Genomic DNA, 121,896 nt, shown 5'->3' with positions numbered 1-121,896 from the left:
AAGGGACCTCTTAGGTCATCTAGTCTAGCTATCCCCAACCTGTGGGCCAGACCACATGTGGTCCGCCGACTAAGTGGAGGTGGTCCCCGAAGGATGCCTTCTCTCCCCCCCCCCGGCCCTTTACTTCATCCCCCCCCCCCCGGCCCTTTACAGCACACTTTGGGTGTCATTGTCTCCCATCACTCCCAGATGGGACTATCTCGTTGCAGAGAAACAAGCACAGGGTTCCCATTGATTTGTCATTGTCATGAGTGAAAATTTCCATGAAAATAAAATGTTCCTTATGTTCATTGTTGTGGTGTGTCTGTATCTTATTTCGAAGGGATGTTTAAACATTACCATAGCGATCAGAGAGCGTTAGGGCAGTGGCTGAGAGTAGAGGAGTAAACTACCCCCCCCCACTGGGCCTTAGTAAAAGGTGTTGAGTGGTCCCTGGCGTTGAGTGGTCCCCGGTGATAAAAAGGTTGGGGACCACTGATCTAGTCCACCTCCATGCACTTTGCAATGGGGAAACAGCACCCTTGGTGGCTTTCTCAAAAACATCTGGCTGGCCACTGCATAAAGCAGACTGTCGAACTAGGTGGGTGCTAAGGCCACTGACTGCCTAGGGCAGAGGTCCCCCAATGTATAGAGGCTACAGGCCCATTGGGAGTTCTGGCCTTGGCATCAATGGCTCCTGTGGAGGGCAGAGCCAGGGTGGCCAAACGGAGGCTCTCCAGATGGCCATGGACTACAATTACCATGAGCGCGCGATATTTATAGCCCATTGGCCAGCTGGAGAGCCACCCTTTGGTCACCCTCTGGCGTCAAAGCAACATTGATTAAAACCAGCCGACGTCATGTGGACCAGTCCACCAAAAGCCCTCTCTGTTCCCACCCACTTTCCTCCCAAACAGTTGGTAGGCGCCAGGAAGGCTATCCCGGGGCACTCGGGTGCCCGCGGGCGCCACGTTGGGGGCCCCTGGCCTAGTGCCCCTCCCCCAAGGACCCCCCACCCTCGGGGCCAGGCTTGGAGGGCTCGCGGCCACCTAGTCCCTTTCGGCTGGTGGGTGCCCCACCCTTGGGGGCTGCTGGTGGAGGGACGGAGCCCCGCATCCGCGCTCGGCCAGCCCCGCCAGCGGGAGCTCCTTCCCCCCGCCCAGTCCGCCAGGGCGCGCCGGCTGCTCCCTGAGCCGAGCAGGCGGGGCCACTTCGCGCCGGAGTAGATTTCCTGTCCGGGGACGCGGCGACTCTCGGCGCGGATCGGGGCGGCCCAGGCGCAGGCGAGCCCATGGCAGAGCCCCGCCGCTGACCAGGGCAGCCCGCAGAGACGCCCCCAGCCCCTCCCCGGCCGGCAGACTTCCCCAGAGAGGCGGTGAGTGCCTGGGCGGGGCGCCCGCTCGTCCCCCCCTCCCCGTGGCCAGTCCAGACCCCCCCACTCAGGGGGCCGAGATTTGGGGGGGGGCTCCAGCGGCTGCCTCCCCTCCTCCCCGGCAGGACGACCCCTCCTCGCCCCGCGCTTTGTTGTGCCTCTCGCGGCGGCTCCATTGTGTGGCTTCGGCGCTGGGGATTTGCCTTTGCAGCGCGCGGGGGAAGCGGCGTGACTCCGGTTTTAAAACAACGACGAAACGGGGCTGGTTGGTGGGCCGGGACCGGAGTCGGAGGGGCGCTGGGAGTTGCACGCTGGAAGGAATTAAACGCCGCCCTCCCTCCTGCTAGAGTGGAGAAGTGGACCCGGGGGGGGGGGGCGGTTGCAAGGAGTTTGCCCTGCTGTGCTCCACTACTGGGCCTTTGACGGGGACAGCTTCTCTGGGAAGCTCCAGGTGGGTCGCCCAGTTGGGCCAAAGCAGTGGGGCAGGGGCAGCCTTGTGGGTCTGAAAGGTGCCATGGGGCTCCGCTTTGCTTCTGTTTCCTTGGGAAGTTTGTGCTCAATTCTGTGCTCAATCCTGCTGATGGCTGAACTTCCCATCCGAGCTCATGTTAACTTTCTCCCTCTGCCCCTGGAAAGTTTGTTTGGCCCCTTCTGTTTCCCAGAAGCGCTGGTTTGGAAACGCTGTGCCGCCGCCACTCTTCTGCTGTTGCAAACATATATGGGGGAAGGGGTGGCGGACATCTGTTGGGTTCCTTCTGGGTCGCCGACCTTCAGGAAGCGGCTGGAGATCTCGTGGACTGACGACTGGTCTTCGGACTACGTGGTGCTTGTTTGTGAATCTGAACCGTTTGCTCCGCTGCGCTGCTTTGGAAGGTGGGCATCCTCTCCTGTAGAGCAGGGCTGGCCAACCTGCCAGCTCTCGGGATGTCCAGGGAGATGTGTGTGTGCTGTCAGGGGCTCTTGGGAATTGTAGTCCATGGACATCTGGAGAACTACAGTTTGGCCACCCCTGCTGTAGAAGTCCATCCCTGCCTTAAACCCCACTGTCCCAGGCTCTGCCACAGGGGCCTAGTGATCCCCTAGGAATTACAACCCGCCTCCAGACGACAGAGAAATTAGCTGCTTTGGAGGGTGGGGTCTAGGGCCTTCTACTCCAGTCTCCACCCCGCCCCCCCAATCTTGAGGCAACTCTGCTCTGCTTTCAAATCACCAGCTATTTTGAGCCAGGAGTTGGTAACCTTACCTCTCCTGGAGTACATCAACTGGCCAAACCAAATTGTGACCGCTATCCAAAGTTCCTTGAATTCTCTACTGTCCCCCATCAAGATGAAAACTATTCCCTTTGAGGCCTTTCCCACCTGCCCATAAAGAGGGATTTAATTTCTAATCAGATTGCCCCAACCCCGGCCTCTTCTGCTCAGTTGCTTAGTCACCCGGTTGGTTTCAGGTGAAAGTTTTGGAGCAAAGGCGTTTTCCTTCCTGATAGGTTCGCAGGAGCGGGCAGGTGAGCGTGGCCCCATCTGGCAGACCCAGCGTTCATGAATAAAGAACTCTTTCAGGCGAAGGGTTCTCTGATGCCAACACACTCTGCATCTGACTCGGCAACGGTGCTGCACTTCCTGAAAAGGACGGCCGGGGCTCAACTTTGAATCCTGCACTGCTTTCTGGTTACACAACATGCAGACGGTCACATTGGACTGGCGGGAGCCCTGTCAGCTGTGTGTCGCCTTTCAACATCCTCTCCGAGGGCTTGCTTCCTGTCAGATGGAGACCTCCGGGTGGGGGGGGGGGGCAGTGAGAGTGTTGAACTGTCCTCTGGCAGTCCTAGGTTCAGATCCCTGCCCTCAGGCTGGCTGGGTGCCCACGGGCCATTGGTGTGCTCTCAGCTTGACCAACCTCGCAGTGGTGTCGTGAAGACAAAATGGAGAAGGGGATCTGCTTTGAGGAAGGGCATGATAAATATGGCAGGGGTTCCCAGCCTTGAAGACTTTGAGGGCCCCTTTTAAATTCTGAGAGAGGATGCCTATTTATTTATTGGATTTAGATAATGGCCATCCCGACAAACTGGCTCAGGATGGCTCACAGCCGAGTAAAACAACTGACATTCGATTATTAAAAGCAGTTAAAGCGATTTTTAAAAGTGCATTTTTGGTTCCAATATACACCGGTACCTGAGCTTGAATTGCAGGTCCTGTTCCTATTCTGGGGAGGGCTTTTGTGGGCTCTTGGTCGCCGCCCCAAAATGGCTGCCTTGGGAGGTGGAGCCAAATGCCTGCTCACATCTCCTGGGATGAAGAAAACCCTGAAGCAGGGAAGAGTCCCACATGCTGGCTAAGGAAAGTCCTGATGCTTCAGTCTGTACTGGGAAGCCTTTCCATCAGAAAGTGGGCAGCCAGTAACAAGCCCTGCCTTTCAGGGACCCTGCTCATTTTCTGGAAATCTTTGCGGGTGTGAAGGGAGGTGCTAGCAGGGGCCGTGGTTGGGGAACCCTGTACTAGGTCAATGTGTGGTGGACTGTGTGCTGAAATGGTCCCACTCTGGCCCAGTTTCTTCATTTCGTTTTTCTTTGTAAGTTGCACAGGACTCCAGGTGGATGGACCAGAGTGAGTCGATGCAATCGACCGAATGAACCATGCCGTAGACCAGGGGTAGTCAAACTGCGGCCCTCCAGATGTCCATGGACTACAATTCCCATGAGCCCCTGCCAGCAAACGCTGGCAGGGGCTCATGAGAATTGTAGTCCATGGACATCTGGAGGGCCGCAGTTTGACTATCCCTGCAGTAGATACTGTGATAGTGTTCACACGACACATTTGATGGGGCAAAATTCCATGGTAGGACCTGACTTACAGGAAGCTGAAACCAGGTCTTTAGAAAGTTGCATTGTGAATCACTGAGTACCGTGCGTTGTTACCTGCAACAACAACAACAAAAAAATTGGCTTGAATCATTCAGTTTTGCATAGTTTGTGGAAAGCCTGGACAGCGGGCGTGTTCCTCATCTCCCTGGTCCAGCAGAGTAAAAATAAAATAAAAGCTGTGGCACGTTGCTTCCTGGATCGTACTGCTTTAGCCTGTTAAGGAAATGCGCGCTTTGACATTCTGCGGCATTAAAAACCTCTCCATGCTGCTCGCCTGCGTTCTAGGGGAATGCAGCCTCTTGCCTGCAGGTACCTGCCACCACTCTCGGCTCCAGGATTTGTCAGCTCCTTGGACGTGGCGCCCCGAATAACCGGCAAGACTTAGGGGGCGCAACATGAGACCTCTGGCTTTCTTGAGCATGTGGTACGAAGCAAGGAGAGCTACCCGGTCGCTGGCGAATGGACCATCTTGCTGGTCTCTCAAGTGGATGTGTCTTGGATTTAATAAACTCAGTTGATGTGGGGGGGAAACCAACACTGTGGGCCTTTGACGCAAAGATACGAGTGCTTGAAATGTAATTCCTCCCTTGGCAGATCGCAGCTGAGTACAGAACTCTGTCTGAAATGGCATAGCTCCTATTGACAGGTAGCCTGGAGGCAGAGCATAGTAATACCTCAGGCAGGGGCAACGGACAATTAGGTACTGTGGTGGCAAATTAGTGGGACATCTCCTGGCATTGAAGACTAGCCAATGTGGTGTCGTGGTTAGAGCATTGGGCAAGGAACCGGGAGACCCGAGTTTGAATCCATGCCCATGGATGCTTTCTGGGTAACTTGAGAGAGAGTGCCTGTCCTACCCTGACTCCTAACAGGGTTCAAAGTTTGCATCCAGTGGCACCCTGAAGGCCAATAAAGTTTAGTTTAGGGTTGTGTGCAGCGGCATCCGAATTGGCCGTTCCAGGCCGATTCGGCCGCCACCGCACACAACCCTAGTTTAGTTCTGGGGGTAGCCTTTCACATGCATGCTCGCTTCTTCCAAAGCATTGAAATGGAATTTCCTCAACCATTACATATGGGGGTGGGGTGGGGTGGGGTCTGTTAGGCGCCAGGAAAGGCTAGTTAGAGTCAAGGCATAAGTAAATGGGCGATTGCGAATGGCGATAAATCAGCGTGCAAACACAAAAATTAACAAACAGATGTGAGCCATATTGGGAGGCTGGTAGAGAAATATAATAAATAATAATACTTAATTGGAAGTTTTGAGTCCAGGGGCACCTTTAAGACCAACGCAGTTTGATTCTGGGGGCCATTTCGCACGGGGATCTTTGTTGCAAATTGTTTGCGGAATGAAAAATCGCCATTTAAAATAGTGGAATTCGTCGTTTTGCACACCTGGCTTTGTAGTGGAATCAGTTGCGTTTTTTAGCGTTTCCCACAGGCTTCCGGTCTCGGCAGAAATCGCTAGAAAGGAAGCGCTATTGCCAAGCTCGTCCCGCCCCTGGCCGTCAAGCAGCCAATGGGCAGCCGTTAGCATGCTCCCAAACAGCCGCTTTCCCTTTAAGGAAGGTTTTTAAAAAAAAAAAACAGACCCATAGCAACGAATCTGTGTAGATTCGTTGCTACGGAGAGACCCATCCAGCTGCCTATTGTGAGCTATCGTTTGATTGTATGATCGTTTGCACGCTGCCCCGAGTGATAAAAAAAAATTCCCCCCCCCCTTCTCACGGGCTCGATTTTCGGCTGAATTTATGTGTAAAAAATAAAGGGACTTTATTTCAGCAAACGGGCTTTTAAGTGGTTTGTGCTTAGTGACTAAAGGTGAAGGACTGAAGCCAGGGAAGCCTCTAAACAGAAAGAGGCTCGCCGGTGCGTTTATCCCCGCTCGCTCCGAGAAAAAAAAATGGCGATCGCTTCGCCGGAAGTTTGGAGGAGAGATCCAGGGGGAGGGACTTTGAAGAACCAGCTACAATGGTAACGCACAGGTCTTTAGCGCTAGTGTTGCAGATTGGTTGCAGGAGTGTATCGCTATCCGGAGGGTGAATCCAGTTTTCTGGATTCCCCTGAAAGCGCCACAACGAAGCGCTTATTGCTGATCGGTTTCAGGATTGTTGCAGATTGTTGACGACGTCGTGCGTTATGGCAAATTAGTAGCGTTTTCAATCGGCAACCATTGTGCTATTTTTAAGCCGTGGGAAATGCCCCTGGGTATGGCATTTCCCGTGCATGCGACCTTGATGGACCGCACAAGGACTGCTTGCTGTCGAATCTCAGTTTTGGGGCTGCATTTGGCTACCCACTTGAATCTTTCATTCTGACTGTTATTTTTGCTCTCCAGTCACAGCTGACTGATGGCAGCTCGGGGCCCATAGATTAAACTATGTCGGTCTTAAAGGGGCCTATGCCCTAATGTTTCGTACCAACCTGGCTATTCACCTGTGACCTGTGAAAGAGAGAGCTTTTATTTTTTGCACCCTGCTTTTTACCACTCAAAGGAATCTCAAAGTGGCTTACAATCGCCTGCCCTTCCTCTCCCCACAACAGACACCCTGTGAGGTGGGTGGGCCTGAGAGAGCTTTGAAAGAACTGTGACTGGCCCAAGGTCACCTAGCTGGCTGTAGGAAGATTGGGGTATGAAACCCGGTTCTCCAGATTAGAGGCAGCTTCTTTTAACCATGATGTGAAGTGTCTCTCCTGAATTGCTTTTCAGGACCTGTTTGCAAAGTAACTCCTGGTAATCCATCTGACATAAAATGCAAGAAATTCATATCGACAAATGCTGAACCATTTTTACACTTTCTGTTTTGGGTCTTCAGGAAATGTGGGGTGTCATTATGCAACAGCCTGCATCCTGCAGAGCCAGTTGACACATTTTTTTAGTGTCTCAGGTCAAATTGATTTCATTTCCTGTCTCTTCCGCGATCTGCTCCCATGTGGCAGAGTGACCCGCCCACTCTTGGGCAAATGTAAGGGCTGTTTTGCCCCTCTACAAATGGTGCATCTTGTCTTAGCCTCTTTGCCAGAGCGAGGGCAGAGAAAATTCTTATTCACAAAGCCAGCTCCTGAGCTCAAATTAAGAGATGTCAAAGCCTTTTGTGATGGGGCCCTGCATGCTTTGGGGTGCCTTGTAGATTTTAAGATCAACCCCGGTGGTCTTTGTTGAGGACCCCCAGGAAGCATGTTTGGCGACTGCCCCAGATTCTGATTTCTCAGTCATGGCACCAAAATTGTGGAACTCTTTCACTCTGGATTCTTGGCAGCCTGTTTTGCAGGTGGCTTCTTCAGATGTGTTTATTTCCTCCATCCCGCTGTGGCAATAGCTTTGCAGGTGGGCGTTCCTTTGATCTCTGGGCTTGCTGAGCAGTTTTGGGATGCCTAATCAAGTTGCCTTCTAATCTGTTTGTGCAGTGCGGAAAAGTGATTTTGGTGTGTGTATGTGTTGGTTACAGCCGTATCAGGGGTGTCTTGCCACAGAGAGGTCATTTGGCATGGTGTCTGTATAACAATCATAATTTGTGGCCTGCTGTATCTCTCAGTAGAAGGCTACATGGGAAGCTGCTGTGTGCTGCAGCCATAGAGCTGGAAGGGGGCCTGCAGGCCATCTAGTCTCACCCCCTGCTCAATGCAGGATCAGCCTAAAACATCCAGGATAATTACCTGTCCAGCCACTGCTTAAAGCCCACCAGTGAGGAGGTGGCCCGTTCCACTTTCCAAGCCTTGTGTGTGTGCTGTCAAGTGACTTATGGTGGCCCTACAAATGAATGACCTCCTAGTATTAATGGCCTTCCTCAGGCTTTGCAAATGGAGGTATTTAGTTAGTCCATCTCATGTTTTCCTGCTGCTACCAACTTTCCTGAGCTTTATTGTCTTTTCCAATGAGTCTTGTCTTCTTATCTGACCAAAGTACAGAGAGCCTCCGTTTAGTCATTTGAACTGCTAAGGAGAGTTCAGGGTAGATTTTATCGAGAACCCTCTTATTTGTCTTTTTGGTGGTCCGCGGTGTCCATAAAACTCCGCCAGCTCCACAGTTCAAACAAATCAATTTTCTTCCAGTCCATTTTCTTAATTGTCCAATGTTCACACCTATAGATAATAATGTGGAAGGCCATAGTATGGATTATCTTGCTCACTCATCCTTACGTTCCATGATCTTTATAAGTTCCTTCTTGGTAGAAGTGAACTAGGCATGTCATCAAAAATTATGTGAAACCTGGAGATCTTCAGAAAGCAAAAATGACCATCTATAAAGGGCCTCGCTTCTTGGGGAACCACAGGTCAAGATGTGTGGGCCGTCCAAACGTGTAACAAACTACCCGTTTCCTCCAGTTTTCCTTGGAGTGTGGAGGAGCTTTCTGCCCACAGACTTTTCTGCTCTGTTCCTCTTATGGCACAATTTGGATATTATGACACAGTTTACGAATTTGCCACAATTTACTTTTCCCTTATGTCTGTACGCTTATGTTCCATTTAGTCTGAGGAAGAGTGCATGCACTCGAATAAATCTTTGAATAAACAGATGTGAGCCATATTCATGCCTTGAATAAATCTTTGTTGGTCTTAAAGGTGGTACTGGACTCAATTTTTGTTGTGCCTCTGCCTTACTGTAAGTTTCTCAGGGCAAATGCTCAGGATCTTGAGAAGCGGAACATCCTTCTGCAGCACTGAAGGATGCTTTCCTTAAAAGCTTGGTGGACCTTTGCAGCGGAGTGGTCAGAGTTTCAGCGTCTCCATGCTGGTGAGAAATTTGCCGTGTGTCCTTGGGCGAATTCTCCCATTCTCATCCTGTTCTTGCAGGGCTGTTGTGCGAACAAATGGGAGAAGGGAGATTTGCAAATGCAGTTGTCTCCTGGCTTGGGGAGGAGCTAGGGTTGCCAAATCTCCCTGGACTTTGGTGGGGGAGGGGGGTTACACTTGTCAGATCCAGTTTGGGAATCTCCTGGAGAAGTGGCGATGGAGCCACCACAGATGTGTTGCCTTGTTACCCAAAGAAGCAGTCTCCTAATTAGTGGAAGGGGGGAATTAGTTTGAAGGACACAAAGCGAGAGGAGTTACCTGGGATTTTCCACCAGTGTTTACAGGGATTTTTTCCCTTAAGAGAACTCTCAATATAAACCAGGTTAGGGTCACCAGAAAGGGTTTTATTATTATTATTACTATTAATTAAAAATAGGAATAAAAGAGCAAAACACACATACAAGCATGCTGAAAACACATGCAAGGGTATTGAAGAGGAAATCAGGGAGGAAGGGGAGAGAGAGAACAATTTCAGAGGCAGCAGCACAATGACCAGTGTGTCATGGGAAGAAGAGGAGGTCCGCACTCAAGTTGGAGTGTGGAAGATCCAAGAGAATGCACACACTGCTACAGAGCAGGATGCCGCATTTTATAGGGCCAAATGCTCCCTGGGGCAGGCTGATGTACTAGCCCCTAAAACAATTTCCTGATGTCTTCTCTGTTAGTGGACAATGATCTTGATGGGTCTCCCTGAAGTGAACTATGGTGTAAATGGTGCTTGATGGCCCTGTGATTACCAGATTTTTGGGTTTGCCTAATTAGGGTGAATAGGTGAAGGGATGCTGGGTGTTTGGTGAGATGAATCCCTGGTAAGGCAATCATTTCTTGCCTTTCTTCAATGTCCTAAATTATGAATCCCTCCCTGGGGTGGGGAGGAGGTTATTAGTGGGTCAGCCACTCTTTTCCACGCTAATGAATTGCATGTCCAGACTTATCTCTTGCTGTCATCCATTTTAGTGTCGTTTTAGGCCCGGCTCTGTGTTGCTGGGGATATTTAGCATGATGTTAGAGAAGGGTGTTTTCTTTCTGTTTTCTTTCTGTGAAGTGCCCCTCTGCCAGAGGAGCGGTCTGGCTGCTAACAGTGGGAAAGGACCTACTGGGGCATTGCCACAGGGATGTCTCTGCCACTGAAGCTAAAGTTGTACTGAGTTTTGCCCTGCATGATGTTGGTGTCATGCTTAGTAGCGGAAATTGCTGAAATATCTAACTAGAATAAAAGAAAAAAAGGAAGGGGGAGGAGGGTGTGTACTTGTGTCAGTCTGGGAAGCCACGACCTTTAGACTGCTCTGTGGCAACACAAGCAGCGGGTTTGCCCTAATCTCTCTGCGGCTCGTCTCATTCTGTGCCCTTCCAGGCAGCACAATGTGAGGAGCTTAGACAGGGCAGGGTTGAGTCATAAGGAAAGAAAGGAAACACCGGAGTGTGAATGATGGGAAAGAGGTTTCCCCGCTAGCCTGTTTGAAGCCACTGCTGGTGGTCACGTGGGAGCATCACATGAAGCTGCCTTCTGCTGAGTCAAGCCATCAGTCTATCATAGTTGGTGTTGTTGGGGCTGGCTGGCAGCAGCTCTCCAGGATCCTGGGTGGGGATCTTTTCTCGTTGGCTACGGCCTGCTCCCCCTTAAGCTATGGGTGGCCAAGGTCAGGGTAGAGAGGCTGAGGGCATTCCCCAGTGTGGCCTCCACTATTATTCTGAGGATTTCTGCCTCTGAATGGGGAGGTTCCCTTTAGTCACCATGGCTCGAAATAGCCATTGATGGACACAAACTTAAAATGTGGAATTCACTGTCAGAAGATGCAGCGATGTTCCACCGCTGAACCTCATTCTGTTGAATGGCTGGAATCTTAGAACGCTTTCAAACTGCCCTTGTGTTCTGTTTTAGTAACTGGTTGCTAGCAGATTTTGTTCCCGACTTTTCGACTGACTTGCTTTAGTAACCGGCCACTAGTGGAATTTATTTACCTGCTCATACAGACCCACTTGTGACAGGATAGCAAAGCATTGTTTAGGTGCTTTTGAAGCCTGCAAGATGAAACTCTTCCACCAGGCCCCTATGGTTGAGGCTGGCTGGGTAACAAATAACATGATATTAACATCTTGGGCCTGCTCTCCCATCCCCCCTCAATTCCTCCAGTTTTAACATCTAATGGGCTACCAGTCATTATTGCTTTCGCTGAGGCGAAAATGTTAATTGTGGTTTTTAAACTGTTTTTAAAATACTTTTAATTTTTAATTTTGGTTTTATAGAATTTTATATTATGTAAACAGCCCCGAGACAGTACCAGTGAGAGGGCGATATATAAATCCCCCAAGAACTCAATAAACAGCTTTCTTCTGGTTTTCACCTCTGTGTTGCGCTTCTGAATCTCTGTGGTGCTCTGTTAAAAAGAGTGCTGGCACTCAAAAGCTCACGCCTTGAATAAATCTTTGTTGGTCTTAAAGGTGCTACTGGACTCTGATTTTATTGTGTTAAAAATGTTGTTAGTGCTTCCTGCAATGCTGCCGCCCCGCACCATTTTTTACCATTCAATCTTCCTTAAAAATATAATCTAAACTGGTGCTGTTGTTCTGCTAAACTGATATAGCACTTCAGTGCCATAGTGGCGTCTTTGAGATGCTTTGACTACGTTGAGTCAGTGCAGTCAAGGCTTCTTAATGGGGCCACTGTGGCATTGAAGTGCTATATCAGTTTAGCAGTACAGCAGCAGCAGTTTAAGTGTTTTTTTAAAAAACCTTTGAAGGAAGATCATGTGGTGAAAAAGGGTGTATTAGTGGGGAACTTGCTCTGTTTGAAATTACCTTAGTATTACAGAGACATAAAAATTACTGAAGGAAATGCACTGCATGAATCGCTTTACTCGAAATCCGGCGATCAACTAATAATATCTGGTTTAAAACGGTAATGTGGAAATCCCCGTGGTCTTGGATTAACAAGACCGGGCTTCAGATTCTTCCTCAGGGCCTAAATGAATTCCGTGTCGGGGGCATTGCTATCCATACATATAGGCTTACTCCGTGGGGCAAATAGAAGCTTCCCAGGGCCATTTTGGGTCAGGAAATCAATGTGGGGTGACAAGAAACTTCCTTGTATCACAGTCCAAATTGGGCCCCTGCTGTGTCTTGTAACTAACTTCTAAAAATTTTGGGAGCTCCTGACACTTAGAGATCTTGGTTGATTTGGTATTGGTCATCCAGCCAGCCTCACAGGGTTATTGGGGGGATATAAAGGGATAATCCTGGTTGTTTTACAGGATAAAAAAACAGGTTGTTTTTTTTCCAGAGTAATATATTTTTTAAAAACCCTGTAAAGTGTAAAAAATAACAACTCATGGGCTGTTCCAGGGAAGCCACCCAGGCAGGCAAAGAAATGGCAGTCAGGGTAAGCTTTCGTTTCCATCCTCTTCAGGGAATGGAGATCAATGCCAACATATATAATGATATCTTTCCTGCCTGCTCTGCGGAGTGGCTATCATTGAAGCTTTTAAAACTTGGCTGCAAGCACATGTGTCCTCCACCCTTGTTGTTTTCACAGGCCAGGTTTCTCTTCCTGCGTTAGCCGCTGTAGCATCGGAAGGCTGAGGCGGAGGCATCCCACACAAACTGTGAGGGCTGCAGCTTTGTGAGCCCCAAGCTGGAGCATTTTCTTGGAGCGTTAACTTTAGGGAGTTACTTTTTCGAGTTTGAAGGTCTCCCAGCAAAAAGAGAAGCGTGTGTGCTCCTCCAGGCCAGAATGGGAGTAGAGAGAGCTTGCCTGGGGTCCCCTTTGAAGTGTGCAAAAACCCTCCTGTGTTTCAGTGGACAAAAAGCGTTCATGACCCCCATTCCAGTGAAGTGGCCCATTGTAAAGAGGGTGGTGGGGGAGGGCAAGCCTTCCCCTAAGTAATGCAGCCAGGAACAGTAATTCTTAGTCAATGCCCAGTGGAATTCCACATTCATGACAAAGGAGTTCATATCTGTGAGGCTGTATGCATTTCCCACATAGGAGTCCTTTTGTGTGAGCACAGCGCATGCTTTCTGCACACTTCCGTGTGTGCGCTCCCCATTGTTTTTATGTTGCGCGTTCCTGTTTGAAGTTTCTCTCAGGCTGGTTCACTTGGGGGGTGAAAAATGGCCATCTAGCCATGGTTAAGGTGTCTCAATAGCCACAAAGGACCACTTTCTTTCCTCCGTCTTGTTATGCAACCTGTGTTTCCAGCTCCCACAGTCATATGCAAAACAAGATTTGTTCACAAACACTGCGGGCAGAAATGTCCCAGATTGGTTGCTGTGTGTGTGTTTGGGATTTCTTTCTCCCCTTTCATGAGGTAGTATCCTTCAATTTACCAAAGGTGCATTTTTTCCTCTGATCTTGGCCATTTAAGAGTCCTTTTTGTTTGGTTTGATGTCAGAGAGATGTTCGATCAATTACATTTTTTAAAATAGCCATTTTAAACTGCCGTTGTATTCCATTTTAGTAATTGGTTGTTAATGGTTTTTTCCCCTGTCATTTCAGTCAAGACCTGTTTTAGTAACTGGCTGCTGGCAGACCTGTTCATACAAACCCACTTGTGTCTAGTTAGTCAAGTGTGGCAGAGATGCTTTTGAGAGTCACTGCTTTTTTCTGGTTTTCACTTGTTTGTTGCGCATCTGAATCGCTATGGTGTGCTGTTTAACATGTACCTGAGGGACCGCTTGGCTGACTATGCCCCCAAAGGACCCTAAGCCAGGACCAAAGGACCCTAAGCAAGAATAAATTGGTAATCCCTGTCCCAAAAGTGTTATGTCTGTCGTCAACCAGGGCCAGGGCCTTTTCAGTCCTCGCCCCGACCTGGTGGAATGAGCTCCCGGAAGAGCTGAGGGCCCTGAAGCTACTAATCCAGTTCCTCAGGGCCTGTAAAACGGAGCTCTCCCCTCAGTCATTTGATTGGGGCCAGTGACCATCTAGATGAGATAACTAAACACCATCTGGGTCCCCATATAGATACCTCCCCTCCGGAAAAGCCAAAAAATGTATATTTGATTGTTTTTAAATGTTTTTAAAGGATTTTAACAGTTTTTCAATAATTTATTTGTTGTACTGTTTTATGTCAGAAGCCGCCCTGAGGCAGCAATCCCGTGTGATCTTCTTCTGAGGGTTTTGGGGTTAAAAATTTTTTTTGAATGTTCTAAATCAGTGGTCCCCAACCTTTTTATCACCGGGGACCGGGCAACGCTTGACAATTTTACTGAGGCCCGGTGGGGGGGGGGGTAGTCTACTCTCCTCTCGACCACTGCCCTAACGCTCTCTGACTCTGGTCACTATGGTAACGTTTAAACATCCCTTCAAAATAAGATACAGATACGGGGGGTTGGGGACTGCTGACCTACAACAACAAAACCAGTCTGTCAGGCAAGGAAGAGAAGACTGAGGATCACCTGAGAGCCCAAAAACACCACTGGAAAAGAACAAGAGCCCACCATCACCCTGAAAGACTGGCCAGATTTGTGGCAACGGAGGAGCTTTCATGAGTCACTCCTCACTTCTTCAGGGGACTTCCCAAAAGCTCCTCCCCGGTCACAAATTGGGTTGCTAGGCGGGGGAGAAATGTTGCGAGACAGGAAAAGTCACCTGGCCCCTCCCTGCGAGGTGGGCAGCTTTTAAAAGGGCAGCCCCCGAGGCAGCAGCCGGGGAGGAGAACGAGGAGGAGCTGCGGCCCGGTACCGATTGATCCATGGACCAGTACCGGTCACCGGACCGGGGGTTGGTGACTGCTGTTCTAAGCAATATAGCATTTTATCAACATAGCAGCACAATTTAACAGGGGGCAATACCCTCAAGGAAGATTGTGCAAGGAAAAGGGTAGGGGGATAAGCAGCACTGTTTGAGCTCCAGAGTGTGTTAACAAAAAGAAATTTGCTATATGAACTGTCCCTGCATTGATTTACTCCAAGTCGGGCCAACAATAAATAGCATCCAGTTTAGAACGGAACGGTAATGTGAAAGTCGCCTATGTTTTTGAATGCATATTGCACCCCCCCCCCCTTCCTGGACTTGTTTTAGGAAGCTGTAAGGTACCACGTGCTACAAGTTCTGCTCAGCGCCGCTGAAGCTAACCAAGTTTGCAACACATCCTGTGGGTGATGCGGCTAAGAGTGGGGACGGTGGGGACTGAAGCATCCCAACATGCAATCATTTTCTTTTAACATTCGTCCCGAGGACTAGTTCTGGAGAAAATTTGCAGAACTGTTTCGTCATATGTTTTAGGTGATCTGATGTGAAAACTGTGACGTGGCTTTTATTTTGAAAACATGGTGTGATTCACCCACATGCGGCGGGAAAACAGTCCTTACGAAGAGGAAGTCTGGGGCTGGTCACCCCAAAGAAAGAAAGAACGAACAAAATCCAAATAGACAACTTGCCTTTTGTGGTGTCTGCTTTTGATGGTAAGAATGGAGGTGGGAGGAAGGAATAGGCTACACAAAAAGTTGCTTAGGAAACCCTTTCAAGTAAGTGCCTTTTATACAGGCAGGGCATACGTATTGGGCTGGATCCTGTGGATCTATTTTGCTAGTTGAAGGCTGTTCCTTGGGGGCAGGGATAGTCAAACTGCAGCCCTCCAGATTTCCATGGCAGGGGCTCATGGAAATTGTAGTCCATAGACATCTGGAGGGCCACAGTTTGACTGCCCCTGCTCTGGAAGAAGGAGCTTTCTTCTTTTTTAAAAATCTTACAAGTGTTCCTCCCTCCCCTTTGTATTCTGTATTAGGGAACCCCAACACTGTGCCCGCTTACTACTTTTTGGGTGTCCACAGGTGATTTTAGAAAGTGGGTGGGGCCAGGTTTGGCTCTTACTCAGCAGGGCTTCTGATTGGCTACACAGATTGAAATAACATTCTTTTTTCAGTGGCCACCGCTGCCAGAGTGCTTGTTTTAATTCTCTCTCACCCCTCTTTCCCGGCGTATCTTGAAATTACCCCTCCTTTCGCTTGCAATTGGGCTTCCTCTGGGCATGCAGCTCCCCCTCTTCCCTGTTGTGGAACTCCAAGGGTGTCCACAGTCAGGTTTCAATCCAGTTGCTCAAGAGGTTTGGGGACCCCTGTTCTAAGCTTATGCTGACTCTTGACTGTGAGTCTAGTTCGGGGAGTTTAACTTGGGTGGGAGGAGATGAAACAGAGGAACATCTAATGGGAAAAGGTAAAAATACCTCCTTGCCCTACCAGTTTGCTGGCGAGTTCAGGATTTGGAAAAACCAGGGGGAAATAAGGATATGTGGAATACATTGATTTCCCCCCCCCCTCCTCTTTTTTATCTTCACCTCTTGAATGGGCATGGGAGGGGAGAAACAAGCCCTGCAGCCTCTTAGGAGCCAGCATGTTCTAGTGGTTAAGAGTGGCAGCCTCTACTGTGGAGAACCGGGTTTGATTCCCCCACTCCTTCCCAATGCAGGCAGCTGGGGGACCTTGGGCCAGTCCCGGTTCTCTTAGAGCTGTTCTTGTAGAGCAGTTCTCTTAGAGCTCTCTCAACCTCACCTGTCTCACAGGGTGTGGGGAGAGGAAGGGGAAGGTCCCAAGCCATTTTGGGACTCCTTTGGGCGGTGAAAAGCGGGGAATAGACAACCAACTCTTGTGCTCCTTAGCATTTTTCAGTGTTGTCCTTGTGGTGCCATGAAGACGTGTCTAGTCGGACCCTACTGTGTCCCTGTGCTGAGGGTCAGGATATTTATATAATGATAGGTGTACTTAGATTTTCTGATAACTTGCTTAGTAGCCCCCTGAACTTGGTAGTCCTCTCCCCGCTGGCATCTGAGTTCTCGTTGGTGTCTGAGGCATGGTCAAATAAATGACTTCCCAGAGCCGTTGGCTGGTGGGGAGCACGGAAGTGAGGCAACTGCCGAAGCTTGGCTGCATCAGGAAACACCCTGCTGCCTTGTGGTTCAAAAAAAGGGTGTATAGTTTTTTTAGGAGGCAGTGCCAGGGACCGCCCTTATTGATGTGGCTATGGCCAGTGAGAGACAGCTGTGCGGCTTTGACTGGGAACTTCATGCTGAGTGTGGTAATGAACACCGACATAACAGACTTAATATGTGGCCCTCAGTTTCCAGTTGGGGGAAATCCATTGTTCTTTTGCTGCCGGGTGGGGACAGTTTTGCTCTCGGCAGCCAAATCTTATTTATTTAGGGATTTATAACTTGCTTTTCTCCCAGCCATATCTCCTTTAAACCCAACCCTAACGCCAAAGGACACTGCGGAGGTGGAAAGAGCATAGGGGAAAGCCACCGAGGAGGTTGGAGAGGCTGAAGAGTCTGGGAGTTTTCGGTTGAGAAAAGATGATTAAGGAGGGAGGCATGATAGAAGTTTATAAAATGATGCATGGAGTGGAGAGAGAGTTGGCAAGGAGAATTTATTCTCTGCTCCTCCATGTTGTTGTTGTTGTTAGGTGCGAAGTCGTGTCCGACCCATCTCGACCCCATAGACAATGATCCTCCAGGCCTTCCTGTCCTCTACCATTCCCCGGAGTCCATTTAAGTTTTCACCTACTGCTTCAGTGGCTCCATCCAGCCACCTCATTCTCTGTCGTCCCCTTCTTCTTTTGCTCTCAATCTCTCCCAGTATTAGGCTCTTCTCCAGGGAGTCCTTCCTTCTCATGAGGTGGCCAAAGTATTTGAGTTTCATCTTGCCGAACTCCTTTCTCAATTTATCCACCGCTTAACTGTGAAATAAATGCCATGAACTATCATGGTGGGATGGGGATCCAAGCTTCAGTCTCTCGGATCCTAACCATACATTGTATGGTAGGTGGGGTCAGCTGTGTTTGGTGGTGCAGCACTGATAACATGATAGCCTTTCCATGCACTCTGTTGATGCTACACCTACAAATCTAGGCTGATGCTGCACTTACTTTGTTTTTTCCATTGTGGATCCTGCTGAATTCAGACCAATTTGAACTCAACCCCCCCCCCAAAAAAAAATTGAAACAGAAAGTGTTCTGCAGGTGATTGGGGAAGCTCAGAATACGGAGGGGAGCCAAGAGCAGCAGGAGTCTCTTTCTTTTCTTGAACGGGGTGGTGGTGGAGGATTGAAGACAGCAGAGGAGAGGGAAATAACAAGAGGCAAACCTCTGCTGAGAGAAGTTAGGGCTTTTGGAGCACAGTCACTTTAAGGGAAGCCTTGCAACCGGGAACCAGGAAGTCATTGAACTGATGCCCTGGCCAATCAGGGAAGACTGCTTTGCTATGAGGCACGGAGAAGGAAGTTAATTTGCACAAAACAAAAATCTGCACATTTACTGATGCCGGTTTTTCAAATATCGAGGCTTATATCCACTTCTGGAAATCACGGGGGGGGGGGGGGAAGTAGGGTCACTCCGGATCAATCATACTTGTTGCAGAGGGAAAATTTAAAGCGCCCCAAATCAAAATGGAAATCAAATTCAGTGCAGACGGGAGGGATTCATTCCACCTGGGAGTGGGTAAAAAGCCCCGTGCAGACTACACCCTGCAGGAAAAGAATCTAGTTGGAGAAAAGGAAAGCGGCACCCCATAATGTGCACAAACTTAACATGGCAGAGTTTGGGTATTTAACTGAAACAAGTTCACACTTGCTATTTTTCTGCCTGAAGGCTTGGCAGCCTTGTTGGGAAACTTTCTGCCCTTGTGGGTTTGGCTTCTCTGTGTGGTGAGCAGGAGGGTGTTCTGGAGCCCGACTTAGTCTCTCTTCGATCATGGGGGTTTGGCAATAAGCACAGTACAGTGACAAAAGAGAATTGCGTGTTTTATGCTGCCACCAGCTGCTGCCTGGTCTTTATTTATTATTGATTTTGGAAGCTAAATGTTCATTTTTTAAATCTTTGAAACATCTTTGCTGTACATTTGAGGGAAAGGCTAAAAGGAGTTGGGATCTTGTCTAGCTTCTCTCAGTTTAATTTCCCAAAGTAATGCCCTTCCCATGTTAGTGCATCTTATGGGCGGAAAGCAAGAAAAAAGCTTTCTGCAAACTATTGAGCACCAGAACAGTTGATATCTTTAGCCTCTCCTTTTCTCAGTAGTCTTTCCCCCCCCCCACACACACACACAAACGGTGGTGTGTGTGTCTCCCCCTGTAGCCTTGTACTAGATTGTGAAATAAAGCTTTCTGGAATGTTCTACAGTTTCCAGCAGGTCCTTTGATGTCCTCTTTTCCCATTGAAACTATATTTATCCATCCATTGTTCCTTTGGCTTTTTCTTTTTCTTTTTTTTTGAAACTCCCATTTTTACTGTCTCACAATGAAGGTCTTACTGGTTTTCTATACCGTTTCCTGTTACAATAGTATTGTTTTAATTACTTTGGAAGGACACTTTTCTCTTGGGCTGGCCTGCCGTAGAGCAGGGGTAGTCAACCTGTGGTCCTCCAGATGTCCATGGACTACAATTCCCATGAGCCCCTGCCAGGGTTTGGGAATTGTAGGCCATGGACATCTGAAGGGTCACAGGTTGACTACCCCTGCCGTAGAGGCTCGTAACTGGAACGCGGCCTTAAAGATGGCTCCCTATGTCTGTTCTTGTTTTGGAGGACCAGCGTGGAGGCTCAGTAGGCACTCGAAAAATACCTCCTGCAGACGCTCAGTTTAAAGGTGAGACACACGCTGTTGTGTGCCAGGCACCCTTGAGCCCTTATATCCTGAGATTTGGTTAATGATGCTTAAGAAAGTCATGAAACAATCTTTGTTGTACCAGAATTCTGTTCAACATGTATTATAGAGAATTTCTCCTTTTGCTTCCAGCTGCTGCTGCTGTTTTGGAGAAACAGGGACGGAAACTCCGGTTCCAAATTTTTGCCTGCCTTCCCTTATCTATTAAAAAGCTGTGTTCTGAGTCACACTTTGGGTGTGTTCCTGGGCCTTGCCAGAGGAAAACTGATAACGCGTTTCATCTGGCTCTTGTTTTTGCGTATGAGGCCAATTCTTGCACCAGCAAGGCTTCTTTCGACTTGGAGATAGATTGATGAGCCAAAAGCCAGTGGAATGCTGTTGCAACCTTGCCAGGTTTTCACCTCCTTTGTGGCGATCCAACCTTGTAAGACAGACTGAGAAGAATGATGCGGGCAGGGAAGGGCTCCAGCTCAAAAGCCCGCAGCCCGTGGCTACATGCAGCAAACAGAAATTTCAGTTGGGGGAAGAGAAAGATGCGTCCACTGGCAATACCACCTCTGGTCTCATGTTACAGTTAATGTGCGTACATCCTGTAAACATCCGTTTATAAGAGCCAGTGTGTGCTCACTTTACAAATGCTCACGTAAAGGAAAAACAAGTGTTCACTATGCATGAGTGATATATTTGTGTGTCCCTTTAACTCATGAACATAGTTATAAATGATCAAAGATCTATGCCAGTGTGTGTTTCTGTAATGCGAAGAAGGTTATTGTACTGGAAGGTTCACCTGGGCTGCCCATGAAGACTGTTCAGAAACTTCACCCAGTTCTGCATACAGCAGCAAACTTGTTAATATAAACAGGAAGTCTTCTATTTTGTCTGTCTGTCCGTCCATCTGTCTGTCCTCCCTCCCCTGAGGCTCAGGGCGGTTTACATGGAACTTAGTTTCTTCATAACATATACATAACTATAACAGCAATAATAATAATTAATTTTAATAACTATAACAGAGATAACGGACTGTAATAGTGCAAACAGGTCCAGGGGCAGAACACATGAGTGGATGTCTGGGAGGGAGGGAGCAGGGCCCCTATAGATGTTGCTGGTATTGCTCAGTCTCAACCAAATGCCTGGTGGAAGAACTCCCTTTTGCAGGCCCTGTGGAACTGTTTTAGCTCAATCCGGGCCCTGATCTCCTCTGAGAGCTCATTCCACTAGCTGGGGGCCAGGACAGAGAAGGCTCTGGCCCTGGTCAAGGCCAGGCGGGCTTCTTTAGGGCCAGGGATCATTAGCCAGTTGGTGGTGGTGGAGTGTAAAGCTCTTTGAGCGGCATAGGCAGGGAGGTGGTCCCTAAGGTACACTGGGCCCTGACCGCGTATTGCCTTAAAGGTAAGTACCAGAACCTTTAGCCTGAAGGAATTCAACTGGCAGCCATTGTAGTTGATGGAGGATGGGCCGAATGTGGGACCTCCATGGTGTTGCTGTGAGGACCCTGGCCGCTGTGTTTTGGACCAGCTGTAGTTTCCGGATCAAGGCTAAGAGCAGGCCTGCGTAGAGCAAGTTACAGAAGTCTGGAGGTGACAGTCACGTGAATCACTGTGGCTAGGTTCCGGGGCCAGGTAGGGCGCTAGTAGCTTGTCTTGGTGAAGGTGGTAGAATGCCAGCTGCAGTACCTTTGTGACCTGGGCTTCCATTGTGAGGGAAGCATCCAGAATCACGACCAGGTTCCTGGCGGAGTGAGCTGTTGAGAGGGTGGGCAGATGTGCTTCCTCACTTGGACCCTTCGTACCCAGCCACAGGACCTCCATCTTTTACCAGAGCATCATTGGCTGCCAGTTGGTTTCTGGGTACAATTGAAAATTAAACAACAATTCTTGCCAATGTAGTCTAAGGTATGTTGTTATTCAAAGGATTCTTTATATCTATATATCTGTTTTTATTTTCCATTCCCCAAAGGAGCTCAGAGAACTATGTATGGTTCTCCTGTCCTCCATTTTACCCTCACACCAATCCTGTAAGGTAGGTCAGTCTCAGATCTGTTTCATCATGGGAGATGGAGATTTGAACCTGGGTCTCCGAGGTCCTCTCTAACACCAACCTTAATATCATTTTGGGGAGATTGGACTAAGCCAGTTTCATAGAATAATAGAGTTGGAAGGGACCTCATGGGTCATCTAGTTCAACCCCATGCACTATGCTGTATTATAGCGGGTGATGCAGAGAACGTTGTGTTAGGATTTAAAGAAAATAAACAGCCTGTTAAATCCTGCTGTCCAAAGACTTTTGAGAGTAATACTGTTGTGCTGGTCTATGACCGTAATAAAACTAACTGAACTGAATAGGTCAAACTGCATATAGCATATTTATTTAGGAGATTTCTTTCCCAAGTTATCAGATTCTCGCTCATGTTTTTTTTTTATATTCAGGTAACGAGATAAGGCAGAGGGTTTCTAATTGTTGTGTCTGTTTAACAAAGATCTAAAGTTTAAACATTCCTTACATACTTGGATTGTTGAGGCTGGTTTCCACCATTCAGCAAGGCGACTTCAGTGTTGACTCTGTCTTCTCACCTGTTGTGATCAACAACTCTTTCAGTCCTGTGTAAATGCTTCTGCAGGCCTTTTGCCTTTTTGGGTCCTCAGGCTCTTATTCAGGCGTTCTCAAACCATGTGTCGCCTGGGGATAGCTTGAACTGGTTTGGTCTAGATCTGTGCTAGCGCCTTTTTCTGTAGTGTGAAGGAGGTTGTCACATAGGACGGTTGTTGGCTTCACGTTTGTTCACTGTGTACATTCTGGAAAGCAGAACCCCTGGTGCAGACTGGGGTAGCGTTAGAGCAAGGTGGTGATGGTCCCCAATCCTATTGTGTCTGAGGGCACTTCTGGAATTTTGAACACGGGGAGTTGTTGGAAACACCATAAAGTACTAGGGGCATTCTATCACCAATGGTGGAACTGTCAGAAGGAAAAACTATTTTTAAAAGATATATGTTGAACAAAGGTTCAAAATAAAAATATGATTATGAATATGTGATAAGATTGGCTCGATGGCCTCTAGAATAAGGTATTATTCAGTACTAATTTGATGCAAAAGATAAAGGTTAAGAACTACTTCTCTGTAAGGAAAGCTGAAAGACACTTGTAAATTGTTACCCACTTTTTTAAAATTCTTTTTTCATATTTGTACTTCTCATTAATCTGTAATTCTAATCTAACTCTGTTATGTATAAATAAATAAATAATAAAATGGCTGCCATGTGGGGCCAATCACAGAATGTCTCTCATGAGAACTGGGGCCAAGCCAGTAATGATTTCTTCCTGGGTTCTTCTTGAAAATTACTCCCTCCCCTTCTGCTAGGCTGGACTTAACTGGTCACTTCCAATATTATTTCATAACTAGTAAAAAAGCCCATTGTATCCAGAAGACAATGGGCGCTAGCAGGCAGGGACCAGAGCGAGGGGCAGGCGAGGGACAGAGCAAGGGACAGGCTACCTGAAAGAGGAGGCAGGTGGTGGCTCCTCGGCGTCTCGTGGTTTTTGGTGGGGAGTCCCAGGCGTGGTGCGCTGGGCTGCGGCGGCTCCTCTGCGTTTTTTTGATCTTCTGCGGCTGGGGGGGGTGGGTTCTTTCTGCTGCTTCTCGGAGGCCACGCCCGCGGATCGGGCCGCGCCCACGGATCGGGCCGCGCGGGCGCGGCCTGGCCCTGATTCCCTCTCGGCGGCTGGAGTCTTGCCTCGGCTGGAGTCTTGCTGGAGTCTCGGCGGCTGGAGGTTCTCGGCGGCTGGAGTCTTGCCGGGGGCTCCCTCAGGGGCCGGCCTGACGCGTCAGGCCGGGAGCAACTGTGAGCCGCGCTGTGCGCGGCTCGCAGTTACTGGGGCTGGGAATCAGAGGGACCAATCGGCAGGCGCTTCGCGCCTGCCGATTGGTCCCTCTGATTGTCTGTCATGAGGAAGGGTCCAATCCGGACCCTTCCTCATCCCGGACACATCCTGCCCCAGAACCCCTTACTATTTTATTTAGTCCGTGGCGCCCGCGGCGCCACGGGCGGTGTACAGATAACACAGAACTAATTCAAGGCTCTACGTGCCCTAGGTCTTTCCTATCCGCAGGTCCACTTGTCTGTTTATGCCCCCCACAGAGCACTTCGCTTTGCGGTTATGAATAGGTTGGTGGTCCCGGGCTCCTGGGATATTCACCTAGCCTGGGCCAGGGCATTTTTGGCCCTGGCCCCAACCTGGTGGGATGAGCTCCCGGGAGAGCTGCGGACCCTAACGGAGCTATCAGTGATCTGCAGGCCCTGTAAGATGGAGCTCTTCCGCCAGGCTTTTGGTTGAGGCTGGGGAGGAAGAGCTGTCCTGGGTTCTACAAATTGGAGGTCCCGCCTAGTTGAAAGCCTGTGTGAGATCACCTGGTTGGACCAGAATTTGGTTGCAGTCAGGATTGGTGATTTACTGACCGTGATAGGGCAGGGATGTTGGTTCCTCTATCTGTTGGGTTTTAGATTGTGTTTTTATTTATTGGGGATTAATTAAGGGGTTTTTATGGGGATTCTTGTATTTTACCTTTTATCTTTTGTAATCCACCTTGGGCTGACATTGTCGGGATTGGCAGGATATAAATTAAATAATATTTTTTTAATTGTGTTTCAAACCTGATGATAGGGAGGATGGGTGTGTATATGGCTTTATGTTTGATCTATACATTAATGTCACTATTAAGGTAACGCAGGATCCAGCTGCTTTCTTGGTTGAACAATGTGCTGCAGATATGAGCTTGGATGCTGGCCTTTGGTATCCTCATCACTTGGAGGTATCAATACCAGCTGCCTGGGAAAATTTCTACAATTTGAATCTACTTTATATCTTTGAGCCACTGATGTTCTTGGTGCTCAGTCAGCCGTGAGCTTTCTGGAGTGGAAGGGACCTTAAAAGAGAGTGAAAATCCCCAGAATGTTACACCCTTTCCCAGAAACCAGAAGGTGAATGCTATGTGCTAACTCAGCACCGTATGGTATGCAGGTTGCAGTGTCCTGCCAGCATGGAGTCGTATCTAGATTGCTGGACTGAGATATGGGTGTCTTCAGTTCAAATCCCCACTCATTTGTGAAGCCCCGCCTGCTTCGAGGAACTTCTGTTGAGGGCAAAATTGGGGATGTACCATATATTTGTAGGAAGGGTGGGATACAAACATATGGCACGGTGGTGGAGGCAAATTAGTTCCCTTCTTTATTCCTTTCTGAGTGTGTTGGAAGACTCTCTTGACCGTCTGACAGGATAACAAGGGCAGCCATCTTACCATGCGCTTAACTAGCCAGTTATCACTTGTCAAATGATTATCTGCTTTTGTTCATGGTTTTCAGCAGGGTGACCCTATGCCATATCTCGTCAGCTCAGTCATTTCTTAAAAAAATAAGCATTCTTATCATGGTCTGATTTGTGCATTCTTCAGCAGCGGGAGCTCGAGGGCAGCAAACGATTTTTTCAGTGTCGACTGAAATGCATAAAGAACACACGATGGTGTTTTGTTTTTTTTACGGATAGTGATAGAATCTCAGGGGGTGGAAGCACTGCCTCTTGGCTGGACATTTGTTTGCAGCCTTCAGCTTCTTGCTTTAAGTATCTGAGATCCTTCAAGCTGACCCTGGTCTCCCTACAAAGAAAAAAGAAAGGAAAATACTTGCTCTGTTGGATCTGAAGAACAGATTCTCATAGGAATGAGTGAATATAGCCCATGTTACCCTGATGTTGTTAGATCTTGGAACTAAGCTGGGTTTGTCCTGGTTAGTCCTTGGATGGGAGACTATCATGGAATATCAGGCCCGCTGCACAGAGGCAGGCAAGGGCAAACCACCTCTGAACGCCTCTTGCCTTGGAAGCCCTGTTGTGTTGCCCTAAGTCAGGGGTAGTCAAACTGCGGCCCTCTAGATGTCCATGGACTACAATTCCCAGAAGCCCCTGCCAGCAAATGCTGGCAGGGGCTTCTGGGAATTGTAGTCCATGGACATCTGGAGGGCCACAGTTTGACTACCCCTGCCCTAAGTCAACTGTGGGTGTCAAAAAAAAGAAAAGGTAACAGTAAACCAGTGATCTAGCTAGCAGTAAGATGCTTAGAAAGGCACAAAGAATTAGTAAAAGGTTGGACAAGGATGTGGAAAACTCAGGCGCAAGTCCCCACTCTGCCACAAGGGCTTACTGGGTGATTTTGGGCCAGCCATGCACACCAGTCAAACCCTACCTCACAGGGTGGTTGTAAGATTAAAATGGTGGATAGGAGAGCGATGTAAACTGCCTTTTGGGGAGAAAGCTGGGGTATTAATGGAGATTCTACCAAGCTGATGAAATAACTTTTTTATATCACAATTGTCACCCAGGGGTGGAGGGCAAGAACCCTGAGCAGTGGTGGAACAGTTACTATTGCCCATTCTTACTCCAACAAATAAATCTATGGATTTATGGCAGTAACTGTATCCATATCCGCAAGTTACATTTAATTTTTTAAAAAATACGCACATTGATTAATTCTCATCTTATGCTCAGTATGCATCTGGAGCTTATGTGATTCAGACCACACATTCATGCAAGCTCTCGTCCCTGATTTCAGTAGCAGAGTGAATGAACATTGGCATTCCTTGCTAACAGATGTACGCACATGGGTGTAGGATGTTTTCTTTCTTCCTTCAGTGTTTACAAATCTTGAGCTGGAGAAAATTGTGTATTCCTTTTTTGGATGCAAGGGATAAAAGGACTGAAACAAATTTTGCCACCCCCAAAGTAATCATAGGATGATTCTCTCTAAGCAAATAAAACAGAGATTCTGAAGGCTAGGAGGACATTCCCTTTAGAGTGCAACCAGGGCTGATACCAATAGGCACAGCAGAGCCTTGGAACCCAGGAGCTCCACAGGAATGCCTCTAAGGTTAGGATGGCCAAACTGTGGCTCTCCAGATATCCATGGACTACAGTTTCCATGTGCTGGCAAGGACCCATGGGAACTGTAGTCCATGGATATCTGGAGAGCTGCAGTTTGGCCGCCCCTGCTTCTAGGCAATTAGTGGGCTGATCTATGAACCCTGAAGAGAGATGATAGGACCATTTATGGTCATGTCAACCTCCCTCCCACAAATAGCCAATGATGGGCCTGACAAGGTGGGAAAGGGAGGGGACCCAAATGGGTGTGTCCAAAGCTCTGTTTCCCAAGCATATTCTGCACGATTCTGGGGTTTCTTGAAGCCTGAAAATTGTTTCAGGAAGTTCCCAATGGTTAAAAAAGTTGAGAAAGGCTGCCTTATGTGGTGTGGGCCCTGTGTGCTGACAGGACCACCTCTCCCAGTATGTCCCCCAAACCACCTCTCCCAGCATGCATTTTAGGCTGAGGAAGAGTGGTTTTTTAATCAAAAGCTCACGCCTTGAATAAATCTTTGTTGGTCTTAAAAATGCTATTGGACTGATTTAGAAGTCCTTAGTACATTTAATCAGGGGGCCCTGTGTGTCATAACGCTTGACATCTGAGATCAGATAAACCAACTTGACTTTGGTTGGGAAATACGGATAGGAGGATTGAGAGAGGAAAGATCGACGGGAATTGCTTGCAATGAAATGGAAGAGGTCTGACCGGTGGCATTTCCACGGAAAGCTCCAGCGTGGAACTAGATATGTGTAGAAGTATCTCCAAGCTCACGGGTCTTTCCTGATTTGGGTCCCTTACTCCAGAGCCAGCTTGGTGTTGTGGCTAAGAGTGGCAGCCTCTAATCTGGCGAGCCGGGTTTGATTCCCCACTCCTCTGCGTGCAGCCAGTTGGGTGACCTTGGGCAACTGTAAGCCCCTTTGAGACTCACTCAGGTAGTGAAAAGTGGGTATAAAACCCCAACTCTTTTAGCCTCTGAGCCAGCCTTTTTCAAACTTTTGACTATGGAAGAGTCTCTGAAATAATTTTTCAGGTTTTGAGGAGCCCCGGAAGTGTTCTTAAACTGTACTGGCCTGCAACCAGGTGTGTGCGCCCCATGCAGGCAGAGGTTTTGCAAATCTGGGCAATTGCGAATGGTAGTAAAGTCACTGGGTCGTGTGTGTGGGAGGGTGACCATGTGAACTGCCCACTTTCCAGTCCTTAGATCAGCGAAGGCCAAAGTGGCACCCCGTATTGTATTCTCTGCCCCTGCTTGTTCCCAGGTCCTAGGAATATGCAGAGGACCCTTCACTTTGCCTGTTCTTCTGATAGAAACTTTGGAGCGCTGCTTAATTCAGGGATTCTATGAGAGCTCCCCAGGGCCTCTCCGACCTTTCCCCATATCTTACCTCCATGGACTCTGCCACAAGCTATTCCCGGTATTGCCATAAAAGCAGGGTACTGACTTCTTCCATTGACATTGTTGTGTGGTTACTGCCCCTGGGGAAGGGAGCAGAGCCTGGATGCTTAATCCTGCCTCAAACTGCCTCCTTTGTCTCCCCCTCCAGTCCTTCTCAAGGATGACAGGGAGGCGTGGCCAGCTGAGGTCACCTGCCCCGGTTCTGGGACTCCTCGAAGCCTGAAAAATATTTCAGGGGCTCCTCCATGATCAAAAGATTGAAAAAGCCTGACTCAGTAGGCATGTGGTACCTTTTGCATATTAAGGATTCGTGGATTATGCTATTTTCTGCAGCAATAATGAGCTCCCAGCATCAAATAAATTTAAGAAACTCTCGGCAGGTGGGGAGTTAGGAGCTACACTGTGTGTGTTTTAAGTGCTGACAGTTTACTTTCAATTTACAGCAAGCCCTATGAATGAATGAACGAACATGCACCCACGTGTCCTCTTGTTAACAGCTTTGCTCGGGTCTTGCATACGGAGGGTGGTGGCTTCCTTGGTGGAGTCAACCCGTCTCATGCCGAGTCTTCCTCTTTATTTGCTGCCTTCATCTTTTCCAGTGATTCTTATCTGTAGCCAATGGATGGCTAATTAAAGTACTTTTTAAAAATTGTACCTAGGTTTGTTGTTTTCTTGGACCAAATCAGCCTTAGGGAGCTGTTGTCCCATGGGGAAAATTGCAAGTCAGTTTTGCCCAGTAGACAAATAGTTGTTCACCAGGGCTGTTTCAGGCTCAGAAAACAGCATGGGGCTGGTTTAAACCCTTTCTCCTGATCTTGATCCCAATTGGGCCTTGGTGTGCCTAGGAATTAAGTCCCAAGCCGGGAATTCTCAGAACTTGTCCATTGAAAGTCCTGATGAAAGGGACCTTGAGCCAGCTTCAAAATACTCTGAAGCATTTACTCGGGAGTCACTCTTGTGGAATCTGGTGGGGCTTTCTTCTGCAGGATTTGGCAGCTGAAACTGACTTCTAACCTTGGCCTGCCGAATATAGAGCGTGGGAGTGGCTTGGCGAAGCTGAGCACTATCGTGCTTCTCTTGGTCGCTGATGTTTTTTTTGTTTTTCTTCTAGTTCTGCACGTCGAGCGCTCCATAAAAGATGCACTATTACCGGTATTCTTCTGCTGAAGTCAGCTGTTGGTACAAATACCTGCTCTTCAGTTACAATATAATCTTTTGGGTAAGTCTGGATTGGCAGTGTTGCCAGTGTCTATGCAGTGGTAATTGAAATGGCTGTTTGTGAGGGAGGCATCCAAACACAGGAACATCTCAACTGAAGAAATATCGCATGGACCGCTTCCTCTCCTCTTCCCTCCCTGCAGTTCAGGTCTTGAAGCTGAAAATCCAAGAGGCTCCCGATAGCTAGCATGGTGCTTCTGGGTACTGCCCCTTTAATAGCAGCCTGGTGCATAAGAATATAGCTGAGGAAATGCGCCCCACTTTTCCAGGCTTGGGGAGTTTTCGCTTGCCAGGCCGTGATTTTGAAGCACAAAGATAGGACAAGAAGGAAAGAAGCAGCGAGTGGGTAGATGAATGAATTGACCCTCAGTGGCACCATGGTAGAGCATCTGCTTCGCTTGGAGAGGGTCTCATGTTAAATCTCGTGCATCGCCAGTCCGCAGGAACAACCCGGAGACGATGTGAAAGATCTCTGCCTGACAGCCGCTGCCAGTCAGAGTAGACAATCCACAGCAGGGGTAGTCAAACTGCGGCCCTCCAGATGTCCATGGACTACAATTCCCAGAAGCCCCTGCCAGCGAATGCATTCGCTGGCAGGGGCTTCTGGGAATTGTAGTCCATGGACATCTGGAGGGCCGCAGTTTGACTACCCCTGATCCACAGTGTACTTTCTTGGGACAAGACAGGCAATGTCATGTGTTCACCCCTCAGCCATTCAGGGGTGGGTTATGACGGCCCAATAAGGTAGGCGGTTTGCCATTCCTTCTCTCTCCCTCTCTCTGCATGGGCTTCCATGGTGGTCTCCCATCCAAAGACCAAGCAGGGTTGACCCTGCTTAACTTTTGACGGTTGACGAGATTGGGCTATCCCAAGATTGGGCTAAGTCAGGGCATAATAAAGCACAATAAAATGGGCAAGGTACCACTCAGCAGTCCTGTGGTCTCATATTGATCAAATGTACAGTAAAGAGCATGGTTGCCGTTGTGCCCTTTTTGGTTTGTGTTTGTGTGGGGGAGTGTTCCAATTGTGTAAGAAAAAATGACTAACAAGTAGTCTGAAAACAGAGATGCTGAGGGGCAGCAGGGAGTATTTGTGTGAACAGGCTCCAACCTCCAATCGGAAACTCATTTCCCATTTGGAATAGCATCTAGATGTCTCTCTTTTATCATGGTGTCATCCGTATTGCCAGGTGACTGTGTGATATGGTCCTTAGTTAGTTTGGAGGCCTGGTTGGTCTGCAGTAGAACAGCTAGATTCAAGCCCTGAAGCACCTTAGAAATCAACAAGATTTTGGGGGCAGAGGTGCAGAAGGAAGCTTTGACTCTCAAAAGAAGAGCTGGTTGCTTTGTGCCCTGCTTTTTTACTGTCCAGAAGAGTCTCAAAGCAGTTCACAATCGCCTACTTGTCCTCTCTGCACAACAGACAGGTAGGTGAGGTAGAAAGAGCTCTGAGAGAACTGCTCTGTGAGAACAGCTCTGAGAGAACTGAGTGGTCCAAGGTCACCCAGCTGCATGTGGAGGTGGAGTGGGGAACCAGACCTTGTTCTCCAGATTAGAGGCCGTTGTGCTCAACCATAACACCAAGCTGCCGCTGCACCAAATTAGGTCTCTGAGGTGCTCCTGGGCTCAAACCTAGATAGTCCCTGTTGTGTATCCAGATCTCCAGGTTTCCATTTTTTTTTTGTGGGATAGAGATATTAACTTGGTGCTTCACAAGCATTCCATGAAATGTGAATTTAAGCAGATTTAGAGGAAGTGACCGGTGTGGTGTGGTGATGAAAACTGATGGACTAGCATCTGGATGCAAATCCCCACTCGTGCCATGAAAGCTTGCTGAGTGACCTTGGGCCAGTCCCACTCTTTCAAACTAACCTACCTCTCAGGGTTCCTGTGAGAACAAACTAGAAGAAAGGAGAACGTTGTAGGCCACTTCATGTGAAAAGGGGGATAGAAGTGAGGCAAGTATCACTCACTGGAAAGCTGCTCGTGCTTCATCTAAAACCTTGGGCTCACTAGCTGCATGTGGCAACCTTCCAGAGGCTTCCTAACCCTGCAGGACCCAGACTAGTGGCTAAACGGAGGAGGCTTACCAGGCAATCCACTACAGATCTGGACCGAGAGCATTAATTTCAGTGGAATTAAACAGGAATAACTCTGCATTAAGATTGCACAGCTGTGGCCTGGATAGCCCAGACTATCCTGAACTTCTCAGATCTTAGAAGCTAACCAGGGTCAGCCCTGGTTGATATTTGGATGAGAGACCATCGAGTTAGTCCTTGGTTGGCTGAAAATGAAAACTTACTGGTATCCTTACCACTTTAGGGCTCTAATATTTGGGTAGAGCCCTCCTGGGCGGAGCATGTCCGGCCTGTGTCCAGCTTCTGTTTCCTGTGTCCGGCCTCTGTTTCTGGCTGGACACACTTTGTGGACCAATCAGGCCAAGAGTGCCCACCTCCACAAGCTGTCCGCGTGGCGCAGCGGAACACTTGCCGCCAGACGCAGCCTCACCGCCAACTGAGATGGACCTGCAGTGCCCTGGCTAAACTGCTGCTTGTCGCCTCCATGGCTGCAGGACAGGATGGCTGGTCTCGGGGGGCCCGCCATCCTGCTCTACAGACCCAGCCACCGCCTGCGTGTGGACACGGCATGGTGGCTCCGATGGCAGGGTTGGGGCCAGTTTAGCACCCGTTGCCCTCTCCTAGGCAACGGGCTTTCTTGATAGTGCTTTCATATCTTCCAAACCGAACAGAGATTCCTTGATCTGACTCAACTACTGGCATAGTTGCCCCGAATAAATGCCGAATTTTCCTGGTTTTTATTCTGGTACATTCAGCAATATTGATGAGCTGTTAATCTTGTTTTTCCTCCCCCCTGCCATACACACACCTCCAAGCAAGGGGAAGTGAAACAGATAGTCATTTGAAACCAAGCTGCTTGACAGGTCCGCCCATCGGCAACCATTTAACCCCCTCATTTAACCCCCCCCTCAGTTGGCGGGGAGAGCTAAATGGATTGCTGAAATGGCTGCTGATCTTGTGCCAGTGTATCAATATTTATGTTCAAATACGAAGTGTTGATTGTGAAACAGATGCCACTGTTTTGAAATACGTGTTTATACAAAAATAAATGAAGCAAATATAGTTTGTAACGGTGCATTCGGTAGCGAATGCCCAGTAACTGCATTTTGCTTACAATTCACTGTGACTATTGAAACCCAGCAGCTTGATGGGTCCGCCCTAGGATTCGCTTCCCTCCCCCCGAACGGGTAGACAGCAGGGCGGACACTGTACAAGCAGCACAACTTCTTGGCTTTGAAAGAACTTTGACTCTGTGGTCTTTAAAGGGATCTTGGATCCTTTAAAAGCCTCGGACTCACGGAGCCCAAAAGGATCTGGCTTTCCCGATTATATCAGAGTACCAGCACCAGTATGGCATTAGGATTTGGGAATACTGGGAAAAACCAATCTTTTTGAGATTCAGTATGCCTGAAAAATACCGGTGAGGGTGTTCTTGTTTTTTGCACACCCCTACTCGAGGACCATCACACAGAGGCAGGCAGTGACAAGATGCCTCTGAACCCTGCCTTGCAAAACCCTCTAGGGTCGTTGTAAATGGGCTACCACTTGACAGTTCCTTCCACGACTGTTGCCAGGATTGCGCTGTGAGTGAGTTTCTGGTGATGCGCAAACATGGCTTAAGGAATCCACATCACTGGAGCTGTTCTATCCTCTGGAAAGGCTTCTAATTTAACAAATGCCGTCTGCTTCTGTCTCCTTTGCTCAGAGAACCGCAGATCTTTGTCCAATGAGGCTCACTCGCCTCAAGTCAGCACTCCAGAACTTTTTGTGACCTTAGAACCGGTTATTTGGTCTGCGTCCAGATCTCGTTTCTTATGCCCTCCGCCTTTATTATAAGGGACCTGGATGTGCCCTTCCCAGCCGCTGCCTTTTGTGTGCAGCAGAAGCAAATTTTGGCTTCAGCCCAATAATGTTCAGAGAAAACCTTTGAACAAATGGCGCCTGGATTGGGTGTGGTCGCGCGTGCTTGTGAAACTTCTGTTTGTTTGCTTCCGTGATGCATTTGCACCCTCCCTCTCCATCACAATTTCCAAATGCAGTTTATGCTTTAAAATTGGGTAAAATAATAAACAGTCGAAACAGTCTGGGGCCTTTGACAGGTCCTTCAGGAATTTCTCTTCTTTTTAATCTACAGAATTTGTACTCTGTCTTTCTGACTTCCTCGAGGCCCCCAAGGCAGCCCACAGACTTATTAAAACAGACTTAATAAGAGCCTTGAAAAACAGCCCCAAACAAAGCCACATTAAAATGCATACAATAAAAATACACCTATGTTAAAAGAAAGACAGATCCGCTCCCTAGGGTGGTGCACCTGACCCCCTTTCTTTGGATTTTTAGGAGGCATTTGACGTTTTATTTAAGACTGTATTTGATTAGTTTTTTTACCAGTCCTGAATTGTAGCTTTACATTTTGTGTTTAAGGTAGTTTATGTGTTTTTTCTGTGTTGTAGGCTATCTTGATCTCCCTAAAGAAGAAACACGGCTCATAAATGTTTCAAGTAATCAAACAAATATGTATGCCATTCCCCCTGCTCGGTTGGCCGGGAGGGGCGGGGGAAAGTGCCAGAGGGGAACACTGGTAGAGTCCTGAAACACTGTCATTCCCTGTGCACTTGGAAACTATGCACCAGGGGTACCAGGGCATTTGGGCAAAGTATGTAGTTAAATGGTAGAATTTGGCTCAAATGCCAGAGTGTCCCTAGGACAGGGGTGGGCGAACTGTGGCCCTCCAGATGTCCATGGACTACAATTCCCAGGAGCCCCTGCCAACGTTTGCTGGCAGGGGCTCATGGGAATTGTAGTCCATGGACATCTGGAGGGCCACAGTTTGCCCATCCCTGCCCTAGTGTCTCATCCATGTTGTGCTGGTGTCACTTCCAGGCACATAGAGTGTGATGTCAGCTCATCACTAGTAATGAAGGTACATCGCCAGTAACGGGGTACCCTTGGAGGGTGCTGAGTAGAGAGTTGGATCTGCTTCCTGCCTCTGGTGACTTTAGAACTAGGGATGTTTGTGGTCTGTTTTGGTTCGTGGCCAAACCCCCTGGTTGCCCTCCGTGTATCTGGGATGAAACCGGGTTAAACTTTTAACCGAGAAGTAATGAAATATAAAAAGATTGTGCTGCCTTATTAATGTTGGATGAGGTTTCAGTGAAACGTGCATTCATCGAACGTCCCTGGATTATCAACAGCAGCCCATGGTTAATACTTTTTGTAAAGGAAAGTGACGGGATTTTTAAAAATATGTATATATATATATATAATGACTGCAGTTATAGGGCGCTGCTAATTGGAGGTAGTTTTCTGGGCTGTAAGGTTTGCCCATAGCTGTTGGAGCCTTTGCTTTGATTCTAGCTGCTCTAATGGACGCCTTAATAAAATTAGAAAGATTAGATCAGCAGCATTCTGAGCTTTGTGGAATTATTTGATCGTGGTCCAAGGAGGGTGAGCAGTTTGCCAGTTGATGGAAACGTTACGATTCAATAATAATTTTTCCAGTGGCGATTTGTTTCATCTGTGCGCGTATGTGTGAGGGAGCATGTAGAAATAACCAACACAGACCCTTGAGAGCTTCTCACAGATGTGAAGGGCAAGGCAGGAAAAGATCCCCTCCCTTGCTCTTACCCCTACCCCCCTTCCTAGCTCCGATTCTAAAGAATAGCTTCGCCACGTGAAATGGAAAATGATTGCTCAATCCAGTTACACATTTTGTGTCCACACATTGACTTCTATCCAGCTTCACTCCCTCACAGGAACTGAAAGGGGCTGTGTTCTTCCAACATCAGTCCTGTGGGATCTCTCTGGTTGAGAAGATGTGACTGACCCCATAAAGACTCGCTCAGCCGGGTGGGGATTTGAACCTGGGCTTTCCAAGATCTCAGCCCGTTACTCTGTCCACCCTGCCCCTGTGGCTCTCAGGAGCTTTGACAGATTTTGCCACCCCTCTCGATGGCCATTTCTGGGGTGGGGCTGGGGGGGAGGCGGGCCAACCCGACCATATATGGTCATATCACACAATTTTTAAACATATAAGAAAAAACTCCCACCCATTTGGGAAACCCTTCCAGGGCCATCAAGAAACCTCAGGGTTTTGTGAACCTGGTTATTTTCCCCTCCCCCGGTAGCTCATCTGGGCATATGATCAAAAGGTGAAAAATCTAGCAAAGGAAATGAGGGGGGAGATCAGCCATGGGTAGAGGAGAGTATGCAAACAAGATGGTGGCTCAGACGGAGAAAGTAGGTGGCCATGAGGGGAGGAGGAGGGGCTTATGCTTTCTCACAGATCTCCTCCCCCCAAAAAATTAGCTGTTCTCATATCAGAGTCTCTCCTGGCTTTTCCCATTTTCCTCCCTTCTTACCCAGCATGTGTTGCCGAGAGTGAGCAAGCACACCCATACTCTTTGGGTCAGTGACCCAACCTCTATGATGAGGCCCATCTCTCTATTTTTTCCAGTGCCTTGTGGTTTATGCCACGGCACAATACCCCTGAGCATGGCTATGTTGCTAAATCATGCAAAGTCATCATGATGGCAGTGGTTTCCAGTCGCTTCCTGAACATTTCTCTGCAAGGAATTTGCCCTTCTCCCTGCCGCTCTTGGCCTAGGTGCTGCCCTCCCCAAGATCTCACTTCCTGAGCAGCGCCAGTCGCTTCCCACCCCACTGGTGCGTGTCTGGAGCTAGATCAAGATGGCCAGCCATATTAATCTGTGGCAGTAGAAAAGAGTGGCACCCTGCAGACTAACCAAATTTGTTAGTCTTCAGGAGCTTTCCTTAGTGAGAGCATCAGAAGAAGTGAGCAGTGACTCAGGAAAGCTCCTCCTCTGCCCCCAATTTGGTTAGTCTTAAAGGTGCTCCTGGACTTTAAGGGTTTTTTAAGGGTTTGTTACGATTGGGACTTTTTGCTTGAACCTGGCTGTAGCCTTTCAAACCTGAGCAAAGCAACAGCTCTGGGCAGTGCCTTCTGGGAGGCAGCTTCTTGCATGGGCATCTGCATGCCATTCTTCCCTGTGACTTGAGTCCATCCCTTTGTGATCTTGTGTTTCACCACAGCAACCGTTTCTAGGTAGGGAGCGATGACTCAATAATGCTTTTCCAGTGGCAAATGAGTTTGATATATCTGGGTTTTTCTTTTCTTTCCCTAGTTAGCTGGAGTTGCCTTTCTTGGAGCAGGACTCTGGGCTTGGAGCGAAAAGGTAAGGAAAGCGTGACTCTCAAATAGAACCTGATTTATAAAAATTATATGTGGGACCCTCATTTAAACTTTACTTTTTGCAGATTGTCTTGCGGCTTGAGTCTATACCACTTATTTATTTAACAAAACTTATGCTCCTGCCCTCATAAGAACCACAATTTCACTAACAAATAAAGCAGAGGGAAATAAAGCCATGTTTTAAAAATCTACAAAACCCCTTAAAGCAGTTGAATGGCTCAGTGTCACCCTACAGGCTCCAGGTTAGAGTCCTCCGCTCTTAACCACTGGCTTGTAAGAGGTGAGCAGAGGTGACCTGCCATTGCCAGCCTCTGCTTAGCAACCCTGGACTTTCCTTGCTGGTCTTCTCTCCAAATACTAACTGGGGCTGGCCCAGCTTAGCTTCCAAGATCAGGTGTGATCGGGCTAGCCTGGGCTATCCAGGTCCAGGCAAATACCCACTGTTTTTTGCCATCAGGGCACAGCTGAGGGCCAGCGGGTTTGATTTCCCACTCCTGCTCCATGTGCAGCCAGCAGGAAGACCTTGGGCCAGTTGCGGTCTTGTTAGAACTGTACCTCAGTTCTGTCAGAGCTCTCTTGGCCCCACCTCCTTCACAGGGTGTGGGGAGCAGAAGGGAAAGGTGTCTGTAAGCTGCTTTGAAACTCCTTTGGGTAAGGAAAAGCAAGGTATGAAAGACAACCCTTCCTCTTCTGACGATGCTTTGGGGTTTTCAGGGCACCAGATGAGCAGATGTGGTTTGAAATTCCCTTTCCTCTGCATGGAACCCCCAGTCCTCTTTGGGGTTCTCCTATCCATATACTAACATAGCCAGCCTTGCTTAGCTTCTGAGATCTGACAAGATCTGGCCAGCCTGGGTCATCTCCAGAAACATTAAAAAACCCCAGCTTACCTCTGTCTCAGCTTAAAATGCAGGACTCTCACAACAGTTAATACCGCACAAGCTCTATGCATGACATTACTGAGAAGCCTGCCATTTCATGCCCTCGTGCAGAGGTAACCTCATAGCTGAGCCACTAGCCCTCCCCACGCTGCCTCTTTGCTTCTGGTGTCTCAGCCTGCTTTCGAGAGGGTTGGGTTGCCAGCCTGTGGGTGGGGCCTGGATGTCTTCCCGAACTACAGCAGATCCCCAGACTACAGTGATCCGTTCTTCTGGAGATAATGGCCACTTTCAGAGTTGGGGGGTGGATGTCACTATACTCTCGAGGAGATCCATCCCCTCCACACATTCAAGCCTTTCCAGGCTTCACCCCCGAATCTCCAGGACTTTCCCAACCAACCTGGAACTGGGAACTCTGCTTGCAGCCCATTTGGGGGTTTTCAGCCCATGCTCCCAAAATGTTTGTGTTAAAACATATTCTCTCCTTTAATACCTCTTGTATGGTTCTATGGCTTTGAGGCAGACACCACCCTGTACTTAACCAAAGGGGTGGTGGTGGTGGTAGGAGGTACTCTACAAGTTAGTTCAGGAAAAGAGAAGGACGGGTTTTTATATTTAACTAAAATTAGAGAGTAGATCTGAAGCTTGGCGGATTATGAGTAAAGTCTCAATTGTGGGATTCCCTTTCTCTCCCCCCTTTTAAAAAAGGGATGATTATTCGCAAGTTTCATCGGCCACAAAAACATTCTTATTTCACCAGCCTTCGAGGCTTGGTATGTTGGGAGCTGATATTTTGCTTTGAAATGTGAATGGCTGAAGCGCTTTCTCATGTGAATGTTGTTTGGAGTTTCAGGGTTTTCTATTGTGTTAAATCACTTTGGAGATTTCACTGGGAGTTGGGAGGTGTGTCAGGGTTAGAATTTGGAAACAACTTTGGTTCCACTGTCTTCCCTACAGTCCTTCCTGGCAGTTTGCTAGTACAAGATCCCATCCAGAAAAAAGACTTCCACGTTAAGCTGTGATTTTATTGAGGTTTTGTTCACTGTATCCAGCTTAGTGTAGTGGTTAATGTGTCGGTTAATGTGTTGGACTGGGATCTGGAAACCCAGGGTTCAGACCCTCGCTTCTACCATGGAACCTTCGGCTAGAAGAAGAAACAGGAGAAGCGTTTGTTCTTCTATGCTGCTTTCCTCTGTCCGAAGGAGTCTCAAAGTGAGTTACATTCGCCTTCCCTTTCCTCTCCTCACAACAGACACCCTGTGAGGTATGTGGGGCTGAGAGAGCCCTGATATTACTGAATCATAGAATCATAGAATAATAGAGTTGGAAGGTACCTCATGGGTCATCTAGTCCAACCCCCTGCACTATGCAGGACACTTATATCCTAATTGCTCATCCACTATGACCTGCCACCCCCTTAAGCCTTCACAGAGTCAGCCTCTCCATCAGATGGCTATCCAGCCTGTGTTTAAAAATTTCCGAAGATAGAGAACCCACCACCTCCCGAGGAAGCCTGTTTCACTGAGGAACCGCTCTGTCAATAACTTCTTCCTGATGTTTAGTCAAATTTCTTTTGAATTAATTTCATCCCATTGGTTCTGGTCCATCCCTCCGGGGCAAGAGAAAACAACTCTGCTCCAGCCTCTATATGGCAGCCTCTTAAATATTTGAAGATGGTAGTCAAAACCCCTCTCAGTCATTTCCTCTCCAGGCTAAACAGACCAAGCTCCCCCAACCTTTCTTCATATGTCGGTCTCCAAACCCCACACCATCTTTGTTGCTCTCCTCTGGACATGCTCCAGTTTGTCTACATCCCTCTTCAAGTGGGGTGCCCAAAACTAAACACAGTACTCCAGTGAGGTCGAACCAGAGCAGAGTAAAGCGGTACCATCACCTCCCGTGATCTGGACATGATACTCCGTTTGATACAGCCCAAAATCCCATTTGTCTTTTTAGCCACCGAGTCACACTGCTGATTCATATTCAATGTATGGTCTACTAAGACTCCTAGATCCTTTTTGCACATGCTACTGTCAAGACAAGTCTCCCCCCCCCCCCCCATCCTATATTGGTGTGTTTGGTTTTTCCTATCTAAATGTAGAACTTCACACTTGTCCCTATTGAACTTCATTTTATTCAGTTTAGCCCACTTCTTGAGCCTATCAAGATCATCCTGTATTCTGATTCTGTCTTCAGTTGTGTTTGCTACCCCTCCCAGTTTAGTATCAACTGCAAATTTAATAACTATCCCCTCTAAACCCTCATGCAAATCATTTATACATATGTTGAACAAAACAGGCCCCAGGACAGATCCTTGGGGAACTCCACTTGTCACTGTTCTCCAAGAGGATGCTGAACCATTAACAAGTACCCTTTGGGTATGATCTATCAACCAGTTATCGATGAGGCTGAGAGACCCCTGAGATTATTGAAGAATCCATGGACATCTGGAGAGCCACAGTTTGGCCACCACTGGTCTAGAGAAAACTGCCATAGCCTGGCAGATTTTGGAAGCTAAGCAAGGGTTTCCCTGTTAGGACTTGGAGGGGGGGGGGGGAGGGACATCCGGAGAAGTCCAGGGTTACTATGCAGAGGCAGGCAATGGCATCTCACCTCTGTTCTGCTCTTGCCTTGGAAAACTCCATGGAGTCATCATATGGTGGCTGTGACTTGGCAGCACTTTTCCCCACCAAATCTTCTCTACAGCTGCTAAAACAGCAGCCCCGCTCCCTTGAATCTGCTTATCTTGGAGCAGAAGAGAATGGACAGGTACAATGAAAAAGAATATAGCCCCGGTCCCATGTTTGTCAAAACAGTATGCTTTTGCCATGTATTGACTGTACTGCCTGACCTGCCTTGCCATGGGCTGCTTTGATGTCGTAACCATATTTTATATTTTCACCTTGTATTGCTTGGATCGCTTGCCTTGCCTTGCCGCGGGTGGTTTTCTGGCCTGTCTGCCTATCACTGTCGTTTTTGATCCTGTTATGATCCTTTGATCCATTGTTGATTGAGCAACATAGGTGTGGATGTAGCTAGCTAGCTCAGGATGTAGCTAGCCAGCTCAGAGCTAGCCAACTCAGCACATGGAGGGTCCCCTGTTTGAAGTGTGGGAATGACTATTTGTGAGGATCTGTAGTTATTCAGAAAAGAAATCTCTTGATGGATAGTCAAAGATTTCTTTATGAAGTATGAAGATTTCTTTATGAAGATTTCTTTATGAATGCCTCATCAAGGCATTGCATAAACTGGGACGGAGGATAAAGGTCTCCACATATATCCCAAACCCTGTTGCCCCCTCCCATGGAAATCCAGCAAAAATGAGGGAATATCAAACAGTCTTAACACTCAGATAAGAAATTCAGCTTCAAGGGAGCAGGGGAAAGGAACAGAGCAAATGGGTTGCTTAGAGGAGAGGAAGAGGGGAGGTTGGAATGGAAATGCTGGAAGGACATCAGGGTCATAAAACAAAGCAAAGGAGACAAGCTGCCCCCATCTCCTACACAGGGGTGAATACTCTTATGTTATTTAGTTACAGAAACATCCTAAATAATGGCAGAAGCCACATGATTCTGACACTATCTTTCCCACTGAATTTGGGACTTTGTGGGTAGTTCATCTGTCCTGGCCATTTGGTCAGGCAAATGCCTTTGTGCCAAAACCATTGAGTGGAGTGTAGATAAGGGGTAGGAACTTTAGTCTTAGCAAGAGCCCTGTGATTATTAGTTCACTATTCTTTCAATAAAGAGATTTTTCTTCAGTGAAGCCTGCTTATTGGGAGTAATCGACAGAACCCACAATGTTGTAGTTTGGAATTAAAAGTCTGGTAAGGTACTGGTCGCCACACAAGGAGTATGTAGCAGGAGGCAGTTGCTACATTAGCCCTGAAATTATTTATTTAGCTATGTATGTCCTGCTTAAGCCACTTACAAACTCCTTCCATCTCCCCTACACCATTTAATCACAATAACCCTGTGCAATAGATTGAAGATGACTGGCCCAGGGTCACCCAGAGTGGGGATCTAACCTTGGGTCTCTCAGGTCAATGGTGTGGTTTCTTAGATGGCTGTTGAATATTTTGACTGTAGATTCTGCAATTTGATAGGCTATGGGTGGTCAAACTGTGGCTGTCTAGATGTCTATGGACTACAAGTACCATGAGCCCCTGCAGGCTGCTGGTATTTGTAGTCCCTGGACATCTGGAGAACCACTGTTTGGGTACTTCTGTGCTAGGAAAATTGCCTGGCTGCAATAACGGAAGTATTCTGTTTCCGAAACCCTCTTCTCAGCCTCTAGTGCCATCTTGTGGACAATTGTCTTGGGCTGCCAGACCCTCTGGCAGAATGAGTTATTTGGAGCAGTGGTCCCCAACCTTTCTGAGGCTGGGGACCGGTAGGGCATCGGGCCTAGCCCACGCGGGCCGCGCCCGCGCATCAGGCCGCACCTGCAAGCCACGCCCGCACAGGACGCTCATGCGCGATGCGCGGCCCGGCCCTAATTCCCTCTCCCCGCCCTCCTGCAGTAAGAAGCTTCCCGGGCCGCAAGCTTGCGGCCTGGGAAGTTTTTTACTGCGGGGGGGGGGGCAGGTTGGGGACCACTGATTTGGAGGGCTGTTGTGCTCACTAAGTAGCAGCATATTCCGGTTTGTCACTCACTGTGCAGTTGACAGAAAGCTGTGTCCTCTGCACAGTTTAACAAGTTCATCCATTCATCTGCAACCTTTTAAGTTAAGTCAGGTCATCCTGCATCCTACATAACTGCATCCTACAGAGTTCACCTCCAGTTGGACAGTGTTTAGACTGCTTTTCCTGCCAGTTTCCTACAGGTCATTAAAGCCATTCTGCAGAGATAAGTTTCTTCCATGTGCTTCCCAGAGATACCATTTTCCAGGCCCTGTGTACACCAAGCCTTACTACCTTGTTTCCTTTCCCTCATAGTGTCCAGAAACAAAGTAGAGTTCTAGCTAACTGGTAAATAGACAAGATTTGTGGATGTCTAGATGGGTGTGTTCCTGGCCCTTCCCTAACAAAAATGCTGGTGCCAGTAGAAGCCTTGTGTTTCTGTGTGACTTTTGAGCAGGTTTATATATACCCAGTACATAAAACAAACAAACAAACAAAAAACCAAACTTCAATAAGAGAAACTGAACTGTCGAACTCTTAATAAGCAGACTCGCTGTTAGAGAAAATCTCTTCATTGAAGAAAGTAGCAAACAGAGAACATGGTGCTTCCTTGCTAAAACTGAAGGGCAAGCTTACAAGCATAACTCTTATATTTTCCCTGTGAGCCCCCTCCCCCATTTGAAAATAGGAGTGCTTAAGAACAAATACCAGACATGAAAGCTTCCCATGCAAAGTTTCCTAAGCAAAGCCCATGCTGCAACCTGGATGCAAAACAAAGCATTCCTAACCTATGCATATACACAGTCAGAGCAATTAAAAACCCTCTGGGAATAAAAGAGGCCTTCCCCCACCCTCTCACCCCTGGCCTCTGGTCTGTGGAAAAACACTGGGCAATGAAAGCATACTAGCTTGTCAAGGTAGGCAAGGAACCCTGGGAACAGGTAACATGCGAACATGGCACGACTCATGGCAAGACCATGGGAGCAGATAAATGGGTCTTATGTGAATGGTGTATTAACAGTGGTTTCAATTCAGCAGACTTTCATAATTCTGGTTCTTCTAATCAGAGGGACAGAATGGATGCTGGAGGTACTTAGACTAACTGTGCAGTCCCTGATTTCACTATCTCTCTGTCTCCTTCTTGCTTTCTAAATACCTTTGCTGGCAAAAGGGCTCCAAACCTCTCATCTTTGTAACAAAAAGGAGCAGTTCTTATTCCACCCTTGCTCCTGCAACTCGTGCTTTGTTTCTATAGCCTCTGTGCAAATCCTGAAATATGTCCAGTCAACCCGAATTTATTTAGAATATACTAGAACCATAGAGCTGGAAGGGGCCAGACAGGCCATCTAGTCGAACCCCCAGCTCAAGATCAGCCTAAAGCATCCAGGATAAATCTCTGTCCAGCCTCTGCTTGAAGGATGTCAATGAGGGGGAGCTCACCACTGGCTTAGGCAGTCCATTCCATTGCTGAATCTGACTATCTACTTATCTTTACTATTATTTATTTACCATCACATTTCTAGTCTGCCCTTTCTGGAAGGCTAGGGCTGGATCACAACATTTGAGCATACAGTATAAATGTGCAGAATTTGAAATGTTAGAGTAGTTTAAAATTTAAAATTGCTTAAATTTTTTAAAAATACTAAAAACTATGCAGCCCCCCCCCACTTTTCCCAGCACCCCAATCCTTATCAAGAGAAGAGAGGAGTGGGACAATGTATCAGAATATCATCCCTTAGCAGGGGATGAAGTAGGTAGATTTGGGCAGGGAGGACAGTGAAACAGGTGTTACTTCAGGGCCTCAACCATAGGCCTGGCGGAACGGAATGGTGGAACTGTTTAAAGCCCCACAGGGCCCTGATCTCATTGGGCAGAGTATTCCGCCAGGGCCCAAAAGTTTGAGAGTGAGTGTTTGAGATACAAATCGAATAGCAGCAGGCAAACCAAAAAGTCATGAAGCTTCAATGTAAAGATACAGCTAACTAGCACAACGACAACAGTCCTCATATTCTTTCTTTCTTGTTCCTTTTTATTAGGGTATATTATCCGATATATCCAAAATGACCCGCCTCAACGGCTTTGACCCAGTTATCCTCGTCTTGCTGGTCGGAGGGGTGATGTTCATCCTAGGATTTGCTGGCTGCATCGGAGCCTTGCGAGAGAATATCTGCCTGCTGCAATTTGTAAGTTGCCAGACAGGACTGTGATAAGCATCGGGCTGCTTTTCCGCTGCTGCAGATGAGGCCGTGCTGCAACAGAAGAAATGCAAAACAAAAAGTTTTCAGCATTTCAACATGGGGTCCCTAAGAGTGACAGATGTGATTTGAGAACATACTGCCCTGAAAACAGATCCCTTGGAGTGCAGGAAATTTGAATTGAAATGATGTCCACCACATTTAAGGCATAAAAGAGTCTTCATGGTGGTTAAGATCATGTTTCCAGGGCAGTTCTCCATCCACCAAGGAATGGTGACTATACAGATCTTGGTGATAGCAGAAACGGAGAAGTTAAGAACAGTGATTTCATCTGAGGAAAGGAGGGGGGTGCAGTTATTGCATTCCAATATTTGATACTGAAATAAATATTTTCATGGTGCTGAAGAACATTTGCTTTAACTCTGCTTAAGATTATTATTGATTCCCTATTTAAAATACTTTTTTAGCTGTTGTGCATGTCTGTATATAATATTTCTTGGACTGTCCACTGGATGTGGCGAATAGATCTTTTGAAACTGAAAACAAAATGGATCATGCCAATAGTACAGTAAAATAATGTCCACAGTCAGTTAGTCAGCATTTCCAAGAGTTTCCAAGAAATTTGGTTCTATCCCTGAAGATAGTTGCAGGTGGCAGTTGTGTTGGTCTGCACTCAGAGAGCAAAATTCAGATCTAGTGCTGCCTTAAAAACGAACATGACTTCCGCAGTATAAGCTTTTGAGAGTGAAAGTTGCCTTTGTCAGGTGAGGTATTTGACAAAGGGAACTTTGGTTCTCAACTTTTATACCATTGAGAAACCCCTGGAACATTCTTCAGACTACAAATAATCTCAGAAGTGGCACAATCATGCAGAATATGGTTGGGAAGCAGAGCTGTGGATATGCCCACCCAGGGCCCCTCCCCTTCGTGCCCCCTCCAGGCCCATCATTGGCCATTTTGGGAGGAGTGGGTGGGTCAACATGACCATTGATGGTCATAATACCCAATAAATGTTTAACAAATTTAAAGAATATAGTTTTACATTAATTAACTCCCAACCATTCAGGAAACCCCAGGGTTTCATGAAACCCTTTTTGAGAAAGCTTGTAATCCTTTTGGTGTTTAAGGTGCTTGTAAGGATACAGAGGCAATTCTACTGTTTTATTTTATGGTGTTTTTTCCTGCCCTGAGACAGCTGGGCCAAGAGGGGTGGTCATACAAGTCGATTAAAAAAAATTATAAAAATAAATCTCTTTTCTCCCTGAATCAAACAAAAGAATGACCAGAAACCTTCTCCCCCTCCCCAAAGCTTTGTTTTTCAGTCTCATTCTGGATGAGCCAGTGCTCTTTGTCTAGCTTTCATTTTTCCAAGCACTGTGTCAACATCTTTCATAGTTTGCAAACAAGCCAGGCAGAATCTCAGGTCTGTGGGGTTTCTTCATACCTCTATTCTCCCTTTTGTTGTCTGGCCTGGACAACAGCGAAGGCCCTGAGGGCAAAGTCCGTTTTGACTGCCCTGGTTTCCACCCAAGACTTTCGCCCTGAAAAGCCTTGCAGGGGAAGCTCAGCACAGTGCATGAGACTCCTTGCACTTCAGTGTTGTCTTGTGAGAATTTGTCACCTGCCCCAAAATTGCCTTCAGCTTGCTACCTTTGCTCCTTAGGTGTTATGACCAGCCATGGTGTGTAGTTCATCTCGGACAGAAACTTTGAGCAGGTAGCCATGTGAGTTTGCAGTACAAGAGCTAAATCGGAAGCTCCTGGCTCCTGGGAGACTGACCAGATTTCGGGGGTCGAAGCTTTTGAGAGTCAAAAGAGCTTTGAGACTGGAACGCTTAGGCCTCCCAAATCTTGTTGGTCTCCAAGGTGATCTGGTTGGTCTCTAAAGTCAAAGAACTTGGACTCTCGAAAGCCTATACCCCCAGAGTCAGGATGCCCTCCAAATCTGGTTGGCTGCTCCAGCACTACTCGGCCCGCATCTAGCTGCTTATTGTGATTTCAGATCTTCTCATTCGTGAATATCCGATAACCTCCTGAGGCTTCCTTGGAATTTCAGTTGGAAAACTACTTCTGTCGAACCAGCCTGTGTTTCAAAGCTGAGTTCCTTCCTTGTAGGAGATCATTGTTGCTTTTCCCGTTCTTTTTGTCTCGCAGTTCTGTGGCATCATCACACTGATATTTATCCTGGAGTTAGCAGTGGCCGTGCTGGCCTTCCTGTTCCAGGATTGGGTGAGGGACCAGGTGGAGACCTTCTTCAAGAACAATATTAAGTCGTACCGAGATGACATCGACTTGCAGAACCTCATAGATTCTTTGCAGAAAATGGTATGCCTTTTTAAAAAATCCATCTTGTTCCATAGTCTAATCTTTTTAGCTATGAAGCCGACAGGCAAAACGCCAAACTGTTTTGTTAACTAAGTGGTCTCTCAAGTTGGGAGCTTGAGAAGGAATAATATAATATTAGCAGGGCAAATGTAAGTCACAAGGAAAGGAGAAACATCCAAGAGAGGGCACAGAAGTTTCTCTTATCTACAGCTCAGTAAAGAGAACTCCTGCGCTCTAGAAAGCTGCTGCTTCTTCTGGACTGCTCAACACATTCTGGGATTGCGCAGAATGAGTCTGGGTCTTCACAGCAGCTGTGTCGCTCAAAATGGGCTGTGGTGCAGGTTCAAATCCTACTGCAATCTATTTCCAGGACAATGTGGACTTAGTACCTTGTTAACGGCTCAGTTTTGTGGGCCCAGTGTGCTGTAGGGCAGTAGTCCCCAAACCCTGGTCTGGGGACTGGTATCGGTCCGTGGATCAGTTGGTACCAGGCCGTGGCTCCTCTTCATCCTCCTCCCCGGCTGCTGCCTCGGGGACTGCCCTGCCATTATGCCTCCTGCTCACCTTTGGTGCTGTCCAGTGGCCGCCATGGCTGGGGCTCCCCCTCGGTGTGGCACTGCGTAGCTGCTGGAAGTCAGGGGCGCCAGTGGGAAAGCAAGTGGAGCAGAGGCTCAGGTGGCAGCAGCAAGGGACGTAAAAATTGTCAAGCGTTGACTGGTCCCTGGTGATAAAAAGTTTGGGGACCACTGCTGTAGGGGTTAGATGAGACCAGTTCAGAACAACTGCTGAGTGATCCTTGCAAGGACCTCACCCCCTCCTCCAGCTGAGTCCCCCCCCATAATAGGGCCCTCCTTTTATTTTGGACTTTGTTGTTTTAATACGTACCCCCTTTTCGAACTTATGCTAGGGGATTTGAAACCGGGAAGTCTCATAAAGACATCTGGTTCAGTTATGCCATTGGAAAGTCCCAGGGATGAAGAGGAAGGGTGTGCTGGAATTAAAACACGATTAAGTCCAATCCCTCCCCCAATCTCTGTGGCATATCCTGGTTAAGAATAATAAATCTTTCAGTGGAAAGGACATCTTCCAATATTTTGAACCCTGCCGGAAGCGTCTGCTCAGCTTCAAGGCAGGCATTATGCCATCATATCCTGAGGACCCTCAGAACAACACGAACCATTTTCCTGCTAGAGCCAATTGGGCAACCCTGGAGTATCATTAATCCAATCCCGCTGTTGATAAAGGGAAGTTAACATCTGATCCACCCAGGATGATCCATCGAAAGGACATTCCAACCCACCATCCATAGTCAGTCTTCTTTCAAGATGCTCAAATTGTTAATAATGGCCCCACCTTGAAATGTCAGGTGTATCTCTAGGTGTATCTCTGCAAGGCGAACAAACCGGTCAGTCCTAGAGGAGATCAGGCCGGACTGCTCCTTAGAAAGCCCGATCCTGAAGATGAAACTCAAATACTTTGGCCACCTCATGAGAAGGAAGGACTCCCTGGAGAAGAGCCTAATGCTGGGAGCGATTGAGGGCAAAAGAAGAAGGGGACGACAGAGAATGAGGTGGCTGGATGGAGTCACTGAAGCAGTCAGTGCAAACTGAAACTCCCTGGAATGGTAGAGGACAGGAAGGCCTGGAGGATCATTGTCCATGGGGTCGCGATGGGTCGGACATGACTTCGCACCTAACAACAACAACAAATCTCTAGTAATACTCTTGCCAGATTGTGACATTAGTTAACTACCAACTGCCTGATCAAATTCAAGCTTCATCTCTCGGGCCAGTTGTGTTTCTGGAAACATGAGTTTCCCTGCTTAGCTTCAGGACTCTGCCCCATAAACAGACCATCCCAAGTCTGTGGAAAGTGTGCCAAGTTCTGCCCACCCCCTAGATACCTCTGCAACTACTCTGCAGGCGCTCCCTTTTCTCCTCACTCTACTCCTTAGATCTCCGCTGAATCTGCCTCGGACCTCTTCTGGCCTACGGGGGCATGCCCCCTCCCTGAAACTTCCCCATTTCCTCTCTTCTCACTTTTGCAAGTGCTCCCTCTTATGGGAGTGTGCATGTGCACACTCGTATGGGATCAATGCTCAGGTGTTTAGTGTAGGCCTTCACATTGGAGAAAGATAATTATCTCTGTGTCTGTTAAGCCATTGGTCCTCAGCCCCCAGTCCGGAGACCGGGACCGGTCCGTGGATCAGTCGGTACCGGGCCACGGCTCCTCCTCGTCCTCCTCCCCGGCTGCTGCTCCCTATTCTGAGAGACTCAGTGGCTCTTCCCCACACATTCTTCTGCCCGCAACATTAAAGTCTAAAGCTAGGGAGTCGCACACGGCCCTTCCCAATGGCCAATGGGTTTTTCCCCTCTTGCAGAACCAGTGCTGCGGGGCCCAGGATCCCAGCGACTGGGACTTGAACATCTACTTCAACTGCAGCAGCACCAGCAAAAGCCGGGAACAGTGCGGGGTCCCTTTTTCCTGCTGCACCCCTGACCCTGCGGTGAGCGATTTCCTGCCAACTTGGTGGTTGTGGTAGAGGGGCGGTCGTGGGAGGAAGTGCTTTCGGAGCAGATTTTTAAAAAACAACAACTTTTACATGCATTCACGTGGGTAGCTGTGTTGGTCTGAAGCAACAGAATCAAATTTGAGTCCAGGGGCACCTGGAAGACCAACCCGGTTGAATTCTCGGTATAAGCTGTTGTGTGTAGTGCCTACACACAACAGCTTATACCCCGAATTCAACCGGGTTGGTCTTCCAGGTGCCCCTGGACTCAAACTTGGTTCGTTTCAATGCATGGAATTCATCAGACGGCTTTTAATACTGGATATCTGGCGGCTTACATTTGGAGAGGCGTGCCAATCTTGCTTTGGTATTAACTCTTGTCACTGTGATTTTTCTGTTTCAGCAAAAAGTTGTGAACACGCAGTGTGGCTATGATGTGAGGACGCTGGTGAGTAGCGCTGGGCATAATTTATAAAATAACTTGTGCCCCAGCCTCTGTGTCTCGTGCAAAAAAAGGCAGCATCTCAGAATGCACCATTAAGTCACTACTGACTTCCGGCAGCCAAGGTGGCTTCCTCCACAGAGCAATCCCCGGACTGCCTTAATGGCCAGCCCTTTTTTAGCAGCCTGGCTTTAACAAGCTCAGGCTAGCCAGAGCTATTCAGGTCAAAAAAGTGACCAAGTGCTGTGTCCAAATTTTTTATGGCTGACATTTTTGTCCCAAGGAACAGGGTGAACTTTGGGCTCTCTTAATTCAAGTTTGCCTATAGGACTGCCAATCTGTTGATTTCTCTCCCCCCCCCCCCCAAAAAAAAAAAGACATTTTAAAATTAATTTCATTGAGAATGGGCATCTCAATATCTGAACTAGCTGATCAAAAAGCATTCTGGGTGCGAAATTGAGTGATTATCGGTGGCTGATTTACACATGCAGCTGGATTTCGTGGTACTTTGTATGAAAGTGCTGGTGCATGCTAGCCCATAGCTCAGGTTATGTGCACTCCACAGGTTTAAGAGAGTTGCTGAAGAACAGCTGAGGGCAGAGTACAGATCCTGTTTTGTTTTTAAAGGAAGTTTCCAGCTCTTATGGCTGTGAAGCAGTGCTCAGAAATGTAGGCTCAAACCTCAGAAGTCACAAGCTCTCTGTGATCAGATATTGGCCAAAACTAAACTATATCCCAACAGGTCTAGCTCCCTTAACCTTGGCTGGTCACCATCAATCAAGATGGGGAAAGTCCCTGAACTGAAAGCTGCAGAAAACGAGACTGCCGCCAAATAACCTGCTCAGTGTAGGATATACAAGAGTGATAACACAAAATCAGCCAAAGAGCTCGAGGCAGCGAGCTCCAACAACAGATCGATTCTGCTAGGAAATGCTAGGAGAGCCAGTTTGGTGTAGTGGTTAAGAGTGCGGACTTCTAATCTGGCATGCCAGGTTCAATTCTGCGCTCCCCCACATGCAGCCAGCTGGGTGACCTTGGGCTCGCCACAGCACTGATAAAACTGTTCTGACCGAGCAGTGATATCAGGGCTCTCTCAGCCTCACCCACCCCACAGGGTGCCTGTTGTGGGGAGAGGAATGGGAAGGCGACTGTAAGCCGCTTTGAGCCTCCTTCGGGTAGGGAAAAGTGGCATATAAGAACCAACTCTTCTTCTCTTCTTCTTCTTCTGCTATATAGACTACAGCCTGTTCAAACTAGCAAATCATTAGCAAAAATCTCACCCCTTGGAAACTGGTGCATTTTAACGTCCTCCCTTCAGTGTTTTGAAAAGGAAGCTACCCAAAAAATCCTGTAGCCTGAATGAACTCCTAGAGGTTGGATTTCTAGAGATTGAATTGGTTGGGCATGGTTTTTTATGCTGTCCTTTTTTACAAAGACACGCAAGATTAACTTTTCTCTCCATTATGATGAAAATTCCCAGGAAGAGACGAAAAATTGTGTCTTGCTGTTCTCCATGTAGCTAAATCTTGGCAGAGATGGAGAAGGTTACAAAGTATTGTACTGAAGCAGGCACTTTTCCCAATCTCATTGGAGATGCGGAATGCCCATTGTACTTTTAAAAATTAACGCTGTAACGAGATTTCGTATATAGATTTCTAGTATTGCACTTTTGAGCTAAAATGTTCATGTTCATTTTCGCTGGTCATTTACTATAATCAGTCCATCAGCCGAGTGGCTGAATTAAGTTTCCAGGGTCAGGGGAGAAGATTTCAAATATTTTCAGGGTAGGGGTTCACTTTGCAAGCTGATTAGGGAGTCGAATTGGAAATGGAAATCTATAAGAAATCTATGCAGAGGAATTGTCAAAGGCTTTCACAGCCAGAATCCACTGGCTGTTGTGGGTTTTCCAGGTTGGGAAAGCTCTCCATGCCAAAGTGTTCCCAACTTGCCATGCCCTGCCTCTGAAGATGCTAGCCCCAGTTCCCGGCAGAACATAAGGGACTAAAATTGCTGGACCACAGCCACACCGTCTGGAAAACCCAACCAGTCTACGCAGATCTTTTAAATGATGTGGAAAAGAAGTTGCAGAATTCACTTGGCACAGAATGGGACTTGCCTGGATATATATTTTAAGTTTGAGATTATTTTTTTAGGCAAGAATAATGCTATACAGCATGCACATAAGCACTACTGATTTCCAGTCTTGTGTTCCTTTTTTAAAATAGTAAAAATCATACCACAACACCCCCCATACCGTTTTCTTCTCTTCTCATGTCTCCCCCCCCCCCTTCTCTTCTAGCCTAGGGCAGGCTGGGATGAGCGAATCTTCACCAGGGGCTGCATCCCTGCTCTGGAAGCCTGGCTGCCCCGGAACATCTACATTGTGGCAGGGGTCTTTGTTGCCATTTCATTGTTGCAGGTGAGTGGTGGTCCATATTGTGACTGGTGGGCGTTGAGGCCTTGCATTTACTGTCTTTCTCCCACCCTCCCTTTGCAGAGCAGAGAATGGCCACGCTCTTACCTGTCCAGCACCCCTTTGAGTTGAAAGAGAGTCATGGGCACAAAGCCTCCGAGTGAGCTCCGTAGCTAGTGAAGTGTGGAAGATTACAAACAGTGTAGTGCCTTCTTCTAAAACCATTGAAGTCCGACAAATGCACCAAGTTAACCAGACTCTCAGTCAGTCTTGTTTGCTCAGACTGGTGGCAGCTCTCCAGGGTCTCAGGCTGAGGTCATTCACATCCCCTCCTGTCTGGTCCTTTTAACTAAAGATGCCTGGGATTGAATCTGGGACCTTCTACATGCCAAGCAGATGCTCTACCCTTGTGCCATGGCTGCTTCCCAATGGGCTTGGAAGTATTAGAATGATTTAATTCTGTTTGGGATTACACTGTAAATTCAAATTAACTCTGCATTCTGAAGCAGTGCTTTGTTGTTGTTATGTGCGAAGTCGTGTCCGACCCATCGCGACCCCATGGACAATGATCCTCCAGGCCTTCCTGTCCTCTACCATTCCCCGGAGTCCATTTAAGTTTGCACCTACTGCTTCAGTGACTCCATCCAGCCACCTCATTCTCTGTCGTCCCCTTCTTCTTTTGCCCTCAAGCGCTCCCAGCATTAGGCTCTTCTCCAGGGAGTCCTTCCTTCTCATGAGGTGGCCAAAGTATTTGAGTTTCATCTTCAGGATCTGGCCTTCTAAAGAGCAGTCAGGGTTAATCTCCTCTAGGACTGACCGGTTTGTTCGCCTTGCAGTCCAAGGGACTCGCAAGAGTCTTCTCCAGCACCAGAGTTCAAAAGCCTCAATTCTTTGACGCTCGGCCTTCCTTATGGTCCAACTTTCGCAGCCATACATTGCAACTGGGAAGACCATAGCCTTGACTAAACGCACTTTTGTTGGCAGGGTGATGTCTCTGCTTTTTAGGATGCTGTCTAGATTTGCCATTGCTTTCCTCCCCAGGAGCAAGCGTCTTTTAATTTCTTTGCTGCAGTCCCCATCTGCAGTGATCTTGGAGCCCAGGAAAATAAAATCTGTCACTATCTCCATTTCTTCCCCATCTATTTGCCAGGAATTGAGAGGGCCAGATGCCATGATCTTTGTTTTCTTGATGTTGAGTTTCAAGCCAACCTTTGCACTCTCCTCCTTCACCCGCATCAACAGGCTCTTTAATTCCTCTTCACTTTCTGCCATTAGAGTGGTATCATCTGCATATCTGAGGTTGTTGATATTTCTCCCTGCAATCTTGATCCCAATTTGTGACTCCTCTAATCCCGCATTTCTCATGATGTGCTCTGCATACAAGTTAAATAGGCAAGGCGACAGTATACAGCCTTGCCGAACTCCTTTCTCAATTTTGAACCAGTCATTGATTCCATGTTCAGTTCTCACTGTTGCTTCTTGACCTGCATATAAATTTCTCAAGAGACAAATAAGATGCTCTGGTATTCCCATCTCTTTAAGAACTTGCCACAATTTGTTGTGCTCCACACAATCAAAGGCTTTAGCATAGTCAATGAAGCAGAAGTAGACGTTCTTCTGGTACTCCCTAGCTTTCTCCATGATCCAGCGTATGTTGGCAATTTGATCTCTAGTTCCTCTGCCTCTTCGAAATCCTGCCTGTACTTCTGGAAGTTCTTGGTCCACATATTGCTGGAACCTAGCTTGTAGGATTTTGAGCATAACTTTGCTAGCATGAGAAATTAGTGCAATGGTGCGGTAGTTTGAACATTCTTTGGCATTGCCCTTCTTTGGGATTGGAATGTAAACTGACCTTTTCCAATCCTGTGGCCATTGTTGAGTTTTCCAAATTTGCTGGCATATTGAGTGTAGCACTTTTACTGCATCGTCCTCTAAGATTTTGAATAGTTCAACTGGAATGCTGTCACCACCACTAGCTTTATTGTTGCTCAGACTTCCTAAGGCCCATTTGACTTCATATTCCAGGATGTCTGGCTCCAGGTCAGTAACTACCCCACTGTGGTCATCAGGGATGTTAAGCTCGCTCTTGTATAGTTGTTCTGTATAATTTTGCCACCTTTGTTTAATCTCTTCTGCTTCTGTGAGGTCCCTACCATTTTGGTCCCTTATCATACCCAACTTTGCATGAAACGTTCTCTTCATATCTCCAATTTTCTTGAAAAGATCTCTGGTCCTCCCCATTCTATTGTTTTCTTCTATTTGTTTGCACTGTTCATTTAAGAAGACATTCTTATCTCTTCTAGCTTTTCTCTGGAATTCTGCATTCAGTTGGGTGTATCTTTCTCTTTCTCCCTTGCCTTTCACTTCCCTTCTCTCCTTAGCTATTTGTAAAGCTTCCTCAGACAGCCATTTTGATTTCTTGCATTTCTTTTTCTTTGGGATGGTTTTAGTTGCTACCTCTTGTACAATGTTGCGAACCTCCGTCCATAGTTCTTCAGGCACTCTGTCTATCAGATCTAATTCCTTAAATCTATTTGTCACCTCTACTGTGTATTCGTCGGGGATATGATTTAGTTCATACCTGAGTGGCCTAGTGCTTTTCCCTACTTTCTTCAATTTAAGCCTAAATTTTGCAACAAGAAGCTCATGATCTGAACCACAATCAGCTCCTGGTCTTGTTTTTATTGACTGGATAGAACTTTTCCATCTTTGGCTGCAGAGCACATAGTCAATCTGCACATAGTCAATCTGAAGCAGTGCTACCTCCCTTTAATTGCTTCAGTGGGATGAGAGAGGCTGTAACTCTGTCCAGGATTGCACAGCAAGTGGGGAAACAATTCCTAGAATCATATTGTCGCAGATGATGTGTTTTCAGTCTATATGTAGAGATGAAATTATGCTCTCTTGCTTTGCCTGTCTTTTTTAATCATTTCCAAGAACAGCTGCCAGCTAGAAAAGCATTTCAAGGGTGCTTTCTCTTTGTTTTTGTTAGATCTTTGGGATCTTCCTGGCCAGGACGCTGATTTCAGACATTGAAGTTGTCAAGGCCGGCTACCATTTCTGAAGACGCCATCAGGGATCCTCTGCAAAGACCAATCCGTGTTTGCTTGCCTCACAACGACAGCAGAGAGGGACAAAACCGGAGAGCCTAGAAAAGGCTGGCCCAGAGCTTCGAAGCCATAGTATTTCATTTTAAGACACGTAGCCGGAGGCCATCTGGCTTAGCTGAAACCCAGAGAGGGGAAAGAACCTCTTCCTGTTCTCAGCCACCCCCTGGAATATTTTTGTTTTGTTTTTACGACTCTGATCTCCTGAAGGAAGAAGACTTAGCTTGCCTTCAAACCTTCGTTCTGGGATTTGAAGTGTTAGAACTGATAGAAATGGGAACTGCTGCCGATTCCTCCCTCGTAGCTGTTACTGCCATAAGGATGCCTGTCTGGGTTAAGAGCATTTGCAGGATTGTTTACATTCCAAATGCCGATTAATGCAAAAGAAGTCCCATGATGCCAAATGACCTTTTCCTAAGGAGGGTGGGGTAGGGGGGTAGGGTTGGCGGGCGGGGGGGGGGGTACTTACATGGATGCCTTTAAGAACTATTGAAAACTTTTTGTTCAGGGATTTATTGTGCCTGTGGATGAAGTGTACAGCGCAGGCCTTGTTCTTAAGAGAAAATTTTGAAGCCGTATGTGTGTACAGATTTCGGAAAGTTGGGTGGCGGCCTTAAGCCTCCGCAGTGCAGAACGAAGGGATTTTCTCTTGTTTGAGCCATCTGTAAAAAAGTTTCCGTTTTCAGGCACTAAATTTCGGAAAGGAGAACACTGGAGAATTTTGTTTCGCAGGATTCGTACCGTATTGAAAATCTTTTTCCTTTACAAAATTGTACAGAATCAAGTGCGTTTTGTTCAGTAGCATCAGACCGGAGTCCTTTTTGTGAAGGTCAGGACTGGATTCTCGTGTCATGTTTTTCTTCTTTTTTTAAAAAGATTTTTTTTGTGTGTAAAATGTCACTATTTATAGTCAGCTGAGTAAGGAAAAAGTGTTGACTTTACCGTTTTGCTAACATTGTTTTACGTAGCATTAGTTTCTTAGAGGCCTGGAAGCCCCAGCTTCTGTGCTTGGCCCTTGCTGCTTGCTCCTAAACATGATTGTTTTTTGTTTTAAACGGCATCTTAGTCTAATCAGCCAAAACTGATCTTGGGGTGGGGGGATGAGTCCAGAGTTTCCTAGATATACGCAAGCTATTCGATGTATTTCAGAGTTTGGTGTGATTCTAGGATGTGTTCCCTCTTTTCTGGGACTCTTAAAAAATATACACACACTTAATAGTATGGCTAATCTTTTTTTTTTCTGCTCAATGTCTTTCCGAAAATCACTCTCCTTATCCTGGTCTGTATCAGAACAGAGTTTGCAGCTTCTTTCAGTGGTAGATGCCGGGGTGGGGGTGGGGTGGGCTCATTGTGTTTCACTTTGAGCAGAACATGACCGTGTGGATCAAGGGAATTGGCCCATTCCTGCCGTTTAATTGAGACATGTGCACGGGGAAAAAATCCAATCCGTTTCAGATTTGGCCGGAATCACTTCAGGCTGAATCCAAATCACCCGAACCGACCTTCACTGGTTCGGATTCAGCTGAATCAACTAAGCCATATCAGAAACATTCTGAATCGGCGTTGACTTGAATACTTTTTAGCTTATCCCAACCGAATCACCCGGAGCCTTGTGATGGGTTGCCACAGGCTCCCCCTTCAGGCGCTCCAGTGAACTGCCACGGTAGAGCATAATTTCAGACAACAGGGAGCGTTGACTTAGGGTTGTGAACTTTGGCGTGGTTTGGCCTCCTTGGCGATCGCTGAAGCCCAAAGTAGTGCAAAGGAGGCCAGCGCCACGGCATGGAGAGGAGGACTGCTGGCTGGTGCACTGCCTCCGCCCCTGCCCCCCCTCTGTGCCACGGCACTGGCTATGTCAGGCCACGGTGATTGCCGAGGCAGGTGAACTGAGCCGAAGCGCACACCCCTAGTATTTCAGGGATCTCTAGGACTCGCGTATGCAACTGCCATCCCTCTTTTTAAAAATACAGAAGGCAGGATACAGCTCCTGCTGAGTGCTCCCTCTTCCAGTCAGGATGGGAGAGTGGGAAGGACTGGGTTGACTTTCTCCTGCAACTCCACAGGCCTTAAGAAGGCTGAACTTTAGCTTCATCGCACCCAAATGTCTTACTACTAATCACCATTTTTCCCCCTCAGGAATGGCAGGCAGCTCTCTCTCCGTTGTCTAATACACATCGTAAGCTCTATATTTTTGTAAACCTGAATTTGTTTGTTTGTGTGTTTTTTTTACTGCATGGAAAATAATCAGCAGCGAAACCTCTTCTCTCTCTCTCTCCACTCTCTTCTTTTGTTGTTGTTGTTGTTGCAATGTTAGTGTGATTTCTCTCCATTCTAAAATAGGATGTCTCTGGCACCCAACTAGGAAAAATGCTGCCTTTAGCTAGATATTTAAGCCTTTGAGGAAACACAAAGCTTAAAGAAACCCCCAGAGTCCTGTAGTCCAACCTCTTGGACAATGCAAGAAATTCATAGCTCCCTCCCCCCCCCCCCCCCCCGACCCACATTCCTCCGTTAAACCCCTGCTCTGTGCTCACAGGAAGACCAAAAACATCGAGGATCCCTGGGCCAATCTGGCCAGGTAGAAAATTTCTTCCTGACCACAAACTGGCGATTGGCATTAGTCGCATGTAGGAAAGGAAATTCCTGAGCATGTAGGAAAGGGCCACAAGAGCCAAGCAGTGGTTTATCTCTTCCCACTATCTGCCTGAATTCATAGAATCAGCATGGCTGTCAGATAGATGGCCACTGAGCTTTACTTAAACCTCCAAAGAACCCGCTGCCTCCTGAGTTCCCTCCTGTTCCAATGAGGGAATGGCTCTAACTGTCACAAAAGTCTTCCTGATGTTCAGGCAAAAATTCTTTTCATTTAACTTCAGCCCATTGGATCTGGTCTGACCTGGGGCAACGGAAAGCAAGTTCCTTCCATCCGCTGTATGACAGCCTGTCAAATACATGAAGATGGCTAATAGCAGGCCTTTGGGGAGTTAACTAAATGAGATATGCTGACATCGAGTCCTTGGAGATTCAATGACTCAGAGGAAAGCTGTGCTGTAGGGTGCAAGATACTTTCTGCAGGAAGGAAGAGGACAATCCACTTTAGCCTGTTGAACCTGCATGGCAGTCCAGTGGGCCATCTTGGAGACAGTGGGAAAGAAAACCTCAGAATGCAGGGATGGGTCTCTGCCGTGTGCTTCTCTGTAGTCTCTGTTAAAGCAGCCGTTGGGGGGGGGCAGGGGGGACAGAGCTCCACTAACAAATTATTGTCCTTTGCCTTCCTAATGTTTTAATTTCTATGTCTGAATCTTCAGATTCCCGCAAGGAATGATCTCACATCAACAAAAACTCAGCGTTCCTTATCATGACATGTGGTTTGGAAGCAGGGAGTATGTGGGGAGGATGCAGGAGTCTTAAAAATGCTAACCTGCATATCCCAGTCTTGAAAAGCAGCAGTGGTGGGCTGGAACAGTGAGCCAGCCAGCAAACTTATTGCCTGATGAATATCAAGTAGTCCTGTGGATTTAGCAGTGGAGCCAGGGCTACTGTTCTATTAGCGCAGGCCATCAGCCACAAGGTAAAGCTAGATCACTGCCCAGGGCAGTGATGCGCTGTATTTTTGGTGCATGGTAGGCAACAGTGGGAGGGATTCTGGAGTTTTGGCTCAGCTGGTGGACCTCCTGATTGCCCCTGGTTTTGGCCACTGTGTGACTGGATGGGCCACTGGCTTGACCCAAAGTGGCTTCTCTTGTGGTCTTATGAACTGTTCATATAGAAGCTTGCTTTCAGCTTATTGTCAAGTCCTACTAGGGGATGATCACCGGATAGTTTCTCTTGAACATCTTATTGTGATGAATGGGAAATACGCAGGGAGTAGCTCTTAAGGAATTATGTGGATAAGTCTCTCAACTTCCTGCCTCATGTGTCTCCTCCCAGACAACAACTTTGGTTGCAAAAATAATGGTTCCTTGGCATGCGTGCCTGGCCTTCAAAGAGCCTATCCAGGATGTTCCATCGTGAGTCCCTGTTCTGTTCTGCCTGGGAAAGAGTCATCTGTTTTCCTTCCAGGTGTGCAGTACTGCTTGCCGCCCATTTGCCCTCATGACAGGTCCCTGAGGTGGTTAAGCTTGAGGGAACGTGGCTGGCTCAGAGTTTTATATTCCATCTCCAGGGTGGCCCTGGAAGGTTGGCTTAGGGCTTAATTGGGTCAGCCCAACCCCCTGCTTCAACTCCGCACTCTTGGTTCCCTTTCATCTGCAATTTACAACAAGTTAACATATATGCCGATTCCCCCCCACTAGGAACTCGGTCTTATCTATCAGTGTCCTTGGTTCACAGAGTAGTGACAAAGCAGCCAACTGAGAACCATCTCCATTCGGGGAAGGAGACTGGATGTCTCAAGAGTTTGCACCTAAAAGATCAAAGGCCTCCCCTATGAGAACCACTGTTCCCGCCTGAACCGCCAGACCCTATATAATACTATATAATAGTTCCTGTTCCTATCTCTGCATGTTCTGCTCTGCTTTGTGGATACTCTCAATAAAGACTGCTTTTTCCTTGACACTCCATGGAGTCGTGTTGGGATTTCATCTGAGAGAGGGTCTCTTCCCCGCATCAGAATCCTCAAGCTGTTACAGTTTGACAGAAACCGGAAACTCCATGCTTGCCCTCTGAAAATTGTACACCTCCCAAGCATGGCAGCGGTGACAGGAGTGGACATAGGGCCTACCATCCCACCCAAGGGAGGCAACGAAGGAGAATCTGCAGATCTGAAGTTGCTCTTTGAGATGGGAGGTGGCAGCGGGGGCATGACAGCGCCCAAAGACGGAGGAACCAAGCGATGCCACCTGGTAGAAAGAACTGCTGGGAATATGCTCAGAGCAGATGGCCCAAGCGGAGGGGGCACGGTGATGGCCCCAAGTGGGCATCTCGATTGAGTGACCAGGGATGGAACTCCCACACTTCCTCGCTACAATAGAAGGTGAGGAGTGGGGATCTGATGGGGAGTTGTCAGAAATCCCAGCATTCAGCGGAGTGGTGGCCAGGACTGCAGACCTGGGGCAGGAGAGTTGGCTCTGGACCACCCAGTCAGAGTGGACAAACGGATCCTGATGGACTTCGATACTCAGTGGAATGACCCCACAGGACGGAGCACCTGGACCTAACCTGGGGGGGGGGCCCTACCTGGAGCTCTGGTTGGGAGCCATGGAAGACCTTGAACCATCCTACCCACCATTGAGGGCTGGCCAGGAGTTGGAGATCCATGTGTACGCTGAGGACCTGAGGTGCCTAATTTATAACCAAGAATTTCAAATGGCCAAAATTCAATGCTAGAACTCTTTGGTCTGTACATCTCCCAGCAGTCCATCCTCGCCTCTGGGATGGCAGTGGAGGTGCCTGCTCAGGAGGAAAGCTTCTCCTACTCCCTCCCAGTATATGCGGGGATAGCAGCAGGCACAGGAGACATCCCATGTGTAGAGGTGGGCATCTAAGCACCAACCCCAGGATCGACACCACCGTTCCGACCTGGGCAGAGTTTGAATGGTGAGGGCACACTCAGTCCTACAGCTTGAGATGAGGCTGTGGTGCAGAAGAGGCCCGCCTCACTGGTAGCGTCACCTCCAGGCCCGAGTCAGGGAACCACCCAATAGCTTCCTGTTTCAGCCACAATAAATTTGTTTGCCACCGCCGCCCTGACTGCTGCTCCAGCCTCAACTGCTGCTGCAACATGACCCGCGCTACCCTTGGGCACGATGCAGTTGGGGGCTGACGCTCAGGATTTGGGGCTGTCCACTGCCAGGGTTAAGACCCAGCCAAATTCACAGCGCAGACCTCACTCTCAGGCTTCATGGTGAAGTTTTAATAGTCTTTATTGTGTGGTTAGAACTCAAAGTCCATAACGTGCATAAGCACGCAGACAGGGAACAAGTGGGGAGCAAGGAAGCAACCAGATTATAAAATGCAAAGGTCAGGGCAGGGACCAGAGGTCCATGACACTCTGTCCCTTTCAGTGCCTCCTTTTACCCCCCTCCCAGGTTGAGAGTAGGCTTGTGCGATTCGGCCGCTTTGGCGGCCGTTCCCTCCGGGTGCAGCCAGGGCCCGCCATGGGGGGGGGAGGGCGGTGCTGCCACCGGCGCAATGGTGGGCGCAACCACGCAGGCGCGGAGTTCAGCGCCTGCGTTGCAACCGCTGTCGACGCTGCCACCGGCACCGCCCTCCCCCCCTCGTGGTGCGGTGCTGGCTGCGCCCGGAGGGAACGGCCGTCGAAGCAGCCAAATCGCACAAACCTAGTTGAGAGACTTGGGGCAGGGTTTGGAGGAAAGGCACACTGAAAACACTTTATGAGGACAGGGACGTGGACATCCCTCCGCACCTACCCATTCATTATCAGTCTGGGAAGCCCTTCCATGCCACCAAGTACTCCAACCGTTTCCTTTGGACTCGGGAATCCAGCACTTCCTGTAGTTCATAGTGTGTTTCATCCCCCACAATCACCGGGGCAGGAGTAGGGATCACTTGTCAGGCGGGGGGAGCCGGGTATAGGAGGCTGACATGAAAAACTGGTTATTGGTGCAGGTATTAATCCAGGCATGGGAGGCGCACTTCCTGATCCGGCCCTATTCTACCCAGCCACAGAACCTCCATCTTGGAGGGGTTGAGTTTCAGGTGACTCTGCCTGAGCCATCAGCCACTGCTTCCAAACAGCTGGCAAATGTAATTAGGGGGGTGTCCAGCCGGCTGGCCATTAGGAAGTAGAGCTGGGTGTCATCCACATATTGGTAACATCCCAGCCCATAGCCCCAGACCAGCTGGGCAAGAGGGCACATATAGATATTGAAAAGTGGGGGGAGAGTATCGCCCCTGCGGAACCCCATATGGGAGCTCGCAGGGTTCCGATAACTCATCCCCCACTGCAACCCTCTGTGTCTGGTTCCGGAGAAAGGAGACCAGCCATTGTAGCACAGTCCCCCTTATTCCGGTTCTGGCGAGGCAGTGTGCAATATCTCATTGTCAACCACATCAAATGTGGCTGACAGATCTAAGAGCATGAGTATGGCAGAACCACCTTGGTCCAGCTGGCGCTGGATATCATCCATCAGGGCGACTAGCGGGGTCTGCACCCGTGGCCAGGTCGGAAGCCAGATTGGTATGTGTCAAGGGCCGAAGTTTCCTCCAAAAATGCTAGAAGCTGGTCTGCCGCAACCCGCTCTATCACCTTTCCCAGAAACACAAGATGCGAGATTGGGCAGTAACTGGCGGGCGGTAACTAGCCGTACATTACCTCAAAGGGAAACAACCTGGTGCTGCCATGGGGGCATTATTATGAGCATACTCAGCCAGGGGGGAGCAATGACACCCAGTCATCCTGGCGGTAATTTAGGAAACAACACACGTACTGCTCTAAAACCTGTGTCACCTGTTCAGTTGGGCCATTTGTAGGCAGGTGGTAAGCCATACTCAGGGCCCGGAAGACCCCTGCCAGTTCCATCAGTGCCCCCCAGAACTTGACAATGAACTGGCTTCCGTGATCGCTATCACCTTGTTTGGGAAGGAGTGCAATCTAACCACATGTTGCATGAACATTTCCACCAATTTCTGCGCAGTGCAGAGCAGTGCAGGGGATGTAGTGAGCCTGCTTGGAGAACAGGTCTACTACCACCCAGATTACTGTTTTACCCAAACTAGGAGGAATATCGATAATGAAATCCATAGAAATGGCTTCCCAGGGTCAGGATGGAACCTCCAAAGGTTTCAGGAGTCGGTAGGTTTCCCTACTCCCTGCTTGGAAGTAACAGATGGGGCACCCTTTTACATAATCTTCTACATCCTGCCTCACCCTGAGCCACCAAAATTGTCTCCAGAGCAGCCCCCACGTTTTTAGAAACACAAAATGCCCCACCGTTTTACTGTCATGGCAAATCTCAAGGACCTTTCCCCTAAGAGTGGAGGGAACAAAAATAAATTATCCTTGTACCATAACCCCCCCACCCTCTATGTTCAGACAAAGAACGTTTTATCGAGTCCTGTTCTTGGTTTGAAGCAAGGCTTGGTGGAACTCATCAGGATTTTCCCCTGACATTCCGGGGATTGGGGGGCTTCCCCCGAGTCTTCTAGTTAGAATCATAGAATCATAGAATCATGGAAGGGTCTATACAGACCATCTAGTCCAACCCCCTGCTCAACCAGGATAAGCCCAAAGCATCCTAAAGCATCCAAGAAAAGTGTGTATCCAACCTTTGCTTGAAGACTGCCAGTGAGGGGAAGTTCACCACCTCCTTAGGCAGCCTATTCCACTGCTGAACTACTCTTTCTTGATATCTAGTTTATATCGTTGTACTTGTAGTTTAAACCCATTACTGCGTGTCCTCTCCTCTGCAGCCAACAGAAACAGCATCCTGCCCTCCTCCAAGTGACAACTTTTCAAATACTTAAAGAGGGCTATCATGTCCCCTCTCAACCTCCTTTTCTCCAGGCTGAACATTCCCAAGTCACTCAACCTATCTTCATAGGGCTTGGTCCCTAGGCCCCAGATCATCTTCGTCGCTCTCCTCTGTACCCTTTCAATTTTATCGACGTCCTTCTTGAAGTGAAGCCTCCAGAACTGCACAGAGTACTCCAGGTGTGGTCTGACCAGTACCGTATACAATGGGACTATGACATCTTGTGATTTTGATGTGATGCCCCTGTTGATACAGCCCAAAATGGCTTTCGCCTTTTTTATCGCTGCATCACACTGCCTGCTCATGTTTAGTTTACAATCCACAAGTACCCCAAGGTCTCGTTCACACACAGTGCTACCTAGAAGCGTATCCCCCATCCAGTAGGCATGTTTTTCATTTTTCTGACCCAGACGCAGAGCTTTACACTTATCTTTATTCAATTGTATCTTGTTCTCATTTTCCCATTTTCCCATTGTGTTCAGATCTCGTTGAACTCTGTCTCTATCTTCCGGAGTATTTGCCAGTCCTCCCAATTTGGTGTCATCTGCAAACTTGATGAGTAGTCCCTCCACCCCCTCATCTAGATCATTAATAAATATGTTAAAAAGTACCGGGCCGAGCACCGAGCCCTGAGGTACCCCGCTACTCACCTCTCTCCAGTCTGATGAAACACCATTTGAAACAGATGTTTGGAATTGAAGATGGTGTCTACACCGACCTTCTTTTTTTCCGTTCTTCTGATGCATTTGGGAGAGGGCAGCAGCCCAGGATGTGAGTCAGTTTGAAGTTGAACTAGGTGAAGAACTCGGCCCATCTGATCTGCTTGGCATTCAACTGGCAAGGTTTATGACGGACCTCCAGGATCTTATGATCAGTCCAAACCTGGAACTGTTCTATGGTTCCCTCCAACAGATGCCACCAAGTAATAAGAGGTGTCTTAACTGCTGCAGCCTCCTCCCAAATGGCCCAATTCTTCTCTTCAGGGGAGAACTTTCACAATAGGAACATGGCTGGAGCTGGCCATCCCTCCCCCTTCTGTAACAAAACTCTGCCCATTGCTGAGTCAGAAGCATCGACTTGGACCACAAAAAGTTTGTTTGGGTCATGGTATGCCAGTACCGAATCTTTGGCAAACAATCCTCCTCAAAAGATTTTGTGCAGGCATCATTCCAATCCAACAGCACGTCATGGCCTCTTCTCTTGGTCCCCTTTACCTTTGGTTTTTAACAAATCAGTGAGTGGGAGGGCTACTTGTGAGTAGAGGGGTAAAAATTGCTATAGAAATTGGAGAATCCTAAGAATGACTTAGGATTTGCGGGTGGCGGGTAGATCTCTCACTTTGGTGGTTTCCATTTGTATTCCCCTTGTTGAGACTCGGTAGCCAAGGTATTCAATTTGGTTTTTATGAAACTCGCATTCAGACATTTTCGCAAACACTTTGTTATCCCGGAAGCACTTTAGGACCTCGCGGATCAATGCTGCGTGTTCCTTCTCGTCCTTGCTGTATATCAAAATGTCATTAAGAACCCCCCTCGATACAACAGATTATGTAACACTTCATTTAACACATGAATATGCTGGGCGAAACGCTCAAGCCGAACGACATGATGAGATGTTAAAATTGGCCCAGGGGGGTGTTAAACACAGTCTTCCACTCATCTCCCTCTGTGATCCGTACTCTTTGGTATGCCTCCCTTAAATCTAATTTTGTTAAAATCTTCCCTTCCTGCAGGTGGCCCAACAGGTCCTTCATCCGAGGGAGGGGATACACATTTACTCTGGAGAAAGCATTTATGGGTCTGTAATCAGTACAAAGCCTGAGTGTCCTGTCCTTTTTGGTGAAGAGCTCCAGAGCCACCATCAGGGAAGCAGCTGGGCGAATAAATCCCACCTAAATTTTTATTGAAGAATTGGTGGAGTTCCTCTAATTTTGTGGGACTCGTGTTGTAGTTTGGCCTTGGGGAGAGTTGCCCCTGGCACCAGTTCTATGCTGCAGTTCATGGGGCGGTGAGGGGAAGTTGATTGCACTGCTCCTCTGTTACCCAAATTGCTGGGGAATCATGAATATAGCAAGAGGCTGGGTAACACAGGATCTTTTACTACCAATTTTTACGGGGTCCTTTCCCTGGAAGAAACCCTTCTTAAATGAAGAAGACAAAAGCTTACACTCAGGGGATTTATTTGGGGAAAATATCAGGGTTACATTCAAAACATACACAGAAGCAAAAACCATACATACACTAAGTTCTACAGGGGGTCAAGTTCAAGATACTGCACCTTTCTTGGATCCAAACAGCCCAGACACAGGGTTGACGACATCAGGGGTGGACAGGATGCCGGGTGTGGATAACACAACACACACACACACAGGGTGTGCGCAAGGCTTGATATAGTGTTTGGATTGGCCTCTGATATTATGCGTACCTGATAGCTGAGTTCTCATCAAGTAAAACAATACCTTGGCTAGGTGTAATGTGTCGCTAATGGCCCTGTCTTTGTTTTATCAGGAAGGACTGGGGGGAAGAAATTTGGGGATAAGAGATGCTGCTAGACAGAAATTACACTGGACAAGAGAGACAAAAGAAGTTGCAGTTAGTACCTTGAAGGGATATTCCTTTCCTGTAGATAGTCTAATGTTCTTTGGCTGGGGGGGGGGTGATTTAGATAATGTGCACATTTAGCTCAGTCAGTTGGGCAAGGAGGAAATTAAGAAATCTAGTGAAGCCCAAACAAGATGGAGCCTGGCTTCCCAGGTTTCTTAAGGGGCCCTACTGACTCCATAGTCAGTCTCTGCCAGGCTGGTTTCTGTGTGTGCCAACCTGCTCAGAGTCCAGTCATGGGCTTCTGTGCATGAAGGTAGCTCTGTGTGAGACACCTTTCCATTATGGGCTACCTCTAGGGTAACATTTCCCCCCCTTGAAGGCATGTGTCAGCTGACACATGGCTTCACCCATTAACCAAATAGAAATCAAGGATTGGTTATCCATTCTGTGTCAGAAATGTTAGTAAAGAGATGGGAAGAGGGTTCAGGTACAATGGATCAAGGGACTATGGGCCATTCTATAAAACACAATTTAGTGTAGGTGATGTAGGTGTCATGTTATATGAAATGTTATCTGGAGAGTCTTTGGCTTCTTGGATCCACCTTACTAAAGAGAGGAGATTTCTGTTATCTAAAGCTAATACAAACTAAGCATGGGAGAAAATGGGAAGGGTATATAAACATGGGGAGAAACATGGGGAAAGATAAATAAATACAATGAAATTAACTGCAATGAAAGGAACTGAAGAACATGGAGGACTGCTACAAGCACAATGCAATAGACAATATTGGAAATATGTGGCACAATGCAATTTGAAATACAGACAATTAATTGAAATAAGTGACTGGCATGGCATAGTACACCTGAGAAACAATAGCTTGAAAAACATCCTCCCCTCCTTGTTCCATTGGTGAAGGTGGGAGACTAGTCCAGTAGTTGAAGGTTGATGAAGATGAGTTACTAGTTCAGTGTTGCTATATATATGCATATATATACTTGGTTGCTCTTATAGGACAAAATGACAAAGAGAATTTTATGGGAAAAAAGTGTTTGGAAAAAGACTGGTATGGAAAAAAACAGGCCAAGTTTTAAAAAAAAGTCTGAAGGAAAAAGACAGGTCAAATATATGGAGAAAAGAATGTATAGGAAAAAGCCTGGTAAGGAAAAAGACAGGACAAGTGTCAAGGAAAAAGAGAAAAGGAAAAATACAACGAAAATGTAATGGGAAAAAACTGTTTGGAAAAAGACTGGTAAGGAAAAAGACAAGCCAATTTTAAAAGAAAAAGTCTGAAGAAAAAAAAGACAGGTCAAATACATGGGGAAAAGAATGTATTGGGAAAAGACTGGAAAGAAAAAGACAGGCCAATTGTCAAGAAAAAGAGAAAAGGAAAAATACAAGGAAAATTTCATGGGAAAAAACTGTTTGGAAAAAGACTGGTAAGGGAAAAGTCAGGCCAAGTTTCAAGGGAAAAACAGTTTGGAAAATGTCTGGTACAGAAAAAGACTGGCCAAGTGTCAAGACAAAAGAGAAAAGGAAAAAGACAAAGACAATTACATGGAAAAAAACTGTTTGGAAAAAGACTGGTAAGGAAAAACACAGGCCAAATTTCATAGGAAAGAAATGTTTGGAAAAATATTGGTAAGGAAAAAGACAGGCCAATTGTCAAGAAAAAAGACTAAAGGAAAAAGACTGGCCAAATGTCAAGACAAAAGGAAAATGACAAGGAAAATTTCATGGGAAAAAATGGTTTGGAAAAAGATAGATAAAGAACAAAAAAGTCCAATTAAAAAAAAAAGACTGAAGGGAAAAGACAGGTCAAATATATGGGGAAAAGAATGTATTGGAAAAAGACTGGTAAGGAAAAAGAAAGGCCAATTGTCAAGAAAAAAAAATACAAGGAAAATTTCATGGGAAAAAAAGTTTGAAAGAAGACTGGTAAGGGAAAAGTCAGACCAAGTTTCATGGGAAAAAAACTGTTTGGAAAAATACTGGTAAGGAAAAAGCGAAGCCAATTGTCAAGAAAAAAGTCTGAAGGAAAAAGACTGGCCAAGTGTAAAGAAAAAAGAGAAAAGGAAAAAGACAAGGAAAATTGCATCAGAAAAAACTGTTTGGAAAAAGACCTGCAAGGAAAAAGACAGGCCAAATTTAATGGGAAAAAACTGTTTGGCAGCCATTTTGTAGATGACTTAAAACAGCCATTTTGTAGGTGACTCCTCCCCTTCTCTTGGCAGCTATTTTGTAGCTGACTACTCCCTTCCTATGGCAGCCATTTTGTAGTTGACGCCTCCCTTTCCTTTGTCAGCCATTTTGTAACTGACTCCTCCCTTTCTCATGGCAGCCATTTTGTACCTGACTCCTCCCCTTCCATAGGCAGCCATTTTGTAGCTGACTCCTCCCTTTCTCATGGCAGCCATTTTGTAGCTGACTTCTCCTTTTCATATGGCAGCCAATTTGTAGCTGACTCCTCCCCTTCCCTAGGCAGTCATTTTATAGCTGAATCCTTCTATTCCTATGGCAGCCATTTTGTATGAGACTCCACCCCTTCCCTAGGCAGCAATTTGTGGCTGACTCCTCCTTTTCTCATGGCAGCCATTTTGTAGCTGACTCCTACTCTTCTTTAGGTAGGCATCATGGAGCTGACTCTTCCCCTTCTTATGGCAGCCATTTTGTAGCTGACTCCTACCCTTCCTATGGCAGACATTTTGTAGTTGACTCCTCCCCTTCCCTTGGCAGCCAATTTGTATCTGATTCCTCCCCTACCCGAGGCAGCCATTTTGTAGCTGACTCCTCCCCTTCCTACGGCAGCCAATTTGTAGCTGACTCCTCCCCTTCCCTAGGCAGTCATTTTATAGCTGATTACTCCCCTTCCTATGGCAGCCATGTTGTATGAGACTCCACCCCTTCCCTAGGCAGCCATTTGTGGCTGACTCCTCCTTTTCTCATGGCAGCCATTTTATAGCGGACTCCTCCCCTTCTTTAGGTAGGCATCATGGAGCCGACTCTTATCCTTCCTATGGCAGCCATTTTGTAGCTGACTCCTCACTTTCCAATGGCAGCCATTTTGTAGCTGACTCCTCCACCTCCTATGGTAGCCATTTTATAGCTGTCTCCATTTCTAATGGCAGCCATTTTGTAAGTGACTCCTCCCCTTCTCTTGGCAGCCATTTTGTAGTTGACTACTCCCTTCTTATGGCAGCCATCTTGTAGATGACACCTCCCCATCCCTAGGCAGGCATTTTGTATTTGACTCCTCCCCTTCCCTAGACAGACATTTTGTAGCTAACTCCTCCCCTTTGTATGGCAGACATATTCTAGCTGACTCCTCCCGTTCCCTAGGAAGCCATTTTGTAGCTGACTCCTCCCGTTCCCTAGGCAGCCATTTTGTAGCTGACTCCTCCCATTCCCTAGGCAGCCATTTTGTAGCTGACTCCTCCCTTTCTCATGGCAGCCATTTTGTAGCTGGCTCCTCCCCTTACTATGGCAGCCATTTTGTAGCTGAGTCCTCCCCTTCCCTAGCCATTTTATAGCTGACTCCTTCCCTTTCTATGGCAGCCATTTTGTATGAGACTCCACCCCTTCCCTAGGCAGCCATTTTGTGGCTGACTCCTCCCCTTTTTATGGCAGCCGTTTTGTAGCAGACTCCTCCCCTCTCTATGGCAGACATTTTGTAGCTGACATATGGCAACCATTTTGTAGCTGACTCCTCCCCTACAATTGGCAGACATTTTGTACGTGACTCTTCCCCTTCCTATGGCCGACATTTTGTAGATGACTCCACCCCTTCAAAGGGAAGCCATTTTGTAGCTGACTCCTCTCCTTTGTATGGCAGTCATGTTGTAGCTGACTCCTCCCCTTCCCTAGGCAGCCATTTTGTAGCTGACTCCTCCCCTTCTTTAGGCAGCCATTTTGTAGCTGATTCCTCCCTTTCTCATGCCAGCCATTTTGTATGAGACCAATCTCCTTCTCATGCTAGCCATTTTGTAGATGATTCCACCCCTTCTCCTGGCAGCCATTTTGTAGCTGACTCCTCCTCTTCTTATAGCAGCCATTTTGTAGCTGACCTCTCCCCTTCCTATGGCAGACATTTTGTAGTTGACTCCTCTGCTTCCCTTGGCAGCCATTTTGTATGAGACTCATCCCCTTCTCATGGCAGCCATTTTGTAGATGACTCCACACCACATGGCAGACTTATTGTAGCTGATTCCTCCCCTTCCTATGGCAGACATTTTGTAGTTAAATCATGGCAGCCATTTTGTAGATGACTTATATCAGCCATTTTGTAGGTGACAACTCCCTTTCTCATGGCAACCATTTTGTAGCTGACTTCTCCCCTTCCCTAGGCAACCATTTTGTAGCTGACTCCTCCCCTTCCCTAGGCAGCCATTTTGTAGCTGACTCCTCCCCTTTCTATGACAGCCATTTTATATTAGACTCCTCCACTTCCCTAAGCAGCCATTTTGTAGCTTACTCCTCCCCTTCTCATGGCAGCCATTTTGTAGGAGACTCCACCCCTTTGTATAGCAGCCATATTGTAGATGATTCCTCCATTTCTCTAGGCAGCCATTTTGTAGCTGACTCCTCCCCTTCCCTAGGCAGCCATTTTGAAGCTGACTCCTCCCCTCCCATAGGCAGCCATTTTGTAGCTGACTCCTCCCCTTTCTATGGCAGCCATTTCATAGCTGACTCCTCCCCTTTCTATGGCAGACATTTTGTAGCTGACTCCTCCCCTTCTCATGGCAGCCATTTTGTAGCAGACCCCACACCTTTGTATGACAGCCATTTTGTAGATGACTCCTCCCCTTCTCTAGGCAGCCATTTTGTAGCTGATTCCTGTCCTTCCCTAGCCATTTTATAGCTGACTCCTCGCCTTTCTATGGCAGCCATTTTGTATGAGTCTCCACCCCTTCCCTAGGCAGCCATTAGAATCATAGAATCATAGAATCATAGAGTTGGAAGGGGCCATACATGCAATATCTTCCAACACCCTGCTCAACGCAGGATTAGCCCTAAGCATCCTAAAGCATCCAAGAAAAGTGTGTATCCAACCTTTGTTTGAAGACTTCCAGTGAGGGGGAGCTCACCACCTCCTTAGGCAGCCTATTCCACTGCTGAACTACTCTGACTGTGAAAAACTTTTTCCTGATATCTAGCCTATATCGTTGTACTTGAGGTTTAAACCCATTACTGCGTGTCCTCTCCTCTGCAGCCAGCATAAACAGCATCCTGCCCTCCTCCAAGTGACAACCTTTCAAATACTTATAGAGGGCTATCATGTCCCCTCTCAACCTCCTTTTCTCCAGGCTGAACATTCCTAAGGCCCTCAACCTATGTTCATAGGGCTTGGTCCCTTGGCCCCAGATCATCTTCATCGCTCTCCTCTGTACCCTTTCAATTTTATCGACGTCCTTCTTGAAGTGAGGCCTCCAGAACTGCACACAGTACTCCAGGTGTGGTCTGACCAGTGCCGTATGCAATGGGACTATGACATCTTGTGGTTTTGATGTGATGCCCCTGTTGATACAGCCCAAAATGGCATTTGCCTTTTTTACCGCTGCATCACACTGCCTGCTCATGTTTTTTACAATCCACAAGTACCCCAAGGTCTCGTTCACACACAGTGCTACCTAGAAGCGTATCCCCCATCCAGTAGGCATGCTTTTCATTTTTCTGACCCAGATGCAGAACTTTACACTTATCTTTATTAAATTGCATCTTGTTCTCATTTGCCCATTTTTCCATTGTGTTCAGATCTCATTGAACTCTGTCTCTATCTTCCGGAGTATTTGCCAGTCCTCCCAATTTGGTGTCATCTGCAAACTTGATGAGTAGTCCCTCCACCCCCTCATCTAGATGATTAATAAATATGTTAAAAAGTACCGGGCCGAGCACCGAGCCCTGAGGTACCCTGCTACTCACCTCTCTCCAGTCTGATGAAACACCATTGACAACAACTCTTTGAGTGCGGTTCTCTAACCAATTCCCTATCCACCTAACTATCTGAAAATCCAGATTGCAGTCCTTCAACTTATCCATCAGAACATCATGGGGAACCTTGTCAAAAGCTTTACTAAAATCCAAGTAAATGACATCAACCAAATTTCCCCGATCCAGCAAACCTGTTACTTGGTCAGAAAAAGAAACGAGGTTGGTCTGGCAGGACCTGTTGGAGACAAATCCATGCTGACTTCCTTGGATCACCAAATTGTCCTCCAGATGTTTGCAGATCGCTCCCTTTAATATCTGCTCCATTATCTTCCCCACAATAGAGGTCAGACTCACTGGTCTGTAGTTTCCTGGGTCATCCTTCCTCCCTTTTTTGAAGATCGGAATAACGTTTGCTCTTTTCCAGTCCTCCGGGACATCTCCAGTCCTTAAAGAGGTTCCGAAGATGATGGACAAGGGCTGTGCAAGTTCTCTGGAAAGTTCTTTGAGTACTCTTGGGTGCATTTCATCCGGACCAGGGGATTTGAACTCATCCAGTGCAACTAAATGCCTCTCGACAACCTCTCTATCCATGTTAACCTGCCACCTAGACACTATCCTTTGGCTACGGCCATCTTTAGATGTGCCTAAACACTTTGATCTGTGGGAAAAAACAGATGTAAAATAGGCACTAAGCCTTTCTGCTTTCTCTGCATCTTTCGTTAGAGTTTGTCCATCCGCACCCAACAGTGGGCCTATTGCCTCCTTTACTTCAGGTTTGCTCCTCACATAACTGAAAAATCTTTTCTTGTTACAATGGGCTTCCCTGTCCAATCTTAGCTCACTCTCAGCTTTGGCCTTTCTGATGATTGATCTACAGTGCCTAGTAACTTGTAGGTACTCTTCTTTAGAGCTCTGTCCTTCCCTCCATTTCCTGAACATTTTCCTTTTCTTTCTTAGTTCCTCTTGAAGTTCTCTGTTCATCCAAATAGGCTTCTTAGAGCTCCTGCAGTGTTTTCGTCTTTCTGGGATAGTCATTGATTGAGCATGCAAGAGCTCTTGTTTAAGTAGCGCCCACCCTTCACATGCTCCCTTCCCTTCCAGCATTCTCGTCCATGGTATGACACTCATAATGTCTCTGAGTTTATTGAAGTTTGCCCTACGAAAATCCAACATCCGCGTCTGGCTACAAGCTTCCTTGGCTCCCCATCTCAAAAGGAATTCTATGAGGACATGGTCCCTTCCCCCTAGAGTCCCCACCTCCTTCACCTCATCCACCAACTCTTGCCTGTTGGTCAGTAATAAGTCCAGTATGGCTGAACCTCTTGTGGGTTCATCTACCATTTGATAAGTGAAATTGTCAGCCAGGCAGGTCAGAAAGTTGCATGACTGAGGACGCTTCGCAGAATTTGTTTCCCAGCACACATCTGGGAAATTGAAGTCACCCATGATGACAAGGTCCTGCCGCTTGAATATTTTCTCAAGCTGCTCACAAAGTGCAGCATCCATATCCACTCGTTGGTCAGGCGGTCGGTAGCAGACACCAACCACCACACTGTTTGTTTTCCCCTCACTTATTTTCACCCAGATGCTTTCCACTGTAGATATGCTCTCTTTCACTAGAATTTCCTGACAGGTAAGCCCTTTCCTCACATACAGTGCCACTCCTCCACCTCTTCGATCTATTCTGTTTTTTCTGAACAGTTCATATCCATCCACCATTACATTCCAGTCATGGGAATCATTCCACCAAGTTTCTGTGATGCCTACTAGATCATACCTTTCCATCCGCATGAGAAGTTCCAGCTCTTCCTTTTTATTGCCCATGCTTTGGGCGTTAGCATAAAGACATCTGAATCCATTTACTTTTGGTTCCCTATGAGCTGGCCTTGCCGGTTGGGCTGCCTCCGATCGTTTTCCTTCAATACACTCCCTATGTTGATCGTCTCCTTCCCCTAGTGGCTTTAGTTTAAAGCTCTCCTGATGAATCTCCCCAGGTTCCTGCCAAACACATTCTTCCCCAGTTTCGATAAGTGCAGTCCATCAGGTGCTAGTAGGCCTTCCTCAAGAAAGCCTATCCCATGGTCCCAGAAACCAAATCTCTCCTGCCGGCACCAACTACGCAGCCAGTGATTCACCTCCATTATCTTCCTCTCCCGACGCATTCCTCTTCCCTTGACAGGCAAGATTGAAGAGAATACCACTTGTGCCCCCATTTGCTTGAGCTTCCTCCTCAGATCTTGATAGTCTTTTTTAATAGGAGCGATGGTATTCAGGGACATGTCATTCGTTCCCACATGGACCGTCACAAATGGGTAGCGATCCGTAGATTTGAGGAGTTTGGGCAGCCTTTCTGAAACATCTTTTATTTGCGCCCCTGGCAAGAAACACACCTCTCGGGTTAGGGGGTCGGGCCCAGCCACATGGCGATCCATTCCTCTTAGCAGGGAGTCTCCCATTACCAGTACTCTCCTTTTTTTTCTTCTCAACTCCATTTCCTTCTGTCCCCGTGCCCTCTTCCCTTTGTCTTAGAGTTTGTTTTGGGACCTCTTCCCTTGTTGACCCTTGCACCTCCTCTGCAAGGGCCTGAAATCTATTCTGGAGCTCCAAAGGCCCCGAGAACTGTCTCGCCCTTCGCCGTTCAGTCTTTTTCCGAACTGCCTGCAGAGGCTCCCTATTGTGGTCAATCTCCTTATCCTCTTCAGGACTGGTTTTATTCTCTTTATTCCAAGTTGCAGAGCTCTGGACTATGAACTCCTCCCCTTTCTTACTTTGGTTCAGAGTAATAATTCTGTTTTCTAATCCCCTAATCTTTTCCTCCAAAAGTCTTACCAGCTTACACTTGGGGCAGCTTTAGTCCATCCTGTCTTCTGGGAGGAAGGCAATTATGTCACACTCACTGCAGATGATGGGATGAGTGTCCTGGAGGTCCATTGTAATGTCTAGTCAGTGGAAGTACTAGGGAAATATAATCTACTGATTCTAATTGCTCGGCCAAGAACCCCAGGCCAAGAGCCCTTTGTCTCTCGCCCTTCGGCTCGCACCAAAGGCTCGCGCCTCTGGTGTGAGGAGCAGCACTATTTAATCCTCCCAACAATTACCCAGCAATCACCTCACCCTGGCAGAACAATAGCCTCACCTGGTCAGTAGCAACTCTCCCCAGTAGCTCTCTCCACGTGCTCTCAGTTGTCTGAGCTCTGCCTCTGGTGAGGAGCAGCCCTTTTTAATCCTCCCAACAATTACCCAGCAATCACCTCACCCAGGCAGAACAATAGCCTCACCTGGTCAGCAGCAACTCTCCCCAGTAGCTCTCTCCACGTGCTCTCAGTTGTCCACGTGCTCTCATTCTGTAGCTGATTCCTCCCCTTCCCTAGGCAGCCATTTTGTAGCTGACTCCTCCACTTCCTATGACAGCCATTGTATATGAGACTCCTCCCCTTCCCTAGGCAGCCATTTTGTAGCTGACTCCTCCCCTTCCCTAGGCAGCCATTTTGTAGCTGACTCCTCCCCTCCCCTAGGCAGCCATTTTGTAGCTTACTCCTCCCCTTTCTATGGCAGCCATTTCGTAGCTGACTCCTCCCCTTCTCATGGCAGCCATTTTGTAGAAGACCCTTCCCCTTTGTATGACAGCCATTTTGTAGATGACTCCACCCCGTCCCTAGGCAGCCATTTTGTGGCTGACTCCTCCCCTTTTTATGGCAGCCATTTTGTAGCAGACCCCTCCCCTCTCTATGGCAGACATTTTGTAGCTGACACATGGCAACAATTTTGTACCTGACTCCTCCCCTTCCTATGGCAGACATTTTGTAGATGACTCCACCCCTTCAAATGGAAACCATTTTGTATCTAACTCCTCCCCTTCTGATAGCAACCATTTTGTCACTGACTCCTCCCCTTTGTATGGCAGCCATCTTGTAGATGACTCCTCCCCTTCCCTAGGCAGCCATTTTGTAGCTGACTCCTCCCCTTCCCTAGGCAGCCATTTTGTAGCTGATTCCTCCCCCCTTCCCTAGGCAGCCATTTTTTAGGTGACTCTTCCCCTTCCCTAGGCAGCCATTTTGGAGCTGACTCCTCCCTTTCCTATGGCAGCCATTTTGAAGCTAACTTTGTTGATTCTTCCCCTTCCCTAGGTAGCGAATTTGGAGCTGACTCCTCCCATTCTCTTGGCAGCCATTTTGTAGCCGATTACTCACTTCCTATGGCAGCCATTTTGTAGTTGACTCCTCCCTTTCCTTTGTCAGCCATTTTGTAACTGACTCCTCCCTTTCTCATGGCAGCCATTTTGTAGCTGACTCCTCCACTTCCATAGGCAGCCATTTTGTAGCTGACTTCTCCCCTTCCTATGGCAGCCAATTTGTAGCTGACTCCTCCCCTTCCCTAGGCAGTCATTTTATAGGTGAATCCTTCTATTCCTATGGCAGCCATTTTGTATGAGACTCCACCCCTTCCCTGAGCAGCCATTTTTGGCTGACTCCTCCTTTTCTCATGGTAGCCATTTTGTAGCTGACTCCTCCTCTTCTATAGGTAGGCATCATGGAGCTGACTCTTCCCCTTCCTATGGCAGCCATTTTGTAGCTGACTCCTCCCCTTCCTATGGCACACATTTTGTAGTTGACTCCTCCCCTTCCCTTGGCAGCCATTTTGTAGATGACTCCACACCTCATGGCAGACATGTTGTACCTGACTCCTCCCCTTCCTATGGCAGACATTTTGTAGATGATTCCTCCCCTTCCTATGGCAGCCAATATGTAGCTGACTCCTCCCTTTCCCTAGTTAGCCATTTTGTAGCTGACCCCTCCCCTTCCTATGGCAGCCAATTTGTAGCTGACTCCTCCCCTTCCCTAGACAGACATTTTGTAGCTGACTCCTCCCCTGCCCTAGGCAGCCATTTTGTAGCTGACTCCTCCCTTTCTCATGGCAGCCATTTTGTAGCTGGCTCCTCCCATTCCTATGGCAGCCATTTTGTAGCTGACCCCTCCCCTTCCCTAGCCATTTTATAGCTGACTCCTCCCCTCAATTGGCAGACATTTTGTATGATATTCCACCCCTTCCCTAGGCAGCCGTTTTGTGGCTGAATCCTCCCCTTTTTATGGCAGCCATTTTGTAGCAGACACCTCCCCTTTCTATGGCAGCCATTTTGTAGCTGACACATGGCAACCACTTTGTAGCTGACTCCTCCCCTACAATTGGCAGACATTTTGTACCGGACTGTTCCTTTTCCTACGGCAGACATTTTGTAGATGACTCCACCCCTTCAAAGGGAAGCCATTTTGTAGCTGACTCCTCTCCTTTGTATGGCAACCATCTTGTAGATGACACCTCCCCTTCCCTAGGCAGCCATTTTGTAGTTGACTCCTCCCCTTCCTTAGACCGACATTTTGTAGCTGACTCCTCCCCTTCCCCAGGCAGCCATTTTGTAGCTGACTCCTCCCTTTCTCATGGCAGCCATTTTGTAGCTGGCTCCTCCCCTTCCTATGGCAGCTGTTTTGTAGCTGACTCCTCCCCTTCCCTAGCCATTTTATAGCTGACTCCTACCCTTTCTATGACAGCCATTTTGTATGAGACTCCACCCCTTCCCTAGGCAGCCATTTTGTGGCAGACTCCTCCCCTTTTTATGGCAGCCATTTTGTAGCTGATTCCTCTTCTTTGTATGGCAGCCTTATTGTAGATGACTCCTCCCCTTCCCTAGGCAGCCATTTTGTAGCTGACTCCTCCCCTTCCTATGGCATCTACAAGATGGCTGCCATAAGAAGGGGAGGAGTCATCTGCAATATGGCTGCCATACAAAGGGGAGGAGTCAGCTACAAAATGGCTGCTATCAGAAGGGGAGGAGTTAGCTACAAAATGGCTTCCATTCGAAGGGCTGGAGTCATCTACAAAATGTCTGCCATAGGAAGGGGAGGAGTCAGGTACAAAATGGTTGTTATGTTTCAGCCACAAAATGTCTGCCATTGAAAGGGGAGGGGTCATCTACATAATGGCTATCAAACAAAGGGGAGGGGTCTGCTACAAAATGGCTGCCTTTTCTCATGGCAGCCATTTTGTAGATGACTCCTCCCCTTCTTATGGCAGCCATCTTGTAGATGACACCTCCCCTTCCCTAGGCAGCCATTTGGTAGTTGACTCCTCCCCTTCCCTAGCCAGTTACTTTATAGTTGAATCCTTCTATTCCTATGGCAGCCATTTTGTATGAGACTCCACCCCTTCCCTAGGCAGCCATTTGTGGCTGACTCCTCCTTTTCTCATGGCAGCCATTTCGTAGCTGACTCCTCCCCTTCCCAAGGCAGCCATTTTGTAGCTGACCCCTTCCCTAGGCAGTCATTTTATAGCTGACTCCTCCCCTTCCTATGGCAGCTATTTTGTTTGAGATTCCACCCCTTCCCTAGGCAGCCATTTGCGGCTGACTCCTCCCCTTTTTATTGCAGCCATTTTGTAGCAGACACCTCCCCTTTCTATGGCAGCCATTTTGTAGCTGACACATGGCAACCCCTTTGTAGCTGACTCCTCCCCTACAATTGGCAGACATTTTGTACCTGACTGTTCCTTTTCCTACGGCAGACATTTTGTAGATGACTCCACCCCTTCAAAGGGAAGCCATTTTGTAGCTGACTCCTCTCCTTTGTATGGCAACCATCTTGTAGATGACACCTCCCCTTCCCTAGGCAGCCATTTTGTAGTTGACTCCTCCCCTTCCCCAGGCAGTCATTTTATAGCTGTCTCCTTTTCTAATGGCTGTCATTTTGTAACTGACTCCTCCCCTTCCTATGGCAGCCATTTTGTATGTGACTCATCCCCTTCTCATGGCAGCCATTTTGTAGCAGACTCCTCCCCTACAATTGGCAGACATTTTGTACCTGACTCCTCCTTTTCCTATGATAGACATTTTGTAGATGACTCCACGCATTCAAAGGGAAGCCATTTTGTAGCTGATTTCTCTCCTTTGTATGGCAGCCATATTGTAGATGACAATTTGTATGGCAGTAGTTGACTCCACACCTCATGGCAGACTTTTTGTACCTGACACCTCCCCTTCCTATGACAGATATTTTGGAGCTGACTCCTCCCCTTCCCTCGGCAGCCATTTTGGAGCTGACTCCTCCCCTTCTCTTGGCATCCATTTTGTAGCTGACCACTCCCTTCCTATGGAAGCCATTTTGTAGTTGACTGCTCCCTTTCCTTTGTCAGCCATTTTGGAACTGACTCCTCGCTTTCTCATGACAGCCATTTTGTACCTGACTCCCCCCCCTCCATAGGCAGCCATTTTGTACCTGACTCCTCCCCTTCCATAGGCAACCATCTTGTAGCGGACTCCTCCCCTTCCTATGGCAGCCATTTTGTATGAAACTCCACCCCTTACTATGGTAGCCATTTTATAGCTGTCTCCTTTTCTAAAAGCAGCCATTTTGTAACTGACTCCTCCCGTTCTCTTGGCAGCCATTTTGTAGCTGACTGCTCCCTTACTATGGCAGCCATCTTGTAGATGACACCTCCCCTTCCCTAGGCAGCCATTTTGTAGTTGACTCCTCCCCTTCCCTAGGCAGCCATTTTGTAGCTGACCCCTTCCCTAGGAAGCCATTTTGTAGCTGACTCCTCCCCTGCCCTAGGCAGCCATTTTGTAGCTGACTCCTCCCTTTCTCATGGTAGCCATTTTGTAGCTGGCTCCTCCCATTCCTATGGCAGCCATTTTGTAGCTGACCCCTCCCCTTCCCTAGCCATTTTATAGCTGACTCCTCCCCTCAATTGGCAGACATTTTGTATGATATTCCACCCCTTCCCTAGGCAGCCATTTTGTGGCTGACTCCTCCACTTTTTATGGCAGCCATTTTGTAGCAGACACCTCCCCTCTCTATGGCAGCCATTTTGTAGCTGACACATGGCAACCACTTTGTATCTGACTCCTCCCCTACAATTGGCAGACATTTTGTACCTGACTGTTCCTTTTCCTACGGGAGACATTTTGTAGATGACTCCACCCCTTCAAAGGGAAGCCATTTTGTAGCTGACTCCTCTCCTTTGTATGGCAACCATCTTGTAGATGACACCTCCCCTTCCCTAGGCAGCCATTTTGTAGTTGACTCCTCCCCTTCCCCAGGCAGTCATTTTATAGCTGATTCCTCCCCTTCCTATGGCAGCTATTTTGTATGAGATTCCACCCCTTCCCTAGGCAGCCATTTGTGGCTGACTCCTCCTTTTCTCATGGCAGCCATTATATAGCTGTCTCCTTTTCTAATGGCTGTCATTTTGTAACTGACTCCTCCCCTTCCTATGGCAGCCATTTTGTATGAGACTCATCCCCTTCTCATGGCAGCCATTTTGTAGCAGACTCCTCCCCTAGAATTGGCAGACATTTTGTTCCTGACTCCTCCTTTTCCTATGATAGACATTTTGTAGATGACTCCACGCATTCAAAGGGAAGCCATTTTGTAGCTGATTTCTCTCCTTTGTATGGCAGCCATATTGTAGATGACAATTTGTATGGCAGTAGTTGACTCCACACCTCATGGCAGACTTTTTGTACCTGACACCTCCCCTTCCTATGACAGATATTTTGGAGCTGACTCCTCCCCTTCCCTCGGCAGCCATTTTGGAGCTGACTCCTCCCCTTCTCTTGGCATCCATTTTGTAGCTGACCACTCCCTTCCTATGGAAGCCATTTTGTAGTTGACTGCTCCCTTTCCTTTGTCAGCCATTTTGGAACTGACTCCTCGCTTTCTCATGACAGCCATTTTGTACCTGACTCCCCCCCCTCCATAGGCAACCATTTTGTAGCTGACTCCTCCACTTCCATAGGCAGTCCATTTGTAGCTGACTCCTCCCCTTCCCTAGGCAGTAATTTTATAGCTGAATCCTCCCCTTCCTATGGCAGCCATTTTGTATGAGACTCCACCCCTTACTATGTTAGCCATTTTATAGCTGTATCCTTTTCTAATGCCAGCCATTTTGAAACTGACTCCTCCCCTTCTCTTGGCAGACATTTTGTAGCTGACTACTCCCTTCCTATGGCAGCCATCTTGTAGATGACACCTCCCCTTCCATAGGAAGCCATTTTGTAGCTGACTCCTCCCTTTCTCATGGCAGCCATTTTGTTGCTGGCTCCTCCCCTTAGTATGGCAGCCATTTTGTAGCTGACTCCTCCCCTTCCCTAGCCATTTTGTAGCTGACTCCTTCCCTTTCCTAGACAGACATTTTGTAGCTGAATCCTCCCCTTTGTATGGCAGACATATTGTAGCTGACTCCTCCCATTCCCTAGGCAGCCTTTTTGTAGCTGACTCCTCCCCTTCCCTAGGAAGCCATTTTGTAGCTGACTCCTCCCTCTCTCATGGCAGCCATTTTGTAGCTGGCTCCTCCCCTTCCCTAGGCAGTCATTTTATAGGTGAATCCTTCAATTAATATGGCAGCCATTTTGTTTGAGACTCCACCCCTTCCCTGAGCAGCCATTTGTGGCTGACTCCTCCTTTTCTCATGGCAGCCATTTTGTAGCTGACTCCTCCTCTTCTTTAGGTAGGCATCATGGAGCTGACTCTTCCCCTTCCTATGGCAGCCATTTTGTAGCTGACTCCTCCCCTTCCTATGGCACACATTTTGTAGTTGACTCCTCCCCTTCCCTTGGCAACCATTTTGTAGATGACTCCTCCTCTTCTTTAGGTAGGCATCATGGAGCTGACTCTTCCCCTTCCTATGGCAGCCATTTTGTAGCTGACTCCTCCCCTTCCTATGGCACACATTTTGTAGCTGACTCCTCCCCTTCCTATGGCACACATTTTGTAGTTGACTCCTCCCCTTCCCTTGGCAACCATTTTGTAGATGACTCCTCCTCTTCTTTAGGTAGGCATCATGGAGCTGACTCTTCCCCTTCCTATGGCAGCCATTTTGTAGATGACTCCACACCTCATGGCAGACATGTTGTACCTGACTCCTCCCCTTCCTATGGCAGACATTTTGAAGATGATTCCTCCCCTTCCTATGTCAGCCAATTTGTAGCTGACTCCTCCCTTTCCCTAGTTAGCCATTTTGTAGCTGACCCCTCCCCTTCCTATGGCAGCCAATTTGTAGCTGACACATGGCAACCATTTTGTAGCTGACTCCTCCCTCTCTCATGGTAGCCATTTTGTAGCTGGCTCCTCCATTTCTATGACAGCCATTTTTTATGAGACTCCACCCCTTCCCTACGCAGCCATTTTGTGGCAGAGTCCTCCCCTTTTTATGGCAGCCATTTTGTAGCTGATTCCTCTTCTTTGTATGGCAGCCATATTGTAGATGACTCCTCCCCTTCCCTAGGCAGCCATTTTGTAGCTGACTCCTCCCCTGCCCTAGGCAGCCATTTTGTAGCTGACTCCTCCCTTTCTCATGGTAGCCATTTTGTAGCTGGCTCCTCCCATTCCTATGGCAGCCATTTTGTAGCTGACCCCTCCCCTTCCCTAGCCATTTTATAGCTGACTCCTCCCCTCAATTGGCAGACATTTTGTATGATATTCCACCCCTTCCCTAGGCAGCCATTTTGTGGCTGACTCCTCCACTTTTTATGGCAGCCATTTTGTAGCAGACACCTCCCCTCTCTATGGCAGCCATTTTGTAGCTGACACATGGCAACCACTTTGTATCTGACTCCTCCCCTACAATTGGCAGACATTTTGTACCTGACTGTTCCTTTTCCTACGAGAGACATTTTGTAGATGACTCCACCCCTTCAAAGGGAAGCCATTTTGTAGCTGACTCCTCTCCTTTGTATGGCAACCATCTTGTAGATGACACCTCCCCTTCCCTAGGCAGCCATTTTGTAGTTGACTCCTCCCCTTCCCCAGGCAGTCATTTTATAGCTGACTCCTCCCCTTCCTATGGCAGCTATTTTGTATGAGATTCCACCCCTTCCCTAGGCAGCCATTTGTGGCTGACTCCTCCTTTTCTCATGGCAGCCATTTTATAGCTGTCTCCATTTCTAATGGCTGTCATTTTGTAACTGACTCCTCCCCTTCCTATGGCAGCCATTTTGTATGAGAGTCATCCCCTTCTCATGGCAGCCATTTTGTAGCAGACTCCTCCCCTACAATTGGCAGACATTTTGTACCTGACTCCTCCTTTTCCTATGATAGACATTTTGTAGATGACTCCACGCATTCAAAGGGAAGCCATTTTGTAGCTGATTTCTCTCCTTTGTATGGCAGCCATATTGTAGATGACAATTTGTATGGCAGTAGTTGACTCCACACCTCATGGCAGACTTTTTGTACCTGACACCTCCCAATCCTATGACAGATATTTTGGAGCTGACTCCTCCCCTTCCCTCGGCAGCCATTTTGGAGCTGACTCCTCCCCTTCTCTTGGCATCCATTTTGTAGCTGACCACTCCCTACCTATGGAAGCCATTTTGTAGTTGACTGCTCCCTTTCCTTTGTCAGCCATTTTGGAACTGACTCCTCGCTTTCTCATGACAGCCATTTTGTACCTGACTCCCCCCCTTCCATAGGCAACCATTTTGTAGCTGACTCCTCCACTTCCATAGGCAGTCCATTTGTAGCTGACTCCTCCCCTTCCCTAGGCAGTAATTTTATAGCTGAATCCTCCCCTTCCTATGGCAGCCATTTTGTATGAGACTCCACCCCTTACTATGTTAGCCATTTTATAGCTGTATCCTTTTCTAATGCCAGCCATTTTGAAACTGACTCCTCCCCTTCTCTTGGCAGACATTTTGTAGCTGACTACTCCCTTCCTATGGCAGCCATCTTGTAGATGACACCTCCCCTTCCATAGGAAGCCATTTTGTAGCTGACTCCTCCCTTTCTCATGGCAGCCATTTTGTTGCTGGCTCCTCCCCTTAGTATGGCAGCCATTTTGTAGCTGACTCCTCCCCTTCCCTAGCCATTTTGTAGCTGACTCCTTCCCTTCCCTAGACAGACATTTTGTAGCTGAATCCTCCCCTTTGTATGGCAGACATATTGTAGCTGACTCCTCCCATTCCCTAGGCAGCCTTTTTGTAGCTGACTCCTCCCCTTCCCTAGGAAGCCATTTTGTAGCTGACTCCTCCCTCTCTCATGGCAGCCATTTTGTAGCTGGCTCCTCCCCTTCCCTAGGCAGTCATTTTATAGGTGAATCCTTCAATTAATATGGCAGCCATTTTGTTTGAGACTCCACCCCTTCCCTGAGCAGCCATTTGTGGCTGACTCCTCCTTTTCTCATGGCAGCCATTTTGTAGCTGACTCCTCCTCTTCTTTAGGTAGGCATCATGGAGCTGACTCTTCCCCTTCCTATGGCAGCCATTTTGTAGCTGACTCCTCCCCTTCCTATGGCACACATTTTGTAGTTGACTCCTCCCCTTCCCTTGGCAGCCATTTTGTAGATGACTCCTCCTCTTCTTTAGGTAGGCATCATGGAGCTGACTCTTCCCCTTCCTATGGCAGCCATTTTGTAGCTGACGCCTCCCCTTCCTATGGCACACATTTTGTAGTTGACTCCTCCCCTTTCCTTGGCAGCCATTTTGTAGATGACTCCACACCTCATGGCAGACATGTTGTACCTGACTCCTCCCCTTCCTATGGCAGACATTTTGAAGATGATTCCTCCCCTTCCTATGTCAGCCAATTTGTAGCTGACTCCTCCCTTTCCCTAGTTAGCCATTTTGTAGCTGACCCCTCCCCTCTCTATGGCAGTCATTTTGTAGCTGACTCCTCCCCTACAACTGGCAGACATTTTGTACCTGACTCCTCCTTTTCCTATGGCAGACATTTTGTAGATGACTCCACCACTTCAAAGGGAAGCCATTTTTTAGCTGATTCCTCTCCTTTGTATGGCAGCCATATTGTAGATGAGTCCTCCCCTTCCCTAGGCAGCCATTTTGTACCTGACTCCTCCCCTTTCTCATGGCAGCCATTTTGTAGCTAGGCTGCCATGAGAAGGGGAGGAGTCAGCTACAAAATTTCTGCCAATTTTAGGGGAGGAGACAGCTACTAAATGGCTGCCATACGAAGGGGAAGAGTCAGCTCCATGATGCCTACCTAAAGAAGGGGAGGAGTCATCTACAAAATGGCTGCCATGAGAAAAGTAGGAGTCAGCCACAAATGGTTGCCTAGGGAAGGGGTGGAGTCTCATACAAAATGGCTGCCATAGGAAGGGGAGGAGTCAGCTATAAAATGACTGCCTAGGGAAGGGGAAGAGTCAGCTACAAATTGGCTGCCATAGGAAGGGGAGGAGTCAGCTACAAAATGGCTGCCTAGCGAAGGGGAGGAGTCAGCTACAATATGTCTGCCATGTAAAGGGGAGGAGTCAGCTACAAATTGTCTGTCTAGGGAAGGGGAGGAGTCAACTACAAAATGGCTGCCTAGGGAAGGGGAGGTGTCATCTACAAGATGGCTGCCATAAGAAGGGGAGGAATCATCTGAAATATGGCTGCCATACAAAGGGGAGGAGTCAGCTACAAAATGGCTGCTATCAGAAGTGGAGGAGTTAGCTACAAAATGGCTTCCATTCGAAGGGCTGGAGTCATCTACAAAATGTCTGCCATAGGAAGGGGAGGAGTCAGGTACAAAATGGTTGCTATGTTTCAGCCACAAAATGTCTGCCATTGAAAGGGAAGGGGTCTGCTACAAAATGGCTGCCTTTTCTCATGGCAGCCATTTTGTAGATGACTCCTCCCCTTCTTATGGCGGCCATCTTGTAGATGACACCTCCCCTTCCCTAGGCAGCCATTTTGTAGTTGACTCCTCCCCTTCCCTAAGCAGTTACTTTATAGTTGAATCCTTCTATTCCTATGGCAGCCATCTTGTATGAGACTCCCCCCCTTCCCTAGGCAGCCCTTTGTGGCTGACTCCTCCTTTTCTCATGGCAGCCATTTTGTAGCTGACTTCTCCTCTTCTTTGGGTAGGCATCATGTAGCTGACTCTTTCCCTTCCTATGGCAGCCATTTTGTAGCTGACTCCTCCCCTTCCTAGGGCAGACATTTTGTAGTTGACTCCTCCCCTTCTCTTGGCAGCCATTTTGTAGATGACTCCACACCTCATGGCAGACATGATGTACCTGACTCCTCCCCTTCCTATGGCAGACATTTTGTACCTGACTCCTCCCCTTCCTATTGCAGCCAATTTGTAGCTGACTCCTCCCCTTCCCTAGGCAGTCATTTTATAGCTGACTCCTCCCCTTCCTATGGCAGCCATTTTGTATGAGACTCCACCCCTTCCCTAGGCAGCCATTTGTGGCTGACTCCTCCTTTTCTCATGGCAGCCATTTTATAGCTGTGTCCTTTTCTAATGGCAGACATTTTGTAACTGATTCCTCCCCTTCTCTTTGCAGCCATTTTGTAGATGACTCCACACCTCATGGCAGACTTTTTGTACCTGACACCTCCCCTTCCTATGGCAGACATTTTGGAGCTGACTCCTCCCCTTCCTATGGCAGCCAGTTTGTATGAGATTCATCACCTTCTCATGGCAGCCATTTCGTAGCAGACTCCTCCCCTCTCTATGGCAGACATTTTGTAGCTGACACATGGCAACCATTTTGTAGCTGAATCCTCCCCTACAATTGGCAGACATTTTGTCCATGACTCCTCCTTTTCCTATGATAGACATTTTGTAGATGAATCCACCCCTTCAAAGGGAAGCCATTTTGTAACTGATTCCTCTCCTTGGTATGGCAGCCATATTGTAGATGACTCCTCCCCTACCCTAGGCAGCCTTTTTGTAGCTGACTCCTCCCCTTCCTATGGCAGACATTTTGTATGAGACTCCACCCCTTCCGTAGGCAGCCATTTGTGGCTGACTCCTCCTTTTCTCATGGCAGCCATTTTATAGCTGTGTCCTTTTTTAATGGTAGACATTTTGTAACTGATTCCTCCCCTTCTCTTTGCAGCCATTTTGTAGATGACTCCACACCTCATAGCAGACTTTTTGTACCTGACACCTCCCCTTCCTATGGCAGACATTTTGGAGCTGACTCCTCCCCTTCCTATGGCAGCCAGTTTGTATGAGATTCTTCACCTTCTCATGGCAGCCATTTCGTAGGAGACTCCTCCCCTCTCTATGGCAGACATTTTGTAGCTGACCCATGGCAACCATTTTGTAGCTGAATCCTCCCCTACAATTGGCAGACATTTTGTCCATGACTCCTCCTTTTCCTATGATAGACATTTTGTAGATGAATCCACCCCTTCAAAGGGAAGCCATTTTGTAGCTGACTCCTCTCCTTTTTATGGCAGCCATATTGTAGATGACTCCTCCCCTTCCCTAGGCAGCCATTTTGTAGCTGACTCCTCCCCTTCCCTAGTCAGCCATTTTGTAGCTGACTCCTGCCTTTCTCATGGCAGCCATTTTGTAGCTGACTTAGTTGACTCCTCCCCTTCCCTAGGCAGCCATTTTGGAGATGAGTCCTCCCCTTCTCTTGGCAGCCATTTTGTAGCTGACTACTCCCTTCCTAGGTCATTGGAAAGTGAGGAATCATCTACAAAATGGATGCCATGAGAAAAGGCGGAGTCAGCCACAAATGGCTGCCTAGGGAAGGGGTGGAGTCTCATGCAAAATGGCTGCCATAGAAAGGGGAGGAGTTAGCTATAAAATGGCTAGGGAAGGGGCGGTGTCAGCTACAAAATGGCTGCCTAGGTAAGGGGAGCAGTCAGCTACAAAATGGCAGCTATACAAAGGGGAGGAATTAGCTACAAAATGGCTGCCTAGGGAAGGGGAGGAGTCTCATATAAAATGGCTGGCATAGGAAGTGGAGGAGTCAGCTACAATATGTCTGCCATGTAAAGGGGAGGAGTCAGCTACAAATTGTCTGTCTAGGGAAGGGGAGGAGTCAACTACAAAATGGCTGCCTAGGGAAGGGGAGGTGTCATCTACAAGATGGCTGCCATAAGAAGGGGAGGAATCATCTGAAATATGGCTGCCATACAAAGGGGAGGAGTCAGCTACAAAATGGCTGCTATCAGAAGTGGAGGAGTTAGCTACAAAATGGCTTCCATTCGAAGGGCTGGAGTCATCTACAAAATGTCTGCCATAGGAAGGGGAGGAGTCAGGTACAAAATGGTTGCTATGTTTCAGCCACAAAATGTCTGCCATTGAAAGGGAAGGGGTCTGCTACAAAATGGCTGCCTTTTCTCATGGCAGCCATTTTGTAGATGACTCCTCCCCTTCTTATGGCGGCCATCTTGTAGATGACACCTCCCCTTCCCTAGGCAGCCATTTTGTAGTTGACTCCTCCCCTTCCCTAAGCAGTTACTTTATAGTTGAATCCTTCAATTCCTATGGCAGCCATCTTGTATGAGACTCCCCCCCTTCCCTAGGCAGCCCTTTGTGGCTGACTCCTCCTTTTCTCATGGCAGCCATTTTGTAGCTGACTTCTCCTCTTCTTTGGGTAGGCATCATGTAGCTGACTCTTTCCCTTCCTATGGCAGCCATTTTGTAGCTGACTCCTCCCCTTCCTAGGGCAGACATTTTGTAGTTGACTCCTCCCCTTCTCTTGGCAGCCATTTTGTAGATGACTCCACACCTCATGGCAGACATGATGTACCTGACTCCTCCCCTTCCTATGGCAGACATTTTGTACCTGACTCCTCCCCTTCCTATTGCAGCCAATTTGTAGCTGACTCCTCCCCTTCCCTAGGCAGTCATTTTATAGCTGACTCCTCCCCTTCCTATGGCAGCCATTTTGTATGATACTCCACCCCTTCCCTAGGCAGCCATTTGTGGCTGACTCCTCCTTTTCTCATGGCAGCCATTTTATAGCTGTGTCCTTTTCTAATGGCAGACATTTTGTAACTGATTCCTCCCCTTCTCTTTGCAGCCATTTTGTAGATGACTCCACACCTCATGGCAGACTTTTTGTACCTGACACCTCCCCTTCCTATGGCAGACATTTTGGAGCTGACTCCTCCCCTTCCTATGGCAGCCAGTTTGTATGAGATTCATCACCTTCTCATGGCAGCCATTTCGTAGCAGACTCCTCCCCTCTCTATGGCAGACATTTTGTAGCTGACACATGGCAACCATTTTGTAGCTGAATCCTCCCCTACAATTGGCAGACATTTTGTCCATGACTCCTCCTTTTCCTATGATAGACATTTTGTAGATGAATCCACCCCTTCAAAGGGAAGCCATTTTGTAACTGATTCCTCTCCTTGGTATGGCAGCCATATTGTAGATGACTCCTCCCCTACCCTAGGCAGCCTTTTTGTAGCTGACTCCTCCCCTTCCTATGGCAGACATTTTGTATGAGACTCCACCCCTTCCGTAGGCAGCCATTTGTGGCTGACTCCTCCTTTTCTCATGGCAGCCATTTTATAGCTGTGTCCTTTTCTAATGGTAGACATTTTGTAACTGATTCCTCCCCTTCTCTTTGCAGCCATTTTGTAGATGACTCCACACCTCATAGCAGACTTTTTGTACCTGACACCTCCCCTTCCTATGGCAGACATTTTGGAGCTGACTCCTCCCCTTCCTATGGCAGCCAGTTTGTATGAGATTCATCACCTTCTCATGGCAGCCATTTCGTAGGAGACTCCTCCCCTCTCTATGGCAGACATTTTGTAGCTGACCCATGGCAACCATTTTGTAGCTGAATCCTCCCCTACAATTGGCAGACATTTTGTCCATGACTCCTCCTTTTCCTATGATAGACATTTTGTAGATGAATCCACCCCTTCAAAGGGAAGCCATTTTGTAGCTGACTCCTCTCCTTTTTATGGCAGCCATATTGTAGATGACTCCTCCCCTTCCCTAGGCAGCCATTTTGTAGCTGACTCCTCCCCTTCCCTAGTCAGCCATTTTGTAGCTGACTCCTCCCTTTCTCATGGCAGCCATTTTGTAGCTGACTTAGTTGACTCCTCCCCTTCCCTAGGCAGCCATTTTGGAGATGAGTCCTCCCCTTCTCTTGGCAGCCATTTTGTAGCTGACTACTCCCTTCCTAGGTCATTGGAAAGTGAGGAATCATCTACAAAATGGCTGCCATGAGAAACGGAGGAGTCAGCTACAAAATGGCTGCCCAGGGAAGGGGTGGAGTCTCATGCAAAATGGCTGCCATAGAAAGGGGAGGAGTTAGCTATAAAATGGCTAGGGAAGGGGCGGTGTCAGCTACAAAATGGCTGCCATAGGAAGGGGAGGAGCCAGCTACAAAACGGCTGCCATGAGAAAGGGAGGAGTCAGCTACAAAATGGCTGCCTAGGGAAGTGGTCAGCTACAAAATGACTGCCTAGGGAAGGGGTGGAGTCAGCTACAAAATGTCTGTCTAGGGAAGGGGAGTAGTCAGCTACAAAATGGCTGCCAAGAGAAGGGGAGGAGTCAGTTACAAAATGGCTGCCTAGGGAAGGGGAGGAGTCATCTACAATATGTCTGCCATACAAAGGGGAGGAGTCAGCTACAAAATGGCTGACTAGGGAAGGGGAGGAGTCAACTACAAAAAGGCTGCCTAGGGAAGGGGAGGTGTATTCTACATTATGGCTGCCATAGGAAGGGAGTAGTCAGCTACAAAATGGCTGCCAAGAGAAGGGCAGGAGTCAGTTACAAAATGGCTGCCATTAAAATAGGAGATAGCTATAAAATGGCTACCATAGTAAGGGGTGGATTCTCATACAAAATGGCTGCCTAGGGAAGGGGAGGAGACAGCTACCAATTGGCTGCCATAGGAAGGGGAGGAGTCAGCTACAAAATGGCTGCCTAGGGAAGGGGAGGAGTCAGCTATAAATTGGCTTCCATAGGAAGGGGACGAATCATCTACAAAATGTCTGCCATACGAAGGGGAGGTGTCAGGTACAAGATGTCTGCCATGAGGTGTGGAGTCATATACAAAATGGCTGCCAAGGGAAGGGGAGGAGTCAACTACAAAATGTCTGCCATAGGAAGGGGAGGACTCTGCTACAAAATGGCTGCCATATGAAGGGGAAGAGTCAGCTCCATGATGCCTAAGTAAAGAAGAGGAGGAGTCAGCTACAAAATGGCTGCCATGAGAAAAGTAGGAGGCTGCCACAAATGGCTGCTCAGGGAAGGGGTGGAGGCTCATACAAAATGGCTGCCATAGGAATAGAAGGATTCACCTATAAAATGACTGCCTACGGAAGGGGAGGAGTCAGCTACAAATTGGCTGCCATAGGAAGGGGTGAAGTCAGCTACAAAATGGCTGCCTATGGAAGTGGAGGAGTCAGCTACAGAATGGCTGCCTATGGAAGGGGATGAGTCAGGTACAAAATGGCTGCCTTGAGAAAGGCAGGAGTCAGATACAAAATGGCTGACAAAGGAAAGGGAGGAGTCAACTACAAAATGGCTGCCAAAAGAAGGGGAGGAGTCAGCTCCAAAATGGCTACCTAGGGAAGGGGAAGAATCAACAAAGTCAGCTACAAAATGGCTGCCATAGGAAAGGGAGGTGTCGGCTCCAAAATTGTTGCAATTGGAAAGTGAGGAGTCAGCTACAAAATGGCTGCCATAGGAAGGGGAAGAGTCAGCTCCATGATGCCTACCTAAAGAAGGGGAGGAGTCAGCTACAAAATGGCTTCCTAGGGAAGAGGAGGAGTCTCATATACAATGGCTGTCATAGGAAGGGGAGGGGTCAGCTACAAAATGGCTGCCTAGGGAAGGGGAGGAGTCAGCTACAGAATGAGAGCACGTGGACAACTGAGAGCACGTGGAGAGAGCTACTGGGGAGAGTTGCTGCTGACCAGGTGAGGCTATTGTTCTGCCTGGGTGAGGTGATTGCTGGGTAATTGTTGGGAGGATTAAAAAGGTCTGCTCCTCACCAGAGGCAGAGCTCAGACAACTGAGAGCACGTGGAGAGAGCTACTGGGGAGAGTTGCTGCTGACCAGGTGAGGCTATTGTTCTGCCAGGGTGAGGTGATTGCTGGGCAATTGTTGGGAGGATTCAAAAGTGCTGCTCCTTACACCAGAGGCGCGAGCCTTTGTCGCGAGCCGAAGGGCGAGAGACAAAGGGCTCTTGGCCTGGGGTTCTTGGCCGAGCAATTAGAATCAGTAGATTATATTTCCCTAGTACTTCCACTGACTAGACATTACAATGGACCTCCAGGACACTCATCCCATCATCTGCAGTGAGTGTGACATGATTGCCTTCCTCCCAGAAGACAGGATGGACTACAGCTGCCCCAAGTGTAAGCTGGTAAGACTTTTGGAGGAAAAGATTAGGGGATTAGAAAACAGAATTATTACTCTGACCTAAAATAAGAAAGGGGAGGAGTTCATAGTCCAGAGCTCTGCAACTTGGAATAAAGAGAATAAATCTAGTCCTGAAGAGGATAAGGAGATTGACCACATTAGGGAGCCTCTGCAGGCAGTTCGGAAAAAGACTGAACGGCGAAGGGCGAGACAGTTCTCGGGGCCTTTGGAGCTCCAGAATAGATTTCAGGCCCTTGCAGAGGAGGTGCAAGGGTCAACAAGGGAAGAGGTCCCAAAACAAACTCTAAGACAAAGGGAAGAGGCCACGGGGACAGAAGGAAATGGAGTTGAGAAGAAAAAAAAAGGAGAGTACTGGTAATTGGAGACTCCCTGCTAAGAGGAATGGATCGCCATGTGGCTGGGCCCGACCCCCTAACCCGAGAGGTGTGTTGCTTGCCAGGGGCGAAAATTAAAGATGTTTCAGAAAGGCTGCCCAAACTCCTCAAATCTACGGATCGCTAACCATTTGTGATGGTCCATGTTGGAACGAATGACATGTCCCTGAATACCATCGCTCCTATTAAAAAAGACTATCAAGATCTGGGGAGGAAGCTCAAGCAAATGGGGGCACAAGTGGTATTCTCTTCAATCTTGCTTGTCAAGGGAAGAGGATTGCGTCGGGAGAGGAAGATAATGGAGGTGAATCACTGGCTGCGTAGTTGGTGCCGGCAAGAGAGATTTGGTTTCTGGGACCATGGGATAGGCTTCATCAGGAGAGCTTTAAACTAAAGCCACTAGGGGAAGGAGACGATCAACATAGGGAGTGTATGGAAGGAAAACGATCAGAGGCAGCCCAACCAGCAAGGCCAGCTCATAGGGAACCAAAAGTAAAAGGATTCAGATGTCTTTATACTAACGTCCGAAGCATGGGCAATAAAAAGGAAGAGCTGGAACTTCTCATGCTGATAGAAAGGTATGATCTAGTAGGCATCACAGAAACTTGGTGGAATGAGTCTCATGACTGGAATGTAATGGTGGATGGATATGAACTGTTCAGAAAAAACAGAATAGATCGAAGAGGTGGAGGAGTGGCACTGTATGTGAGGAAAGGGCTTACCTGTCAGGAAATTCTAGTGAAAGAGAGCATATCTACAGTGGAAAGCATCTGGGTGAAAATAAGTGAGGGGAAAACAAACAGTGTGGTGGTTGGTGTCTGCTACCGACCGCCTGACCAACGAGTGGATATGGATGCTGCACTTTGTGAGCAGCTTGAGAAAATACCCAAGCGGCAGGACCTTGTCATCATGGGTGACTTCAATTTCCCAGATGTGTGCTGGGAAACAAACTCTGCGAAGCGTCCTCAGTCATGCAACTTTCTGACCTGCCTGGCTGACAATTTCACTTATCAAATGGTAGATGAACCCACAAGAGGTTCAGCCATACTGGACTTATTACTGACCAACAGGCAAGAGTTGGTGGATGAGATGAAGGAGGTGGGGACCCTAGGGGGAAGGGACCATGTCCTCATAGAATTCCTTTTGAGATGGGGAGCCAAGGAAGCTTGTAGCCAGACGCGGATGTTGGATTTTCGTAGGGCAAACTTCAATAAACTCAGAGACATGATGAGTGTCATACCATGGACGAGAATGCTGGAAGGGAAGGGAGCATGTGAAGGGTGGGCGCTACTTAAACAAGAGCTCTTGCATGCTCAATCAATGACTTTCCCAGAAAGACGAAAACACTGCAGGAGCTCTAAGAAGCCTATTTGGATGAACAGAGAACTTCAAGAGGAACTAAGAAAGAAAAGGAAAATGTTCAGGAAATGGAGGGAAGGACAGAGCTCTAAAGAAGAGTACCTACAAGTTACTAGGCACTGTAGATCAATCATCAGAAAGGCCAAAGCTGAGAGTGAGCTAAGATTGGCCAGGGAAGCCCATTGTAACAAGAAAATATTTTTCAGTTATGTGAGGAGCAAACGTAAAGTAAAGGAGGCAGTAGGCCCACTGTTGGGTGCGGATGGACAAACTCTAACGAAAGATGCAGAGAAAGCAGAAAGGCTTAGTGCCTATTTTACATCTGTTTTTTCCCACAGATCAAAGTGTTTAGGCACATCTAAAGATGGCCGTAGCCAAAGGATAGTGTCTGGGTGGCAGGTTAACATGGATAGAGAGGTATTCGAGAGGCATTTAGCTGCACTGGATGAGTTCAAATCCCCTGGTCCGGATGAAATGCACCCGAGATTACTCAAAGAACTTTCCAGAGAACTTGCACAGCCCTTGTCCATCATCTTCGGAACCTCTTTAAGGACTGGAGATGTCCTGGAGGACTGGAAAAGAGCAAACGTTATTCCGATCTTCAAAAGAGGGATGAAGGATGACCCAGGAAACTACAGACCATTGAGTCTGACCTCTGTTGTGGGGAAGATAATGGAGCAGATATTAAAGGGAGCGATCTGCAAACATCTGGAGGACAATTTGGTGATCCAAGGAAGTCAGAATGGAGACTGGAGAGAGGTGAGTAGTGGGGTACCTCAGGGCTCGGTGCTCGGCCCGGTACTTTTAAACATATTTATTAATCATCTAGATGAGGGGGTGGTGGGACTACTCATCAAGTTCGCAGATGACACCAAATTGGGAGGACTGGCAAATACTCCGGAATATAGAGACAGAGTTCAACGAGATCTGAACACAATGGAAAAATGGGCAAATGGGCAAATGAGAACAAGATGCAATTTAATAAAGATAAGTGTAAAGTTCTGCATCTGGGTCAGAAAAATGAAAAGCATGCCTACTGGATGGGGGATACGCTTCTAGGTAGCACAGTGTGTGAACGAGACCTTGGGGTACTTGTGAATTGTAAACTAAACATGAGCAGGCAGTGTGATGCAGCGGTAAAAAGGCAAATGCCATTTTGGGCTGTATCAACAGGGGCATCACATCAAAACCACAAGATGTCATAGTCCCATTGTATACGGCACTGGTCAGACCACACCTGGAGTACTGTGTGCAGTTCTGGAGGCCTCACTTCAAGAAGGACGTCGATAAAATTGAAACGGTACAGAGGAGAGCGACAATGATGATCTGGGGCCAAGGGACCAAGCCCTATGAAGATAGGTTGAGGGCCTTGGGAATGTTCAGCCTGGAGAAAAGGAGGTTGAGAGGGGACATGATAGCCCTCTATAAGTATTTGAAAGGTTGTCACTTGGAGGAGGGCAGGATGCTGTTTATGCTGGCTGCAGAGGAGAGGACACGCAGTAATGGGTTTAAAGTTCAAGTACGATATAGGCTAGATATCAGGAAAAAGTTTTTCACAGTCAGAGTAGTTCAGCAGTGGAATAGGCTGCCTAAGGAGGTGGTGAGCTCCCCCTCACTGGAAGTCTTCAAACAAAGGTTGGATACACACTTTTCTTGGATGCTTTAGGATGCTTAGGGCTAATCCTGCGTTGAGCAGGGGGTTGGACTAGATGGCCTGTATGGCCCCTTCCAACTCTATGATTCTATGATTCTATGATTCTAATGGCTGCCTAGGGAAGGGGTGGAGTCTCATACAAAATGGCTGCCATAGAAAGGCGAGGAATCAGCTATAAAATGGTTAGGGAAGGGTAGGAGTCAGCTACAAAATGGCTGCCTAGAGTAGGGGAGGAGTCAATTACAAAATGGCTGTCATACAAAGGGGTGGGGTCTGCTACAAAATGGCTGCCATGAGAAGGGGAGGAGTCATCTACAAAATGTCTGCCATAGGAAGGGGAGGAGTCAGCTATAAAATGGCTGCCATAGGAAGAGGAAGAGTCAGCTCCATGATGCCCACCTAAAGAAGAGGAGGAGTGAGCTACAAAATGGCTGCCATGAGAAAAGGAGGAGTCAGCCACCAATGGCTGCCTAGGGAAGGGGTGGAGACTAATACAAAATGGCTGCCATAGGAATAGAAGGATTCAGCTATAAAATGACTGCCTAGGGAAGGGGAGGAGTCAGGTCCAAAATGGCTGCCATGAGAAAGGGAGGAGTCAGTTACAAAATGGCTGCCAAAGAAAGGGAGGAATCAACTACAAAATGGCTGCCTTAGGAAGGGGAAGAGTCAGCTCCATGATGCCTACCTAAAGAAGAGGAGGAGTCAGCTACAAAATGGCTGCCATTAGAAAAGGTGGAGTCAGGTACAACATGTCTGCCATGAGAAAGGAAGGAGTCAGTTACAAAATGGCTGACAAAGGAAAGGGAGGTGTCAACTACAAAATGGCTGCCATAGGAAGGGTGTAGTCAGCTACAAAATGGCTGCCAAGAGAAGGGGAGGAATCATCTCAAAAATGTCAACTAAGTCAACTACAAAACGGCTGCCATGAGAAAGGGAGGAGTCAGCTACAATATGGCTGCCTAGGGAAGGGGAGGGGTCATCTACAATATGGCTGCCATCCAAAGAGTGGAGTCAGCTACAAAATGGCTTGTCTTTGAAGGGGTGGAGTCATCTACAAAATGTCTGCCAATTGTAGGGGAGGAGTCAGCTACAAAATGGTTGCCATGTGTCAGCTACAAAATGTCTGCCATAGAGCGGGGAGGAGTCTGCTACAAAACGGCTGACATAAAAAGGGGAGGAGTCAGCCACAAAATGGCTGCTAGGGAAGGGGTGCTCATACAAAATGGCTGCCATAGAAAGGGGAGGAGTCAGCTACAATATGGCTGCCATACAAAGGAGAGGAGTCAGGTACAAAATGGCTTCCCTTTGAAGGGGTGGAGTCATCTACCATGTCTGCCATAGGAAAAGGAGGAGTCAAGTACAAAATGTCTGCCAATTGTAGGGGAGGAGTCAGCTACAAAATGTCTGCAATAGAGAGGGGAGGAGTCTGCTAAAAATGGCTGCTATAAAAAGGGGAGGGGTCAGCCACAAAATGGCTGCCTAGGGAAGGGGTGGAGTCTCATACAAAATGGCTGCCATAGAAAGGGGAGGAGTCAGCTATAAAATGGCTAGGGAAGGGGAGGAGTAAGCTACAAAATGGCTGCCATAAGAAGGGGAGGAGCCAGCTACAAAATGGCTGCCATGAGAAAGGGAGGAGTCAGCTACAAAATGGCAGCCTAGGGAAGGGGAGGAGTCAGCTACAATATTTCTGCCATACAAAGGGGAGGAGTCAGCTACAAAATGTCTGTATAGGGAAGGGGAGGAGTCAACTACAAAATGGCTGCCAAGGGAAGGGGAGGTGCCATCTACAAGATGGCTTCCATAGGTAGGGAGTAGTCAGCTACAAAATGGCTGCCAAGAGAAGGGGAGGAGTCAGTTACAAAATGGCTGCCATTAGAAAAGGAGACAGCTATAAAATGGCTACCATAGGAAGGGAGGAGTCAGCTACACTATGGCTGCTATTGGAAAGTGAGGATTCAGCTACAAAATGGCTGCCATAGGAAGGGGAAGAGTCAGCTCCATGATACCTACCTAAAGAAGGGGAGGAGTCATCTACAAAAAGGCTGCCATGAGAAAAGGAGGATTCAGCCACAAATGGCTGCCTAGGGAAGGGGTGGAGTCTCATACAAAATGGCTGCCATAGAAAGTGGAGGAGTCAGCTATAACCTGGGTAGGGAAGGGGAGGAGTCAGCTACAAAATGGTTGCCTAGGGAAGGGGAGGAGTCAGCTATAATATGTCTGCCATACAAAGGGGAGGGGTCAGCTACAAAATGTCTGCCATAGAGAGGGGAGGAGTCTGCTACAAAATGGCTGCCATAAAAGGGGGAAGGGTCAGCCACAAAATGGCTGCCTAGGGAAGGGGTGGAGTCTCATACAAAATGGCTGCCATAGAAAGGGGAGGAGTCAGCTACAAAATGTTTGTCTAGGGAAGGGGAGGAGTCAACTACAAAATGGCTGCCTAGGGAAGGGGAGGTGTAATCTACAAGATGGCTGCCATAGGAAGGGAGTAGTCAGCTACAAAATGGCTGCCAAGAGAAGGGTAGGAGTTAGTTACAAAATGGCTGCCATTAGAAAAGGAGACAGCTATAAAATGGCTACCATAGGAAGGGGAGGAGTCCGCTACCAAATGGCTGCCATTGGAAAGTGAGGAGCCAGCTACAAAATGGCTGCCATAGGAAGGGGAAGAGTCAGCTCCATGATGCCTACCTAAAGAAGGGGAGGAGTCATCTACAAAAAGGCTGCCATGAGAAAAGGAGGAGTCATCCACAAATGGCTGCCTAGGGAAGGGGTGGAGTCTCATACAAAATGGCTGCCATAGAAAGGGGAGGAGTCAGCTATAACATGGGCAGGGAAGGGGAGGAGTCAGCTACAAAATGGCTGCCATAGGAAGGGGAGGAGTCAGCAACAAAATGGCTTCCATACAAAGGGGAGGACTCAGCTACAAAATGGCTGCCATGAGAAAGGCAGGAGACAGGTACAAAATGGCTGCCTAGGGAACGGGTCAGCTACAAAATGGCTGCCTAGGGAAGGGGAGGAGTCAGGTACAAAATGGTTGCCTAGGGAAGGGGAGGAGTCAGCTACAATATTTCTGCCATACAAAGGGGAGGAGTCAGCTACAAAATGTCTGTATAGGGAAGGGGAGGAGTCAACTACAAAATGGCTGCCAAGGGAAGGGGAGGTGCCATCTACAAGATGGCTTCCATAGGTAGGGAGTAGTCAGCTACAAAATGGCTGCCAAGAGAAGGGGAGGAGTCAGTTACAAAATGGCTGCCATTAGAAAAGGAGACAGCTATAAAATGGCTACCATAGGAAGGGAAGAGTCAGCTACACTATGGCTGCTATTGGAAAGTGAGGATTCAGCTACAAAATGGCTGCCATAGGAAGGGGAAGAGTCAGCTCCATGATACCTACCTAAAGAAGGGGAGGAGTCATCTACAAAAAGGCTGCCATGAGAAAAGGAGGATTCAGCCACAAATGGCTGCCTAGGGAAGGGGTGGAGTCTCATACAAAATGGCTGCCATAGAAAGGGGAGGAGTCAGCTATAACCTGGGTAGGGAAGGGGAGGAGTCAGCTACAAAATGGTTGCCTAGGGAAGGGGAGGAGTCAGCTATAATATGTCTGCCATACAAAGGGGAGGGGTCAGCTACAAAATGTCTGCCATAGAGAGGGGAGGAGTCTGCTACAAAATGGCTGCCATAAAAGGGGGAAGGGTCAGCCACAAAATGGCTGCCTAGGGAAGGGGTGGAGTCTCATACAAAATGGCTGCCATAGAAAGGGGAGGAGTCAGCTATAAAATGGCTAGGGAAGGGGAGGAGTCAGCTACAAAATGGCTGCTATAGGAAGTGGAGGAGCCAGCTACAAAATGGCTGCCATGAGAAACGGAGGAGTCAGCTACAAAATGGCTGCCCAGGGAAGGGGAGGAGTCAGCTACAATATGTCTGCCATACAAAGGGGAGGAGTCAGCTACAAAATGTTTGTCTAGGGAAGGGGAGGAGTCAACTACAAAATGGCTGCCTAGGGAAGGGGATGTGTAATCTACAAGATGGCTGCCATAGGAAGGGAGTAGTCAGCTACAAAATGGCTGCCAAGAGAAGGGTAGGAGTTAGTTACAAAATGGCTGCCATTAGAAAAGGAGACAGCTATAAAATGGCTACCATAGGAAGGGGAGGAGTCCGCTATCAAATGGCTGCCATTGGAAAGTGAGGAGCCAGCTACAAAATGGCTGCCATAGGAAGGGGAAGAGTCAGCTCCATGATGCCTACCTAAAGAAGGGGAGGAGTCATCTACAAAAAGGCTGCCATGAGAAAAGGAGGAGTCATCCACAAATGGCTGCCTAGGGAAGGGGTGGAGTCTCATACAAAATGGCTGCCATAGAAAGGGGAGGAGTCAGCTATAACCTGGGTAGGGAAGGGGAGGAGTCAGCTACAAAATGGTTGCCTAGGGAAGGGGAGGAGTCAGCTATAATATGTCTGCCATACAAAGGGGAGGGGTCAGCTACAAAATGTCTGCCATAGAGAGGGGAGGAGTCTGCTACAAAATGGCTGCCATAAAAGGGGGAAGGGTCAGCCACAAAATGGCTGCCTAGGGAAGGGGTGGAGTCTCATACAAAATGGCTGCCATAGAAAGGGGAGGAGTCAGCTATAAAATGGCTAGGGAAGGGGAGGAGTCAGCTACAAAATGGCTGCTATAGGAAGTGGAGGAGCCAGCTACAAAATGGCTGCCATGAGAAACGGAGGAGTCAGCTACAAAATGGCTGCCCAGGGAAGGGGAGGAGTCAGCTACAATATGTCTGCCATACAAAGGGGAGGAGTCAGCTACAAAATGTTTGTCTAGGGAAGGGGAGGAGTCAACTACAAAATGGCTGCCTAGGGAAGGGGATGTGTAATCTACAAGATGGCTGCCATAGGAAGGGAGTAGTCAGCTACAAAATGGCTGCCAAGAGAAGGGTAGGAGTTAGTTACAAAATGGCTGCCATTAGAAAAGGAGACAGCTATAAAATGGTTACCATAGGAAGGGGAGGAGTCCGCTACCAAATGGCTGCCATTGGAAAGTGAGGAGCCAGCTACAAAATGGCTGCCATAGGAAGGGGAAGAGTCAGCTCCATGATGCCTACCTAAAGAAGGGGAGGAGTCATCTACAAAAAGGCTGCCATAGGAAGGGGAGGAGTCAGCAACAAAATGGCTTCCATACAAAGGGGAGGACTCAGCTACAAAATGGCTGCCATGAGAAAGGCAGGAGACAGGTACAAAATGGCTGCCTAGGGAAGGGGTGGAGTCTCATACAAAATGGCTGCCATAGAAAGGGGAGGAGTCAGCTATAACATGGGCAGGGAAGGGGAGGAGTCAGCTACAAAATGGCTGCCATAGGAAGGGGAGGAGTCAGCAACAAAATGGCTTCCATACAAAGGGGAGGACTCAGCTACAAAATGGCTGCCATGAGAAAGGCAGGAGACAGGTACAAAATGGCTGCCTAGGGAACGGGTCAACTACAAAATGGCTACCTAGGGAAGGGGAGGAGTCAGGTACAAAATGGTTGCCTAGGGAAGGGGAGGAGTCAGCTACAATATGTCTGCCATACAAAGGGGAGGAGTCAGCTATAAAATGACTGCCTAGGGAAGGGGAGGAGTCAGGCACAAATGGCTGCTAGGGAAGGGGTGGAGTCTCATACTAAATGGCTGCCATAGGAATGGGAGGAGTCAGCTATAAAATGACTGCCTAGGGAAGGGGAGGAGTCAGCTACAATATGGCTGCCTAGGGAAGGTGAGGAGTCAGCTACAAAATGGCTGCCTAAGGAAGAGGAGGAGTCAGCTACAATATGTCTGCCATACAAAGGGGAGGAGGCAGCTACAAAATGTCTGTCTAGGGAAGGGCAGGAGTTAACTACAAAATGGCTTCCTAGGGAATGGGAGGTGTCATCTACAAGATGGCTGCCGTAGGAAGGGAGTAGTCAGCTACAAAATGGCTGCCAAGAGAAGGGGAGGAGTCAGTTATAAAATGGCTGCCATTAGAAAATGAGACAGCTATAAAATGGCTACCATAGGAAGGGGAAGAGTCAGCTCCATGATGTCTACCTAAAGAAGGGGAGGAGTCATCCACAAAATGGCTGCCATGAGAAAAGGAGGAGTCAGCCACAAATGGCTGCCTAGGGTAGGGGTGGAGTCTCATTCAAAATGGCTGCCATAGGAATGGGAGGAGTCAACTATAAAATGACTGCCTAGGGAAGGGGAGGAGTCAGCTACAAATTGGCTGCCATAGGAAGGGGAGGAGTCAGCTACAAAATGGCTGCCTAGGGAAGGGGAGGAGTCACCTCCAAATTGGCTGCCATAGGAAGGGGAGGAATCATCTGCAAAATGTCTGCCATAGGAAGGGGAAGAGTCAGGTACAACATGTCTGCCATGATGTGTGGAGTCATCTACAAAATGGCTGCCAAGGGAAGGGGAGGAGTCAACTACAAAATGTATGTCCATAGGAAGGGTAGGAGTCAGCTATAAAATGGCTGCCATAGGAATAGAAGGATACAGCTATAAAATGACTGCCTAGGGAAGGGGAGGAGTCAGCTACAGATTGGCTGCCATAGAAAGGGGAGGAGTCAGCTACCAAATGTCTACCATTGGAAAGTAAGGAGTCAGTTACAAAATGGCTGCTATAGTAAGGGGAAGAGTCAGCTCCATGATGTCTACATAAAGAAGGGGAGGAGTCATCTACAAAATGGCTGCCATGAGAAAGGGAGGAGTCAATTACAAAATGGCTGACAAAGGAAAGGGAGGAGTCAACTACAAAATGGCTGCCATAGGAAGGGAGTAGTCAGCTACAAAATGGCTGCCAAGAGAAGGGGAGGAGTCATCTACAAAATGTCTGCCATAGGAAGGGGAGGAGTCAGCTATAAAATGGCTGCCATAGGAAGAGGAAGAGTCAGCTCCATGATGCCCACCTAAAGAAGAGGTGGAGTGAGCTACAAAATGGCTGCCATGAGAAAAGGAGGAGTCAGCCACCAATGGCTGCCTACGGAAGGGGTGGAGACTAATACAAAATGGCTGCCATAGGAATAGAAGGATTTAGCTATAAAATGACTGCCTAGGGAAGGGGAGGAGTCAGGTCCAAAATGGCTGCCATGAGAAAGGGAGGAGTCAGTTACAAAATGGCTGACAAAGGAAAGGGAGGAATCAAATACAAAATGGCTGCCTTAGGAAGGGGAAGAGTCAGCTCCATGATGCCTACCTAAGGAAGAGGAGGAGTCAGCTACAAAATGGCTGCCATTAGAAAAGGTGGAGTCAGGTACAACATGTCTGCCATGAGAAAGGAAGGAGTCAGTTACAAAATGGCTGACAAAGGAAAGGGAGGAATCAACTACAAAATGGCTGCCTTAGGAAGGGGAAGAGTCAGCTCCATGATGCCTACCTAAAGAAGAGGAGAGTCAGCTACAAAATGGCTGCCATTAGAAAAGGTAGAGTCAGGTACAACATGTCTGCCATGAGAAAGGAAGGAGTCAGTTACAAAATGGCTGACAAAGGAAAGGGAGGTGTCAACTACAAAATGGCTGCCATAGGAAGGGTGTAGTCAGCTACAAAATGGCTGCCAAGAGAAGGGGAGGAATCATCTAAAAAATGTCAACTAAGTCAACTGCAAAACGGCTGCCATGAGAAAGGGAGGAGTCAGCTACAATATGGCTGCCTAGGGAAGGGGAGGGGTCATCTACAATATGGCTGCCATCCAAAGAGTGGAGTCAGCTACAAAATGGCTTCTCTTTGAAGGGGTGGAGTCATCTACAAAATGTCTGCCATAGGAAAAGGAGGAGTCAGGTACAAAATGTATGCCAATTGCAGGGGAGGAGTCAGCTACAAAATGGTTGCCATGTGTCAGCTACAAAATGTCTGCCATAGAGCGGGGAGGAGTCTGCTACAAAATGGCTGACATAAAAAGGGGAGGAGTCAGCCACAAAATGGCTGCTAGGGAAGGGGTGCTCATACAAAATGGCTGCCATAGAAAGGGGAGGAGTCAGCTACAATATGGCTGCCATACAAAGGAGAGGAGTCAGGTACAAAATGGCTTCCCTTTGAAGGGGTGGAGTCATCTACAAAATGTCTGCCATAGGAAAAGGAGGAGTCAAGTACAAAATGTCTGCCAATTGTAGGAGAGGAGTCAGCTACAAAATGTCTACCATTGGAAAGTAAGGAGTCAGCTACAAAATGGCTGCTATAGTAAGGGGAAGAGTCAGCTCCATGATGTCTACATAAAGAAGGGGAGGAGTCATCTACAAAATGGCTGCCATGAGAAAGGGAGGAGTCAATTACAAAATGGCTGACAAAGGAAAGGGAGGAGTCAACTACAAAATGGCTGCCATAGGAAGGGAGTAGTCAGCTACAAAATGGCTGCCAAGAGAAGGGGAGGACACATCTCCAAAATGGCTGCCTAGGGAAGTGGAGTCAACTAAGTCAGCTACAAAATGGCTGCCATGAGAAAGGGAGGAGTCATCTACAAAATGGCTGCCTAGGGAAAGGGAGGAGTCAGCTATAAAATGGCTGCCTAGGGAAGGGGAGGAGTCATCTACAACATGGTTGCCATACAAAGGAGAGGAGTCAGCTACAAAATGGCTTCCCTTTGAAGGGGTGGTTCATCTACATAATGTCTGCCATATGAAAAGGAGGAGTCAGGTACAAAATGCCTGACAATCGTAGGGGAAGAGTCAGCTACAAAATGTCTGCCATAGAGGGGGGAAGAGTCTGCTACAAAATGGCTGCTATAAAAAGGGGATGTGTCAGCCACAAAATGGCTGCCTAGGGAAGGTTTGGAGTCTCATACAAATTGGCTGCCATAGAATGGGGAGGAGTCAGCTATAAAATGGCTAGGGAAGGGGAGGAGTCAGCTACAAAATGGCTGCCATGAGAAAGGTAGGAGTCACCTACAAAATGGCTGCCTAGGGAAGGGGTTGAGTCAGCTATATGTCTGCTATACAAAGGGAAGGTGTGAGCTACAAAATATCTGTCTAGGGAAGGGGAGGAGTCAACTACAAAATGTCTGCCTAGGGAAGGGGAGGTGTCAGTTACAAAATGGCTGCCGTTAGAAAAGGAGATAGCTATAAAATGGCTACCATAGGAAGGGGAGGGGTCAGCTACAAAATGGCTGCCATTGCAAAGTGAGGAGTCAGCTACAAAATGGCTGCCATAGGAAGGGGAAGAGTCAGCTCCATGATGTCTACCTAAAGAAGGGGAGGAGTCATCCACAAAATGGCTGCCATGAGAAAAGGAGGAGTCAGCCACAAATGGCTGCCTAGGGAAAAGGTGGAGTCTCATACAAAATGGATGCAATAGAAAGGGGAGGACTCAGCTATAAAATGGCTAGGGAAGGGAAGGAATCAGCTACAAAATTGCTGCCATAGGAAGGGGAGGAGCCAGCTACAATATGGCTGCCATGAGAAAGGGAGGAGTCAGCTACAAAATGGGTGCCTAGGGAAGGGGTCAGCTACAAAATGGCTGCCTAGGGAAGGGGAGGAGTCAGCTACAATATGTCTGCCATACAAAGAGGAGGAGTCAGCTACAAAATGTCTGTCTAGAAAGGGGAGGAGTTAACTACAAAATGGCTACCTAGGGAAGGGGAGGTGTCATCTACAAGATGGCTGCCATAGGAAGGGAGTAGTCAGCTACAAAATGTCTGCCAAGAGAAGGGGAGGAGTCAGTTACAAAATGGCTGCCATTAGAAAAGGAGACAGTTATAAAATGGCTACCATAAGAAGGGAGGAGTCAGCTACAAAATGCCTGCCTAGGGAAGGGGAGGAGTCAGCTACAATATGTCTGCCATACATAGGGGATGAGTCAGCTACAAAATGTCTGTCTAGGGAAGGGGAGGAGTTAACTACAAAATGGCTACCTAGGGAAGGGGAGGTCTCATCTTCAAGATAGCTGCAATAGGAAGGGAGTAGTCAGCTGCAAAATGGCTGCAGAGAGAAGGGGAGGAGTCAGCCACAAATGGCTGCCTAGGGAAGGGGTGGAGTTGCATACAAAATGGCTGCCATAGGAAGGGGAGGAGTCAGCTATAAAATGACTGCCTATGGAAGGGGAGCAGTCAGCTACAAAATGGCTGCCTAGGGAAAAGGAGCATTCAGCTACAAAATGGCTGCTAAACAAAGGGGAGGAGTCAGCTACAAAATGTCTGCCATAGAAAGGGGAGGAGTTGGGTACAAAATGGCTGCCTAGGGATGGGGAGGAGTCAGCTACAAAATGGCAGCCTAGGGAAGGGGAGCAGTCAGCTACAAAATGTCAGCTATACAAAAGGGAGGAGTCAGCTACAAAATGTTTGCCTAGGGAAGAGGAGGAGTGTCTTATAAAATGGCTGGCATAGGAAGGGGAGGACTCAGCTACAAAACGGGTGCCTAGGGAAGGGGAAGAGTCAGCTACAAAATGGCTGCCATGAGAAGTGGAGGAGTCAGCTACAAAATTGCTGCCTAGGGAAGAGGAGGAGTCTCATATAAAATGGCTGGCATAGGAAGGGGAGGAGTCAGCTACAACATGGCTGCCTACGGATGAGGAGTAAGCTACAAAATGGCTGCCATACAAAGGGGTGGAGTCATCTACAAAATGTCTGCAATAGGAAAAAGAGGATTCAGGTACAAAATGTCTGCCAATTGTAGAGGAGGAGTCAGCTACAAAATGGTTGCCATGTGTCAGCTACAAAATGTCTGCCATAGAGAGTGGAGGAGTCTGCTACAAAATGGGTGCTAAAAAAGGGTAGGAGTCAGCCACAAAATGGCTACCTAGGGAAGTGGATGAGTCAGCTACAAAATGGCTGCCATAGGAAGGGGAGGAGCCAGCTACAAACTGGCTGCCACGAGAAAGGGAGGAGTCAGCTACAAAATGGCTGCCTAAGGAAGGGGAAGAGTCAGCTACAAATCGGCTGCCGTAGGAAGGGGAGGAGTCAGGTACAAAATGGCTGCCATGAGAAAGGGAGGACTCATCTCCAAAATGGCTGCCTAGGGGAGGGGAGGAATCAACTAAGTCAGCTACAAAATGGCTGCCATGAGAAAGGGAGGAGTCAGCTACAATATGGCTGCCTAGGTAAGGGGAGGAGTCAGCTACAAAATGGTTGCCTAGGGAAGGAGAGGAGTCAGCTACAAAATGGCTGCCTAGGGAAGGGGAACAGTCAGCTACAAAATGGCTGCTATCAGAAGGGAAGGAGTCAGCTACAAAATGGCTTCCATTTGAAGGGGTGGAGTCATCTACAAAATGTCGACCATAGGAAGGGGAGGAGTCAGGTCAAAATGTATGCCAATTGTAGGGGAGAAGTCTGCTACAAAATGGCTGCCATGAGATGGGAGTTTTCACCTACAAAATGGCTGCCTTACAAAGGGGAGGAGTCAGCTACAAAATGGTTGCCTAAGGATGAGGAAGAGTAAGCTACAAAATGGCTGCCTAGGGAAGGGGAGCAGTCAGCTACAAAATGGCTGCCTAGGGAAGGGGAACAGTCAGCTACAAAATGGCTGCTATACAAAGGGGAGGAGTCAGCTACAAAATGCCTGCCATAGAAAGGGGAGGACTCAGCTACAAAATGGCTGCCTAGGGAAGGGGAAGAGTCAGCTACAAAATGGCTGCCATGAGAAGTGGAGGAGTCAGCTACAAAATGGCTGCCATGAGAAGGGGAGGAGTCAGCTACAAAATGGCTGCCTAGGGAAGAGGAGGAGTCTCATATAAAATGGCTGGCATAGAAAGGGGAGGAGTCAGGGACAACATGTCTGCCATGAGGTGTGGAGTCATCTACAAAATGGCTGCCAAGGGAAGGGGAGGTGTCAACTACAAAATGTCTGCCAAAGGAAGGGGAGGAGTCAGCTACAAAATGGCTGCCATAGGAAGGGGAAGAGTCAGCTCCATGATGCCTACCTAAAGATGAGGAGGAGCAAGCTACAAAATGGCTGCCATGAGAAAAGGAGGAGTCAGCCACAAATGGTTGCCTAGGGAAGGGGTGGAGTCTTATACAAAATGGCTGCCATAGGATTAGAAGGATTCAGCTAAAAATGACTGCCTAGGGAAGGGGAGGAGTCAGCTACATATTGGCTGCCGTAGGAAGGGGAGAAGTCAGCTACAAAATGGTTGCCTATGGAAGGGGAGGAGTCAGGTACAAAATGGCTGCCATGAGAAAGGGAGGACTCATCTCCAAAATGGCTGTCTAGGCAAGGGGAGGAGTCAACTAAGTCAGCTAAAAAATATCTGCCATGAGAAAGGGAGGAGTCAGCTACAATATGGCTGCCTAGGGAAGGGGAGGAGTCAGCTACAAAATGGTTGCCTAGGGAAGGGGAGGAGTCATCTACAATATGGCTGCCATACAAAGGAGAGGACTCAGCTAAAAATGGCTTCCCTTTGAAGGGTTGGAGTCATCTACAAAATGTCTGCAATAGGAAAAAGAGGAGTCAGGTACAAAATGTCTGCCAATTGTAGGGGAGGAGTCAGCTACAAAATGGTTGCAATGTGTCAGCTACAAAATGTCTGCGATAGAGAGGGGAGGAGTCTGCTACAAAATGGGTGCTAAAAAGGGGAGGAGTCAGCCACAAAATGGCTACCTAGGGAAGGGGTGGAGTCTCATACCAAATGACTGCCAGAGAAAGGGGAGGAGTCACCTATAAAATGACTAGGGAAGCGGAGGAGTCAGCTACAAAATGGCTGCCATAGGAAGGGGAGGAGCCAGCTACAAACTGGCTGCCACGAGAAAGGGAGGAGTCAGCTACAAAATGGCTGCCTAAGGAAGGGGAAGAGTCAGCTACAAATCGGCTGCCGTAGGAAGGGGAGGAGTCAGGTACAAAATGGCTGCCATGAGAAAGGGAGGACTCATCTCCAAAATGGCTGCCTAGGGGAGGGGAGGAGTCAGCTACGAAATGGCTGCCTAGGGAAGGGGAACAGTCAGCTACAAAATGGCTGCTATCAGAAGGGAAGGAGTCAGCTACAAAATGGCTTCCATTTGAAGGGGTGGAGTCATCTACAAAATGTCGACCATAGGAAGGGGAGGAGTCAGGTCAAAATGTATGCCAATTGTAGGGGAGAAGTCTGCTACAAAATGGCTGCCATGAGATGGGAGCTTTCACCTACAAAATGGCTGCCTTACAAAGGGGAGGAGTCAGCTACAAAATGGTTGCCTAAGGATGAGGAAGAGTAAGCTCCAAAATGGCTGCCTAGGGAAGGGGAGCAGTCAGCTACAAAATGGCTGCCTAGGGAAGGGGAACAGTCAGCTACAAAATGGCTGCTATACAAAGGGGAGGAGTCAGATACAAAATGTCTGCCATAGAAAGGGGAGGAGTTGGCTACAAAATGGCTGCCTAGGGAAGGGGAGGAGTCAGCTACAAAATGGCAGCCTAGGGAAGGGGAGCAGCCACCTACAAAATGGCAGCTATACAAAAGGGAGGAGTCAGCTACAAAATGTCTGCCTAGGGAAGAGGAGGAGTCTCTTATAAAATGGCTGGCATAGGAAGGGGAGGAGTCAGCTACAAAATGGCTGCCATAGGAAGGGGAAGAGTCAGCTCCATGATGCCTACCTAAAGATGAGGAGGAGCAAGCTACAAAATGGCTGCCATGAGAAAAGGAGGAGTCAGCCACAAATGGTTGCCTAGGGAAGGGGTGGAGTCTTATACAAAATGGCTGCCATAGGATTAGAAGGATTCAGCTAAAAATGACTGCCTAGGGAAGGGGAGGAGTCAGCTACATATTGGCTGCCGTAGGAAGGGGAGAAGTCAGCTACAAAATGGTTGCCTATGGAAGGGGAGGAGTCAGGTACAAAATGGCTGCCATGAGAAAGGGAGGACTCATCTCCAAAATGGCTGTCTAGGCAAGGGGAGGAGTCAACTAAGTCAGCTAAAAAATATCTGCCATAAGAAAGGGAGGAGTCAGCTACAATATGGCTGCCTAGGGAAGGGGAGGAGTCAGCTACAAAATGGTTGCCTAGGGAAGGGGAGGAGTCATCTACAATATGGCTGCCATACAAAGGAGAGGACTCAGCTAAAAATGGCTTCCCTTTGAAGGGTTGGAGTCATCTACAAAATGTCTGCAATAGGAAAAAGAGGAGTCAGGTACAAAATGTCTGCCAATTGTAGGGGAGGAGTCAGCTACAAAATGGTTGCAATGAGTCAGCTACAAAATGTCTGCGATAGAGAGGGGAGGAGTCTGCTACAAAATGGGTGCTAAAAAGGGGAGGAGTCAGCCACAAAATGGCTACCTAGGGAAGGGGTGGAGTCTCATACCAAATGACTGCCAGAGAAAGGGGAGGAGTCACCTATAAAATGACTAGGGAAGCGGAGGAGTCAGCTACAAAATGGCTGCCATAGGAAGGGGAGGAGCCAGCTACAAACTGGCTGCCACGAGAAAGGGAGGAGTCAGCTACAAAATGGCTGCCTAAGGAAGGGGAAGAGTCAGCTACAAATCGGCTGCCGTAGGAAGGGGAGGAGTCAGGTACAAAATGGCTGCCATGAGAAAGGGAGGACTCATCTCCAAAATGGCTGCCTAGGGGAGGGGAGGAGTCAACTAAGTCAGCTACAAAATGGCTGCCATGAGAAAGGGAGGAGTCAGCTACAATATGGCTGCCTAGGTAAGGGGAGGAGTCAGCTACAAAATGGTTGCCTAGGGAAGGGGAGGAGTCAGCTACGAAATGGCTGCCTAGGGAAGGGGAACAGTCAGCTACAAAATGGCTGCTATCAGAAGGGAAGGAGTCAGCTACAAAATGGCTTCCATTTGAAGGGGTGGAGTCATCTACAAAATGTCGACCATAGGAAGGGGAGGAGTCAGGTCAAAATGTATGCCAATTGTAGGGGAGAAGTCTGCTACAAAATGGCTGCCATGAGAAGGGAGCTTTCACCTACAAAATGGCTGCCTTACAAAGGGGAGGAGTCAGCTACAAAATGGTTGCCTAAGGATGAGGAAGAGTAAGCTCCAAAATGGCTGCCTAGGGAAGGGGAGCAGTCAGCTCCAAAATGGCTGCCTAGGGAAGGGGAACAGTCAGCTACAAAATGGCTGCTATACAAAGGGGAGGAGTCAGATACAAAATGTCTGCCATAGAAAGGGGAGGAGTTGGCTACAAAATGGCTGCCTAGGGAAGGGGAGGAGTCAGCTACAAAATGGCAGCCTAGGGAAGGGGAGCAGCCACCTACAAAATGGCAGCTATACAAAAGGGAGGAGTCAGCTACAAAATGTCTGCCTAGGGAAGAGGAGGAGTCTCTTATAAAATGGCTGGCATAGGAAGGGGAGGAGTCAGCTACAAAATGTCTGCCATAGAAAGGGGAGGACTCAGCTACAAAATGGCTGCCTAGGGAAGGGGAAGAGTCAGCTACAAAATGGCTGCCATGAGAAGTGGAGGAGTCAGCTACAAAATGGCTGCCATGAGAAGGGGAGGAGTCAGCTACAAAATGGCTGCCTAGGGAAGAGGAGGAGTCTCATATAAAATGGCTGGCATAGAAAGGGGAGGAGTCAGGGACAACATGTCTGCCATGAGGTGTGGAGTCATCTACAAAATGGCTGCCAAGGGAAGGGGAGGTGTCAACTACAAAATGTCTGCCAAAGGAAGGGGAGGAGTCAGCTACAAAATGGCTGCCATAGGAAGGGGAAGAGTCAGCTCCATGATGCCTACCTAAAGATGAGGAGGAGCAAGCTACAAAATGGCTGCCATGAGAAAAGGAGGAGTCAGCCACAAATGGTTGCCTAGGGAAGGGGTGGAGTCTTATACAAAATGGCTGCCATAGGATTAGAAGGATTCAGCTAAAAATGACTGCCTAGGGAAGGGGAGGAGTCAGCTACATATTGGCTGCCGTAGGAAGGGGAGAAGTCAGCTACAAAATGGTTGCCTATGGAAGGGGAGGAGTCAGGTACAAAATGGCTGCCATGAGAAAGGGAGGACTCATCTCCAAAATGGCTGTCTAGGCAAGGGGAGGAGTCAACTAAGTCAGCTAAAAAATATCTGCCATGAGAAAGGGAGGAGTCAGCTACAATATGGCTGCCTAGGGAAGGGGAGGAGTCAGCTACAAAATGGTTGCCTAGGGAAGGGGAGGAGTCATCTACAATATGGCTGCCATACAAAGGAGAGGACTCAGCTAAAAATGGCTTCCCTTTGAAGGGTTGGAGTCATCTACAAAATGTCTGCAATAGGAAAAAGAGGAGTCAGGTACAAAATGTCTGCCAATTGTAGGGGAGGAGTCAGCTACAAAATGGTTGCAATGTGTCAGCTACAAAATGTCTGCGATAGAGAGGGGAGGAGTCTGCTACAAAATGGGTGCTAAAAAGGGGAGGAGTCAGCCACCAAATGGCTACCTAGGGAAGGGGTGGAGTCTCATACCAAATGGCTGCCAGAGAAAGGGGAGGAGTCACCTATAAAATGACTAGGGAAGCGGAGGAGTCAGCTACAAAATGGCTGCCATAGGAAGGGGAGGACTCAGCTACAAAATGGCTGCCTAGGGAAGGGGAAGAGTCAGCTACAAAATGGCTGCCATGAGAAGTGGAGGAGTCAGCTACAAAATGGCTGCCATGAGAAGGGGAGGAGTCAGCTACAAAATGGCTGCCTAGGGAAGAGGAGGAGTCTCATATAAAATGGCTGGCATAGAAAGGGGAGGAGTCAGGGACAACATGTCTGCCATGAGGTGTGGAGTCATCTACAAAATGGCTGCCAAGGGAAGGGGAGGTGTCAACTACAAAATGTCTGCCAAAGGAAGGGGAGGAGTCAGCTACAAAATGGCTGCCATAGGAAGGGGAAGAGTCAGCTCCATGATGCCTACCTAAAGATGAGGAGGAGCAAGGTACAAAATGGCTGCCATGAGAAAAGGAGGAGTCAGCCACAAATGGTTGCCTAGGGAAGGGGTGGAGTCTTATACAAAATGGCTGCCATAGGATTAGAAGGATTCAGCTAAAAATGACTGCCTAGGGAAGGGGAGGAGTCAGCTACATATTGGCTGCCGTAGGAAGGGGAGAAGTCAGCTACAAAATGGTTGCCTATGGAAGGGGAGGAGTCAGGTACAAAATGGCTGCCATGAGAAAGGGAGGACTCATCTCCAAAATGGCTGTCTAGGCAAGGGGAGGAGTCAACTAAGTCAGCTAAAAAATGTCTGCCATGAGAAAGGGAGGAGTCAGCTACAATATGGCTGCCTAGGGAAGGGGAGGAGTCAGCTACAAAATGGTTGCCTAGGGAAGGGGAGGAGTCATCTACAATATGGCTGCCATACAAAGGAGAGGATTCAGCTAAAAATGGCTTCCCTTTGAAGGGTTGGAGTCATCTACAAAATGTCTGCAATAGGAAAAAGAGGAGTCAGGTACAAAATGTCTGCCAATTGTAGGGGAGGAGTCAGCTACAAAATGGTTGCAATGTGTCAGCTACAAAATGTCTGCGATAGAGAGGGGAGGAGTCTGCTACAAAATGGGTGCTAAAAAGGGGAGGAGTCAGCCACAAAATGGCTACCTAGGGAAGGGGTGGAGTCTCATACCAAATGGCTGCCAGAGAAAGGGGAGGAGTCACCTATAAAATGACTAGGGAAGCGGAGGAGTCAGCTACAAAATGGCTGCCATAGGAAGGGGAGGAGCCAGCTACAAACTGGCTGCCACGAGAAAGGGAGGAGTCAGCTACAAAATGGCTGCCTAAGGAAGGGGAAGAGTCAGCTACAAATCGGCTGCCGTAGGAAGGGGAGGAGTCAGGTACAAAATGGCTGCCATGAGAAAGGGAGGACTCATCTCCAAAATGGCTGCCTAGGGGAGGGGAGGAGTCAACTAAGTCAGCTACAAAATGGCTGCCATGAGAAAGGGAGGAGTCAGCTACAAAATGGTTGCCTAGGGAAGGGGAGGAGTCAGCTACGAAATGGCTGCCTAGGGAAGGGGAACAGTCAGCTACAAAATGGCTGCTATCAGAAGGGAAGGAGTCAGCTACAAAATGGCTTCCATTTGAAGGGGTGGAGTCATCTACAAAATGTCGACCATAGGAAGGGGAGGAGTCAGGTCAAAATGTATGCCAATTGTAGGGGAGAAGTCTGCTACAAAATGGCTGTTATGAGATGGGAGCTTTCACCTACAAAATGGCTGCCTTACAAAGGGGAGGAGTCAGCTACAAAATGGTTGCCTAAGGATGAGGAAGAGTAAGCTCCAAAATGGCTGCCTAGGGAAGGGGAGCAGTCAGCTACAAAATGGCTGCCTCGGGAAGGGGAACAGTCAGCTACAAAATGGCTGCTATACAAAGGGGAGGAGTCAGATACAAAATGTCTGCCATAGAAAGGGGAGGAGTTGGCTACAAAATGGCTGCCTAGGGAAGGGGAGGAGTCAGCTACAAAATGGCAGCCTAGGGAAGGGGAGCAGCCAGCTACAAAATGGCAGCTATACAAAAGGGAGGAGTCAGCTACAAAATGTCTGCCTAGGGAAGAGGAGGAGTCTCTTATAAAATGGCTGGCATAGGAAGGGGAGGAGTCAGCTACAAAATGTCTACCATAGAAAGGGGAGGACTCAGCTACAAAATGGCTGCCTAGGGAAGGGGAAGAGTCAGCTACAAAATGGCTGCCATGAGAAGTGGAGGAGTCAGCTACAAAATGGCTGACATGAGAAGGGGAGGAGTCAGCTACAAAATGGCTGCCTAGGGAAGAGGAGGAGTCTCATATAAAATGGCTGGCATAGAAAGGGGAGGAGTCAGGTACAACATGTCTGCCATGAGGTGTGGAGTCATCTACAAAATGGCTGCCAAGGGAAGGGGAGGTGTCAACTACAAAATGTCTGCCAAAGGAAGGGGAGGAGTCAGCTACAAAATGGCTGCCATAGGAAGGGGAAGAGTCAGCTCCATGATGCCTACCTAAAGATGAGGAGGAGCAAGGTACAAAATGGCTGCCATGAGAAAAGGAGGAGTCAGCCACAAATGGTTGCCTAGGGAAGGGGTGGAGTCTTATACAAAATGGCTGCCATAGGATTAGAAGAATTCAGCTAAAAATGACTGCCTAGGGAAGGGGAGGAGTCAGCTACATATTGGCTGCCGTAGGAAGGGGAGAAGTCAGCTACAAAATGGTTGCCTATGGAAGGGGAGGAGTCAGGTACAAAATGGCTGCCATGAGAAAGGGAGGACTCATCTCCAAAATGGCTGCCTAGGGAAGGGGAGGAGTCAACTAAGTCAGCTAAAAAATGTCTGCCATGAGAAAGGGAGGAGTCAGCTACAATATGGCTGCCTAGGGAAGGGGAGGAGTCAGCTACAAAATGGTTGCCTAGGGAAGGGGAGGAGTCATCTACAATATGGCTGCCATACAAAGGAGAGGATTCAGCTAAAAATGGCTTCCCTTTGAAGGGTTGGAGTCATCTACAAAATGTCTGCAATAGGAAAAAGAGGAGTCAGGTACAAAATGTCTGCCAATTGTAGGGGAGGAGTCAGCTACAAAATGGTTGCCATGTGTCAGCTACAAAATGTCTGCGATAGAGAGGGGAGGAGTCTGCTACAAAATGGGTGCTAAAAAGGGGAGGAGTCAGCCACAAAATGGCTACCTAGGGAAGGGGTGGAGTCTCATACCAAATGGCTGCCAGAGAAAGGGGAGGAGTCACCTATAAAATGACTAGGGAAGCGGAGGAGTCAGCTACAAAATGGCTGCCATAGGAAGGGGAAGAGTCAGCTACAAAATGGCTGCCTTGGGAAGGGGTGGAGTCAGCTATCATATGTCTGCCATACAAAGGCGAGGAGTCAACTACAAAATGTCTGTCTAGGGAAGGGGAGGAGTCAACTACAAAATGGCTGCCTAGGGAAGGGGAGGTGTCATCTACAAGATGGCTGCCATAGGAAGGGAGTAGTCGGCTACAGAATGGCTGCCAAGAGAAGGGGAGGAGTCAGCTACAAAATGGCTGCCATTGGATAGTGAGGAGTCAGGTACAAAATGGCTGCCATAGGAAGGGGAAGAGTCAGCTCCATGATGCCTACCTAAAGAAGCGGTGGAGTCATCTACAAAATGGCTGCCATGAGAAAAGAAGGTGTCAGCCACATATGGCTGCCTAGGGAAGGGGTGGAGTCTCATACAAAATGGCTGCCATAGAAAGGGGAGAGCTATAAAATTCCTAGAGAAGGGGAGGAGACAGCTACAAAATGGCTGCCATAGGAAGGGGAGGAGCCAGCTAACAAATGGCTGCCATAAGAAAGGGAGGACTCAGGTACACAATGGCTGCTTAGGGAAGAAGAGAAGTCAGCTACAAAATGGTTGCCTATGGAAGGGGAGGAGTCAGGTACAAAATGGCTGCCATGAGAAAGGGAGGAGTCAATTACAAAATAGCTGACAAAGAAAGGGAGGAGTCAACTACAAAATGGCTGCCTTAGGAAAAGGAGGAGTCAGCTACAAAATGGCTGCCTCGGGAAGGGGAGGAGTCAGCTACAAAACAGCTGCCTAGGGAAGGGGAGGAGTCTCATAAAAATGGCTGCCATAGGAAGGGGAGGATCCAGCTAAAAATGGCTGCCTAGGGAAGGGGAGGAATCAGCTACAAAATGGCTGCCTAGGGAAGGGAAGCAGTCAGCTACAAAAGGGCTGCTATACAAAGGGGAGGAATCTGCTACAAAATGGCTGCCATGAGAAGGGGAGGAGTCAGCTACAAAATGCTTGCCTAGGGAGGGGGAGGAGTCAGCTACAAAATGGCTCCCATACAAAGGGGAAGAGTCAGCTACAAAATGGCTGCTATCAGAAGGGAAGGAGATAGCTACAAAATGGCTTCCATTTGAAGGAGTGGAGTCATCTAAAAAATTAATATGATAGGAAGGGGAGGGGTCATGTACAAAATGTATGCCAATCGGAGGGGAGGAGTCAACTACAAAATGGCTGCCTAGGGAAGAGGAGCAGTCAGCTACAAAATGGCTTCTATATAAAGGGGGCAGTCTTCTACAAAATGGCTGCCATGAGAAGGGGAGGAGTCAGCTACAAAATGGCAGCTATACAAAGGGGAGGAATTAGCTACAAAATGGCTGCTTAGGGAAGAGGAAGAGTCTCATATAAAATGGCTGGCATAGGAAGTGGAGGAGTCAGCTACAAAATGTCTGCCATAGAAAGGGGAGGACAGCTACAAAATGGCTGCCTAGGGAAGGGGAGGAGGCTGCTACAAAAAGGCTGCCATGAGAAGGGGAGTAATCAGCTACAGAACGACTGCCTAGGGAAGGGGAGGAGTCTCATATAAAATGGGTGGCATAAGAAGGGGAGGACTCAGCTACAAAATGGTTGCCATACAAAGGGGAGGAGTCAGCTACAAAATGGCTGCTTTCAGAAGTGAATGAGTTAGCTGCAAATTGGCTTCCATTTGACGGGGTTGAGTCATCTACAAAATGTCTGCCATAGGAAGGGGAGGAGTCAGGTACAAAATGGCTGCCTAGGGATGAGGAGGAGTCAGCTACAAAATGCTTGCCTAGGGAGGGGGAGGAGTCAGCTACAAAATGGCTCCCATACAAAGGGGAAGAATCAGCGACAAAATGGCTGCTATCAGAAGGGAAGGACATAGCTACAAAATGGCTTCCATTTGAAGGAGTGGAGTCATCTAAAAAAATTCTGCGATAGGAAGGGGAGGAGTCAACTACAAAATGGCTGCCTAGGGAAGAGGAGGAGTCTCATATAAAATGGCTGGCATAGGAAGGGGAGGAGTCAGGTACAACATGTCTGCCATGAGGTGTGGAGTCGTCTACAAAATGGCTGCCAAGGGAAGGGAGGTGTCAACTACAAAATGTCTGCCATAGGAAGGGGAGGAGTCAGCTACAAAACGGCTGCCATAGGAAGGGGAAGAGACAGCTCCATGATGCCTACCTAAAGATGAGGAGGAGTCAGCTACAAAATGGCTGCCATGAGAAATGGAGGAGTCAGCCACAAATGGTTGCCTAGGGAAGGGGTGGAGTATTATACAAAATGGCTGCCAAAGGATTAGAAGGATTCAGCTAAAAATGACTGCCTAGGGAAGGGGAGAAGTCAGCTACAAATTGGCGGCCGTAGGAAGGGGAGAAGTCAGCTACAAAATGGTTGCCTATGGAAGGGGAGGAGTCAGGTACAAAATGGCTGCCATGAGAAAGGGAGGACTCATCTCCAAAATGGCTGCCTAGGGAAGGGGAGGAGTCAACTAAGTCAGCTACAAAATGGCTGTCATGAGAAAGGAAGGAGTCAGCTACAATATGGATGCCTAGGGAAGGGGAGGAGTCAGCTACAAAATGGTTGCCTAGGGAAGGGGAGGAGTCATCTACAATATGGCTGCCATACAAAGGATAGGATTCAGCTACAAAATGGCTTCCCTTTGAAGGGGTGGAGTCATCTACAAAATGTCTGCAATAGGAAAAAGAGGAGTCAGGTACAAAATGTCTGCCAATTGTAGGGGAGGAGTCAGCTACAAAATGGTTGCCATGTGTCAGCGACAAAATGTCTGCCATAGAGAGGGGAGGAGTCTGCTACAAAATGGGTGCTAAAAAAGGGGAGGAGTCAGCCACAAAATGGCTAACTAGGGAAGGGGTGGAGTCTCATACAAAATGGCTGCCAGAGAAAGGGGAGGAGTCACTTATAAAATGACTAGGGAAGGGGAGGGGTCAGCTACAAAATGGCTGCCATAGGAAGGGGAGGAGCCAGCTACAAACTGGCTGCCATGAAAAAGGGAGGAGTCAGCTACAAAATGGCTTCCTAAGAAAGGGGAAGAGTCAGCTACAAAATGGCTGCCTTGGGAAGGGGAGGAGTCAGCTACAATATGTCTGCCATACAAAGGCGAGGAGTCAGCTACAAAATGTCTCTCTAGGGAAGGGGAGGAGTCAACTACAAAATGGCTGCCTAGGGAAGGGGAGGTGTCATCTACAAGATGGCTGCCATAGGAAGGGAGTAGTCGGCTACAGAATGGCTGCCAAGAGAAGAGGAAGAGTCAGTTACAAAATGGCTGCCATTAGAAAAGGAGACAGCTATAAAATGGCTACCATAGGAAGGGGAGGAGTAAGCTACAAAATGGCTGCCATTGGAAAGTGAGGAGTCAGGTACAAAATGGCTGCCATAGGAAGGGGAAGAGTCAGCTCCATGATGCTTACCTAACGAAGCGGAGGAGTCATCTACAAAATGGCTGCCATGAGAAAAGAAGGAGTCAGCCTCATATGGCTGCCTAGGGAAGGGGTGGAGGCTCATACAAAATGGCTGCCATAGAAAGGGGAGAGCTATAAAATTTCTAGGGAAGGGGAGGAGACAGCTACAAAATGGCTGCCATGAGAAAGGGAGGACTCAGCTACAAAATGGCTGCCTAGGGAAGGGGTCAGCTACAAAATGGCTGCCTAGGGAAGAAGAGAAGTCAGCTACAAAATGGTTGCCTATGGAAGGGGAGGAGTCAGGTACAAAATGGCTGCCATGAGAAAGTGAGGAGTCAATTACAACATGGCTGACAAAGGAAAGGGAGGCGTCAACTACAAAATGGCTGCCATAGGAAGGGGAGGAGTAAGCTACAAAATGGCTGCCTAGGGAAGGGGAGGAGTCTCATATAAAATGGCTGGCATAGGAAGGGGAGGATTCAGCTAAAAATGGCTGCCTAGGGAAGGGAAGGAGTCAGCTACAAAATGGCTGTCTAGGAAAGGGAAGCAGTCAGCTACAAAAGGGCTGCTATACCAAGGGGAGGAATCGGCTACAAAATGGCTGCTATCAGAAGGGAAGGAGATAGCTTCAAAATGGCTTCCATTTGAAGGAGTGGAGTCATCTAAAACATTTCTGCGATAGGAAGGGGAGGGGTCATGTACAAAATGTATGCCAATCGGAGGGGAGGATTCAACTACAAAATGGCTGCCTAGGGAAGGGGAGAAGTCAGCTACAAAATGGCAGCTATACAAAGGGGAAGAATTAGCTACAAAATGGCTGCCTAGGGAAGAGGAAGAGTCTCTTATAAAATGGCTGGCATAGGAAGGGGAGGAGTGAGCTACAAAATGTCTGCCATAGAAAGGGGAGGACTCAGCTACAAAATGGCTCGCTAGGGAACGGGAAGAGTCAGCTATAAAATGGCTGCCATGAGAAGAGGAGGAGTCAGCTAATGGCTGCCTAGGGAAGAGGAAGAGTCTCATATAAAATGGCTGGCATAGGAAGGGGAGGAGTCAGCTACAAAATGGCAGCTATACAAAAGGGAGGAATTAGCTACAAAATGGCTGCCTAGGGAAGAGGAGGAGTCAGCTACAAAATGGCTGCCATAGAAAGGGGAGGAGTCGGCTACAAAATGGCTGCCTAGGGAAGGGGAGGAGTCAGCTACAAAATGGCAGCCTAGGGAAGGGGAGCAGTCAGCTTCAAAATGTCTGCCATAGAAAGGGGAGGACTCAGCTACAAAATCGATGCCTAGGGAAGGGGAGGAGTCTCATATAAATGGCTGCCTAGGGAAGGGGAGGAGTCAGCTACAAAATGGCTGCCTAGGGAAGAGGAGGAGTCTCATATAAATGGCTGCCTAGGGAAGGGGAGGAGTCAGCTACAAAATGTCTGCCTAGGGAAGGGTAGCAGTCAGCTACAAAATTGCAGCTATTCAAAGGGGAGGAATTAGCTACAAAATGGCTGCCTAGGGAAGAGGAGGAGTCTCATATAAAATGGCTGGCATAGGAAGGGGAGGAGTCAGCTACAACATGGCTGCCTAAGGATGAGGAGGAGTAATCTACAAAATGGCTGCCATAAAAAGGGGAGGAGTCAGCGACAAAATGGCTGCCTTGGGATGAGGAGGAGTCAGCTACAAAATGGCTGTTTAGGGAAGGGAAGGAGTAATCTACAAAATAGCTGCCATACAAAGGGGAGGAGTCAGCTACAAAATGGCTGCCTAGGGATGAGGAGGAGTAAGCTAGAAAATGGCTGCCTAGGGAAGGGGAGCAGTCAGCTACAGAATGGCTGCCTAGGGAAGGGGAGTAGTCAGCTACAAAATGGCTTCTATACATAGGGGAGGAGTCAGCTACAAAATATCTGTCATAGAAAGGGGAGGACTCAGCTACAAAATGGCTGCCTAGGGAAGGGGAGGAGTCAGCTACAAAATGGCTGCCATGATAAGGGGAGGAGTCAGCTACAAAATGGCTGCCTAGTGAAGAGGAGGAGTCTCATATAAAATGGCTGGCATAGGAAGGGGAGGAGTCAGCTACAAAATGTCAGCCTAGGGAAGGGTAGCAGACAGCTACAAAATTGCAGCTATTCAAAGGGGAGGAATTAGCTACAAAATGGCAGCCTAGGGAAGAGGAGGAGTCTCATATAAAATGGCTGGCATAGGAAGGGGAGGAGTCAGCTACAACATGGCTGCCTACGGATGAGGAGGAGTAATCTACAAAATGGCTGCCATACAAAGGGGAGGAGTCAGCGACAAAATGGCTGCCTTGGGATGAGGAGGAGTCAGCTACAAAATGGCTGTCTAGGGAAGGGGAGGAGTAATCTACAAAATAGCTGCCATACAAAGGGGAGGAGTCAGCTACAAAATGGCTGCCTAGGGATGAGGAGGAGTAAGCTAGAAAATGGCTGCCTAGGGAAGGGGAGCAGTCAGCTACAGAATGGCTGCCTAGGGAAGGGGAGTAGTCAGCTACAAAATGGCTTCTATACATAGGGGAGGAGTCAGCTACAAAATATCTGTCATAGAAAGGGGAGGACTCAGCTACAAAATGGCTGCCTAGGGAAGGGGAGGAGTCAGCTACAAAATGGCTGCCATGAGAAGGGGAGGAGTCAGCTACAAAATGGCTGCCTATGGAAGAGGAGGAGTCTCATATAAAATGGCTGGCATAGGAAGGGGAGGAGTCAGCTACAAAATGTCTGTCATAGAAAGGGGAGGACTCAGCTACAAAATGGCTGCCTAGGGAAGGGGAGGAGTCAGCTACAAAATGGCTGCCATGAGAAGGGGAGGAGTCAGTTACAAAATGTCTGTCTAGGGAAGAGGAGGAGTCTCATATAAAATGGCTGGCATAGGAAGGGGAGGAGTCAGCTACAAAATGGCTGCCATAGAAAGGGGAGGAGTCAGCTACAAAATGGCTGCCTAGTGAAGAGGAGGAGTCTCATATAAAATGGCTGGCATAGGAAGGGGAGGGGTCAGCTACAAAATGGCAGCCTAGGGAAGTGGAGCAGTCAACTACAAAATGGCAGCTATACAAAGGGGAGGAATTAGCTACAAAATGGCTGCCTAGGGAAGAGGAGGAGTCTCATATAAAATGTCTGGCATAGGAAGAGGAGGAGTCAGCTACAAAATGTCTGCCGTAGAAAGGGTAGGACTCAGCAACAAAATGGATGCCTAGGGAAGGGGAGGAGGCTGCTACAAAGTGGCTGGCATAGGAAGGGGAGGAGTCAGCTACAAAATGGTTGCCATACAAAGGGGAGGAGTCAGCTACAAAATGGCTGCTTTCAGAAGTGAATGAGTTAGCTGCAAATTGGCTTCCATTTGACGGGGTTGAGTCATCTACAAAATGTCTGCTATAGGAAGGGGAGGAGTCAGGTACAAAATGGCTGCCTAGGGATGAGGAGGAGTCAGCTACAAAATTCTTGCCTAGGGAGGGGGAGGAGTCAGGTATAAAATGGCTCCGATACAAAGGGGAAGAGTCAGCTACAAAATGTCTGCCAAACAAAGGGGAGGAGTCAGCTACAAAATGGCTGCCTAGGGATGAGGAGGAGTCAGCTACAAAATGCTTGCCTAGGGAGGGGGAGGAGTCAGCTACAAATTGGCTCCCATACAAAGGGGAAGAGTCAGCTACAAAATGGCTACTATCAGAAGGGGAGGAGGCTGCTGCAA

The 121,896-nt window shown here is 48.0% G+C and overlaps 1 protein-coding gene across 1 annotated transcript; it reads left to right on the top strand.

The window, feature by feature from the left end:
- Window positions 1–913: 913 nt before the first annotated feature.
- Window positions 914–57,143, top strand: TSPAN14 (tetraspanin 14). Its single transcript, XM_077350824.1, has 9 exons — window positions 914–1,354; window positions 28,998–29,105; window positions 36,323–36,373; window positions 43,927–44,073; window positions 46,239–46,409; window positions 48,790–48,915; window positions 49,322–49,366; window positions 51,660–51,779; window positions 54,766–57,143. Exons 2-9 carry the CDS (start codon window positions 29,025–29,027, stop codon window positions 54,835–54,837), a joined length of 813 nt encoding a protein of 270 aa, XP_077206939.1. The 5' UTR covers window positions 914–1,354; window positions 28,998–29,024; the 3' UTR covers window positions 54,838–57,143.
- Window positions 57,144–121,896: the final 64,753 nt, after the last annotated feature.

This window comes from Paroedura picta, chromosome 8 (assembly GCF_049243985.1).
Source record: "Paroedura picta isolate Pp20150507F chromosome 8, Ppicta_v3.0, whole genome shotgun sequence".
Classification (NCBI taxonomy): Eukaryota; Metazoa; Chordata; class Lepidosauria; order Squamata; family Gekkonidae; genus Paroedura; species Paroedura picta.
This window is presented reverse-complemented; position numbering and strand designations above follow the sequence as displayed.

Coding starts and splice junctions, on each gene's coding strand:
- TSPAN14 (XM_077350824.1), top strand. CDS start 29,025: ATGCACTATTACCGGTATTCTTCTGCTGAAGTCAGCTGTTGGTACAAA. Junction 29,106..36,322: donor GTTACAATATAATCTTTTGG/GTAAGTCTGGAT, acceptor TTCTTTCCCTAG/TTAGCTGGAGTTGCCTTTCT. Junction 44,074..46,238: donor ATATCTGCCTGCTGCAATTT/GTAAGTTGCCAG, acceptor TTTGTCTCGCAG/TTCTGTGGCATCATCACACT.